This window comes from Carettochelys insculpta, chromosome 11, assembly GCF_033958435.1.
Source record: "Carettochelys insculpta isolate YL-2023 chromosome 11, ASM3395843v1, whole genome shotgun sequence".
NCBI classification, from domain to species: Eukaryota; Metazoa; Chordata; order Testudines; family Carettochelyidae; genus Carettochelys; species Carettochelys insculpta.
Genome location: NC_134147.1, coordinates 28,867,233 through 28,985,479, shown reverse-complemented (window position 1 = coordinate 28,985,479; position 118,247 = coordinate 28,867,233). Strand labels below are relative to the sequence as shown.

At 48.9% G+C, this 118,247-nt stretch overlaps 1 protein-coding gene across 2 annotated transcripts; it reads right to left on the bottom strand.

Moving 5' to 3' along the window:
- Positions 1–10,800: 10,800 nt before the first annotated feature.
- On the bottom strand, positions 10,801–95,216 carry CHST13 (carbohydrate sulfotransferase 13). 2 transcript variants are annotated; one of them, XM_075005230.1, is made up of 4 exons: positions 95,038–95,173; positions 20,882–20,964; positions 17,280–17,391; positions 10,801–13,183 (listed from the first exon to the last, which is right to left on the bottom strand). In XM_075005230.1, the coding sequence occupies exons 2-4, from the start codon at positions 20,929–20,931 to the stop codon at positions 12,338–12,340; spliced, it is 1,008 nt and encodes a 335-aa protein (XP_074861331.1). In that variant the 5' UTR covers positions 20,932–20,964; positions 95,038–95,173; the 3' UTR covers positions 10,801–12,337. The 2 variants fall into 2 exon arrangements, with proteins under 2 accessions (XP_074861331.1, XP_074861329.1); XM_075005228.1 differs by lacking the exon at positions 17,280–17,391 and having other exon boundaries at positions 95,038–95,216.
- Between the last annotated feature and the right edge of the window lie 23,031 nt (positions 95,217–118,247).

Here is a 118,247-nt window from a genome sequence, read left to right as displayed (position 1 = left end):
TATTCAAAGCATCCAGTAGGTCATGTTTGTTGATGGCTATAGATGTCTTTGGTCAGGGTGTTCCTCCGCCTGAAGAGAGGGCATGTTGGACAGTGGTTTAGGACACTCACTTGAGAGTGTGGAAACCTGACTTCACGTCCTCAGTCTGCTACAGCCCTTCTGTGAGATGCGAGGCAAATTACGTAGGGCCAGAATTGAATGGAATTTAGCCACCCAAAGAGGCAGTTAGGCCATCATGGGAACTTTCACAAATGCTTCGGTGCTTTGTTTGAGAGACACATTTAATGGGAGGCAGTGGCTGGAGACAATGCAAAGTAAGTTTGGGTGGCTTAAGAGTGACTCAAGCTCAAACTTCTGATCTGGCTTTTGAGCATCCTCAAGCTTTAGAATGAGATTTTTTTTCAAAGGCTGTTGTGGGAATTAGGCAGCCAGCTCCACTGAATATGAACAGTGCTGAGTGCCCACCTCTGTTAGGCGCAGTTGCACATCCCCGCCTTAGTGCTGCATCCTGTGACAGATCAGTATAAAGAACCTTGTTTGCAAACTTCATAGCCCAGTTTAGCTTGCGAATGCCCTAAATTCTGGGCTGTTCAGCTCTGTGGTACTGCTTGAGGCCACATTCTTCTTTGAAAACTTAGCTCTAAACTCTGGTGACCCCATTTCCATTTTTATTCACAACTGTATGTGCAGCAACCCAGGCTGAACAGCACATCATTTCTCGGATGGCTGCATTTTGGCATTCACGTCACACCACCCTCTAATCACAGCCCTTTATGCAATATCTAACCATCTGCTGCCTGTGTGAAGTCAGCACAATTCTGTTTCTACTGTTCAACCATGAGCAGACTTGTGGTAACTGTAGCAGCGTAGACAGGAAGATGGGTTGCTTGCATTCAAATTGAAATGCCGTTATCTTTTTTTTTTGTTGCAAAAAAAAAAAAAAAAAAAAAGCAAACATGATTCTGGGGTGCATAAGCAGAAGTGGTGTGCACAAGACACAAGAAGTCCTTTCTACTCTGTGCTGATTGGGCCTCAAATGGAGTGTTGTGTCCAGTTTTGGGCACCATATTTCAAGAGGGATGTGAAGAAACTGAAGAAGGACCAGCGAAGAGCAACAAGACTAAGTAAAGGTCTGGAGCACATGAGGAAAGACTTGGGCTTTAGTTTAGAAAAGAGAAGACTGAGAGGGGACATTATAGTGGTTTACAAATATCTAAAAAGAGTGATACCAGCAGGAGGGAGAAAAATTGTTCTTCTTAACCTCTGAGGCTAGGACATGAAGCAATGGGCTTAAACTCTAGCAAGGGAGGTTTAGGTTGGACATTAGGAAACAGTTCCTCAATGTCAGTGTGGTTAAACATTGGATTAAATTACCTAGGCAGGTTGTGGAATCTCAATGACGAGACAGTTAAAAGCAGGGTAGACAGACAGCTATCAGGGATGGTACTTCGTCCTGCCATGAAGACGGGGGACTGGCCTCAAAGACCTCTCAAGGTCCCTTCCATTTCTAACGTCCTATGATTAGAAATTGCTGATGTGCAGGGAAGGTGGTGGCACATAATATAGAAGGCTGCAGATCGCAAGCCTGTAACTAGCTTTTTAAAAAAGTGACTATGGTGCTGGCTTGAGATCCCCTACAGACCAAAGTCCTTTCACCCCAGGACAGGTACAGCATGGACAGCTGCAGGACATGCAGCCTGTCTAAGGACTACTTTGTCTTTGCTATCTTCTCTGCAAGGCTGGGGTATGAAACATGCATCTTCCTCGTACTAGCCCCGTCCAGCCTGCATGAAAAAGAACATATAGGTGAGATTCTAATAAGAAAGCTTTACTTGGTTTACGCTAAGCACTGAATAGGTGGTTGGTCTCATCATCCACCCCTACAGATAGTCACCTGGAGCAATTCATGCTGGTGCAAAGGGCCGTTACAAGCCCAAGGACCCAGCAGTGAGGACAGATTTGGTGCTGGCCCTCTGCATGGGGTTGACTCCCTCCCTTCCCCACCCCACTGACTGTAGACCAGTCACACGCCTGATTTATGATTCCCAGCAACTGAAACATGCTTGTTCTTAGAATTTACGTTTTAAAGCCATAATTCACAATTTTAGTTTTTAATAAACAAGTGTTCTTAACTACTTGTAAATCCTGACAGTGGCCTTGAGATGGAACATGTAACTGGTCCCAGCTGTGTCCCAGTGTTGTAAAGGGGGTAGGGTTGTCAAACAATTTCTGTACCTTTTGGCTGATTGTGCAGGAGGGTTTGGCAATCCCAGATGTGCCTCCGTAGCTGAGGCCAATATGCCCACAGCATAAATGGCACAGAGACAAGCTGCTTGCCAAGGTCTGACCTTGCTGAAACTTGCTGTTTGGTCAAGCAGCAAAATAATTGTGTCACTCTATTGGAAGGCACATGGGACTTAAAAGGTTTCTTGTCTGTCCTCCAGCAATACAACAAGGTGGTTCTCAAACGGTGGGACCCAAAGTGGGGCAGGGCCCCATTTTAAATGAGGCCCAAGCCAGCAAGGCTCAGGCACTGCACCCCACACTCAGTCCCGGGCTCATTTAGCAATTTTTGTTGTCAGAAGAGGGTTGTGGTGCAAAGAAGATTGAGCTCTGCTGAAAACAGGAGAAAATGGTTTCTGTACAAGGGGCTTTATAAAGTGCCCCTTTAAAGGGCATGTATTTGTCTTCTGAACCTGGTTTCTCTCTCAATATATGTCAAACCTTATTTCAAAAGAGCTTGCAGAACAAGCCTTCAGCTTTCATGCTACAGCAACAAGTACGGAGGCTAACGTGCATGTGACCAAATTTGAAGATGAGCCTCAAAGTGGGGAAAATATAGGCAAGTCCCTTTGTGATACAGTATAAATTTCAGTGGGGAACTGTTTTCTTTTTCTGTAGCTAGCCCAGTGGGCCTGGTTCTCCAGGCACCCCGATGTTGACCTGCAGCTTGACCAGGCCACTAAAAGTCTAGCTCCCCAGAAGATGCCAGCCTGTCCCAGCCGCTCTTCTTAGGGAGCATCTGGGTTTGGGGATAAGCCCCTGGCAACAGCAGCACACAGCACCCCAGCCCGCCACCCCACTCCTCTGCCTAGAATCCTGAGAGATGTGCCAGCTGCTGCTCGGAGCTACATGAAGTCAGCATCACCTGGTACTCACACACCAAGCCCCTTCCCATGGTCCAACCTGCTGCCCCTGCTTGGACCCCGCCTTCTGCACCAAGGCCCCATCTCAGAGCCTGCACTCTTATTGTACCTTCAGTGCCTCCCACCCATCAATGCCCTGGCCCTGTAGAGACCCACTGCCAGACCCCTTCCCTCCCCCCCGCACCCCCACACCTGTGCCCCATGAAAATAATTACATAAGCAAGTGTTTGCACCTTTCTATCTACCCCTTAATGTGGCCTCTGAGAGCAGAGAAGCACTGGCCCTGTGCCTTGCTGTGGCCACAACAGGGCATGAGCACTTCTCCACTCCCAGATCCCCAGCAGGGGAGCCTGGATGTTGGGGTTTCCCACACCATGCCCTGCACACCTGCAGGGGACCAGGGTTGTGTTGCTGTGACTTCTTCTGCACCTGGTACGGCTGTCAGCAACAGGGTTAGGGCAGTGATGGGTAGAAAGAGCTGTATCTTCCCCCATCCCATGGCTTCTGCCAAGGACAGACCCACCAGTGCAGCCAAAACTTGCTTTCAGAGAAAGGAGATGGTAAATACCAGAGGAGGGAAAGAGGTTGGTGTATGGGGAGGGGGAAGCAGTATTCCCCAGCATACAGTACCCCACTAGCCTAACCAGTTATCTGTGGTTGAGATATTATAAGCCAGTATTTTTCCAGAAGCAATACCCTGGTTGAGGTGCAGTGTCTCCTAGAATGCAAGTGCCAACAGGTAAACAAATCTGGAAGGGGGAAAAAAAAAAAAACCTCCCTTCATGACTAATAGTGGCTCCAAAGCTGTACTTGACAATTCAGCTTATTTTTCCCCTTCAGTGGAAGCATGTTTTTTCCCGCCTGCTGGTAAACAAGCCAATCTGTGTCACCCAACAAGCAATGAAAGGAAACCTTGGCATCAATGAATCTCAGTTTTGCTTCGCTGGCAGAAGAATCTTCATATAATCAAATAAGCTACTGGGGTTGGTTGTTTAGGTACAGCTAAGACAGCTTAGGGTCTGAAAAATGAGGAGCACAGTGTATATTGGCACTGCTGAGTAAGGCTCTGTCCTTCTATTTGCCTGTGATGCCACAAGAGCAGAGCACTGAAGTCAGCAGTTAGATGCCCCCAAATGGTTTATCTACTTTGTATTTTAGAGTGTCTGTTTGATCGAGAACTCTTCCTAAACAGTAAGAGCTAGGACCACCAAATTTGGTATAGAGCTTCCTGCTATAACTTAAATCAACAAAATGGTTCGACTGTGCCAGGCAAATGGCATGTGCCTGGAATGGGACTGCTTTTCCAAACACCAAACAGGAAGAGAGACGATCACCAAAGGAAGTATAGGCCTCAAAATTGATGTAACTGAGCAAATGCTGAAAGAGAGTGAGCCAAAATGAGCCAGAAAAATAGGATGAACCTGTGATGCACTTCTCAATAAGCATTACAGAAAAGAGATAAACCAGAGAAGTTTGGAGTAGTGCTCAGTTTGCCACAGCTAAATTGATGCCTCAGGTTTGAAAACTAGAAGAAAATGTTATTGGAAAACAAATTGATTACAGGCCCCCCCCCCTTTTTCTGTTTGTTTGTTAAAACAGTGAATGATAAAGAGTTTATAGGGAATGAAGCACCTAATGGAGTTCCCATTATAAACACATTACTAAAATTAAATATTAAAAATCTTTTTTAAAGAAATCCAAATTATAAATTAAACATAAAAACACCACTCTATATTTGAAAAATACTCATTTAAGTAAGACAGGTACATTTTTCTTTTACTTAAAAAAATCCTAAGGACCCAGGCAATGCCAGGTAAATCTGCTATTTGTACATAGTCATTTGCATTTCTGTGCATTTGTATTGCAGTAGGAACACAAGATCCCACACAGGATCAGGCCTGGTTGTTACATAAGCACACGGACAGTACTGGCCCTGCTTTAACATGTGTACAGAGAGCTTTTCATCTAGAGACCCACAAGCATTTTTAACCAACCAGACTTACCCAAAAGCCACTTTTCACAGTTGAACCCCTGAGCAGCTGTAGGAGAGAAGGATCAAATTAGCCCCTAATTATTGGATGCACATGCACTGCTAAGCGGTGTCAAGCAGTCACAACTCCAACTGAAGTGTGCTCCATGCCAGGTTAGGCCTAAGTGACTTGGAGAGAGTCATACAGCAAATCCATTGAATAAACTCCCATTTTCCTCATTTTGTTATGCATCCAACTTTCAGGTCTCACTCCAGATAAATTAACAGATTGTTGTGTATTGATCCCTTGCAGGGCAAACTACCCTGTACTAGCTGAACTGTCCAGGAGAGAAGTAGGCATTGCAGAACATCAGTTTCGGGGGGTTCGGGGGAGGTGGTTTGGGACGAGTAGTGTATTATGGTTGCTTTGCAAGTAATAACCCAGGTTACTAGAAGCCAGAGCGTGGCTGGTGTGTTTGCTGGCCGGTTGCTGGGGTCAGAGATGCTGGACCAGGGCTGTCTCTCTTCACACCCAGGGTTTGACCTCCATGCTGTTTGGATGCTTAAGAAGTGCCCAGGTTGGGAGCTACAGTAGCAAAGAAGGGTGGAGCACCTAAGGTTTCAGGGCAAATGGTGCCACAGCCCCTTGTGAGTCTGAGGTGCACCCCAGAATGTGATGGGTTTGCTTTTTTAATTAAACCCAAATAAGTCACTCCAAAAGCACAATAGGAGTGTCCACCCGGGAGTTCGCAACAACATAACTGTGTGTGCAGACAAGGTCACAAATCCCATGCTACACTATCCTTTTAGAAGAGTTAAATTACCACAGCAGCCACCTCTACTCTTTCCAGCAATTAGCTCCAGCTTTGAAGTTTACCAGGGAGTGGAATGAAGTTGCAGGAGAGAGAGATTTATTGCTCAGCTGAAATCTTTGGTTTCATGTTTAATTGAATCGATTAAAGTTCCGTGCTGAGAGCCCTCTCCAGCGGAGTAAGGGAATGAACGTCTGGCCATTTGGTGACAGTTTATTGATTACTGCAGTGAGAAAGGGGGCAGATTATATCCTTTTACACAATGCACTGTACTCTAATTGACAAAGACTAAAACCACTTGAAGTGCCTGGGACTCCTCAGCATGAGGAAATGATCAATCATTTGCTGCAGCTGCTCTGAAGTGGGATTTGGGGGGGTGTGGGGTGGGAAGAGAGTCAGAGAATTAATGACATTCAAGGTACCAATCAGGTCAGGAGAAATAGAATTCTACCATGTATGGTGACAAGGCAGGAACACAGAAAAGTGACGGTGTAAAAATGGCCCCTAATTAGCTCCAAAATTGACTTTCTTTTGTGTCTTCAAGACACATCTACAGAGCTTTCTGCAAAAACAGATTTTCCTCCTGCCAGCCTGGATGGCTATGGGAGAAGCAGCTGGATGCTATTCTGCTAAATACCTAGACAAACTTGTCAGCCAAACTTTTCATTCTCTAGAATTCATAACTGCACTGGTACCATGGAGGTGAGGACGTGGGAAAGCAGAGTACCGCCATGTTCCTGGCAAATGTGGCTCTCCTCAGAAGAGTGGGTTGGAGGCATTAAAAGAAAGGAACTTAGGAGCAGAAAGATGGGCCTTTGTGTCTTTTGCAGAGGATTTGGAATGAGAAGAGCAGGATCTTTTCCTGGCTCTATCGCTGATTGGTTGAGTGTTTTTGGACTGTGTCTCAGCTTCTACCAGTAGAACAGGACAGTCAATCTGCAGGAACTCAGTTTATGGGGCTTAATTAATGTCTGCAAACCACATGGCAGGTCCCTGGCTAGATGCTATTTGAGAAGAGTGAGGTTCAGATATCATGGTGACTGGAGCTAAATAAAAATGAAGGTAGATAATTATGATATAATGTCCTGGCTTACCTGATGCACAAGATTTGAAGGTGCAGCTGCTATTAGATTTGCATGAAAACCTGCAGTGCCCCAGGGTGATTGACCACCGCTGCCTGCAGAACCTGGTCAGAATTAAGGAGAATGGGGCTCACTCAAGAAAAGTCAGATGGTTGCACTGGGGAGTGCCAGACACACTGCCTAGAAGGGTGGATAGCAACTTCTCTCTTCCCATCTCAGCTGAACTGTGTTTCTGAGGCACTTCTTGTCCTCCCACATCATCTCTTCTGCTGCCAGCAAAAACTTTCCCCAAAGTTTCCCACAAGACACAATACTTACAGGGTGTTCTTAGCAGTGAGCGCCCCTGGAAATGGTGCTTCTGCTCTGGGTTCCAATATACTTCTCTGGCCTGACCTCATCCTTAGTAGATACAAAGAATCTGTGCATCCATATAGTAGCTGCAGGGCTGCTATGAGTAAATCACTTTGCTATGTTAGGGCTCCAGCATCTCTACAGTTTGAATGCATTCAGACAGGCTACTAACTGCCCTGATCCTGAAAGATGGAGGAGAGTGGATACTGCTGTTTTTAAATACCACTTACAAACATGGGCCGTAGTGCCCAGAATCCCAAAGGAAATTAAAAGCATTGCAGTTTTCTTCGATGGCCTCATGATGTCCCCATAACTCCACTTGGATCAAATGGACAAACCAGCTTTCCCATGCTTACCTCTGAACATGGAGGTGGGCGGTGGGGCTTGTAGCTATGGTAGAGGGAGACACAAGGATTTAAATATGTGACTTATTGTCCCTCTTCATCACTCAGGATGATACCAGTGTGTTGTCTTCTCTTGATGGAACAGTTAAGAGACCATTGTTCTCTTTTGACATGAGCCTGGACTCATGGGCCCTTGATCATGGGCTGAATTTGAGGCTGGCTTGGCAAATACAAAGCATCTATAATACATGGAGCACTCCAACGCAGGCAGAACACACTTACCTTTGCATAATGAGGCCATTTTCCATAAGGGTATACGGATTCCATTTCACATCAATGGGATTGTTAAAGGCATTATTTTGGCAAGGGTAAAGCAAAAAGTTCAACAGCATCATGACGCAGAATGATTAGCAAATAAAACCCCAACGAGGGAGATATTTTCTAGAGCACCGAGGTTGTCTAGAAGCACAAGTCCCATTGACTTCCAATTGACAGTTCAGCATTGAATGGAAGGGTTATACATTTCCTCTTTCCACTGTGTGCTTCCTGAGGGGACCAGGTATAAGGATGGCAAGGTAATTCCATCTCTCAGGCCCATTTGGCTCAGAAGCCTTGGCTAAGTAATGCCATTCATTTGCTGATGTAGATATCTGTCTGCCAAGACAGGGAATGAGATCAAACAGCCATCAAATTGTTACAACCTAAAGAGAAAAGGCAATACAGACCATTCCTTGCTTCCTGAGCTACCCAGGCCTCAAATACAGTCACAATGTAGCTAAAATGAATATTTTAGTTAGTATTGGTTATAAAACTATATATATGATGCATAATTTCAAGTATAATGACTTGCCTATAAGTTCTGTGGCTTCTGTTTCTCTCCGCTTCTCTCCTGATTAGATAATGTTTACTGTAAGGCCTGGCTCCCTGTTAGCATTACAAATTAAATTATATCCCCTGTCTGCATCACAAATTAAGTTGTGTCTTCTGGTAATTACTCATCTTGTCTGAAATTCTATAGTTGTTTGGTGCGAGTGGAGGATGTGTCAGAGTGAAAGCCAGCACACACGCCCAGGTGATCAAGAAGAAGTGGAAACTTTGAAGATAACAGGAAACATGCATTGTGTCTTGAGGCCGAATTGGATTAGCAGCACTCATGGACCCTGGAGACAGGCAGAGATGCTCCAAGAGTGAGACAAGGATGGGCAGGCTGACAATTACCATCAAAAGAGAACTGTGGAAAAAAAAAAAACAGATTAACAACTTTTAAGGGTGGATGATTGCAGCCTGACACTGCAAAACCAGAGACTCACATGGCAACTTACATGTGTAAGAAGGGAAGCTCTTGCCATGGGACTCTGGATTCAACCCTGCAAGCAGAGTCTCAGGGGAACCTCACTCAGACTGACTTGAGCCACCATGGACTGGTAACTATGCACCACCTGCGGTACACGTGTGTGCGCACATGTGTGTATGCCTGTTATTAACTTAAATATATTATGTGCACATAATATAATGGTGCTGTATTCTTAATAAATGTGGTGTTCTTGCCTTATCCCTCTGAAAAGACCCACGTGCTTCTTCTAAGCACAACAGGAATGTCTATTGTTACAGAGGCATCTCATGTCAAATGGCGCTAAGCGCCCTCTGTCTCTCTCTCTCAAAAGTGAAGGTCCCACCCCTGACTCACTTGCATAGCCAGTAACGCTAGCTAGAAAAGAGAAGACCAGATGGGCAGCACCACAGTGGGACTTCTTGTCCTGCTAAAAGCAGGGGTTGGAATGGACCAGTATCAGCCATCATGTTTCTGGATACTTCCTCAGTTTCTGTAAAAGTTAAGCTTTTAAACACACATCCACACACTACCTTTGTAGGTCTTACAGGTGCAGAAACAAAGGCAAATAAACAGCTCCTTCTGAACATGAACAGACGCTGAACTGTCATGGGGAGTCAGCAGAAGCAACATTTTTAAGAGGGCTGGACTGCCACATTCAGCTCAATGGTGTGCTAACTGCCAGACCTACTTCTTTGTCCACGGTTTTAAATACCATCACTGTGAACTACAGCCCACTCTTGAAAAGGTATTTAGGCATCTCCCTGTTCTGCGTTGCAACACCAAACTGATTTAGGCATTCAAATGTTATTTCCAAATGTGAGTTAGGTACTTGTGGGTCTAAATCTCATTGTCAATGGAACTTGGGCACCTAATGGCCTAAGTCACTTCTGAAAATGGCATTTAGGCTCATAAATCACTTTGGCATTGAAATGCTGAGTACAGCAGTGCCTAATATACCTTTGCAATCTGACTGTAGGTCATTGCTGATCATTTTAGAAGAAATGGCCACCTACTCTGGTGCCATGGGTGGAGGTTTGAATTGTGTGGTGTCTAAATTGGGTGTCAGCTGGTGTCCCAAGTCTGGCCCATGACCCGTATTTCCTGTAAGTTGAGTGCTTCAGCAGACAGCCATGAGAGGTTCAAATGCCACACAGCTGATTAGCAGAGTGCCCACAGTCACCTGCAGCTGGCAACACGTGTTTCTACTGGGGCATGCACATCTGCACATGCCTCAGTTCACCTAAAATTTGTTGTGCACATATATGGGAAAAAAATTGGAGGGAACGTTGCCCATAACTACAATTCACCATCAAAACCATGGTCATAGAACTGCGAGCAAGGCAGGTTTCCAACAGGAGGTTTCCATACAAATCTCTGAGAAGTGCAAAATCTGTTGCTCATATTTTGTAATATTTTTAAGTTTCCATGCTTCTGGGCTTCATGTAGATGGAGACATACCAAAATAGCCCCAAAAAGGCCATTTTCATGCGCTCCCATATCAAGTCTGGAAGAACAGCACCGATAATCCAGATCATCATCTGAACTTTTCCACTGCTCATCCAAACCCCACTACTAAAGTGGATGGGATTTTTCCCACAGTCGTCATTTCACTTTGTCCCCACAGAGTATAACCACCATGGCTAGGACTTCAGCATTTAAAAAAAAAACATTTCAGAGGCAGAGGGCAATGGAGGTGAAGAAATAAGCCAAAAACTACTTGAAAACATTTGTTTTTAACAAGACGTAAGTCTGAGCACAACAGGGTTTTGTAAAAACTTTGCCACTGTATTGCACCAAGTCAAGTATTCACAATAGAACCAGCAGACATGCTGTATAGTCATCCAGCTCTCATCACGTGTGTACTAACAGAGGGGATGCTCTATATGCAGAGGCAAAGCTGAATTTAATAAAGACTGAAGTGCTGTTTTGCCTAAGCAAACCCATCTATCTGGACTAGCTGGCATTTAAAATCCCACGTTTGCTTATTTCTTCTTGAAGTAGTGAATGGTCCTAAACCAGCCAGCCAACAATCTACTTCCACTAGGTGTGTCTGTGTAGGTTTTGTTCTTACCCACATACTCTCTTCCCCCACCCTTTCTGAAAGTCTGTGTCATCTTTTCATAACTATTATAATCTCTGCTGTCTATAGTGCATCCCATCCCAAAGTGCTTTACAAACAAACTGACACAAACGACACCTAAAAATGATTTGGTCCAGATGTGAAATGCAGCCATCCCTGGAATAGGAAGCAGCAGCTGTTTAACAGCGCACACCACCACCGTAGGACAGGAGGTGAAGAACATTTGGTAGGTAACATTTAAGCAGCCAGACTGGAATTTGGCCTTGACACCAGGAATATTGTTATTGAACATTTATATTTTGGTCACCCTTAAGGGACAACCAGATTGTACAGCACCCAAAACAATGTGACCCCCAAAGAGATGGAAAACAAAACAGCCCCAGCTCCAAAGAGCAGTCAATCCCATTCTTGCACCCAGGGGTCATGGGGTCTTTAATGATTATACTTCGGAGACGTGCGTGTGCGCGCACACAGATCTAGGCCAAATCCTTCGCTGGTGTCAATCAGTGCAGCTCTGTTGAAATCTATGTAGCTCCATCGATTTACTGCTCTTAATTTGTCCTCCTCTTTCTACATGTACATAGAACAACGTATTTAAAATTCCAATGGAGAGCAACAAGAGAAGCAATTAAAACAAGCTTTGCCACAGAGAAATACTAGATGGTTCACATTTCCCTTTCCTCAGTCAATGGGAAAGGGGGAGCTTGGCAGGAGGGGAAGGGCATTTTTAAACCAATAAAAAATACACATTAAGTTATTGCTTTTCTCATCATCCTATGCAAAATTCTGACAGACCCCCTCCTGCTCCCAATACCCATCAAAGGTTGAAGACCTTTTTGTGACCAGGCAAACAGCTCAGATGGTGGAAGAGGCTGTCTAGGGAGTGCCTATCCGAATAAGAAGCCTCCCTGAGATTCAGCTCTGCAGTGAATTCTCTTGGCATCTAAAGGAAACAACAATTAAGCATGGAACCAAGAGAGTTCTGGTTTCTGTGAACAGTCTACCGCAGGCACTAGAATAGGCTGTGGGTACTTCAGCCCAAGCATTCCACATGCTAATCCACAAGGCAGCCTCTCGCCCTGCAGATGCTTGGAGCGGGATGGAGAGGCAGAGGGGAAAGGAATTAATCAGTGAAAATGGGGAAAGAGAGGCAGGAGGGGTTTTGAGTAGCTAAGGATGGGTGAGGGCCCCAGTTCTTTAGGGCCCCCTTTTCCCCACCCTCATCGGAGGTGAAGGTATGATGGTCTGGAGTAGTTAAAGAGCAAATAATCCATTTTGTATAAATTAAAGAGTCTCCTTTGGTAGAAGGGGCTGATGTTCTCAAAGAACTGCGCGGTCATGTCATCGTTGGTCCTGGTGGTCTTGGACGAAGAGGGGAACTTGACGCTGGCCTCAGCCCCTACCAGCTGCAGGACATAGCTAGCATCCTCGGCCAAGGTCTCATACTTCCCCACTACATCATAGTGGATGACGCAGGGGTGACACAGGGAGTGCACCCGCTCCCAGTGCTCATTGAAGGGCTCCTCATGCTGCGTGCGCGGGTCCAGCAGGTAGTAGACGAACTCGTCAAAGCGCACGTCGTCGCCACGCTCCAGGGCCTCGGGGCTGGGCTCCTGCCGGTGTCGGCGGATGATCTTGGTGCCATAACGCTTGTGGAATGCAGTGTTGTAGCTGCGGGTGAACTTGTTGCGGTAGGCCGAGACCAGGCGCTCGAAGGGCTCCCGCACAAAGATGAACTTGAGGTAGTTGCGCAAGCGATGGTTGATCTCAGGAGTGCTGTACTCGGAGAGGGTGCGCAGGTTGGACGAGACATGGGCCTCACTGGCTGGGATTTCCAGAGGGTCCCGGTACTTGCCCTGTCTGGTCAGAACCATCATGACTCGCTTCCAGTTGGTGCAGGCCACCTTAGGTACGTAGCAGTAAAGAAGTCCATGCACATCATCCACCACAAGGTGGCGCAGGTCATCAGGGGTCAGGAGGCGCCGCTTGCGGGTGTAGCGGCTGCAAACCCTGCTCAGCAAGTCCCGCCTCTGCTGGTGAATGGCCTGCAGGGATGACTGCTCAAACTGGGAAGAGAAGAGGGAAATCGTTACTGCCTGGTTGAACTTAAACTGGAGCTGGGCTCCAGCCAGGTGCACTGAGTTCAGATGTGGGAATTAGGGCATGAAGTCCATATGCTCTCCCTGTTGTGGTGTAACACAGTTTCCTCTTGCCGTAGAGGTCACCTAAGTGAGACTTTTGCCTTACCTCTGAGCTTTGATTGCATTGAGATACAATTGCATTGACACTGAGCTACAGTGGAGAAAAGGGAGGAGAGAGAGCGCACTTGGGAAAAATGGAGCAAAAAAAGAAATTCTAGTTTAAAAATTGCTACAGTATATATACACACAGTACAGACTGGCCAGTGGTACGGACACAGACTAAGGCAGTCCTTCCTAAGCTTTTCGAGATAAAGAAACACCAAAAAATAATATTTTTACATGGAACACTTTTGAAAATTTTCTGGCTGGCGGGGGGAGAGAACCAAAAAAAAAAAAACAAAACAAAACCATTTTCAGACCAAAAAACCCAAACAGTAACATATGGAGCAAAACAAAAATGAAGTAATTTAATCAGGTATCATAGCAATGAGGAAGTAACATTGTATCTGGTTTTAATAACAGAAAATATCTACCATCAGTGTATGGTATCAAAAAAGTGTCAGATGCTCATGGCACACCTGCAAGTTGTCCATGGAACACCAGTGTTACAGAGAACATAGTTTAAGAAACACTGAACTAAATGGTCCAGAGAGAGGTTCCTAATACAAGGTATTGGCTTCCCTTTGGCTAGGGAAAAATTAAACTGAACTAATTCACCCACAGAAGAAAAGTCATGGATGCAGAGAGGGGATTTCCCAAGGCCCAAAGGGCAGCCTGGCAGGTGTCCGCTGAAAGTCAAAAGTAGTTGTTGACACAACCCTCACTTGACTCTTTGGGAATCTCTCTTTGAGTCTGATGGACCAGGGGATGGAGGAAGCTTTGTGGGCTCCAACTACAACCCTTTCCACCACCCTTGCTCAGGAGTTGGCCTGTGCAGCCTCCTGGGGCTGGGGATAATCTCAGGGATGAGGGAAGGTGAACAATGGGGGTTTCTGTGGAATCTCCACCACACAGGTCAGCTTGCTTGTAAGGGCAGTCCCGGGAGCTGGGACAGGAGTTTCATTCGACAGCCCATTTTCATAGAGATGTGGAGAAGAGCAAGGAACTGGAGGCTGAATGAGCTGTGCCCAAGCCCCATGTTTACATGACGGCACAGTGCTCCCATACAGCTCTTGTCCCCCCCACCCCTTTCCTGCACCCTCCCTGCCCCATTCCCTCCCCCACTCCAGACCCCATGCCCCAGAGCCTCCATCCCCTCCAACCCAGAACACTCCCCCCTCCTCCACCCACACTCCCCTCCTGCACCCACCTCCCTCCAGACCCCCCACACCCCACTCTGACCCCTCCCTTCCAGACCCCACACTCCACACTTCCCTCCTGTCCCCTCTCCCAGACAACTCACATCCCCACTTTGACCCCTCCCTCCCATATCCCACATCCCCACCCTAACCTCTCCCTCCCAGATCCTCCACTCCAAACCCTCCCGTCCCCTTCCTCTCACCTAGACCCACACCCACAGCCTGCTCCTGCACCCCAGTCCGGATAAGATCAGCCACCCCCAGGCCACTCCTGCCTCTTCCCTCCTGCCGAGACCCCATAACTGGGGACCACGTCAGTGAGGTGGTTTTGTATTTTGCTTCTCACTTATGTGGCTCCTCACCGATTTGTCTACAGGTCAGTGGCCCCCACCCCAAAGAGGTTTCCCACCCCTGCACTAGGGTCAGAACATCCTTAGGTTTTGTCAGAGGAACAGTTCAGGCTCCCGGAGCAGGAGACTGCTCAGCCTCTAGAGAACCTGAGGGGTGGCTGTTGGGCCTGAACATGCCTTGCAGGGGGAGGGACGCTACTGCACAGCAGGGAAGAGGGGCTGCACGGGCTGGGGCTGGAAGGAAATGTAACCCACAGAGCAGCTTGGAGTGCAGGCACAAACCTCCCCCCTCCGTCTCTAACGCAGGCGCTAAAGAGGGGCCCTTCGGCACAGCCACTGCAGTGGGGTCATGCAAAAGAACAGCTCCCTTGGAGGGCCTCCCCCAGCACCAAGGGGAGGGGAGACACTGCAGAGAGAGGGGGGAAGGCGGGAGCTGGGCTGGCGTAGACAGGATGTGTGAATCAGAGTCTGTCACTGCACAGCCAGACAGTATCAACCTCAGACAATGTGAACCTTGCGGCAAAAGCCATATGCTGGGCTGCCTGCAGAGCAGCCTCTCCGAGCTAGGCATGGCAGCACCTACAATTCCCCATCTAGCGGGGTTAGACCTGCCTCCGCTCTCCTCTCATTCCCCCGGGCTCAGCAGACCAGAGCAGATGCCCGAGTCATCCCCGCTCCCTCCTTTCCTACAAAGCCAGCTCAGCATCTGTAGCTGGGGAGATCCCACACCTGGCACCACATGATCATGATCACAGACCCGTCTTAAGATCCTTCCAGGAACCAAACCACCCTCCTGCCACCCATCCTGCCCCTCTCCATTCCTTCTGCCTGATGCAGGGATGACAGAGCCAATGCACCCCCAGGGCACAGCGGAGGTCAGCCTAAGGCCCCAGGCTGGGCCAAGCACAGTAAGTTCATCCCCTGGACCCGCAGATTCCTAGGGGCGTCTTCCCCCACCATTGCACAAGTAGCTGGCATACACTTCTCCTCCTCTTCCACTGCCACATTCTCCAGCACAGCCCTGCTCTGCAGGGGGACACAGGCAAGGCTCAGATTTCAGGCTCCCCTTCCCCCCAACTCTGCAACTTCATTTACATTTTCCTGTTTCCGCCCCCCTGGCAGCTCTGAGCTCTACTGCTTTGCGAAAAGCCAACCAGAGCTGTGTCTGCTGCACCTACAGCCCAGCTACAACCCTCCCCGCCAAACTTTTGGATAGATCAGATCCAACTTCTCACCAGCCTCTATCTCTGGGAACCCTGGAGCTGAAGGATCCCACACTCTGGAGAAATTTGGATCTTACACCCCTCAAATCACATGATTGCAAAGGGAGGCCAATGGCAGGAAGCTAAAGGGAGATTCCCCTCCCTCTACTGGCCTCCCTCTGAGCACCCCATTCAGTTTAAACTCCTCATTCCCACCTACAAGCCTTATGCTACTCCCTGCTGGCTACTTCCCTGACCTGGTTGTGTATCGCACCCCTCCTGCTGTTCAAAATTATAAGCAGCAGGACTCATACCAGTTATAAATTGAAGCAAGACTAAAATAAAGTTATTCATCGTCAGCTCTTCACTCTTCTTAATTCTTCTACCAGTGAACTAATGGGCCAGATCTTGACCAGATATAAACTGCTACAGCTCCACTGACACCGGTGGAGTTACAAAATTAACACCAAGGGTCTGAACATTGTACCTGGCTGGTTACTCAAAATTCACATTTGCTTACTTGTGGTGTTATAGATAAGGTTGAAGAGGCATTTTCACTCTGAGCCTTGGATTTCAGATACCCACGATCACCCACGGGTTTGAAATTGTTCTTGTGTGATCTCAGCTCAGAGAGGGCTTTTAGTATTCAAGTCTGCAGCCATTTTTGCGGGTGAAAACCGTAAAGCATGTTTCATGCTGTCAGTGCTTTTTCCACACTTGCTCAAAACCATGGGGGATGACTGGCTAGCTAAAAATATGCATGCACAGCAGCTGCATTTCAGCCGTTACTCAGTGGAGTTAAGTGCATATCTTGTTTTTATCTCCATCCAAAACTGCTCCTTTTACTTCCTTCCTTGTAAAAACCAGTGACATTAAATACTAGTTTTTGCAAACTCCAGCTACATTCCTGGAGCAGTAGGTCTGAGGCTTTAACTGCACCGGCGACAAAGCATTCCCCATTTCCCCAGAGCCAACAATGCAGCCACATGAAGACATAAAAGCTATTACATGGGCATAAGAGGAATTCATTGCAGTTGTTGGGAGAACAATTAACTACCCTTTCTGGAGTGGTGTCCTTATTAATTTTCAACAATACTGCTGCACAATGGGGCTGTGGAGGGTAAATATGATTTCAGAGGGGTGAGTGCCCTGACCCCCTCAACCCACATACCTCCTTGGAGACCAACATGGTAATTGCAACAGGTACGGTTGCCAACACCCCAGGATTCTCCTGGAGTCGCCGTGAATTGGCATCAGTCTCCCAGTGACTACTGAAAGCAATCCTGGAAATTTTAATGGGATATTTTAAGAAAATGATGTTACATCATGTTGGGAAAAAAATATCTCCCAGAATAGCTTCACTCATAGTTAACAAGTCTAGTAACAGGGATAATTCTTTCCATCTTTCCAGATCTCTGATGCCTCTAAGCCCCTGGTTCCTTCACAACTGCTAGTAGTTGGTCAGCCCAAGACAGAACATAACCTGCGGACTCTGGAACTCCGGACTGGAGGAGGCTGAGAGAGGGACTGATACCCATTATCAGTAGCACTTCCAACCTGTGCTGGTGCATTGATAAGATGTTTGGGCCTTTTGTGAGCTGAGCAGCTGTTATGACATCACAACCCAATGTCATGGTGAGGCAGAGTCACTGGACCACAGACCCAGCTGTGGTTACGGTAAGGGACTTGCTGGCTGGGCAGTTGGGAAATCAAGATTCACCAAAGGAACACGGGGATGGGGTTGAGTCAAGACCCCTGCTGGGGATTATGACATTCAGGGGAAATGGATGTGTCATTGCCCCTCTCTGACACTCGGAATGCTCTGCCTGCACCTTACCATTGTAGGGAAGCAATGTAAGAACACCACAGCAAGCAGCAGATTCCAACTCAGCAGCACTGACCCAGAAGCTGGTCCCTGGGTTTCTGGGTCAACTGTGGCCAACAGCATCTCCTGGGGCCCGAGTAACATCCCCAGAAGCCAATGGACAGGTAGCTGTGTAAGGCTCTGGCAGAAGCTGTGGCCAGCCCTACCCATTTGTGGAAAGGTTAAGGGAACCCTTGACAGGAGAGTAGATCCCATAGGATTCCCTTGAGTCCTTCCTCAGTCCCCCCGACAACACACCCTCCTTCTCTGCTCTGTGCTGCTGTTCCTGTCCCACAAGGGGGTTTTGTCCCCTCATCCTCAAGCCTTTCATCTGGATTTCTAATGTATAAATTAAAGAACACCTCAAAGCATGCAAGCCCCAGACAGTGACCCCTGAACAACCACACCAGGGGAAAGTGGAGAGGCCTGTCCCTCCCTCCCTCCCCACCTCCAGCTATCCTGGGCCACTGGGACTCTGTGCAGGGCCTGCAAGAGCCAGGCCTGCTTGCCAGGAGCCTGCCTGCACCTTCTCCCTCCTTTTACCAGCAGCCAGGAAATCTGGGCTGTGCAGTGAAAGGACCCAGCTTCCAGCTCCATTCATTCTTCCCCTCTGCAAACCATCTGTAAAGTCAACAGCACTCAGACAGGAACCCAAAGGAGAGGCATGTGCTGAATGCTGAGCTGGTCTCTGGCAGCATCTGCTACGGACGTGCTTGCAGCCACTCAGAAGGTTGGGAGCCCAGAGCCCATATACGGGAGGGCTGAGAAGCAGACAGAGCTCTGGGTCAGACAGCTCCACTTAACCCCTCCCTGGTGAGAACACGGTTGACAGTGGCCCTGAGTTTTCTGGAGCTGCTGGGGGATGGGTCCCATGAAGGCTTCAGCAATGGTAGTAGGCGTCTGCATAGCATCTTCTGTTATGATACGCGGGGCTGGCCTTCCAGCCAGATGGTTGAAGGTGGCAGCACATGAGTGCAATGCTGCCCACTGGAATGGGAGGCCGGGTGGAGGTTTTCTTTTAAAGAGAGCTCTGATTGCAACAAGCATCATTGAGCCAGAAGTGCTGCCATCTTGCATTCACTTTGTCTGTTCTAGCTGGCGAGGATTTCAAAGCACTTTACAAGGGTGGGAAAAAATGAAAACCTCCCCACCCTCCACCTCTCCCCCTCTCCTGAGAGGCTGGGACGATCCTATCTTCAGACAGGTGAAGTCACCTGCCTGGGGACACAAGAAAGGCCAGATCAGGCCTTTCAACCCTTTGTCTTAAGCATGCGATTGTCTTCCCTCTACCATGCACCACTGCTCTAGACTGCTATCCAAGATCTTGGAATGCACATTACCCGGCAGAAGGGGCTGGTGCCATTGCATGGAAAGGCCACTCGTTCAGTCTTGAGGGGGAATCTCCCCCTGGCTATATTGTGGGAGAATCTGAGTTGGACTCAAACACAGGGGCTCCAAATTCAGCTAGTAGCTTAATGCTAGGGATGTTAAAGTGCGAGTAACCTGATCCCCAAGTAACTGCCAACATTTCTGTCAGTTACTTGGCTAATAGCCTCCGCCCCGACTCCACATTTAAAAAGCTGAGCTGGCACCCAGGCTGGTTCAGCTTCTGTCCCTGCCATGGGGATCAGGCTCTTTGCAGTGCAGAGTGGCAGGAGGAAGGGGAGGGGAGACAGGTGCTGAGACAGCCTGGGTGCCAGCTCAGCCTTTTAAAAGCAGAGCAGTAGCGGGGGAGCTGCCTGATCCCGGCACAAGCAGGGACAGAGGCTGAGCCAGCCACCCCCTATTTACCTGGGGGAAGGTGGGGCTGGGAATATCCAGCAGCACTAACCAATATACAAATGCTTCCTGGTTAGCTGTGTAACCAGACACTCTAATATATCCCCACTTAATGGCTACTCCTACTTACTGGCTGCCCAACCAGCCAGTGATGTTAACATGACTACAAACCCCAGCAGAGACAAATGGAGCAGGCTGTAACACAATCCAAGAAGGCGGCTGCATTGACCAAGGGCACTGCTGCACGTTCAGTGCTGCAGGTACATGAATGAGGCACATCTGGTGAAGACGCTCTGTGCCAACGGGAAAAAACTCTATTGTCATCATAACACCATCACGGCGAGCAGGAGAAACTGCATCAGTGGGAGAATCTCAGCCTAACAGAGGAATGTGCACACCGGCGCTTCCGTCGGTATAACATTGCTCAGGAGGTATGGCTTCCTCTCACCCAAGTGACACATTCCGCTGACATAAGCTGTAGTGTAGTGTAGGCTTAGACTGTAAACTCTTCAAGGCAAGGACAATCTTTTTATTCTGTCTGTACAGCCCCTAGCACAACGGTGTCCTGTTGAGTTATTACTTTGGAAAACATGGCCAGGGTGATCTCAAGCGGGTTGGGGACACAACCCCACGTTCTGTATGTCTAATTGCCCGAAGCTGGGACTGATCAACTGGGAATGGCTCACTCAGAATTGCCCTGTTCTGTTCATTCTCTGATGCATGTGGCACCACTGCTCACTGTCAGAGACAGGATACTGGGCTAGACCCAGCATAGCCATTTGTATGGTCAGCTGGGGAAGAATTTGCTCATCTTTTGTGCTGTAGAATTTGCTTTGAAGTCCTCAACCAGTGCAGCCTTTTGGACCCTTGGCTGATGTACCAAAGCCTTGTTATGACAGGCCAAAGGCTAATGAACCTGTGTGACACAACTAGCAGCAGAGGCTTGGCGTCCTTAACAATAATTATTTGGCAGGTTGTGACCTTTTTCAGACATAGTCCTGCACACCTCAAGGTCAGGTTATTGCTGCAATTTAAGGACACACAACAGGTCATTACATAATGGGTCAACTTCCCCAAAACCTGCCACACACTCCCTACCACCACCTCTCAGTTCCTTCAATTTCACCCACCTGGTCACTGTCGTAAAGTGCCTGGAGAGGACTTCGGCCTGACTTCCCATGCCAGCTGGTCCCCAGAATCCTATCCTCCGCAGCTGGAGAGAGAGAAAGGTGGGAGAGAAGAAAGCAGAACATTTACTTCCCTCGCTCCCGTCTGTTGGATACTCTTGAGATGATGTGATCAAGAGAAAAGAACCCTCAGGAAGAGAGTTTAGGTTGAATATGGGGTTGGTGTCACCTTCTATTTAGATCTATTCAGGGTTGTTTTTTTTTTTTTTTTGTTTGTTTTTTTTAAATACTGGACTATCAATGTGTCCCCTTCCTCCACTTACCAAGCTGTCTGTGTGACTCCTTGAGAAGGTGATCACCTCTAGGCTAGGATTTACTGGATTCAAGGGCCCCATAACACGCTCATAGTTGTCAAGGCACTTCTTGCTGCTGCCCACATGTGGGATGTCTAAATACAGATCCACATTGGTATATGGCCCTATATACTGTACAGAAGTTCTGGAGCCAACTTATGGTTAAATACATTATACAGAACATTAATAAGTTGGCCAGCCCTGCGGTGTCTTGGAAAAATGTACTGAGTGCCCCATTGTACTTAGCATCTTGCAGGCATTCATAAAATTCAGACAGAAGTGCAATTTTTAAGTTGTTGGTGTCCCATATAACATATAGGAAAATTGAAGCAATAGGTGTTCAGGATTTATGGAAGTCAAGCTATAAAATGACTTGCCCACAGGGAATCAGTGTGATAAGAATAGACCTAGAAGCCTGTGTTCAAGCTCTCTCTCTCATATGTATGCACACTCACTCAACCATTTATCTGAGGTTTAAAAGAGCCTGGTCAGGTTAATAAATGTATTTGCAATACAAAATTCCCTTATCTTTGTTCTTTATAACATTTGAATTACTGAAAGTTTTCAAATTTACTTTGCATGACTAATGCTGAGTTGTGTGCAAGGGGTTATTTTTTATTTGTTTTGTTTTGTTCTGTATTTCATTAAATTTGAACTGTAAGCTTAGTCAGTTTCATTTTGTCTCCTCTAGTCAGCTTCATTTTCTGGCTTTTGGATACCAGCGAACTGTTGCAATGTTTGGAACGCAAAATACTTCATGACTCAGGTTTAAAAATCAAACAAAATACTTGTAAATTCTACATAAATGGCACCTGCAAAATATTTCTGCCAATAAACAAAACTCAAGTGCTGGGTACAAACATTTCATGCATGTCCCTTTAAAATAATAAACCACAAACAATAGGCAATTGCAGTTGCAACTGCAGTTGAGAAACGCAAAATAACTAGACTCATGTGGACATGAGAAATGACACTGCTTACCAGGCTGGATCAGTGAGGGAATTACTCAACAAGCAGTAATAGAGAGCAATCCCAACTGTTTTATCTGACAAGGCAGTGTAACAGCATTTGTGCCAGGCAGTGATAAGAACAGATCTCAATACACACGTTTCAAGGTTCAGGTCATTTGCTTATTAACAAGAAAGTTGTCAAGATACTTAACCATTATAAATGTGTTGCAAGTCTTATGTGCTTTTTAAAAAAAAACATTCTTCCTGTGTTTGAAATGAATGTCAACCTCTTGTTCACTTTTATTTCTCTCTACTCTATAAAGGTACACTGATTTTGTACCGAAGGTTTCAGATTTCAGTATAGATCCTGCCTGCTGTGCTGTTCCAGTCTCCAAGGCAACTGGAGATACTGAGGGAAAGTTTTCGTTCACAAGACTAGTGAAACTTCTAGCTCTTTAGAGTTGTGAGAAACGTTCCAGATGCTGTGCTGTCTGAGTTGGCTGACAGCCTGAAACAACAGCTATCAAGGAAGAGTGATATACACTTCCTCTCCCTTTAAGGATGAAGACGGACATCACATATCCACCTGCCTCCAGGAGCTGGGCCTTGTTTGTGTCAGATGCTGTTAACTCTGGAGCTTAAGGACACCATGTTAAACCTATATGTGATCAACTAACTAAACTACTGGTGGGTATAGTAGAAACATCCCACTCAGGCATTTATTTACAACACAAGTGATGGATGCAGGGCAGCTGTGAGCTTTCCCCTTCAGCTCCTGACAGTTTAAAAAACAGCCCTGCTGTGAAGGATGGTACCCCACAGAACTGTCCTACTCCCCCTCCCCCATTTGGCTTCTCAGATGCCCCACTCCCTGCCTGGGGGACAGAGGTTAAACATAAGGGCTATGTCTACACTAGCCCAAATCTTCAAAATGGCCATGCAAATGGGTTAGGGGTGGGGTTTGCATGGCCATTTCGAAGATTACTAATGAGGCGCTGAAATGCATATTCAGCACCTCATTAGCATGCTGCCATCCACAGCTCTTCAAAATTGCTGTCTTTCGCTGCCGTGAGGCTTGTCCAAACAGGGGTCCTTTTTGAAAGGACCCCGCCAACTTTGACATCCCCTTATTCCTATCTGCTGAGATTTGGGCTAGTGTTCACATGGCCAAGGAGTGGGGAAAGCTTCCCGAGGGTGTTTACTCTCTGGTCACTAGGGAACATGGTAATTATTGCCCGTGCACCTCCTGTCTGATCCCTGCTCAGTGCAGTAGGGAGGCAGAGGTGTTACTAAACGAAGCGGTGAGCAGGGCAGCACAGGTCAGATGCCTGGAGAGAAAGGAGAAAGTCTATACACAACCCCGTCCCTGCTCTGGCCCAGGAAGGAAAGGGAGCAAGTGGATCAGGAGCAGTGGGGAAGTTCTGGGAGATCAACACCCTTAATTGCAAATCACACCCACCCCAGGACAGAGAAGGAAGGGGAAGAGGCAGGGAAAGCCAAAAGAAAGAGAGGGAGAGGGAGGGAGAGAAAAGCAAGGAAAGGAAGGGTTGGATGGTAGCAGGAGATGCACCTGGGGCAGAGGGTGTCCTGCATGAAGGTATTGTAATACCTAACTCTCCTAACACAGGAACAAATCCAGGTGAAAGGTGAGGTCAAGAGGAGCTGCTCTGGCTTGTACTAGGACTGAAAGTGGCCTTACAAAAGTTGTGTGACCAACAGATGGATGCAAACTGGAATCTCGATTCCAAAGCCCTTCAGGTGTTTTTGGAGGGATGGGAATATAAATGAGAGGTGACAGTTTAGATCCGAATTCCCCATCCCACCCCCCCCCACCCAAAAAAAAATCTCAAACCATCAGGAGTCCGTTCCCCAGCTCCAGACAAGACATGTGAAAATCTCCCAAGCACATATGATATGATGAAATTTCTGCTTCTTTTGGTCAAAATCTCCCAATATTTGGATGCCACTGGATAAACACCTCAGTGTCAATTCAGCCTGAATCCCACCCAGCCTGATGCCAATTCCTGATGCCAACCCAGCAGCAGAGGCTTCTCATGTGAAAACAGGTGACAGGGTCTTCTAGGCTGAAAGGCCATCACTGGGCAAACTGCTATATACTGAACCAGGGGTCAGCAACTCCCAAGAGGAGCGCAGAAGCCAATTTTCATTGGCAGACAAGGCGGGAGCTCACTCTGCCCCTTGTCCCCCATGCAACCCAGAGTTTGCTCAAAGCCAGGCCACCTGTGGATAAAGAAAAGACCAGCTAATGCTCCCAACCGCCACCTAAATGGTACAGCTCTGCATTCTAATGTATTTATGTATTAATGAAGCAGTTCTAAGTACGACTATTAGTGACTTTAAAAAGTATCACCGGCATTCAGACTGTACACAGAGGTCAAAAGGTCACATTTTAGCACTCTGCCTTGGAAAAGTTGCTGAACCCTGCACACAGCCCTAGCTTTGCGAGGTCTCACCACACAGCTATTGGAAATACTCTATCTTGGTCCTCTCCATCAGAGGACACCCTGAAAAGTTCAGCAGCTGATTAAAGTGTCTCCGCAGCAATTCGAAATCCAAAGAGAAGACCTCTCATAGAGGTTGAAGCATGAAAAGAATTCTACTACTATTAGGGTTTATAAATAGACCTGTTTTCAGAAAGGTGATTTGGGATCTAAGATACCCATAGGCCTTTTGAAAGCGAGCTTAAAAAAAAAAAAAAGAGAGAGAAGGACAAACCACACATTAAGATCTTAGCACCAACCACTGCTCAATCTGCACACAGGCCATGACATTTCCTGTGGCACCAGACAATCAAGGCATTACTCAAGCAGAAGTAACGGGCAGTGGTGCTAGCTTCCTCCATCCAGGGTAACCGCTACCTCGCAACTGGCTGTAACGACATCTGTGGTGAGCAGAGAAAAGGGACAGACCTGAGGCATGCCACACCATGGTGGGACACTTGCCCCAGGGGCTAAGTTATTTGCAAATGAAAGGCAAACGGGCGTGGTCCTTTTAAAAGCCCATTGTTTAAAAGTTGTTGTGACAAAGAAATGATGTTTTCAAAAAAGTAAAAACCCCTTGAAAACCTGAAACTGCAAGTCTGTTTCCCAATTGATTTTATTGCTCTGGTTCATTACTGTAGGGTTGCTCATGAGTACCAGGCTGCTCTAAGAGTTATTGTGGCAGTATTGCCAATACTCCCAATTTTGTCGTGAGTCTCATAGTAATTATTTTGTTTGAAGCCCCAGCTCCTGGAGTCAGGTGGATATGGGATAATGGCAGTCTTCACTCTTCAAGAGAAAGTAAGTCCCTAGCCCTGGTGGCTGTGGAAAAAGCCTCAAAAATATAACCCTGGCATACCTGACAGACCCAAAAAGCAGACTGCGAAGTAAAAACATCAGAGCTGTTATTTTTTACATAGTTGCATGATCTGAATGCTAACCTTGGGATTTTAGGTGCACCCGACTCATGATTTTTGAATGTTTGGGGATGGCAATAGTGGATGCCTGCTGCTTGTGGGGGATGCTTGCGAGCATTGAGATGGTCAGCACTGCCTTCAGTTAAAAAAAGCACAGAGGGTTCTGCTTTGGAAAAACAACACGCTCATAAAACAGTCCTGTTTCTAGCTGCAGGAAATAACTGTAGCACCAAAGACTGGCTGCTGCTGTGGTTGACCTAGAACACTCAAGGCTCTGTCTAGCTCATCAGCAGAAAGTGGGGCTTTAGCGTCTGTAAAAGGACCCCAGTGATTACTCTAGTAGAGGGGCCCTGTAGGTCAAATGCAGAGCCAGTTCTTGACACTCACCTGGCAAGAACCTTTGCCCCACACAGGGACAGCAAGACGGGTGTGTGGAGAGTGCATGGAGTCGCAGGCAGGGTAGATATGCCCTCCAGGAATTCAGCACTCTTGTAGCAGGGCGTTGCACTTACAAACCATGCACGCATGTACAAGTAAGTCTGATGGCAACAGCAGCAAAAGCCATTGAAGCAGAGCTGCAATTTAGAGCACAGACCTCCCGATCCTGCACTGAGTGCAGCAGCACCCCCTGGAAAGCCTCTGCAAGCTGCCTCCCGTTTGTCCCTATACCAGTGCAAGATCTGGCACAGTATACACCCCTGCCAGATACCGACACCTGTAACAATCTGGTCAGTTTGGTAACAGGGCACATAGTGCATGAACTTACAAATGGCTGTCGAAATGCTGATAGAGGGGCCTTAGAGCCACAGTGAGCTGGCAGTGGGCAGCAGCTCGACTGCAATATTTCATAGCTTTTGGCTGGTTTAGATTTCACAAGAAATTATGCCATCCCTTGGGCTAATCCCTCGCTGAACTTTCCCGCCTGAAGTCAGGACCAATTCAGGCTTGATAAACACACGCCTCACACAGAAAGCACCCTAACCCACAAAACTTCTGTTTGCTTTACACTCTAATTTCCTAGGAGAAAATTAGAAAATGGGCTTCCCAGCTGAATTCCAGCGGGCAGCAATGTTTAAGGCAGAGTTTTAAATCCCCCAGTGAAGACAAGACAACACAACATTGAAGGCAGAATTTTAAATCCGCCAGGGACAGGGCTAAGCACTGGCACAACCTCATGGGCCCAGCGAGATCTCACTCGCTGTCCCAGCAGGACCTCTGAAGTTATGTGTCGGCTAAACTGTACTGAGGTTGTTCGTTCTCCTGCAGGCGGAGGCGGAGCTGCAAAATCAGAGGCAGATGGCAATGTTAACAACTCGGTGGGGCAGATTAAGTGAGGGTCAATGGGACACAGGCCTTGTAGCCAAAAGGAACCTTGGTGCAGCAACACTGCAGAGCAATAGGCAGGCCCATTGACCCGGGTGGGGTGGGGAGAAAGACAGTTGCCCAGTGGCCTGGTGCTTCAAAGGAGCCTGAAGCTCCAGCTGCTGGCACTGCTATTTCGGCGGCAGCAGCAGTGGCTAGAGTTCTGGGCCCCTTTGGAGTGTGACAGCTGTGGGGCTCCATGCAGCTGTGTGGGAGGTAGTGCTGCAGTCCGGGGTAGCACTAAGGATTTACTGACCTAGGTCCTGACCCTTCCAGCCTTGGCCCCACCCCTACACCAGGGCATGAAGCCAGGTCCCCCGGTCCACCATGGGGCTGTTGGCCCCACTGGCAATAGGTGATGACACCATGCACTGAAACTACAGGACTGTCATTCTACTGACAACAGAAATCACTGAATCGAAGTTTGTGCTCCTTGGCTTCCACTGAGAGTCTGCATCCCGCCCACAGGTACCTGCACATATGTCTAACAAGATTCTACAGCAGCAACACCCCCTGCTTGCTGGGCCTGGGGTCTGCCTCCCACACTCCCACCTTGCTCCAGAGCTGCAGCACTGCTAGCCTATTCTTGCAAACAACTTCCACCAACAGCTCTGTTCATGCTCTTCAATCGCACCCTACAGCCATTCCAGTCCTGAGCTTCCCTCCAGACAATGCCCCCCCGACGCAAGCCAAAGCAGACACTCCAGTGGCTTCCTACTGAGCACCAGGTACACTGCACAGATGGAACTTGGAATTGGAAACCAAAGTATATGACGAGAGGGGAAGAAATTGTCTTTTTATTCAAACCTGTTTCTTCCATTAGGTTTGGGATGAATCATGAATTAGAGGAGGGGGCAGGTGGAAATAATATTTCTGACCATTTATTGTTACTTTGGCTTCACTTCAGGAGACTGAGTGAAAGAAAAAACCCTCCACAGTTCTGCTGGGTCTATTACAGTGGCTAAGTTTCTGGGCAGGAAGAACCTTTGCCAGAGAGGCCTTTGGGCTGTAGGGGCATGAGGACGGGGGGCAGCCAATGGGTAACAGACTAGTGGAGACAATGCCGGGAAAAATAAAACAGATTAATGGACCACTCTCTATTTTGGGAACACAGCCACATGTACTGTGGATGCTCCATCATGCAGGCCACTCCAAGATCATAATGTCTCATCTCCTGGTCTGATTTCACAGCCTGTTAGTGACTTTCCCAGATTCCATATCCAGCCTGCTACACACAAGAAAATCTCTGAAAGGTTTTGCACAGCTACAGTTGTTTCCATCTGCAAGGTTATGGTTTAGCCAGCTAGATCCAGTTCCTGTAGAAAAGAAATGTCACATTTCTGCACTTCCCCACCCTGTTTCTCAGACAGCTTAGAAACCAATAAGGAAGAGAGGGAAAAGTTGGGATCCAGTGCCAAATTTTTGTAACATGCAGGGGCAAAAGGGGAGGAGGTATTTGGACTCTTACAAAGTTGCTGGCCTTATCATCCCCACTGACAGAAGAGACACAGCTGGGGTGTGGTTGGGGTAAGGTGAGGGGGAGAAGAGAAAGCAGAGGACAAGAAACGAAAGCTAATCAGTACCCACCACATGATCAGAGGCCAGATATAAAGGCAGGTTGTTTTAGAGCTTTCTGTGCTACTGTTGCTTTCACTCTTCCCTGTAGAGCTTTAAAGACAATGAACTAAGCAACCCACGTTCCAAACCGTACTAATATTTCACTGAACACAGAAGCTGTTATCGTGTAGCAGGTTGGTAGCAACAATTGTTCTAGGTCTGGGGCTCTGCTGTTTCACTTCATTCTTGTTTGAAAAGGTGGAGGAGATCAACTTAAACTTGGAAATTTTGAGGCTGACTATCAACAGAACTGGCAGAAGTGTTACAGGTGGGTGGTGTCACAGGGAGCGCTTTGATAAATAAGCTGTTTAGAGAAGAGTTGTGCAGTTATTGTCTCCTATTTTCTGCACTCCAGAAGCAAGGGTGAGAAGGAAGTCCTGTTTCAGTTTTCCTGTACTGATCCAATTCCTCCGCACGCATGGCAAACAGGGGAGGTTCTTGGTTTACAAACAGCATGATAAGGCAAAACAGATATCGTGATATCCAGACTGCAGTGAACCCGTCAGAGACTGCTCTGAATTACACTGGTGTCAATTTGGAACAATTCCAATTACCATGCTTATTTCGGTAATGTGCAGTACTCATCAAGAGGAGGACCCCACTGTGCTTGGCATCATATGAACACAGTAGCAGAGAATCCCTGCCCCAAAGAGCTTGCAATCGCATAAGAGAATAGATGACACATGGTCACGGAGAGGGTTTTAAACACACAAATCCACAAGTTAGTCCAGGTTTATCTCAGCGTAACTCTGAGTGGAATCTTGCTAATATCCCTAAGAAAGTCCCATGAGATATCTGGAGTCCTTTATTAAAGCACTAAAACACCTAAGCCTGCCCACTGTCTGAATGCATACCGGAACAGCCTGACCACTGGTCTGATCCACCATGGCAATCCCTACTTTATTCCGAAATTGGAAAGCACTGCGTGTTTCTTAATAATGTGAGTTACAGAAAAGGCTGGCCTTTCGAAAGATGCTGAACAGTGCCCAGACTAACATAAAGGCTTGCTGATGTCTCTGTGAAATATTCCCAGTGCAAAAATGAGAGGGTCCTTGATGAAGCCAAATGAAGTTTCAAGAATAATAAAGAGGTGATATTGTTTTCCTGGCATATACTGAACCTGTGGAACTCGCTGGTGCAAGATGTAACTGAGTGAAATAATTCTATAAGTTTAAAAAAAGGATTCAGTATTTATGTGACAAAGAACAAGTTTCACCGTTAGACTTGCCAAGGAAGAAGACATTAAGAGGGCTACTAACCCCCATGTTTCAGGGAAGAAACTGATCCTTAGCTTGGTCAGGAAGAAACCTTCCACCACCACTGCTCCTTGCCCAGTCCCAGGCTGGGCACTGCACACCATCCTTTTGAAACAGCAGGGGACTTTTTTCCTGCTGATCATACTTGCTGACTCCAGAGCGGGCCTTACATAGGCTTTCAGCTATACATTTTTGCCTCCTCAAAAGCAGAGAGAGCAGTAACTGCAGACTGGGCCATCTGTTGAGCTCTGACACCACCTCCCTGTAATTCAGTAATACCAGCACCAGGACACCAGAGCCGTGTCTACACGTGCACGCTACTTCGAAGTAGCGGCGCCAACTTCGAAATAGCGCCCGTCACGGCTACACATGTTGGGCGCTATTTCGAAGTTAACTTCGACGTTAGGCGGCGAGATGTCGAAGTCGCTAACCCCATGAGGAGATGGGAATAGCGCCCTACTTCGACGTTGAACGTCGAAGTAGGGAACGTGTAGACGATCCGCATCCCGCAACATCGAAATAGCGGGGTCCTCCATGGCGGCCATCAGCTGAGGGGTTGAGAGACGCTCTCTCTCCAGCCCCTGCGGGGCTCTATGGTCACCGTGTGCAGCAGCCCTTAGCCCAGGGCTTCTGGCTGCTGCTGCTGCTGCAGCTGGGGATCCATGCTGCATGCACAGGGTCTGCAACTAGTTGTCGGCTCTGTGTATCTTGTGCTGTTTAGTGCAAGTGTGTCTGGGAGGGGCCCTTTAAGGGAGCGGCTTGCTGTTGAGTACACCCTGTGACCCTGTCTGCAGCTGTTCCTGGCACCCTTATTTCGATGTGTGCTACTTTGGCATGTAGACGTTCCCTCGCAGCGCCTATTTCGATGTGGTGCCGCCCAACGTTGAAGTTGAACGTCGACGTTGCCAGCCCTGGAGGACGTGTGGATGCTATTCATCGAATCGTGCACGTGTAGACGTAGCCCAGACTAGACAGATCACTAGCGAATTGTCCTGGCCTGGCAATTCTTAGACAATTCTTGTTCTGAGGAATATGTAGGGGGCACTGAGTGTTTATTAGCAATCAACAGGAAAAACTCCCTGGATTAACTGTCCACGTCTAAGTGCTCTTCTCACGGTCAAGAGTGCCTGCCACTGCAGCCATACACCACAGGCATCCTGGAACTATCCCCTTGGTATGGCCTCAGTGACATGTTCCATCAGGACCTCCGCATTCTGGCTGTTTGCAAAAGAGAGTGAACGTGTGTGAGGGCCTGGGCTACACCCGAAGCATGAATCGCAGTCTGGAGCCAAGCAGCGGGAATTTAAACAGCAAGTGCAAAGCTGCAGTGAATGCACAACCTGAGTTCTAGACAGCTGTCCCCCATGCAGGAGCAGGAATCCCCTAGTTTTCAGGGCAAACTAGGGGCACCCACAGGAAATTGTGGACCACATTGAAAAGAAAAACACTGATGTCAACAGGCAGCCGACACACAGCAAACAGGGGAAAGTTGCTCCATGCATTGATTGAGAGCCTGCTGCCAGGGTCTGTTATTCAGCTGAGGAGGAGCCAGGAGCTTTGAGCGCTGAAACAAAGGCATGGCAAACAGCCCTCCAATGGCGCCATCTCCCCCTGCTTTCAGCATCTATTTTATAGAGCAAATTCACGTGCTCCAGAGAAGCGATCCAAGGAGAGGGAGAGGTTGACAACTTTCCAGAAACCCAGGCCAACGCCACTGAGCCACAGAAGATGACATCATGGCTGCTGGCAGCAACAGGCTTTCCCCGCATGGCTGTGGTGCTGAAGACACCAGATGCTAGCAGCATCAGGAAGATAGAGTCTCTGGGCCCATGGGACTCACAATGATGATATGCCATGGTGGCACCCAGCAGGCTGGCTAGCTAGTACTTGAGAGCAAGGGCCGGGTAATGGATAAGAATTATTGTAATGAATTGGCTGGTGACCCACTGCCCTGTACAGGACAGAATGGGAACTGCTCAGTTCTGCAACATGAGCCCTACACTGCTAACAGCTAAGAGAGATTCTCCTCAGGACGCATTTTGTAATGGGGAGATCTGAGTTGTGTCACCAAGGGAGCTGTGAACTGTGGAGTGGCTCAGGTATACAGCTGCACAGGTTTGAGATGAACACAGAGGTTTGCAGCTGAAGATTTCTGAGGTGACCATAGATGAATGCATGTTCGCTACCATGTGTGTGAATTTATATCCAGGCTCCTTATTCCATTAGCACAGTCACTAGGCAAGGAAATCTAGCTGAGGCTTTTGCACAACAGCTACCTTAGCAGTCAGTTACTAGGACTATGCCTTGAGCCAATCCTACACATCCACAGCTCCAACGGCTACATAAGCATCAAGGATGACTCCTTTCTTTACTGAAAGGGCTAAGCAGAAGCCACTTTAGGGAAGCAAGTTTTAACCTTATGGTATAAAAGAAAAGAAGAAACCCCAGTATGCAAGTCAGGAGGGCGGAAGTAGTAGGGAATACAGAGAATGCAGTGAGGTGCATGGGGGTCTAAGTGCAGAGAGGCATACCCTCATCCCTCGAGAAGATGAAATAATAATGACCTATACTTTTAATCCTAACACATCCATGCTCTTTACCCAACACTAAAATGCATCTACTTCTAGGGTAGAACATGGCAGCTGTGTAACACACCACAGCAATGCATTACCACAGGTTACGAGTTGGAAAATGGCAATGTTCATTCCTGAGTATTCACTGGTTTAACTTGACCCCACATGCAACATCCTTGGTTTAATTTTCAGGAGTGCCGAGAACCCTGTGCTGCCATTGGAGTTGGGGAGGCATGGGCATGTCTATAGATCAGACCCCAGGTAGATGCCCAAAACCTGAAGGACCTAGCATCAGGCCTCTTTTGAGATGTTTGGCCACTGAACCAGTTACAAGGCAGCAGACAAACGGAGAAAGTACCAGCGCATCTCATGCACCTCTGTAGCTCTAGCTACTATCTATGTCAGAAATGAAGCCAAGGGTTCAGTGAGATACAGAATACAGATCGGACATTTGCCTGGGTAATGACACTATGTGGTTATACTAGGGAAGATAAAAATACATGGGGTGTAAAATCTTCGTGTTCCAGGCAAGAGACATTGATTGGTGAGAGGCAGACAGAAATCAACAAGAAAGAGACAATATTGGCCACCAGAGGGTTTCTTGCCCCACCCTCTGAAGTACTGGGCACTGAACTCTATAGACAGGACAGTGGGCTAGACAAAGTGCTTGCAGTGGCTCCAACCACTGCCGTGGGCCCAGGGCGTAAGGTGGGAGGGGAGCCCAGGTCCCTACTCCCAGAAGGGGTGGGGCTTATGGCACTCAGCCGGGGCCCTTTACACATTCCCCCAGAGCTGTGCTTGGAGCGGCGGCACAGTGCTCCACAGCATTTCAAAGGACTCCCAGAGCTCCAGCCACCACCGCTGCTACTTCAGCAGGATCTCCAGGCCCCTTTGAAATGCTGCACCTGGGGGCAACTGGCCCTTTGCCCCCACCTGTTGGTGGGCCTGAGCCCTTGTCCGAGGTAGTAAGGCCATTCCTATGTGACACCCAAATTACACATACACATGTACCACCAGCTGCATTCTCAGTTGCTTCTATGACTCTGTTGTCCATAGTAAAGTTTGAGTACAGCATGTTCTAACTAGGCTCCAGCACAGTCCACGGGGGTCATCCTACTTATTAAAGAACAAGAAATCAAGCTGCCTGGTGACTGGAACTTCTATACCTATCCTCACAGCCGACTGGTCTCTGGTCCATCGGCCTTTTCTACAGCATTGTTAGTATCTCTACCAGCCGCAAAGATGCACTTCCAATACTATCCTCTTCCATCTACCAAAGTTCCAGGCTAGCTAGCTGCACACAAAGGCCAAGGAATTGATCCACTACTGCTCACACCCATCCCAACTTCATTTACTTCCCCTCCGATCAGCTATAGAGATTGACTAATGCCTTTGCACTCCTGCTGCTAACCACTAGGGAGAGAAGTCCTGCAGAAACTGCCTGCCAGGCCACTCCGGAGAAGGTAAGAAAAGACAGATAAAAGACACAGAAGACTTTCCACACCACACCCAGGACCAAGCAACACCACACTAAACAGAGAGCTGTCAGAGTTTTGAAAGTGCAGTGGCCATTTCTGCAAACCTGGGTTGGAATTATGCCTATAGAAATTGGCAAGTGAGGCTGGTTATAGGCTGCACACAATCAACACCAGAGTTCATTCAAACTCAGATGCTCTTATCTCAGCAGCCAATGTTCAGACAAAAGCTCTCTTTTGGGCTTCCGGGGAAAGGAGAAATGTGCTTCTGGTTAACGGAAGGGTAGTGTGACTCAGACGCTAGCAAACCGGCCTGGGACCCAAGAAACTTGAGTTCTATTCACAGCTCTGACCCTGGGGCAAGTCACTTTCCCTCTCGGTGCTCCAATTTCCCCATCTGTAAAATAGGGATATTGTTACTTACCTCCTTTGAAGAGTATTCGTGGAAAGCACTATATCAGAGCCAAGGGGCATTAATTACTATTCTGCACAGTACAAAGACTCTGGAGAGGTAAGTTCTGTCCCTAGCCCCACCACCGACATGCTGTGAAACTCTGGTAAAGTCCCTAAAGGCTTGGTTCTTAAAGGTGCTGAGTTCCCACAGTCCCAGTAGAACTTGCAAGTTGAATATTAGGCTCTTAAAAATGTCTGTTTGCCTCCGTTTCCCCAATAGTAAAAAGGGAACGAAGACTATCTCCCTCACATCTATGGGTGTGCAGTCTGGTTCCTGACTGAACAATACTATGTATTCTGCCACAGAAATCGCTGCCTTCAGTCCTTAGAAAATGGGCATTTGAGGCCTACCAGCCAAGGGGATGAAAAGAAAGAGGAACAGAGACATATGCATGGAATCTCTAAAGGGTTAATCCTGGTAGAAGCACTGACCACCATATTGTTGCTTAATACACTCCCCCGCCCCCCGTATCCCTCATTTCCTGTTGTGTCTATGCAAGGCCTAAAAAGAGAAGAAATGATAGCTGTCCCTGGAAGCCAGAAATTATGGTCTTGAGCATTAATTATGGCCTATCACTCCTGGCAGTAGAGAGTCTGAAAGGTGATCTCTTTGTATTGTAGGAAGACACCATTTTTATGGCAAGCCTCAAGTCGTTATTACTGAGGACAGCTTCTCTCTTTTCTCAGTCAATGTTAGGAACAAAATCCAAAATGAGACAAGGGACAAACCACTGCAGCGGCACAGCAGGCCAGCTTTCACCTTGGAGACCTGCATTCCAATGCAAGTGTAGGTGCCAGCTAAAATGAATTTACTATTCTCTGCCTGGCCTTACAGGTTTGACCGCCCTGGTCCAGTACCCTTGGGACATAAGTGGTCCTGGAACTGTGATTTTGCCAGACCAGGGGAGGTCAATGTTCCCTTGCTGGTTTCCTGCCCCCGCTCCCAGACACTGCCTGCGGCTTCTTGGTCCCTCGGCTGCAGGCTGCCAGCTTCCCAGCCCCAGCTGGGACAGGCCAAGGGCGTCCCGCTCCAGGCCAGCCGGTTCCCCGACCCTGGCTGCTGGGTTCCTGGCCCTGGGTCGCTGGCTTCCTTTAGGTGAAAGACAAGAATGTCCCAGATTTCAGAGGTTCAAACTGTACTGTACAAATAAAACCTACTACTTAGAGCAGTGGTGGGCAACCTACGAAAGGCCACATGTGGCCCACATGTGGTCCACAAGCCATTCTGTTTACTTTTGCCTAAGATAGCGCTGGTTTCCATTCTTGTATTTTTTGTACCAGTATTAATAATGTGACACACACTTAAAGCAAGGACATGAGAAGTGAGGTACATGCTAATTGCATTGACTGCGAGAGCCATGTGCATCCAATCAAGGAGCTGCTGTGATTCAATTGGCACTTCCTGAAAATTCTAGGTATGCAAGCACAGTTAGAACAGCAGGGGACAAGAAAAGTACCCTATCCTGTAAGACCATCTTAGTCATGACAATCTTGCAGTCCACTAAGGTGAAGGAGGGCCACTCATGTGGCCCACTCCCTAGCTTAGGTTGCCCATAACTGACATCGAGTGATCAATGTTGGTGCAAGACTGGAGGGGTTTGATGCATATCAGCTGTTTCCAAAGCAGCCTTCAATTTTTTAAAATACATGAAAAATGCTCAGCATTTTCTACTCATGCATCTCAAAGTGCGTTACAAAGGCAAGTGACAAGTATCAGCGGGGTAGCTGTCTTAGTCTGTATCCGCAAAAACAACGAAAAGTCCTGTGGCACCTTATAAACTAACAGATTTTTTGGGGCATAAAGTTTCTTTTTCCCCGACCGATATTATTAAAGCGACCTGTAAGTAAAGCAAGTGCATGTGAAGTGAAGTGCGTGCTGATTGTGCTCATCATTGACGGAGCACTGGGCATTCCCTCTGCACTCAATCAAAGCGCTGCTACAGGTCAATCATCACACCCTGCAAACTCTAGGTACCTGAGCACAATCAATCAACAAGACTACCCTATCCCAGGAAACTGTTTTGGTTACAACAATTCTACAACAGGCTAGATGAAGGCAGACCACTCACTAGCCTCGGTTGTCCATCACTGCAGTAGAATAAAAAATCTGGACATTTTGTCTGTGTCTACACTTGCATTCCTCTTTTGAAAGAGGAATGCAAATGAGGTGCCGATTTATATATCTGGCACCTCATTTGCATATTTTTCTTTCGAAAGAGCTTCTTTCAAAAGAAGAAAAAGCAATGTCGATGTGGCTCTTTCGAAAGTAAACCCCAGGTTTGAAAAAACCCTTCTTCCTAATTTTTTAGATATGTAAGTCTGCACTTCATTTGCATGCCTCTTTCAAAAGAGGAATGCAAGTGTAGACACAGTCTCTGTTGTTTAAGCTTAGTTCTCCTAGATTTCTGAATGGTGGCTGGAGCATGTGTTCCAGTTGAGATCTGGAAGCTGTAATGCCATGTGTGGAAAGAGGAGCTGCAGCATTCTACCAGGGTGGTGGTCTATTAATGTCTAATAGACATTGTATATAATCCATGTTCTGACAATAGCGGTGTAGTAAAGACACTGGGACGAGGGTGGGGTGCAATATAAAAACTTTATTTAGAGCAAGAGTGTGCAAAGCTGGGGGCAGGCCCCCTGGCGGGGGGGAAGAGGCATGAAATGTCCTAAGGAGAGTGCAGCACAGTTGGCTGCTGGGTCTCAGGCTCATCCATCTGATTAAAAACGTGGAAGCATGTTACTGTTTTATATACGTGTATTCACACCGATATCCTGATTCATAACGTTTTTACATTCTACAGACTTATTTTCTTACATGTGCCGAAAGGGTTTTTTTTTCCCCCCCATATGAACACAACTGAAATGTCCACTAGTTTGGGTTATATTGAACAGGGTAGGGGTGGGGAGGGAGCGACTGCTAACTGCAGGGACGAAAAGTGGAGCCTGACCTAAAAGGTTTCTTCACCCCCGCAAGAACCAGGACTAAAATTTAGGAGGGCCTTTGCCTCAGGCCTGCACTCTGCTCAGATGATCTAGATCTGTTTGTTTGTTCAGGGGTAGTCTTAAGCGGTAGACAAACTGAGGCAGTGGAAAAGAACTGGCACTCACTGAAGCTCCACCCACAATCCAAGCTCCTCCCATTCAATGCACCAAAGCGACACTCTAAGCAGAGCACATTGTGCTGATCCTCACAATATAAATGACTCTTTCCTTTCCTGTGTGCTTTGATTTGCAGTGAAAAAGGTAACAGTTCTGGAATTTACACTGCCCTCACTAGTCCTCAGAGTTTAGGCCTCACTGGGATAAAAAGCAATTTGAGCATCTCTAGAGCTATTGTCTTAGTCCATCTGCAAACTTGGGCACACTTTACTACATAGTTTCGTATCAGGCACTTTCTTTGGATGATTTTCTCCCCAACCACAAGGACTAGAGATCTGGGCCCAGATTCTCAGAAGTGCTGAACACTCTCATTCACAGCTGTAATCAATGGGAGACGCAGATGCAAAGCACCTCTGGGGGGGAAAAATCACTTGCATTTTTATTTTTAAATGTAAATGTAGGTTTTGGAACAACATAACCACCTCTTGGAAACTGATGAGCTGGCCCACTTTGCTTCCTGCTATTAAATAGCTACAGGTTGATAATTTAGTGATTCTAAAGAGTGAGTAGCATAAAAGGCATTTGGCTTATTAAATTTTTCTAAAAACCCAATGCACCATGTGCTTGGGTTGCTAAATTTATACATTCCTTGCAGCTCTGTAAACACAAAAGATTTCCCCTGGTGCAAGAAACCCAAGAAGCGAAACTGACTGGAGATAGAAAGTGAATGTTACTGGATCTCCTTAAGCTCTTCTTCCAACACTGGGCCCTGGCTCAGAACCTCTTCCCGGAAAATACATCTTCCCCCACCACCAACCCCCATATTAAACTGCAGGATGCCACTGACATGCAAGTGTTTGTGTGCAACAATCTTCTGCAACCCTGATTTGCGTTCTTCCAAACTCTATGTACTCTGTTCTCTAAACAATGGGTTGCAACAAGATGCATAGAAGCGCCTCACAGCTGAGGCTCATCACACAGACCTCCCAGTGCTGCTGATAGTTTGCAAATGTTATTATTTCTGAACAGTAACAGTTTAAGCCCTTCCCCTAGGCATGTTCAATGTCACAAAGTGCCCTCATGCCCTATTCTAACAGAAGCACTTGAGATATGAGTTATATGTTATTTTGTGACCAATGATATTTGTATTTGCACATGCAAAGATAAGAGTCATCAACACTCAGGCTGCAGGACATAACCTGAAAGCCAGAGGGAACCTCCAGAGAGAGCACTGCCCAGCTGGCTAGCTGTGTTACTTTTCAAAGGGGGACTGGGCCTTGCTGTATATGGAATATGCAATGGTATAGTAGTCCAGTCTGCCACAGAAATTCTTCTCTATGTACAGATCCCTTTTTAGGTGAAGGTCAACCCATATGAGGACTCACTGAACATCTACTGCTCACCTGCAGGTGTGTGCAAGCCAGGAATGAGCAGGAAGAACCTGACTACGCCAGTCCCATGACTGTGAATGGACCTCATATAGATAAATCCCCGCTCACCAGCTGGGGAAAGGACTCAGTGTAATATCAGCCTGATTTTCCCCTCTCTAGAGCTGACCAAGAACCCTCACGATAGAGCAACTCAAAAAGCAAAAGCTACATCCAGATGTTCCTCAACATAGGCGTAAAAGGGATTTGGACCCAAACTTTCCAGCTGGTCCTCGTCCTAAGCCAAAATGCCAGAGCCAAACACTTCCAAACTTTTGGGGACTTGGGGTCAAAGTACAAAGTTGGTGGCTCTGATACAGTTCTACTATTTACAGCATGGAAGTTAGTTGGTTGCTCCAAAGTCGCATCCTTCTCAGAGTGGTCTGTCTGGAAATGGCAGTGTTTTAACTGCTAGTGGAACTCCTCAACCTCTTCTCCAAGCAACACCTCCCACCTACCCCTCCCCCACCCCCACCCCCGGGCAGCGTATTCCCAAACTGCGGCTGGATCAATCTGTCCTACATGGGATCAGTGCTTTGGAACATCAAAGACATCATGGAGGCCAAGGCAAGAGTGGGGGTCTCATGAGCTGTTATGCCTGCCCCACATGAGACCTGATTAGGTAACTGTGATGGGGTTCTGGGGTCCCCCAAGCTCTGCACCCTGTCCGCAGGCAGGAGAGTCTCTCACTCGGCAGGAAAACAGCGGGTTTATTAGCCGACAGGACACAGCATCGTACAGAGGAGTCAGTACAGCAGGCAGAGACAGCCAGTCCAATCCATGTTGAGGAGAGGAGGCCCCGAGGGGCCCCCAGAGCTGGGGCCTTGCCCCCTCCTTTGTCTCTCTCCCCCTCAGCCCCGACTCCCTGCTTCCAACTCCCAGTTCTAGTTCAAACCCCTCAGGCTCCACCTCCTCCTTTTGTCTCCAGTACAAAGGTGTTACCTGGTCGTCAGGGTTATCCTCAGCAGGAGCCCCACACCCTCTGTGAGCCACACACACACACACAGGTATCCCCCACTCAGTCACATCTCTCCCCCCTTCCAGACCAAACTGAGTGGGGTTACTCAGCCAGTGACCTGGGGAAGTTCAGGGCCCTCCCCTCGTGATCAGGCATCGGCTGTACCCTCAGTGCTCCCCTTGATGTGCACCACCTCCATGTCATAATCCTGCTGGGGGAGGCTCCAAGTCAGGAGCTTGGTATTGGCCCTTTTCATGTGATGCAGCCGGCCAAGTCCCTTTAGTTCCCTCAGGTTGGTCAGTCTCCCTGCCTCTGTCTCCGGTCCATCAGCCACGTTCTCAAGTCAGGCAGGCAGAGCCCATACAGATGCTGCAGCACCAACAGATCAAACAGCTCCTCTCTGATCTGGGCCCTGCCCCGTCGGCCCACCAGTCCACACAGCTGCTCCGGCACATGTTTGGAATTCAGTTACAGTCCAGTAAAGGAAGGTACAAATGCTTCCATCCTTGGCATTTAGCCAGACCACCAAAATGGTTGTGTGCCTCAGTTTCCCCTTCCATGCCACACAATAGGTTTGGAATGTTCCTTCTCATGTCAGAGGTTGCAAGACTAGTTACAGGGAACAATGGTGACATTTCAGAGTTAAAGACTCCTTCAACACACAATTCATGCTTCTACATCAATGTCATCATGTTACATGGCTCTTTCGAAACATTCAGTACATGGTACAATTCTACAGCTTTGGGTAGCAGCATCCAGTGGTTACAGCAGTCAGTGTGAGTAACAGAACAAACCCATTGCAATTATACATTCACATTGCTCTTTGGTAGACCACAACCTTTGTGTAATCTCCTTGAGAATCTGGTGTTTTGAGGCTAAATGGCTGAGGCCTTTCTTTGCACCATATAATCTCTCTTGCCCACTGCGGTGGAAATCTGATCTCTCTGGCAGTGCCTTCCCTTCTAAGGAGAGCTGGGCCATTGATGATCTTAGGGAGACAGCCCCCTCCCAGCCAGTCTGGAAATTTGCAAACCAAATTGGTTTCTAAAAGTTGTTTTGTGAGTCCCAGGCGCAGAATCCACATGAAGGAATCCCTGTTTATCCCTTACTGGCCCACCAGGCCCCAAGCTCCTTTGTCCTTCCACCTCCAACTTCTGCCTCCCCATGGAATCAGAATTGGAGTGCAGTGTGAGAATATAAGTGTTTCTACCATCTGGAGATGGGGAATTGCTGAACCTCTCCTGCATCCTACAGAGATTGACTGTGCAGCAGTTTTACTTGGTTCTCACAGGGCTGCTCACACTACCTGATAGTTTTCACTTTACTTGAACCAACTTCCAATTCCTGAGAAACTTTTACCCTGCCTGCTTTGGACCCCTGCAGAGCACAGCCAGTGGTTTCAGACTCAGGCAGGTCCTGGCCACCAGGAGCTGAAACAAACTTCTCCCCAGGCAAAGGGCTGCCCTGGCTCTTACAGACAAGCACCTTTCCTGTTCACTTTCCTTCACCTCACTCCCATTTTCTGCAGTCCCCACAGACGGGTCAGGAAAAGTTTCAGGGAAATTCTCTTCCTCAAGAGCTCCCCCAAACAATAACTCACCCCATCTGCCTCCACAGGGGCACTGCTCCCTTGAGCCACAACCAGCTCCTGGGGTTCACCTACACCCAGGATCACTTCTGGCCAATCAGGCAGATTCCCACATAATCCCCCTCCAGGCAGATAGCTAGTACCACCGGACAGAAAGTTAGGATCCCTTTCCTCCCTTCTCCTACCAGCTCCTTTATCTTCATCAGTCAGCGTAACTCCATTGCCAGTCTGTTCTTCTTGGCTACGTCTACACGTGCACCCTACATCGAAGTAGCTTATTTCGATGTTGCGACATTGAAATAGGCTATTTCGATGAATAACGTCTACACGTCCTCCAGGGCCGGCAACGTCGATGTTCAACTTCGACGCTGCGCAGCCCGACATCGAAATAGGCGCAGCGAGGGAACGTCTACACGTCAAAGTAGCACACATCGAAATAGGGATGCCAGGCACAGCTGCAGACAGGGTCAACGGGCGGACTAGCGCTTCCGGGGCAACAGCTAGCCGCTCCCTTAAAGGGCCCCTCCCACATACACTCAGCCTGCACAGCACGCGGTCTGACGAGCCATATAGGCACACAGACCCCGAGCGCTGCAGTCATGGACCCCCAGCAGCAGCAGCAGCAGCAGCAGCAGCAGCTAGAGGTCCACCCAGCCCTCCCGGCAGGAACATGGCTTGCCCTGGCTCGTCATGTTGGGGGCAGCTGAGCACCTTCTTGCCCCAGGGGAGGACATGCCCCCAGGGCAGCAGGGCTCAGCCCCTACCCTTGCAGCACCCCGCTCCACCCCCCGCCTCACACGCCGGCGGCTGTGGAGCTACCCCACCAGCACCGACTGGTGGGAGCGGCTGGTGCTTGGGGAGTGGGACGACGAGCACTGGGTCCGCCACTTCAGGATGACCTGACAGACATTCCTGGAGCTGTGCCAGTGGCTCAGCCCCGCACTCAGGCACCGGGACACTGCCATGCGGCGTGCCCTCCCTGTGGAGAAACGGGTCGGCATCGCTGTCTGGAAGCTGGCCACTCCGGACAGCTACCGATCCGTGGGGCAGCAGTTTGGCGTCGGAAAGGCCACCGTCGGGGCTGTCTTCATGGAGGTAAGAGAACCCACAGGGGGAGGCCAGGGCAGGCCAGGGGGGTCAGGGCAGGGCAGGGGAGGGTAGGGGAGCCAGGGCAGGGCTGGGCAGGGCAGAGCAGGCCAGGGGGGCCAGGGCAGGGCAGAGCAGGGCAGGGGGGCCAGGGCAGGGCAGGGGAGGGCAGAGCAGGCCAGGGGGACCAGGGCAGAGCAGGCCAGGGGGGCCAGGGCAGGGCAGGGCAGGGCCATGCACACCCTGCTCACCCCTCATTGGGGCTGTCCCATGTGCTTTCTCTGCAGGTCGTGCGTGCCATCAACTCCATGCTCCTGCACAGGCTCGTGAGGCTGGGGGACCCACAGGCCACTGTCGCCGCCTTTGCCACCCTGGGCTTCCCCAACTGCTTCGGGGCTCTGGCTGGGACTCACATCCCCATCCGCGCCCCGGACCACAGTGGAGGCCGATACCTCAACCGGAAGGGCTACCATTCAGTCGTCCTGCAGGCCTTGGTGGACAGCCGGGGACGGTTCCAGGACATTTACGTGGGCTGGCCTGGCAGCACACACGACGCCCGAGTGTTCCGCAACTCGGGCCTGTGCCGCCGGCTGGAGGCGGGGACCTACATCCCCCAGCGGGACATCCCTCTGGGGGACACCACCATGCCCTTCTGCATCATCGCGGATGCGGCCTACCCCCTCCGGCCGTGGCTCATGCGCCCCTACACGGGCCACCTCTCCGCCAGCCAGGAGCGCTTCAACGGGCGCCTGAACCGTGCGCGCCAGGTGGTGGAGCGCTCATTTGGCTGCCTCAAGGGACGATGGCGATGTCTCCTCACCCGCCTGGATGCCAGCCCCAACAACATCCCCCAGATTGTGGGTGCCTGCTGCGCCCTGCACAACCTCGTGGAGAGCAAGGGGGAGAGCTTTCTTCAGGGCTGGGCCGCCGAGGCCGGCAGGGCACACCTCCAGCCACCTGTTGCCCCCAGTCGGCAGGTGGACCCAGAGGGGACCCGGGTCCGGGAGGCCCTGCGGGCCCACTTCGACGACCAGGCTGCGGGGTGAGCTGTGCCCAGGCCCCCTACTGCCCGCCCCTTCCTCCCCCACACTCCTGCCCCAACGCCCACACCATGGAGCACCCCCCCGCCCCCCCCCGCACTTGTCCAGGAGAAATGACAGCACGAACTTGTGGGTGAACGTAAATGTTTTTTTTGTCCTCACGAATTTTTTTTTTTTTTTTTTTAAATAAAAAAATATATATATGTGAGACAGAAACCAAAAAGGAGGGACAAACATTCAACAAAACCAAGATGGGCACAAATAAAACTATGTACAACAATAAAAATGAAAGCACTGTGCGCCATCAAAAGAAAAACAAAAAGCAGGGAGGAGAACGGGGAGAACTATGTACAGGGGGGGACGGGGCAAACAGGGGAAACACCCACACCACCCACCCAGTCCCCAAAGTCTGTCCAACAAGGGGGGGAGCCACGTCCCGGGCCCCTCGCCCCTACAGCCCAGCAGTGGGCGTGCCCAGCCGGGAGCTCTGCCGGGCCTGCAGTCTGGTGCGCGGCTGGGTGGGAGCGGGCTCCACCGGAAGGTAGCGGCGCCGGCGAGTCGCGGGTGGCTCCAGGGGTCCCTCGGCGCGGTGGCCCTCGTGGGGAGGTGGTGGGGCGACGGCGGACGGCCCGGCGACGGCTGGAGCAGCCGGTGGTGGGGCTGCAGGAGCGGGCATGGCGGGCGGTGGCGCGGCCGGCGCGGCATGGGGGGCCAGGGAATCAATCAGCCGATTGATGGTATCCAGAAAGGCCCCCCATGCCTCTCTGCGCCAGGCCAGCGCCTGCTCCTGCAGCCGGAGGTGCTGCTCCGAGACCTCCAGCTGCCGGCGGTGGATGGCCAGCAGCTGGGGGTCTGTGGCCGCCGCCGGTAGCAGGCGCGGGGTCCGCCGTCTGGCCCTCCGCGGGGCTGGTCGTTCCTCGGCCGAGGGGCTGCCCTGGAGCGAGGGTCCCGGAGGGGTCTCCGGGACGACCAATGCCTCGCCGGCGCTCTCTTCCGGTCCTTCGGATGGTGCAGGACACAGGAGAGGAGGGGGGAAAAGAAGAATGTAGACAGGCGTTAGTGTGGGCCCCGAGCCGTGGCCTTTGTCCCCCCCGCCCTGTGCTGCAGGTTCCCCATCCCCGTCCCCGGGAGATGCTGCTGTGATGGATGGGGTTCAGGGGTCCCCCTGCCCTGCAGCCCGTCCCCTGGTGGGAGCGACTCTCACTTCACCCCGCAGGGTCTGAGAGCAGGAGAGCTTTCTTAGGCCACAGATGGCCAGTTTCTGGCAGGAGTGACAGCACCAGCTGTCGGAAGAGACAGTCCTTCCAACCCGTCGTGGGGAGAAGACCCCAAGGGGGGCCCCTCTGGGATGCAGCTTTCCTCCTCCTCTGGCTGGCTGCCTTCCAGCTCTCCCTTCCCCTAGCCTCTACCTGTGGCCCCCACCCTCGCCCCCCAATTCCAAGCCAGCTCGGCTCCTCCCTCCTGTTTGTTCAGGGCAGAGGTGTCACCTGCCAGCTGTAGCGCCAGGATCCTCCTTTGGCCCTGGGAGCTCCTCGGCTCGGGTGGCTCATATGTAGCCTGAGTCTCCCTTTGGCACTCCCCCAACTCCATCGCATGCTGCTGCTGCGGGGTGTCCAACCCCCTCCGCCCGGGGGCCCCTCGAGGTTCCGCTCCCCCGTGGCCCGGGGATGGGGCATGGCACTGTCATGCAGGGTGGCGGGGGGCAGGGGCTGATGGCTGCAGTGCTGTGAGGGCCATGGCCCTGGTGTCCTTGGGGCCATGGCCATGTGAGCGTGTGGGGGGCCCTGGACACATCTCTGTTCCCCCCGCCCCTCAAGCCCCGGGGTGTCCACCAGAGAGGGGTACCTACCTGTGGGTCCGCTCCCATGGTCCGGAGATCCCCGGGGGTCGGAGGCCCTGCTGCTGCTCCGGGATGGCAGGAGGAGGTCTGCAGGCTGGAATCGGTGGAGGAGGAGCCCTCCTCCTCCTCCTCCTCCTCTTCCTCCTGCCGCAATGTCCCGGGGATGGCCTCCGGGGGGGCCCCCGGGGTGCGGGGCTTACCTCCGGGGCGGAGCCCGGCTGCAGGGCCTGCTCGGGCTCGTCAGCCGAGGTGTCAAGGGTGGCCGGAGGGGAGGAGATGTGCCGGGAGCCCAGGATGTCCCTGAGCTCCCTGTAAAAGGGGCAAGTGACGTGGGCGGCCCCAGATCGGCTGGCCGCATCCCGGGCCCGGGCATAACCCTGCCACAGCTCCTTCACCTTACTCCGGACATGGTCCGGAGTGCGGGCAGGGTGACCCCGGGCAGCCAGGCCATCGGCCAGCCGAGCGAATGCATCCGCGTTCCGCCTCTTGCTCCCCATTACCTGGAGCACCTCCTCCTCGCTCCAGAGCCCCAGCAGGTCCCGCATCTCGGCCTCCGTTCAAGAGGGGCCCCGCTGCCGCTTCCAGACTGCGTGGCCCTCTGGCTGCCCTGGCTGCTATGGCTCCTCTTGGGGGGGGTCCCCTGGGGGCGCTGGGGGGGCTGCTGGGCAGCCATGGCTGCTGTCAGGGGCTGAGGGCTGTGCAGGCTCGCCGCCGCGTGTGCAGGCAGGAGCCTGCATGTTGCCTCAGCCTCCTGCAGTCAGGGCGGGGGAGGGGACCTTTAAGGGGCCACTCCACGCGGCCACCAGTGAGCTGCGGGGCTGGAGAGAGCGTCTCTCAACCCCCCAGCTGATGGCCGCCATGGAGGACCCGTCAATTTCGACGTTGCGGGACGCGGATCGTCTACACTGTCCCTACTTCGACGTTGAACGTCGAAGTAGGGCGCTATTCCTATCTCCTCATGAGGTTAGCGACTTCGACGTCTCGCCGCCTAACGTCGAAGTTAACTTCGAAATAGCGCCCGACGCGTGTAGACGTGACGGGCGCTATTTCGAAGTTAGTGCCGCTACTTCGAAGTAGCGTGCACGTGTAGACGCAGCTCTTGTGTCCTGGTTAGAGGATAACTCTGGTAGGACAGAGTCCTCTCACCCCTCCCAGTGACACCTCAGCATCAGGCAAAGAACAAGTACGAGAATCGCCTGGTCTCTGGGATTCCCTGATGATACTAACTGGATTAGACCGAGTTAAAGCATCATCCTCCCTGAGAGACACAGAGGTAAGCCCACTTCCCACCTGGGCTTCAGCTGCACTCAGATCCAGCTCTGGGATCTTGGCTCCATCTCGAGCCCCCACAGGCTCAGACAAAGGATTCACTTCCCCAGAAGCAGAAGCACTTTTCTTGCACCAGGGACCAGTGTCCTTAGCAGGGATACCACTGCCCATCCCAGAGCCATTCCCTCTGCTCCAGCCCCCATGGCTGGATTCAGAGTCACACCTGGAATGCTGTTTCCTGGTGGTTCCTTCTCCAGACACCCCAGGCTGGGGGAGTCTTCCTCAGACAATGGGCTAGTTTCCTCATTGGCACCTTTTCCAAACGCAGGCTCTGCTCTCTCTCCAGGCTGCTGCTGCTGTTCAACACAGACAGACAATGGGAGACACTCTCTCCTTTGTCCCAGCCCCCCGGCTGGTCTCCACACACACACAGAAGGTGAAGCAGCTTCTCTTACAGACAACTTGCCATTCCCAGTGGACAAGCTGCTTTCCTGCACAGACACACAGGCACATTCCTCGGCCCAGGCCTGGAAAACTCTTCGTAGATCTATCTTGGCCCCTAGTAGATGATGGGTTGGAATCGCTCCTTCCCTCCTTGAGCTGTGGCAGGCCACTCGGTTCAGAACTCCATGCAGTCCAGGGTTCCCTGCCCCGATTCGGGCTCACCTCTGCAGGATTTTCCTTAACCCTCAGCTCTGCCACTGCACATCCACACTGCCTTGTCCAGCTCCTTTAATCTCGATTCGGTTTCCAGGTGCTGCCACTTCACAGCGGAGTTGCTGAGCGTGGTTGCAGGCTCTCAGGATGATGCCCTCTGCACCCCACGATTCCTGGAAGAATCCCTTCAGTGTGCCAGGCTCCTTGTGGGTCACAAGCTCCCCGGGGTTAGGCTGTAGGCCCCTCCGCCCTCTGGGACTGACTCCAACAGACTCCCAGCGGGACCCCTTCTTTGCTGTGACACCCGCTCTCAAGGACCATGAGCACACTGTCTTGGGAAGAACTCATTCAGTGTGTCAGCCTCCTTGTGGGTCACTTGTTCCTGGGGGTTGGGCCCTCGGCTCCTCCACCTTCTGGGACCAACTCCAACTGACTCCCAGAAGTAACCCCTCCTCGGGTGTGACACCCCCTCTCAAGGACCATGACCACAGTTGCTCGGTTTGGCTGCAGGCCCCTCCTCTTTGGGAAACTGCACCTCACTGCCCATCAGAACACCTGGGTCTCACAGGCCCCTCTTCTTCTTCCGTGGAGCCCGTCACTTACTACTGGATGCTCCATCCTCGGGGTGCAGAACATCCCACTCCTGACACCAGTGTGATGGGGTTCTGGGGTCCCCCAAGCTCTGCACCCTGTCCGCAGGCAGGAGTCTCTCTCACTCGGCAGGAAAACCGGGTTTATTAGTCGACAGGACACAGCATCGTACAGAGGAGTCAGTACAGCAGGCAGAGACAGCCAGTCCAATTCATGTTGAGAAGAGGAGGCCCCGAGGGGCCCTGTGATGGAGTGGGGGATACCTGTGTGTGTGTGAGTGGCTCACAGAGGGTGTGGGGCTCCTGCTGAGGGTAGCCTTGATGACCAGGTAACACCTTTGTACTGCAGACAAAGGAGGAGGTGGAGCCTGAGGGGTTTGAATTGGAACTGGGAGTTGGAAGCAGTTAGTCTGGGCTGAGGGAGAGCGAGACAAAGGAGGGGGCCAGGCCCCAGCTCTGGGGGCCCCTCGGGGCCTCCTCTCCTCAACATGGATTGGACTGGCTGTCTCTGCCTGCTGCACTGACTCCTCTGTACGATGCTGTGTCCTGTCGGCTAATAAACCTGCTGTTCTGCTGAGTGAGAGACTCTCCTGCCTGCGGACACGTTGCAGAACTTGGGGGACCCCAGAACCCCATCACACTGGTGTCAGAAGTGGGATGTTCTGCACCCCGAGGATGGAGCATCCAGCAGTAAGTGACCGGGGCCCCGGAAGAAGTGGGGCCTGCGAGACCCAGGTGTGCTGAAGGGCAGTGAGGTGCAGTTCCCCAAGGCGGAGGGGCCTGCGGCCGAACCCAAGCAACTGCGGTCGTGGTCCTCGAGAGGGGGGTGTCACACCCGAGGAGGGGTTACTCCTGGGAATCTGTTGGAGTCGGTCCCAGAAGGTGGAGGGGCCGAGAGCCCAACCCCCAGGAACAAGTGACCCCTGAGGAGGCTGACGCTGAATAAGTTCTTCCCAAGACAGTGTGCTCATGGTCCCTGACAGCGGGTGTCACACTGAAGAAGGGGTTCCGCTGGGAGTCTGTTGGAGTCGGTCCCAGAGGGCAGAGGGGCCTACGGCCTAACCCCGGGCAGCTTGTGACCCGCAAGAAGCCTGGCACACTTAAGGGATTCTTCCAGGAATCGTGGGGTGCAGAGGGCATCAGCCTGAGAGCCTGCAACCACGCTGAGCAACTCTGCTGTGAAGTGGCAGCACCTGGAAACCGAATCGAGATTAAAGAAGCTGGACAAGGCAGCGTGGATGTGCAGTGGCAGAGCTGAGGGCTGGGGAAAATCCTGCAGAGGTGAGCCCGAATCGGGGCAGGGAACCCTGGACTGCCTGGAGCTCTGAACCGAGTGGCCTGCCACAGCTCAAGGAGGGAAGGAGCAATTCCAACCCATCATCTACTAGTGGCCAAGACAGACCTGCGAAGAGGTTTCTAGGCCTGGGCCGAGGAAGGTGCCTGTGTGTCTGTGCAGGAAAGCAGCTTGTCCACTGGGAATGGCAAGTTGTCTGTGAGAGAAGCTGCTTCACCTTCTGTGTGTGTGTGGAGACCAGCCGGGGGGCTGGGACAAAGGAGAGAGTGTCTCCCATTGTCTGTCTGTGTTGAACAGCAGCAGCAGCCTGGGGAGAGAGCAGAGCCTGCGTTTGGAAAAGGTGCCAATAAGGAAACTAGCCCATTGTCTGAGGAAAATTCACCAGCCTGGGGTGGCTGGAGAAGGATCCACCAGAAAAGAGCATTCCAGGTGTGTCTCTGAATCCAGCCATGGGGGCTGGAGCAGAGGGAATGGCTCTGGGATGGGCAGTGGTATCCCTGCTAAGGACGCTGGTCCTTGGTGCAAGAAAAGTGCTTCTGCTTCTGGGGAAGTGAATCCTTTGTCTGAGCCTGTGGGGGCTCAAGATGGAGCCAAGATCCCAGAGCTGGATCTGAGGGCAGCTGAAGCCCAGATGGGAAGTGGGCCTGCCTCTGTGTCTCTCAGGGGGGATGATGCTTTAACTCGGTCTGATCCAGTTAGTATCATCAGGGAATCCCAGAGACCAGGCGATTCTGGTACTTGTTCTTTGCCTGATGCTGAGGTGTTACTGGGAGGGGGTGAGAGGACTCTGTCCTACCAGAGTCATCCTCTCGCCAGGACACAAGAACAGATGGGCAATGGAGTTATGCTGACTGATGAAGATAAAGGAGCTGGTAGCAGAAGGGAGGAAAGGGACCCTGACCTTCTGTCTGGTGGTACTGGCTGTCTGCCTGGAGGGGGATTACGTGGGAATCTGCCTACTGGGCCAGAAGTGATCCTGGGCGTAGGTGAAACCCAGGAGCTGGTTGTGGCTCAAGGGAGCAGTGCCCCTGTGGAGCCAGACAGGGGTGAGTTGTTGGCTGGGGGAGCTCTTGAGGAAAAGAATTTCCCTAAAACTTTTCCTGACCCGTCTGTGGGGACTGCAGAAAATGGGAGCAAGGTGAAGGAGAGTAAACAGGAAAGGTGCATGTCTGTAAGAGCCAGAGCAGCCCTTTGCCTGGGGAGACGTTTGTTTCAGCTCCTGGTGGCCAAGACCTGCCTAAGTGTGAAACCACTGGCTGTGCTCTGCAAGGGTCCAAAGCAGGTAGGGTAAAAGTTTCTCAGGAATTGGAAGTTGATGCAAGTAAAGTAAAAACTATCAGGGAATGTGAGCAGCCCTGTGAGAACCAAGTAAAACAGCTGCACAGCCAATCTCTGTAGGATGCACGAGAGCGCCAGCAATTCCCCATCTCCAGATGGTGGAAACACTTATATTCTCATACTGGATTCGACTTCTGATTCCATGGGGAGGCAGTAGTTGGAGGTGGAAGGACGAAGGAGCTGTGGGCCTGGTGGGCCAGTAAGGGATAAACAGGGATTCCTCCATGTGGATTCTGCGTCTGGGACTCACAAAACAACTCTCAGAAAGCAGTTTGGTTTGCAAATTTCCAGACTGGCAGGAAGGGGGCCCTCTCCCTGAGATCATCAATGGCCCAGCTCTTGTTAGAAGGGAGGGCACACCCAGAGAGATCAGATTTCCACCCCAGGGGGCAAGGGAGAAGATTAGAACTTGATGGTGCTAAGAAAGGCCTCAACCATTTATCCCCAAAATACCAGATTCTCAAAGGGGTTACACAAAAGTTGTGGTCTACCAAAGAGCAACGTAAATGTACAGTTGCAATGGGTTTGTTCTGTTACTCACGCTGACTGCTGTAACCAAGGGGTGCTGCTACCAAAAGCTGTAAAATTGTACCATGCACTGAATGTTTGAAAAGAGCCATGTGACATGAGGACATTGATGTAGAAGCATGAATTGTATGTTGAAGGAGTCTGTAACTCTGAAATGTCACCATTGTTCCCTGTAACTAGTCTTGCAACCTCTGACATGAGAAGGAACATTCCAAATCTATTGTGTGGCATGGAAGGGGAAACTGAGGCACACAGCCATTTGGGTGGTCTGGCTAAATGCCAAGGATGGAAGCATTTGTACCTTCCGTTACTGGACTGTAACTGAATTCCAGACATTGGCTGGAGCAGCTGTATGGACTGGTGGTCAGATGGGGCAGGACCCAGACCACAAAAGACCTGTTTGATCTGTTGGTGCTGCAGCATCTGTATGGGCTCTGCCCGCCCGACTTGAGAACGTGGCTGACGGACCAGGGCCGAAGCAGCGAGACCAACCAACCCAAGGGAACTAAAGGGACTTGCCCGGCTGCATCACATGAAAAGGGCCAATACCAACCTCCTGAGTTGGAGCCTCCCCTAGCAGGACTATAATGTGGAGGTGGTGCACATCAAGGGGAGCACTGAGGGTACAGCCGATGCCCTGTCACAAGGGGAGAGCCCCGAATTTCCCCAGGTCACCAGTTGAGTGACCCTGCTCAGTTCGGTCTGGAAGGGGGGAGAGATGTGATGGAGTGGGGGATACCTGTGTGTGTGTGAGTGGCTCACAGAGGGTGTGGGGCTCCTGCTGAGGGTAACCTTGATGACCAGGTAACACCTTTGTACTGCAGACAAAGGAGGAGGTGGAGCCTGAGGGGTTTGAATTGGAACTGGGAGTTGGAAGCAGTTAGTCTGGGCTGAGGGAGAGCGAGACAAAGGAGGGGGCCAGGCCCCAGCTCTGGGGGCCCCTCGGGGCCTCCTCTCCTCAACATGGATTGGACTGGCTGTCTCTGCCTGCTGCACTGACTCCTCTGTACGATGCTGTGTCCTGTCGGCTAATAAACCTGCTGTTCTCCTGCTGAGTGAGAGACTCTCCTGCCTGCGGACACGTTGCAGAACTTGGGGGACCCCAGAACCCCATCACAGGCCCCCAGAGCTGGGGCCTTGCCCCCTCCTTTGTCTCTCTCTCCCTCAGCCCCGACTCCCTGCTTCCAACTCCCAGTTCCAGTTCAAACCCCTCAGGCTCCACCTCCTCCTTTTGTCTCCAGTACAAAGGTGTTACCTGGTTGTCAGGGTTATCCTCAGCAGGAGCCCCACACCCTCAGAGCCACACACACACACAGGTATCCCCCACTCCATCACAGTAACACAGGCCAATTAACCTCTACATTGCACGTGGAGGGGGACAAGAGCTGGTTGAGTGTAATGGCTGATGAAGCACAGCCTGGGAAGAAGCTGGGACAGGCTTATAAAGAGAGGATGCTGGTGGTAGAAGAGGGGCTCTGCACTCACTCCAAAGTGAGAGAGAGGGGAAAGACCTGATGAGATAACCAGGAGAAGTTCTAGCAAGTGAGCTAGCCCAGGGATCCTGCCTTGGACTACAGACTCTGGCAAGAAGTCGAAAGGAGGAAGGAGGCCCCAGTGGTATACTGAGAGGGGACCAGATGACAGGGAAGAAAGTCAGAAAGAGCTCAGGAAAACGGAAACAAATCAAAACTAGAGCAGACTGGTTGCTGGGCATAGGGCAGTGATGTGCAACCAAGGCTAGTGAGTGGGCCACGCAGGTGGACCTCCACCTCTGCGGGCTGCAAGATTATTGTAACCAAGACAGTCTCCCAGCACAGGGTAGCTTTACTAACTGCGCTTGTGCACCTAGAATTTCTGGGGTGTGCTCAGTGACTCACAGCAGCACTTTGTCTGGATGTGGAGCAAGTGCAAGGCTAACACAGTCAACGTTGTTTGCAAGCAACGCACACCTCGCTTCATGAGCCCTTACTCTGTGCATGTAACTTTACTTACCCCAGGAGGAAAAAAAGCAGCTATTTGAATGGAAATCAGTGGAATCTGGCAACCTTGCACGTGGGCAATGAAAAATGAAATGTCTCATGGGCCACCCACGGAAAAATGATGGGTTGCATGAGGCCCTTGGGCCACAAGTTGCCCACCACCGGCACAGGGCTTCTGGACTAGAACTTGGAAAAGTGGGCAGGACCAGCTCCCCAACTGGATGCTGGGAAAGCAGCGCAATCGGGGAGGAGGACTGGAAGGCTGTCTGAGACAGTTTGTCCAAGGGAACCTTGCTACCCTGGAAGGGGAGAACTATAGTGATCTGGCCAGAGAGCTGAGTCACTAGGAGGGAGTAACCTGAAACCACAAAGAGTTACAATGAGCCCAATCTAAATCTCTGTGTGCAACTCCCCTCCGCTGCACAAGCCCCGCAAAGTGCCCATTTGAATTTGGGGGCTGGTTTTCCTCTTCACTATAGGAGTGCACAGATGTCAACAGATGACTTCAGTGCAAATCCAGGTGAAAGTACATTTGTTTTGATTGACATTTGTTGTTAGAACCTGACCCTCAAATTGAAGCCCAGGGCGAGTGGATCTAGAGCAGTGTTTCTTAAATTGTGTTCCACAGAATGCTGGTGTTCCATTAACAACTTCCACATGTGCCTCAAGCATCTGATACTTTTTTGGTCTCACACACTGATGGTAGATATTTTGTTATTAAAACCAGATACAATGTTACTTCTTCATTGCTATGATACCTGATTAAATTACTTACATTCTGCTGTACGCTCATCCCTCACTCAAGGAGTACTTGACTTATGAGTATTCGCTAAAAAGAGGGACATACCTACATACCTTTGTTCACTAAAAAAGAGTAAACTTCCTCCACTTATACAAGCCAGCCGGTGGGTCCCTGGCCGGGGCATGGAAAAACCCGCAGCCCCACCCGACCCATTCCCAACACCCCTGGCTTGCAACTCCCCGCACACCCCCCTGCTCCCAACACCAACCCTGGCACCATCCCGAACCCTCCAGGACACCGCACCCCCCACAGGTACTGCTTCTGCAGCCCCAGGAACCAGCCACCACCTCCTCCACCCGAGACGCCATGAGGTTTTAAACCTCCCTCCCACTCATGGCCCCAAACTGCCCCCAACCTTTAACCTTCTCCAACACCCCCCACAAGGTTCACTTACTTTTCAAAAGCAGCTGCATGCTGCCACTCCTTCTCCCAATTAGGAGCACTATGAACCAATCAGAGACTTTAACGTGTATTTAATGGGAATTTAGTGGCGAGATTTCGCCTACGAGCAGAAAGTTGGGCACCAATTGTGCATGTATAGCAAGGGATGAGTGTATGAGGTTTTTTTTTTTGGGCGGGGCGGAGAAGGAGGGAAAAATCTGACAATTTCTTTGTTTAAGACAATTTTCAAAGGTGTTCCATATAAAAATATTATTGTTGGGTGGTCCATGGTCTCAAAAAGTTTAAGAAACACTGGCCTAGGGAGTGGGAACTCCTCTCCAAATAAGTAAATTATAAATGCAGGTCTAATGTAGCCTTCCGAAGTGCTAAGCTGAGTCATGAGCATGAGGCTTTGCCCTGGAACTATCTTGTTTGGTGTCCTACTTGAATGAGCCTCCACCCGTTCCCTGCACTCTCCCACTCTCTCTCTGCCTCAGATTCCTTTCTAATCAATATGGCTCATATCACAAAATTCAGTAGCAGATTTCAAATGTGTCCATGGCCATTTGGTGTTTGGATCGGGGGGAGGGGGGGAAGGGGGGCTCAGTGAGATGCAGAGAAAAAATATTTTCAATATTCAGATTTGCTTTGCAAACACTCCCAAATTCCAGGGCTTTTGGGCCATTTGAGGCCAGCAGACCTCTGATTCCTGCAGCTTAAAGCACAGGAAATCCAGCAGCTCCCCAGCCAGCCAGGAGCTGACCTACATCACCCTTGAATAAAATCTCTCTCTTTTTAATCTCAGTCTGTTCCCTTCCTCCAGATGTATTTCTCTCCTCCTACCACAGGCTGTTTTCTTTTGCTGAGCTAACGAGATGGCCCTGCATACTTGTGGCCTGACAAAGCCTGGAACAGGCACTCTATTCTGAGCAGAGTCTGCAATGGGGGATCTGAGGCATTCACACCCGAGACCTAACACCTAACCTCAGCCATCCAGAGGGAGCCTGTCAGCCAGCATAGGCCTGAATCTGGCACGGCTTTCCCACTGGACCTGCCAGCTACGTTGACCAGGGAAGAAACAATGACATCAAGACAGTGCTTTAGCTCTGTGAGCTGGATGTCTTCCCAGGAGTGGTTAATGGCCATAGTGAAAGTGTCAGCAGTCTACCGGCTTTACTTTGTCAAGAGTTTCCAGGTGAGATCGACTTCCAGACTTTTCTGTGAATAGGCCAGGCAGTGGCACTGACTCATACCCGAGATGACTCTAGCCTACCCACCCACAGTTCTAACAATGCATCTCCATTCTGACATACAGCCCCCTCTCATCTCCTGCCTCGTTCAAGTTCTGGGTCTCCTCAGTGGCTCTGGTGCTGCACCTCAATTCTGACCTACAGCAAAGCCTGCTCTCCCAAGCCTCCCCACTTGAATCCCATCCCAGCCATGCCACTCATGCAAATCCTGGAATGCTTGTCCAGTGTAGCAGGAGGGTTAGGAAGTTGGTAGTGTGATGGGGTTCTGGGGTCCCCCAAGCTCTGCACCTTGTCCGCAGGCAGGAGAGTCTCTCACTCAGCAGGAAAACAGCAGGTTTATTAGCCTACAGGACACAGCATCGTACAGAGGAGTCAGTGCAGCAGGCAGAGACAGCCAGTCCAATCCATGTTGGGGAGAGGAGGCCCCGAGGGGCCCCCAGAGCTGGGGCCTGGCCCCCTCCTTTGTCTCTCTCTCCCTCAGCCCAGACTAACTGCTTCCAACTCCCAGTTCCAATTCAAACTCCTCAGGCTCCACCTCCTCCTTTGTCTGCAGTACAAAGGTGTTAGCTTGTCATCAAGGTTACCCTCAGCAGGAGCCCCACACCCTCTGTGAGCCACTCACACACACACAGGTATCCCCCACTCCATCACATCTCTCCCCCCTTCCAGACCGAACTGAGCGGGGTCACTCAACTGGTGACCTGGGGAAGTTCGGGGCTCTGCCCTCGTGATCGGGCATCGGCTGTACCCTCTGTTCTCCCCTCGATGTGCACCACCTCCACGTCATAATCCTGCTGGGGGAGGCTCCAAGTCAGGAGCTTGGTCTTGGCCCTTTTCATGTGATGCAGCCAGGCAAGTCCCTTTAGCTCCCTCGGGCTGGTTGGTCTCCCTGCTTCGGCCCCGGTCCCTCAGCCACGTTCTCAAGTCGGGCAGGCAGAGCCCATACAGATGCTGCAGCACCCATTGGTTACAGCAGTCAGCGTGAGTAACAGAACAAACCCATTGCAACTGTACATTTACGTTGCTCTTTGGTAGACCACAACCTTTGTGCAACATCCTTGAGAATCTGGTATTTTGGGGATAAATGGCTGAGGCCTTTCTTAGCACCATCAAGTTCTAATCTTCTCTCTTGCCCCCTGGGGTGGAAATTTGATCTCTCTGGCTGTGCCCTCCCTTCTAACAAGAGCTGGGCCATTGATGATCTCAGGGAGACTTCCCCCTCCCAGCCAGTCTGGAAATTTGCAAACCAAACTGGTTTCTAAAAGTTGTTTTGTGAGTCCCAGATGCAGAATCCACATGGAGGAATCCCTGTCTATCCCTTATCGGGCCCACGAGGCCCAAAGCTCCTTTTCCTTCCACCTCCAACTACTGCCTCCCCATGGAATCAGAAGTGGAGTCCAGTATAAGAATATAAGTGTTTCCACCATCTGGAGATGGGGAATTGCTGGCCCTCTCCTGCATCCTACAGAGACTGACTGTGCAGCTGTTTTATTTGGTTCTCGCAGGGCTGCTCACATTCCCTGATAGTTTTCACTTTACTTGCACCAACTTCCAATTCCTGAGAAACTTTTACACTGCCTGCTTTGGACCCTTCCAGAGCACAGCCAGTGGTTTCACACTCAGGCAGGTCCTGGCCATCAGGAGCTGAAACAAACTTCTCCCCAGGCAAAGGGTTGCTCTGGTGCTTACAGACAAGCACCTTTCCTGTTCATTCTCCTCCACCTCACTCCCATTTTCTGCAGTCCCCACAGACGGGTCAGGAAAAGTTTCAGGGAAATTCTCTTCCTTAAGAGCTTCCCCAAACAATAACTTACCCCTGTCTGGCTCCACAGGGGCACTGCTCCCTTGAGCCACAACCAGCTCCTGGGTTTCACCTACGCCCAGGATCACTTCTGGCCCATCAGGCAGATTCCCACGTAATCCCCCTTCAGGCAGACAGCCAGTACCACCGGACAGACGGTTAGGGACCCTTTCCTCCCTTCTGCTACCAGCTCCTTTATCTTCATCAGTTAGCGTAACTCCATTGCCTGTCTGTTCTTGTGTCCTGGCGAGAGGATGACTCTGGTAGGACAGAGTCCTCTCACCCCCTCCCAGTAACACCTCAGCATCAGGCAAAGAACAAGTACCAGAATCGTCTGGTCTGGGATTTCCTGATGATACTAACTGGATTAGACCAAGTTAAAGCATCATCCCCCCTGAGAGACACAGAGGTAGGCCCACTTCCCATCTGGGCTTCAGCTGCCCTCATATCCAGCTCTGGGACCTTGGCTCCATCTCGAGCCCCCACAGGCTCAGGCAAAGGATTCACTTCCCCAGAAGCAGAAGCACTTTTCTTGCACCAAGGACCAGTGTCCTTAGCAGGGACACCACTGCCCATCCCAGAGCCATTCCCTCTGCTCCAGCCCCCATGGCTGGATTCAGAGACACACCTGGAATGCTCTTTTCTGGTGGATCCTTCTCCAGCCACCCTAGGCTGGTGAATCTTCCTCAGACAATGGGCTAGTTTCCTCATTGGCACCTTTTCCAAACGCAGGCTCTGCTCTCTCCCCAGGCTGCTGCTGCTGTTCAACACAGACAGACAATGGGAGACACTCTCTCCTTTCTCCCAGCCCCCCGGCTGGTCTCCACACACACACAGAAGGTGAAGCAGCTTCTAAGAGCTGACCAGACTTGCCCAGGCCAAATATGGGACAGGGGGTGAGCCAGTGTCCCAGCCAAAATGGGACAGATAGTCACCCTTCCAGCCAGGCAGTGGCTTCCCTGTGGGGGCTGCCACATTGCTGGGGAGAGGTGCTTCCTGGCTGTGGGGGGCAGCAGCAGCTCCTGGCTTCCCCAAGCTGGGGGGAACCAGGAGCCAGGCAGCAGCCACATTGGTTCAGCTCCAGCCTCCCCAGGTGTAGCCAGACAGCCAGCCCCCCTCTCAGACCAGCATTGCTGGGAACACAAGGGAGCCAAAACAACAGGGCACTTAACGTAAATTCCAGCACAGCCTTTGAAGCTGTGAGAAGCACAGGTGTGCTGCTGCAATGTGCCTCTGGGAACATATACAACGATTAGGCTCACAGCAGACAAAGAAGCTGTGACAAACACGGCTCTTAGCCCCTACTAAATAACGTGATGCACACACACCCACATCCTAGGTGGGAAAATATTTACCCTAATAAAAGAATGTCCAGTAGTCGAAACTTATTGTTTCTCTCCCTTGCAAGTGTAAACTACTCTTGCAAGAGCTGGCGTCACCCAGACAGACCAGCCCCAATTTGGCATAAGAAAGGAGAAAGAGAATAAAGAAGTACAAAGGTATAAGTATGGGACCTACAGCACCATGATTTTTGAGTGCTTTTCACTATCTATCTGCTGGTCAGATAAGTGACAGCCTCCCAAGGCTTCTGCAGCTAAGAGGGTCCCTGAGCCTTGTCCCTTATTCGTCTTTCCGCGGAATTGAGTGACCGATCCTGGCTTGGCACCGCTGGAATCGAGAGATGCAAGGAGGGTAAGAAGCACCCACACCTGATCTCCTATCTTTAGTGTACACTTATTTTGACATAGAGCTCTATACTTTGTTTTCTTTCTTTGGGATCGTGGCTTCAGTTGTGTAACTTGTTTGTGTGTGTAACATCTATACATTTAAATAAGTAGGCACTAGCAATTTTGTAACCATATGATTAAAATCTAGTTTAATAAATTTTTAATAACCGTTTGTGCATAAGCCTAACTTGTTTTCTCTGGGTTACTGTAAAGCAGCCAACACAATTAAAAAACCTCAGCCGTTTTGGCAACAAAGCCTGGCCATTAGGTGAGAGTACTAAGAGCCTAGCGTTGAGTTGTGCCGCCTCCACGGGGCAAACTCTTGGGGCGCCTGTCAGTCAATCCTGACTGCCCACTGCGAAGGGGCTCTGAGCTCTAGCAGTTAAAGTCACGGGTGTGAAAAGGCTCTTAGTGCTGCCATTGGGGCACCTGCCAGTCAGTGTTGACTGCCCACTGCGAAGGGGCTCTGAGCTCTAGCAGTTAAAGTCACGGGTGGTTAGAACCTTGGGGCATCCGTCAGCCTAGCCCGGGCTGCCCGCCGCGAAGGGACAGTGCGTCCTAGCGGTTAAAGTCACGGATGGTATAAAACGGGCATAGCTGGCACCTCACCAAACATCCTTGGCCGTCGGCTAACACCAGGCCACAGAGAGTAGGATCCAGGCCAGCCATGCTGGTGATCCTTCTGGCTCCTGCCAGGCATGGGGAGCTGGGAACCTGGCAGAAGTCATTCTGGTTGGGCTCCAGCTCCCCATGGCTCGCAGATCCAGCACATACGGGGCAATTAGCCCCCTTTAAGAAATAAATCGGGAGGCCTTCCTGGAGCCCAAAATACAGGACGGATGGTCACTTTAGTAAGGGAAGTGTCTCTTGGCAGGAGTGTTAGACGGGAAAAGGCTCAGATTTTGGGCAGCAGAGAAGGAGGATGCATCTTAGAAAGAGAAATTGTCTATGTATGCAATCATGTTCTTTGAAGCCCTGCAGGAATCAGAAACTACAGGATGATTTTAAAGTTTCCTCCATGTAACCTGATCATTTAAAGCCTTGCAAAAAAGGGGGCATGGAGGGAAAGCCAAAGTGATCGTGTATGTCAGCTGATAACAGGCAGTCTTGTAACCAGAGGCACCTCTCTGCACAAAGTATTCACTTGCTTCCAGAGCAAAGGGAGCCTGGCCAATCGCATATATAGGCTTTAAGGGCATCTAGGCTGTCCAGAGAGGCCAGAACTGTTCTTGGATACCGGACCAGGAGCCTCACCAGAGGCAGCAAAAAGGCACCAAGCAGAATGGTGAGTGCTGAGCTGAGTATCCAGAACCACCCATGAGTCACTCAGGCATGTCACACAGTGGTGCTGTGGGGGTTGGATGGAGACACACACACACACACACACAGGAGTTAGACTGAAAAACCCACCAATCCCATTGCCCACTGTAATCCAGACTGGGCACTGAGCCCAGGGCTTTGGAGTAGATAGGCTCGACTGCACCTCTTCTGCCCTGCTTCTAACTTTCTCTTCTTAAAGTACCCATAAATTAGATGCCAATCAACCCTCCTGCCGTAGGTCACATCAGAGGGGGTCTAGAAGCCTGGTCTAATTCCAACCATCTTGCTTCTTCCACAGGAAAATGTGAGCAGAGAGTCAAAGCAGCCTTGTCTTCCAACCCGAGCTCAGCCGTGATTCAAAAGCTTCCAGCCACACTCCATACTGAGCCTCTGCCAGGCCTGGCTAGGAGCAGCACTGGCACCTGCCCCCACCGTGGAGACACACACCCTCCTGAAAAGAGCAAAGAGCCAGCATCCCCGAGTGACAGCACGTCTCGTCTGAGTACCTCCCCGCCCCGTTAAGCCATAGGCTGAGCCATCTCACCCCAGCCCTGGCGTCCATTTTCCGCCCTTGGCCTACTGAGAGTCTGGAGTGACTCCATGGACTGGGAGTGTGACCATGGTATCAAACCACATTAGTGAGGTCTGAATACAGCCACCTCCCATCACCTTTCTGGGGTAGGCTTTTCTCCAAGCCTGGTCGTCTAGGCTGCTCAGCACTTTGGGTGGTGGGGGGAACCCAGCCATCACTGTCCTGTGGTCCACTGGCTAGAAAAAGGCAGGATGGGTATAAGAGAATGCGGGTTTATTCCCTATTCGGCTGCTGATTCTCTAGGGGAACTCAGGCAAGTCATTTCCCTTCTCTAGGGGTTAGTTTGCTGTCTTTTAAAACCCAGGGACACTAGTTTTCACCCACCAACCAGAGATTTATGGGGGAAAACTTGGAAAAATGCTTTTTAATTTGTGCATTTAAAAAAACTGTCAACATGCTTTGAAATTCTTTTGATTAAAACTGAACTGAAATATGTCACAGAGGCTGCTGGATTAGACAGCTCCGGCAGCCACATGTGGGGGACCAGCTGAGAGTCCTGTGGCAGGGACAGGAAGCTGGTGGCTGGGGAACAGAGCCGTGGCAGGAGCCGGGACGCTGGAAACCAGAGGCTGTAGGAAGATGGAGCTGCAGTCAGGGCAGGTCAACAGCCCTCAGAGGAGCCCAAGAGTGGAGCCAGCAGGAAAGCATTAACCTCCCCTGTTCCAGCAAAATCCCTGGTTTGGGACCACTCAGCTCCTGAGGGTGCTGGACCAGGGAGGTGCAACCTGCTGAACATTTGCCAATATCAAACACAAGTAGCCCATCACTGGTAAAGTGTTCCCAGGGGAGAGAGAGCCTAGTGTAGCTATTTCCACAGGGGATGGGGAATAAGCATGGTACCAGGCACTTTTACACCGATACAGTGTGTCCACAGTAGGAGTGGTCCTAGAGTAATTACATTAGAAAAAGAAAATCCTCTCACTATCTGATGTAGTTCTACCAGTACAACAATCTATCCGTAGCCCAAACCTAAATTACACAGGCCTCAAGCTTCACCAAAAGGGAAACGTTAATACCCCAGCCAGTGGCTCACCGGTTCCTGATTTAAAAGTTGTTCTGTTTGGCTAACATGAAGTAAAATCAGAAATTAAACTAACAAGAGTGACTTGGCAGAATCAGACCCAACCAACCGCACGGGATTTACAGATTTGGTTCAATGACTCTCAGTATCCCCTGCTGTAGAGATTGTTCCTGCACCCCACCTGCAACTCCAGGAATACTCAATAGCATCCATATTCAGCTGCTTCTACCCCAGGCCTCCTACCCAGGAGAACCTTCCTCATTCATTAACATGGGCTCCTCAGAAGAGTTGCCATGGGAACTGGTTTACAGTGTGACCCCTCCAGCATCTGAGGAGGACCTGTTTGCACAAAGCAGGACTCACCTGCCTCCCCAAGCAAAAAAGAAAAAGGAGCTATTTTCTGACCCCTCCCTCTACATATATAAACAGAGAATTGCTGACTTCTCCTGGGACAGGATCCTTATTAGCATTTTGGGCTGTGTGCCTGCACAATGAATGTTCACTCCAAGGTTAAACAAATCTTAAGACATTGTGGCTGCAATTCCCACATTGGCAGGTCCTATCTGTAATGGAGCAGCCAATGATATCTCTGGGTGAAGGCTCATGAGATGATCTTTGGCAGCACTTGGAATTTGCCATCACCACCTGAACAGCCCTTCTCATCACTGGAGAGCAGAACTAATCTTCCTCTGGGGTCCAGCATCAAATGATACTAGAACTAGAAGGGACCTCAAGAGGCTATCAAGTCCAGTTCCCTGAAACCATAACAGGACCAAGCACCCCATCTCTGCCAATTGTTTATCTCACCTGCTCTGAGAGATCTCTAATGATGGCAATTTTACACCATCCCTAGGCAATTTAGTCTAGTGCTTCACCACCCTCACAATAAGGAAGTTTTTCCTAAATGTCCGACCTAAACCTCCCTTGCAGCAATTTTAGCCTATTGTTTCTTGCCTGATCAGATGTTAAGGAGAATGATTTTTCTGCCTCTTTGTAACAAGCATTTTGGTACTTGAGCGCTGTTATATGTCCCTCTCAGTCTTCTTTTCTCCATACTGAATAAACCCAATTCTTTCAATCTTTCCTCACTAAAGTCATGTTTTCTGGACCTTTAAATATTTTTGTTGTTCTTCTCTGGACCTTCTCCAATTTGTCTGCATCTTTCCTGAAATGTGGGACCCAGAACCAGACACAGCACTCATGTTTGAGGCCTTGTCAGCACAGAGAAGAGCGGAAGAATTACTTTTTGTGTCCTGCTTAGGAGCGGAGGCTTTTTCAGCCACCTAATCAACCCACCTGCCTTGCATAGGATTTTCCACTGGTTACTTAAGAGGTTCACAATCACAACCGATTGGATCCTGTATGTCTAGAATTTGCACACTACCTTGTATCCCACCAGCAGTGTCTTTGGCCCAGACAGCCCTCCCCCTCTGAGATCTACCCCTGGCAGTTCTCAGCTGAAAGTTACTCCCAGCATTTTTTTACTATGCACCAAGGCATAAAGAGAACTTGAAGCCCCTGATAATGTTTGATTTTAAAGCTGTACTTATGCCAAAGCAAAATGTCAGCTCAGCTGCCCCCCTCAAGCTCACGACAGAATATGAGTCACCTGAAAATTTGTCTTCTTGAGCTGGGGAGCAGCAAAAACTTATTTGCAATAGTTTTCCTTCCCTTTAAGTCATATAAAAGGCCACAGTTACACACACACCCTGTGAAATCAGTGTCTCTCCAATACTAAGTTACCATGCTAAGGCTTCTCGCAGCCCTGAAACTCAAGAGAACAGCTTGAGGGTAACGTGAGGTGTCCAGGAAAACGAAAGTGACTCTCCAGCCAAAACACACACACTTTGGAGGGTTGAATGAGTCATAGTTTTACATGGGATTATGCAGCCAACTACACTGAGTTAATCAGAAAAAAACACTAACTCCTGCCTAGGGATGTGCCTTTTTTGGCTGGAGGCAGAGGAGGCAGCAATTCTTGGAGAGCAGGGCTGCTTGGGATGATGCGGAGAAAAGGGAATGTGCACAGGACAAGTTCATCTATAACAGAAGAGCTCCTAAGCACTTCTCTAGCAGACCTTGATAGGAACACCTGCCTGCATGGCTGACAGCAAGTGTGAAAAACTGAGATGGGGTGGAGTGTAATAGGCACCTATATAACACAAAGCCCCAAATATTAAGACTATCCCTGTAAAATCAGAACATCTGGTGACTGTAGCACACTCCCTTATACTGCAGGCTTTCAGTCACAGACAGCTGATTTCGGCAAACATCTGGGATGGGCAGTGGAGAAAAAAAACAAACAAACAAACAGAAAACCTTACTTTTGGAAGACTGAAATTACAGTAAACTCTCTCCTAACTGGCATTTTAACCATAAGTAAATTTTAGTTACTTTTTTCATAAGCACAGGATAGTGAAAATAAGTAGAGCGAACACAGTCTAAGTTAACAGCATGCAATACTACTGTTGTTGGTAGATGAAGTAGTCTGCATACATCGTTGTTTCTTAATATCTAATTTTGGTTTTTCTTCAGTGTTATGCATCACTGGGTATTCCTCTCTATTATCCTGAATATCCGGCTACCTCACGGTGCCAGGGCTGCTGGATATACAATAGTTTACAGTACCTACCCCAAAATACTAGCAGCTCTGCCTACACCTGTGATGCTGAACCTAAAACTTCAACCAGCCTTTTGGATGGAATATAGGCATTTCCAAAGACATGACTAGTCACAGTGAATGGTCCCAGTGTGTTGGCTGAAAGGGCCAGAGGCAGGGACAAACCCTGTAGGAGTAGTTATGTCCACTTAGCTTAACTTCCCCTGCAGTTGCAGCGGGAGAAGATATACCTCGCATCACCTCCCGCAAATCCCTAGGGCACAGATACGCACTATCCACCCCAGAAGTAGCTGCATTCCAGCAGTGGACAAAGAAACTCTATATCCATAGTTGTCCCAATTTACTCCTGACTCCCAAGAGGGGACAGCTGAGCTTTAAGGAACATTCATACTGGGGAGGCCAGGAAGCGCTCACTTTGCTTTCTCAGGAAGGGAGGGGGAAGGATTGCCAACTTTTAACAACATTTGGACTCTAACGGCATTTGCTAAATCAGCACATCTCTCGGAGACGCTTCCTTCTCCCCATTCCTAGGCAGCACCACCCCCTTCCATGGACCTGGACATAACGATGGCACTGTCTGCTCTGCAGGCTGTAATGTATGACAGGTTCACACCGGGGAACTGCTATGAGCTATCAAGCCAGAGACTGGACCCTGAGACAGAAGGACATTAAATACCAAAACCCATAGTTGAGTCACCTCAGGATGGTGGGCTAAAGAGTTAAAAACTGAAAGGTAAACCTGAGACAGTTAAGGAAGATGCTCCACCCTTCCACTCTGCTTTATGGAAGAGAAAATAGCATGGATGAGGCAGGTGGCACCACAAAGCTTCTCTCCCTGCCTGGGAATTTCTTGTCCATTAAGGCATTTTTGGAACCTCTATTCTATTTCACAGGGGCACCACCACTTTTCAGAACATCACTGCTGTTTGAAAGGCAGCGAGTGCCCTACTATGGGAAAAAGTACCATGCAGAGGAAGGGAACCGGCAGAGGTCAAGAGACTACAGAGGTGTTTGCCTCCATACTATCCAGTTAGTGTACTCTGGGCTGGATCCAACAGCCTCCCATTGACTTCAGTGAGAACTGGCTCAAGCCTGCTGTCCATCTGGCAGTGCTCTGGGAACGGTCAGTTTCCATGCGACCCCTGCAGAGACAGTTCACTCATTTCCCTGAGTGAAGGAACTGACATTCAGGGCCTGCTGAGGGGGCACTGAGGACCTGCAACTCCACAATGGAAACTGCTGCTCCTGTCCGGATCAGGCCCCTGCTGAATGCATGTTGCTGTGCTGAGATGCCATGTAAAGTCCCCAGAGTTTAAGAGCAATCTGAAAAGCACACACAGCCTGTGGTCGGTCTGGGAAGCATGGCCTCTTAAGCCTGATATTTGATCTGAAGGTTTCCATCCAACCTGCTGGAAATGCCCTGATTAGTACCCTTGTCACCCAGAGTGGGCCTTTTCCAGCGGATGCCAGGCATGGTGCATTCACTCCCACACTCAATGCCACCAGCTCTGGGTTTCTCTGCCTGGGGTCAGCTCCATACAAACAGATAACCTGGAACAGGAAACTGCCTTTTCCTGCCTGCAGGAAACTGCGGTAACCTTTGTGAGGAAGGGTAGCAGCCTGGTCTTTCCAGGAAGCTGTGATGAGAGCCTCCTGAACAGCACTAGAAGCAGAAAGCTAATGAAGAATGCTGCTGGGAATATCATTGACTGTGCCCTTCAATCCTCTAGACAGGCCTCTCCTCTCCCCCTTGTACTGCTCCTGCAGGCCGAACGCTTCAGCCAAATGTCACTGGTGGTCTGTTTGGATCCTTCGTCATCAGGGCGTTGCACTGTGGGGCAGGCTCTCATTATCTCACAAGATGTCCACTATCGCTCCTCCTCTCCCACCTTCCTGGTGCCCACCTCATGACCATAGCTCCGCTCCAACGGATGCGGCTCATGTGCTGGCCCCAGCCTGCCCCTACCATCCACACTCGCTCACCTCCCCCCTGCCTCAGATCCAGACTTCTGGTTCTCACCTTTCAGGCTCCTCAAAGCTCCCCTGTCTGCACACCTGAATGCGCCCGCTCTATTCCCTTCCCTCCACCCCAACATCAGCCTCCAACCCCATTTGCCCGCTTCCCTCATTGAGTGCCTCCTTTCTACTGCCCCTTATGTCTACCCTAGCCTCACAAGCTAACCCACTGCCCTGTCCTCCACATCCCTCCTCCAGACTCTTATCTACCATGGTGGTGCCAACTAATAGTGATGAAAAGCACTGCTAGGAATATCTAATATTCCTCTGGCTTATGTTTAAGCACCGCCTCTCTCGCCCCTCCTCTTAACTGATTGTTATGTCCAATTTGTGGCATCTTGTTTTAATTCGACTGCAAGATCTTTGGAGTATAATCATGGCTCTGTGTCTGTGCCATGGAGGCCCCCACCGATTGGGCTGCTAGTTGCTAACATAATACACATAAACCAAACAACAATCTCTCTAAAATATTTTAGAATCAGTGCTACATTTGTTCAAGAATTCCTCTGAAACCCCAAGAACTACAACCACAACATTCTGTAGGCAGCTTCCTCTTCCCCCAACTTAAACCAAGCTCAGGCTTTGGCTGTGCCTGGAAAGTGGGAGATGACCGAACTCCCAGGATTTCTCAGAACGTGGAAAGGGAGGAGCAGAAGGATGAGTGAGGCAAAAGGGAGGGGCACAGACAGGAGGGAGGCGATACTGAGTGTGGCCACTGGCCTCAGCTGCAGCAATAAGAGGGAAGCCGGAAGGGCTGGGGCTCCCTCATCTTGCCTGCCACAAAGACTGGCTAGGTAGCTCCCCTGCACCAAACTCAGAGCCTGCTCCCTCCCTTCCAGGGGGGCCGCTGAAGGGTGGAAGACCCCATGCAGACTTCAGGCCATGGTAGAGGGTGCTACCTCACCCCCTCCAGCCAGCCTTCAGGCCATGGGGAGGACAGCCCCCAGAGCCTGGTTCCCTACCCAGATAGCCTGCTGCTGTGGGGGAGGGGAGCCCACTAGATGCAGGGGGCAGCCCCAAGAGCCACCTCCCTATTTCAACAGCCTACAGGCTGGCGGGGGGCGGTCTGCAGAAGGGACAGACAGCCCCCCAGAGCCTGCCCCCCCCACCAGACAGCCTGTAGGCCACAGGGGGCACTGGAGGTGGGGAAGGCCTCCCAGAGCCTGGCCAGTCCCTGGAGCACCCCATCAAACAGGCTGCAGGACGGTAAGGGCCACAGGAGGCTGGGGTAGCCCCCAAAGCACCACCCTCCCCCCAGACCAGTGCAAGGCCGTGGGGAGCAGCTGGAGGCTGAGGTCAGCCTGCAGAGCCATGCCACCCAATAGGCTGCAGGACAGGGCAGCCACTACCCTGAGCAACGACCCTCTTGAGAAGCTGCAGGTTGCCCCACTCCCCTGACAGGCTGCAAGCCACGGGAGTAGTGGGAGGCCAGAGCCACCTTGCAGAGCCCCAGCCCCGACCCAACAGGTGTGCAGCCTCCTCTCCCTCCCTCCCAAGAGGAGTTACTGGACAGGGAGTGCAGTGCTGGGCCCCCTCAGGAGGAACCGCTGGCTGGGGAGAGCTGCTTTGGCCCCCTGGGTGGAGCTGCTGCTACAGCTGCATCACCCTCACTGCCCTGGACAGCCCCAGGAACCCCCTCCCAAGCCCCCTGTCCTCCCTTCTGCACCTCCCACCTTCTGGTACTTGTCACCCCCACTCCCTGCCTTGATCCCCCACTAGCCCTCTGCCCTAAGCCACCCACCCCGGACCCCTCAATCCAGACTTTGTTCTTCTTCAGTTTTGAAAAATACCATTGGGGAAAAAAACAAAGGAAACCAGCCTATGTACATCTCTCATTTCTATTCAAAAACTTACTGCAGCTGAAGAGCCGAGCAACACTGGGGACAGCTGTTAGCAGGTAAATGAAGATAGACAGCCCCCCCACCATACCCCAGCCAGCAGATACTCACAGCTAACAAACCACAAGTGCCAACGCTGCACCGCCCCCCCCCCCCGCCAGCCCCCACATTCACTGTGAAGCAGGAGAGCTCCGAATGGCGCCAAGGCATTGCAATGACTACAGGACACCACTGACGCCAAGAGCTCAACAGGGATCAAACAGAACCGGACATTTATCAGGATAAACAATACAGCCAGCGCGGCAACGACAAATTCAGGCATGCTTCAAGCCATGTGCAGACCAGCCAGGGGCTCAATGAGGTGAGCTAATGAGTCCCAGCTGGTCTCACCAGTTCAGGCCAGTGCCCCAATTCACTCACGTCACGATCTGTATGTAAAAGGCATCGGGCAATAGATTGTGAGTTTTCCAGTGACACGCTTGGGATTAGTATCATTGTGAGATGCCTGTAGCAAGACCACGTGTGTTACGGATGTTTTTGATGTTTTGTTTTTAAGTCTGTATTTGAACAAAGCAGAAAATGGATCTGCCCAGGTCAGGAATACAAACAAACAGGAATGACCCCTGACAATGGGATTCAATTTACATATGCAGTAAACAGAACCATCAAAGCTCCCATGGGGAGTCAGCAGGTCCTGATCAAAAGGATTACGTATTTGCTCATCTGACGTGCCTGGTCATAGGGCAAAGATAATGAAAAGGATAGTTACACTCAAGGTAAACACAGCCACTAGGAGAACAAGCGTGGAAAGATGAGCATTTAATCACCATGGAGGTTGGTGGGAGCACCAGGAAGCCTTCCTGCCTCTTGAAGCAAGGTCAATGAACTCAGATATGCTTTTCAAAGGTTCACTGGACTATAAAGGGATGGGCAGAGAATGCAGAACTTACCCATCACTGGAGAAACAGAAGGGACCAGACCTCTTGCAAGTGAAGGGAGACGCATCTTTCAGCCAAGGAGGGGCTGAAGTCTCTGGAAACTGAATATAGGTGAGATACCCACTGATGCAAAAAACGTTTCATTGTGGAAGACAAGGAAAGCCCACACCTTGCACTCCCATGGAAGGTCCTGACCGAGGAAAAGCCAGTCAGGGCTGGGAAGAATGAGGAGAAAAAACACCTCGAACAAAGCCTGTATCTTGCTAGATTAAGTTTTGGCTCTCTAGAGGAGTGTTGTGGCTATTTGCTTGTAACCCACCCTAACATTATTCCTTAATTTGACGTCACTTGGGCCAGTTGAGAAACAAGTTGGTTTATATGAAAAATAAAACACATTTGCATGGAAGAGCGTTTAATCTCACTTAGGTTGATAAGGGGCAAGGTACTTGTAAAGGAACCTAGTTGTTTTGTTGAAATGTCCAGGAAAGGGCTGGACATTGCAGGGCACATGGTTTGGGAAAAATGCAGCACAGGGAGTGTGTTGGGGTGACTCTGCTGGTTGTAACCAAGGCTGATGGAAGCCAGGATGAGGCTGTAGAGAGGCTGTTGGTTCAGAGCTGCCGAACGATGGCTGGCTGCGTTGCACCCGGACACTCCTGTCTGGAGTGGATTGTGAGACACTGAGGCTGGGAAACACAACTGCAAAGCATTTGGAGGCAGCTAAGATTTCAGGGCAAGTGGTGACAAAATCTATTCGCCGTTCTGCATTGCACTTCCGAACTCCATGATACTGCCCTCTTAGCAGTTCCACGGTGGCACATGCTGCAAGCCACAGTTTGAGACAGCAACCGGCGTGGCTGGAGCACGGGTCTGAATTGCTCAGACTCCTCCTAATTCTCCTTACAGTGAAAACTCCACTATGAGTGACTTTCCGAGAGATTTGATGGCAAACTACAGGAAAGCTTGTCTCAGCCAGAGATGGCCTTGTTCCACACACACACACACACACACACACACACACACACACACACACACACACACACACACACACACACACACACACACACACACACACACACACACACGCGGCAGAAAACAAGACAGTTTCTGGCTGACAGGCCTTAGGGACCTTACAGAAGCAGAGGCAGAATGTGCCTCACCAGCTCAAGATCCTACCTTTTGCTTGCACCTTTTAATGAAGCGATGGGCAATAATTTTTGAGGGGGGGCAACGGCGCGCCAAGATCCTGATAAGTGGTCAAGGGTGGCACTTTTCTATGGAAGGGGTGTGGGGACTGGGACAGAGATTGTGCGCACAAGGACTCTGATGTATGGGACTGGGGGGCAGGAGAAGGGCAGGGTCAGAGATGGAGTTTGGCTGAAGGAGGAGATTGTAACCTGGGACAGGGGATTAGGATGTTGGGTCTGGGAGGGGTACTGGTGCAGGAGAGGAGTCTGGCCTGGGAGAGAGGCATTAGCAGGGGTGAAGGATCTGGGGGGGAGCTGATGTGCAGTGGGTAGGGTGCCAGAGGTAGGCTATGACCAGGAGGCACTTTCTTAAGCAGCTCTTGGCCAGCAACATTCTCAGGCAAGCTTCCATGCTTGCTACCCATCCTAAACCACTGCCTGCAGCTCTCTGTGGTGCACAGGCATCTTCGTGTGCTGCCCCTGCCCCCAGCAAAATCTCTCATGTTCTACTGGCCAGAAACTCACCAACAGGAGCAGAGAAGTTATGCTGAATTTTCCCCAACCCCAGCAAAATCTCTCAGCTCCTATGGGCCAAAAAACAGCCAATGACCGTGTCTACACTAGCCCCAAACTTCGAAATGGCTATGTAAATAGCCATTTCGAAGTTTACTAATGAAGCACTGAAATACATATTTAGCACCTCATTAGCATGCGGGCAGCCGCGGCACTTCGAAATTGACGTGGCTCGCCGCCGCGCAGCTCGTCCTGATGGGGCTCCTTTTCTAAAGGACCCTGCCTACTTCGAAGTCCCCTTATTCCTATGAGCAGATGGGAATGAGGGGACTTCGAAGCAGGCGGGGTCCTTTAGAAAAGGAGCCCCGTCGGGACGAGCCACGCCAATTTCGAAGTGCCGCGGCCGCCCGCATGCTAATGAAGCGCTGAATATGTATTTCAGTGCTTCATTAGTAAACTTCAAAATGGCCATTTGCGTGGCCATTTCGAAGTTTGGGGCTAGTGTTGACATAGCCGATGAAAGCTGAGAGATTTTGCTGGGAGTGAAAGAAGCAAGAGACGCCTCTCCCCTCTCTTTGACAGCTCAGAGAGCCACAGGGAGCAGCTAGCCGCTTTGAGCATCACTGCTCCATGAGCGGGAGTGGGCCAGATCAAAAGGCCTGCTGGGCCTGATCTGGCCTACAGGACATATCTTGCCCAACCCTGTTTCAATGGCAGCCAGTAGTAGCAGGTCCTGATCTCATGAGTACTCCCTTGTCTCAAGTCACAGAATTGCACAAAATGCTTGTCCCTGCTCCGCCCCCAACCCCCCCCCACCCCAACCACCACCACCAGGCCATGACCTGCAATGGCTTTTTGCAGACTGCACCTTCTCCCAACTCACCCCATTCTACGGCTTGACTCTCCAGACAATCCCCCAGAGGTCTATACCTCTTCCAGGCCAGCAAGAACAAGTCTCAGTAGAAATACAACAGCTCTTTAAATTAACAGTCCTTCTCACTTTAGGCTTCACTGTCATAGTATCCTAGGACTGGAAGGGACCTCGAGGTCACCTAGTCCAGCCCCCTGCTTCCTTCCCTTATTAGCCCTATCTCAGGGATCCAGGATTGTTCTTTGGCTGCAGCCTCTCTCCACCTGAGCTCCCTCAGTCTACTCGGCTCCAGCACCTCCAGTTCATTGCCTGTGGCTGTGCAGCTGGATTAACTGGGGTTCATTCCCTCATCTTGCAGGTGATGGGGTTAAGCAGTGTTCCCTGTAAGCTGTGCATTTGTGAGGTTATTAGACTAATGAGTGATCCAGTGCCCCCCAGCTGGTTAGCAGAATGCTCACAGCTAGGTTTGTGCTTTTCCTGGTGGTGCACATATGCACGTGCCCCAGTGTGCATAACAAAATTTATTCTGCACACCCACAGAAAAAAATCCACGCCTGGATGGAACTGATTGGTGGATTCATGAATGGGGTTAAGCCCCATCACAGAGGCACAAATGCAGGCCATGTTTTCTAGACCACCGAGGAGTTGCACACCTAACATCATGACCCTGAGCCATGTGGCCATGCAACTATAATAGCGGCACAGGCAAATGAGATATTTGTGTGGGCATTTTGCCTACCAAACTGATAAAAATGTCTGGCTCGCAGCATCTTGTGCGCTTTCTGCTGGCTGGGCAGCTAATAGCAAACACCAGAGCAAATGCTGTTTCCAAAGCTGGGAAGCTAGCTATTGCTAATAGCATTATTGCCACTTCTTTCCCAGCGTATCATATATGATCATTAACCTTCAGACTTCCTGCTAGTGCTCCACTAACTAGAACTGCTCTGAGTTTTAAGGACTGACGTTAAGAGCTTTACAGAACAATATACATCTTTAGCACCTTGATTCCAAAGGAGAGTTGTACCTTTAAATGTACTGGTTTAGATTTCTGCTGTTTGCCTACAGTTGTAGGTCACTGGCCTTCGGCAATGAAATTAGTCTCCGTGTTTGTCAACGTCTCTAAAGGGGCACTCCCCAGCCTTCCCTGTTACTCCACCTCAAGCAGAGAGTCCTCACCTGGCTTTTGAGAGACTCTAATCAAACCAGCCAGTTTTCAGGCTTTAACTAGATTTCTAAGGATGAAGCAATAAGGACCCCAGGACTACCAGCAGTCTCTGCCCACCAAAGGAGATGTGACATTAAGATCTGGCCTCCAGAAAACTGTAACATAACAAAAATGAAATTCACCACCACTGGAGCCTGCATGGGCTTTTTCAGCCTTGACATTAACAAGGAAAAGAGGAGATTAAAGCCAGGAACCAAGAACTTTCAGATGTTCTATAAAACCTTCTCAGGAAAGGTTTATCTTACCTTGACTCCTACCTGTTTGCAAACCTTACGCTTGGGTTTTATTCTCCTCCTGTTAACTTATATCCAGATTCCAACTGGGGAATTGTTGCACAATCGCAGCACTGCATCCATCAGGAGATGGCAGCTGGCACACCTGGCACCAGCTTGGTGACCCTCTCCTCATCTAAGGATGAGCAGCCCAAGGGTGGGTTTTTAAGTTGAGAACTTCACCCACTCCCATTTACACAAACCAGTTTAAGAGTCAGACAAAGAATCTACAGCCAAATGGTTTGAAAAGGACCATTAACTAAAGCTCAGCCCACAATAAATTGTGCAAAGGAAAATGTGTCCTTGTCCAGGAAGCTGGATCCTATTTGCCAACAGCCCAGATTCATTCCTGTGGCTAAGGACAAGAACCAAAGCTAATGGAGACTGAACTGAACAGAGGCAAATGCTGGATGTCTCCTTCCACCTACCCAATACTTTCCTGGATGCTGGACCCAGGTTTGGATGTCTTCCATGGCAGCAGCAGAAGCTTGGATCTCCTGGGGCCACGCTGAGGATGGAAGGGGGATATAATACTGAACCTGGGTGTCTCGGAGCTGTGCTCCATTAGGGTCTCCCCTACCCCCCTGCTGCTGTACCTCGATTTGATGTGGTAAATAAAACACATTCCCCCCACCCGCCCAAATGCCACACTTGCTATGAGAACACAGGAATATACACGTCACATTCTTCATCTCCAAGTGGTTAGTTTCTCCTGCAAACCCAGCAAGAGGCTTCCAAGAGCTGGCTCTCCAGCACCACCAGCCCAGTCAGTCACTCTTCCGGCCCTGCGCAGCAGCTGCAGCAGCATATGGATGGGAGCTATAAATCTAAACTACAAGCGTCCCCATTCGCTGTCTGTAAACCCTTTCCAGGCCACTGATTTGCAGGCATTGTACTGGCAGTGCTCACCCATCAGTGCTGAGGGAGAGACAAGTGGCAGATCCACCCAGCCTGGACACCAGAGAGCCTTCCTCATGTGAAAATCTGCTGACAGCCCACTCACAATCACAGGCCATGATTCTCCTAGGCACATGCAGAATGTTCATACGGACTCACAAGCACTGAGGCCCATGTACACAGGCATGCAGCTGCGTTATACCCTTGGGCCCACACTTTCTTGACAACTACGTCAACCTGCCAGATTAGGAGCCCAGCTGTACCAGCCAGAGGCCACGGCTTCCTGTCCCACTGTGCTCCAAGCCCCAGCCTTGGAATTGCTACGCAAGAGCCCAGGAAAGTGAGAGGTGTGGAGCGCTGGGACTGTGCTTTCTCGCAGAATGCTGGCCAGGGAGCTAGCACAGTGCCTGCTTGTGCTTAGATTTGGCTCAGACCAGGGAGGGCTTTTGCTTCCTCACTTTCAAGCATGCTACATCACTGCTCAAATAGGGCAAGCAAGAAAGAAATAGCCCAGGTGATGTATCGCTCACAGACTCAGCCTCCCTCAGAGGGATGCATATTCCTGGCTAGTATGTTCCCAGCAGCAGAGACAGCTCCACCACATCTGGGACTGATAAACTGGATATAGCAACTAGCTCACGGAAAAGGCAGACTCAGCAAATCCTGTCTGATAGCACTAGTTTCCTGCTTTCCCTCTGTTCATCTCTGGGATCTCAGGGCTTCATCAGCGCTGGACACAATTCAGCTCCCTGACTGGATTATTTCTTTTTCACACACATTGTCATGAACCTGTGGAACTCGTTGCCACTAGACAAGGAGGTAAAGCGCTCCAATTTAAAAACAAAAAGACTGAAGATGTATATGAACAATCGCAGCTGTATCAGCTGGGATCAAAATTTAAGAACTTTAGGGTATAAACCAACCATGAACTGCCTCGCGGAAGCAGAAGACTCCCCTACCCCCAGTGAGAGCCCTACCGCCAAATTATCCACCAAGAAGTTCCTTGCGCCTTCCTCTGGTGGGTGCTGTGCAACGCTGCCTGAGACAAGGTACCCAGCTAGATGAAGCACTGGTCAAAACCAGTACAACCAAGTTCCCATTTCTGTTATTGTGATGCAGCACAGACAACCCAGACTTCTCAATAGCAGAAAACATGGAAATGGCTTAGGTGCTTAACGACTTCTTTGTTTTGGTTTTCACCAAGAAGGATGGTGGTCATACGGAACTTTGGAGAAAAGGGAGGTAGGTTCAGAACTTAGGAAACGAACAAGTTAAAAATTACTTGGAAAAGTTAGACATCTTCATGTCAGCATGGTCTGATGAAATGCATCCCAGAATACTCAAGGAGCTGATAGAGGAGGTATCTAAGCCTTTAGCTATCATCTTTGAAAAGTCATGGAAATTCAGAGACATTCCAGAAGACTGGAAAAGGGCAAATATAGTGCCCATCTATGAAAAGGAGAATAAGGGCAACCCAGAAAATTACAGAGCAGACAGTTTAACTTCTGCATCAGGAATTATAATGGAGCAAGTAATTAAGGATTTCATCTGCTAACACCTGGTATAAAATAAGGTGATAGGTCACAGCCAGCATGGGTTTGTAAAGAACAAATCATGACAAACCAATCTGATAGCTTTGTTTGATAGGGTAACAAATCTTGTGGATAAGGGAGAAGTGGTGGACGTAGTATATCTAAACTTTAGTAAGGCATTTGATATGGTCTCGCAGCATCTTATCAATAAACAGCAAATACAACATAGATGGGGCTACTATAAGGTGGGTGCATAACTGGCTGGATAACCATTCACAGAAAGTACTTACTAATGGTTCAATATCATGGTGGAAGGGCATAACAAGTGGGGACCTGCAAGGATCAATTTTGGAGCCAGTTCTGTTCAATATCTTCATCAATGATTTAGATAATGAGATAGAGAGTGCACTTGCTAAGTTTGTGGAGGATATCAAACTGGGAGGGGTTGCAAGTGCTTTGGAGAATAGGATTATAATTCAAAATAACGTGGACAAACTGGAGAAATAGGTAAATAGGGTGAAGTTCAATAAGGACAAATGCGAAGTACACCACTTAGGAGTATATAAAATGGGGAGTGCAGGGGTGACCATCTAGGAAGGAATACTGTAGAAAGGGATCTGGGGGTCATATTGGATGACAAGCTAAATATGAGTCACACTGTTAGGGGAAAAAAAGAGAAAACATAATTCTGGGATGTATTAATAGGAGTATTGTGAGCAACCATGAGAAATAATTCTTCCATTCTACTCTGTGTTGATTTGGCCTCAGTTGGAATACTGAGTTCATTTCTGGGCACCACATTTAGAGAAAGATACGGAGAAACTGGAGAGGGTGCAGAGAAGAGCAACAAAAATGACTAAAGGTCTAGAAAACATGACCTATGCAGGAAGACTGAAAGAACAGGGTTTGTTTAGTCTGGGAAAGAGAAGACTGAAAGGAGATATGGTAACAGCTCTCAAGTATCTGAAAGGTTATTAAAGGAGGAGTGAGAAAAATTATTCTCCTTAACTTCTGAAGATAGGACAAGAAACAATGGGTTTTACATTGCAGCAAGGGAGGTTTAGTTGGAGATGAGGAAAAAAAACTGTGTCAGGATGGTTAAGCAGTGGAATAAATTGCCTACAGAGTTTGTGAAATCTCTGTTGCTGGAGATATTTAAGAGCCGGTTAGATAAACATCGGTCAGAGATTATCTAGATGGTGCTTGGTCCTGTTGTGGATGCAGAGGACTTGATGACCTCTCTAGGTCCCTTCCCGTTCTAGTTGTCTATGATTTTACAGAACTCTGGACCACAGAAGTCAAACCTGTACCTTGCATAGAGCTTACAACTATAAAGACACTTTAGCATCTCTAGGACTAGCTACCAACCACTATATTGGAAAGCAGCTATGTGAAGAGCAAGACTGGATCCTTCATCAATTTTTGCCTCCATTTTCTCATTTGCATCGGGGCATAATACTAAGCAGGTGTCACTGTTACCCATGGTTACTATTGTTACCCATGGAGAGGTGTTCACAAGTTCATAAACTTCAGCTGCTGATTTAAAGAGAAGGACAATGAACATGAGGGAAGGGGATGTTACTGAAAGTCTGCTGAGCAGTAGTTAATTTAAAATAATCTCTTGAGTCCCTGCCCCACAGTAAATTCTGTTTAGCAAGAGTGAAGGCCTAGAGAGGACATACCCACTGTGAACAGTTCCACATAAATATCAACTTTGATCCCAGTGTCAGAGTCACCCTCCTTCCCGCAGCGTTAATAATTCATCACAGAGCAGCTATGTAACACCTGGTCAGAGACCAGAGCTGGATCTTTATTCACTCTTGTGGTGGAGCTGCAAATCCATGAAGTTTGCAGAATGTCTAGAGTGAGATAGTAACACAGAGATAGCCGTGTTAGTCTACATACTATCAAAACAAAAGAGCAGTCCAGTACCACTTTAAAGACTAACAAAACAATTTATTAGGTGGTGAGCTTTCATGAAAGCTCACCACCTAATAAATTGTTTTGTTAGTCTTTAAAGTGGTACTGGACTGCTTTTTTGTTTTTTTAGAGGGAGACAGGCACTGAGACCAAGGAATATAGCAATCCCTTTCAGATCCAGAGCACCCCCACATACCTTTGCAAGAGCAGAATTAGGAAACATTCCAGGAAGGTTCCAAAATCTGTAGGCAAATTAGTCAGGTGGTGCCATTCACAAAGTAAGGATCAAACGGCAAAGACTATACTGTCAACAGCCAGCGCACGAGTCTCTGCCACGTGACAGTGACTCTAGTGATCATTTACACTAGTGTCAAGGACCTGTAAATGCTATCAAATCAAATCAAAATGGAAACATTTCACACGCGCTTTTCACTCACCTTGCTCTGCAGCAAATGATAACAGAAGGGGCAGAACAATGGAGATTCAGACCTCAGAGGAAAAGAAGAAATATCTTTAGATTTTTAAACTCACCAAGCTGTCTATCCTGGTCTGCCCTGGGAAGGGGTGGGCAAAATATGGCCCATGGGCCAGATCCAGCCTGCCAACCCACCAGATCCAGCCTGTGCCCCAGCAAGCTCCTCAGCCAGGCTCCCTACCTGCCCCACCCCTGAATGCCATTCAGAAAAGCCAGATGCAAGGTCATGGGCATCTAAATGCTGCAAGCCTGAGTGGGTGGGGGAGGGAGTTTTATGAACTGTTCCTGTCCCCAGCACACACTTACAGCTCACTTTGGCTGTTTTATGGCCAATGGGAGCTGCCTGTGTGAAGCTACTGGCAATGGGAGCTGCCTGCCTGCTTCTGACATGAGGTCTTTTGACTCCACAGACACAAGCACCCAACCCTGGAGCAAAAAAAGAATCCCTGTTCCCTGCAGCAATCTTCTGGGGGGCAGGCTCATCCCTGGTGGAACTGTGCTACCACAGGCAACAGAGCAGGTCTGGCATTCTATCAATGGCAGGAGAACAGTTTCTTTCACTGATAGAATGCCAAACCTGCTCAGTTGCGAAGCTCTGTTGTCCTGCAGTTCTTGAACTCAGAGTACCCAGGTCAGAATTCAGCAGCTCTTAGACTTATTCCAAGGAGCTATTGGCCAGCGAGCCTTCAAAATGCCCCATGGCTGACACAGCAGGGCGACCGCACAGTTAAGCATAGCTTTAATCTTCCTCCAAACTCTTCAACAAAGCACAGGTCTAAGGGCCCTGCAAACAGAACCTGTGGCAAGAGCGATGGTGGAGTGAAAAACCAACTACAACATGTGCAATGCTGACAGAAAGTGGAGGGTTCACGCTGGCCAGCCAGTGTACAAAGACAGTCCCTATATCACGGGGCAGGGGTTCTGTCAGTCTGCACTAGCTGAACAGGCTGGGGCTGTTGCAGTATGTAGACTGGAGCCCTCCAAGTCAAATGCAAGTTGCTGGTGATTCAATGAAGCAACACTGTCAAATGGTGCTGTACTCAAAGAGCCTCCAGCCCACAGGAGTGTATGACACATAAGCCCCTTTATCAGTTGTGGTCACTAAGGGGTAGAGGTGTCAACCTCAGTGTCTTGACTGAACTCCACTTCGATACTCATGGGCCATCTGCCTACACACAGTATTCTTCTGCGCTCCCTCTTCTAAGTCCCAGAAGTCAGAACCAACTGTTCTATTTTCTTGTTCCTGCGGCCTCTAGCCCAGAAGAGGCTGCATTCCAGGGGTAGCTGATACAACTTGAGCTGTTCATGTGAAGTCTGTAAAAATCTCCCAGCTTGTGCCAATTCACCCATTAAGTAACCAGCATAGTCATATCAACTCTGGCTCACAGTTCCAAGAAATGGGAGCTTCAATACACGCACTTTGGGACACCGGTGAATTAAAGTTTTGATTGAAGGGTTTCGGCACATAGTCCTTATACTACCAAACACCTTTAGATGTGGCCCCCTCTCTTTTCAGACATGCTGCCCCCCCCCTTTGCATTTGGCTACCTTTCCAAAAAATCATTCAAATGTAGCAGTAGCTTTGTTCCCCGGGTTGTTAGTGATTTTTTTAAAGCAATAAATGAACATTATTCCCCAGGCTGGTAGATCTCCACAAATCACAGGGTAAGGAGGAAAGCTCAGCTGACCAATAGTCACCAGGATTTTCAGTTAGCTCCCAAGAGACAGGCTCTCAGCCTTCACGTACCAGACTCCAATCTCAGCCTTTTCTCCGGGAAGGGAAGGTCTTAGCTGCAAGGAGGGGATTTTGTTGGAAGTTATACAATTGTTACCCAGATTGTAAAACAGAAGAAAGTCTAGGCAGGCTACAAAAGAGACAATGCTTGAGATCTTGAGTCCCAGCACTGGTGTTTCCCCCAAGAGCACAGTATAGGTTACTCTTGCCTTAGAACTAGAGTCAATGAGCATTTGCTCTAAGTGGTCGAGACAAAACTGGGAAGGAAAGAAGCAAACGGGATCCATAGTTGGCAGCTACATGCTCTGGCAAATGCAGGTATTTAGAAAGAGGTGAATAAACAGCGACAATCCACAATAGGATCAGCCTGGGCTCATCTCCAGCCTGGAGAGAGCTATACACAGAGTGTCCCACAAGCACACACAAACCATTCAATATAAAGAGGTGAGAAACAAACAGTTTAAAGCCCTGAAGTTTTCCAAGTTGCTCCTTCCCAACAGGCAGCAGGGCTGTTTACTGTCAAAGGGATAGTTGTTATACATAGAGACTCAGAAAGGGGAATACTGCAGAATGGAGAGGAAAATACATAAGTATCGGGTTATCCTAACTAAACACGGGATCAAACCAAAGCCTCTGATCCAGACAAGTATCTGGACCTCAGTTTTATGGCACTATAATCTCTAAGGACAGCTGCTTGAAACGCCTACATTCAGCCTCCCTTTCCAGGGTAGGAGTGTGTGCCAGAAGATAGATCAGCAGTCTGGAGTTAAGAACCCTGAGTTTTTATTTCCAGCTGACTCCAAGTCCTCTCCTGTACCCACTGAAGAAAGGCAATGATTTCAGCACCAGTGGAATTGGTCTGGATTCTGCAGTGCACACAGTCCCCTCAACTCCTAAGGAAATCAGCGGGGAATAAATTGGGCAAATCCCTGAATGCTTTGTGGGGATACTACTACAACCATGCAGGCAGAGAAGTAACACAAAATTCACAAGGTGCTTGAAGATCCTCCTCCAAAGGCCCTGTATTAAATATGTTTAGTTCTTATTACTGGATAGTTTCTAGTTCTGTGCCATAGCATGCACTGAAACTAAGGGATCCTCTCCCAGGATGAGCAGAAAATGAGACACTGGTTAAGGTATCACATAAATGTATTTTTAAGCTGGGAGATGTCAAATAGTAAGTTACAGACTCTCCCATCCCATACACAGGCACTTGTTACCTATCCTCCTCCAAACTCACATGCATGGTCAACGTTTACACTGCCCATCTCCTATAGCCCTATCTGTGCCAGTTCTCATACCTCCTGGGTTAACTGTGCATATTGTACCTATCCTCCTTGTCAGGAGGCCCATGTCTTGCTGCGTTTGCAAAGTGGTGTGCACACTCTATAGTGCAGATGACACAACTGTGTGCCAAAGAAAATTTTTTTCCACAGCTACAAATTTCTGTGTTGCCAACTTGCATATATAACTGGTGATTCACACATGCAGGCTAGGATTTATTTTAATATTTATTTTAAATTCCAACTGCTAGAAGAATGCCAGCCCTGCCTTGGGGTGCATTTAAAATGCACAAGCTGATATTTGTCATGGGACAATTTAAGAATAGCAATTGTAGTTCACAGAATGTGGCATTTTCTACATGCAATAAAAGGAACAAGAGTTGGGCCCTAGACAAAGTTCAAAGGCCTGATTTTTCCTGTCTTGCTTGGCATGGAGTTATCTATAAAGCCCTGTGCAGATACAAAATTGGTATCCGCATCTAACTGTGCAGACATGATCCAGGGATATCCACATACACATCAGCAGATACCTACAAATTTGCAGGGTGCTAGATAAAAAAATTTGTATCCACATCTGCATCCGTTGCCACAAAAATGAGCTGGGGATAGGGGTGCATCCACATCCACGGATGCAGATACCCACAGATATCTATGATTTGCAGAGCTCTAGTCATCTCTGTCTGAGCAACAAGAGAATTAAACCCAGCCATTCTGATCTGGTAGCATTTCACACCCACTGCCCACTGGTGAATGCGCTTACAGAAGGTGGAAAGCCTAGGTGAATCAGGCTGCTGATGCAGATCTGAATTTTATCTGTGGGCTTGTCTAGACTGCAGAACATATAAAACATGAGAGATGCATAACTCTATTTCTCAACACAGTACCGGAAGACACTCAGAATACGCCAAAACAGCAATAAAAAAACAGCAGCAGCAAGGCTAAGACTTTGAGTAACTGATGTGGGCGAATGCTACAGAGCTAAAAAGAGCAGTGTAGATATACAAGCACATCCCCCCTCACCAGGTTTCAGAGCCCAAGCTCCAGTCCAAACCTGAACAGCTACTTTACTATTTTCTGCCCCATAGCACGAACCCAGGAGGCTTTGTCAGTTGCCCCTGGACAATGATGCACAACCTAGGCTAGTGAGCAGGCCATATGAGTGGCCTTCCTTCGTATCACCCCAGTGGGCTGCAAGAGCATCATAACAGAGATGATCTCCCAGGACAAGGCTATTTTGCTTGTGTACCTAGAATCTGTAAGGTGTGCGGACTGAAATCATAGCAGTGCTCTGATTGGATGCAGAGGGAGCACATGTCTCTTACAGTCAATGTTCTTTTGTGCAATCAGTACCCACCTCACTTCACGAGTAAGTCATTTTAGTAATACTGATAGCAAAAGATTACATGGACAAAAACCACTGGCAACTCTGCATATGGGCGACAGTAAACAAAATCTCTCTTGGGCCACACAGCACCCCTAAGGGCCAGAGGTCGCCCACCACTACCCCAGACTCTCTGTCATGGGGCTTTTATTGCAATGGTGATGTACTCTCAAGTACTACTGTGATGAGCACAGCATAAGAACCTATACAGAACAGGCATTTGCAATGATGTGACTGCAATGATAGAGTTACACTGGTGCAAATCCCACATATAGACATTGCATCAGAGTGACTTACTCCTGCAATTGGAGAAGTACATAGGTGCAAGCCTGGTCTTACACTGTGGGAGCTCATCCACACAGGGTAGCTATGATTGTGCAAAAGCTTCAGCAGACAAAGGGGCCCATGTTTGGTGTTCACAGCTGGGTTGAGGTTTGGGCGGATCTCTAACTGCAGATGTTCAGTGAGACCTACCATCCGAGTGGCTGAGGGTCTGTAAGTGCAATTTAATGAGAGGAATATGGCATCTGTCCAGATGTGTCCAATAAAAAGAGCCAAGCAAAAAAAAGTCACCATTATAAACAGTTTGATAAATTCTGGCAAGCATTGTGCTTTCTGCTGGATTACATCAGAATTTTAATCCTTTAACTCAAAACGGTCACTGCTAAAGACAGCCATGCTAGGACAATTCGTTGTGAGAAATTCCTAGCTTGCGTAACTGGGTCTGTGACTTTGTCAGAGTGGATGCAGGAAGTCAGGGAGGTATTCACCAAGCAGCAGCTGATGGAAAAGTGGTTTTAGTAATATAGTTTTATAAATTTAGATGTTTCATCTAAATTTTCACAGCGATGTGTGGAATAACTTTTGTGATGCGCAACAAAGCATGTATGGATGTGCACCACCAGTAGAAATACAGGCTAATGGCTGTAGGCGCTGTGCTAATCAGCTGGACGGCACCTGAATCTTTCTCAGGTGGCTGCCCAAGAGCTCAGCTTACAAGGAACACTGCATGACACTCAGATCATTAGTGCATCAGGAGTACTGAGCTGCCAGCTTCAAACAGGATTGCAGGACTGTGTTCCACACAGTGCACAGGTCTGCCAGAACTGGCCCAGACTATCATCTTACCTGGAATATTTAGAAGTTCTTCCAAAAGCTGCATCCACGCTGCCCCTACTTGAAGGGCTTTCCAGAGTCAGGTCACAGGAAAGTGACTGGGGCAAAACTATGCAGTGCAGCCTCATCTGCAGGTAGGGCAGCTTGAAAATTTTCCACCAAGTCAGGTTTTTGACAAAAAACTGGTTTGCTTGTTTTGCTTTTATACTAAATGAAACTTTCCACTCAGAGTCTCTGCCTACAGGGAAACTGTTGGCTTTTCATCAAAACACCAAAACCGAAAACGTTTAAGCTCCAGGGGTTTTTTTCCTTACATCGTGAGACTGATTTTTCCTTCCTTTGCATTTTTTTTAAATTTAAAAAAAAAAATGTTGCAGTTGAGAAATTTCCCACTAAAAGAACTCCTCCTGCCACGCAGCTCCGCTAGTCAGGCCCATCACCTGCCTTATGTGCCTCAAACTCCCACTGATTACATGGGAGGGACGGGCTCCATCCTGAGGGGGAGGACCAAGCAGCAATCACAGAATCAGTGCCTAGGAGTGTCCGACTAAGGTGGTTCCTTGTCTCTGGCTGAGCTTCCTGCTGCATGGCTGGCGGCGCTGCTATTCTCTCAAGACTCCCCAACTCTGTGAAACTCCACGGGTTTAAAAGTCAGAAGGAACCACTGTGATCATAGCCCGGCTTCTGGTGATGTTTCCCTTGTGGTAGAAGTGAAGCTAGAAGTGTTACACCATGGAGGGTTTCTCCCTTTAGGGTCATCATCAGATTAAAGACAATTTCACCATCTTGGCTCCAGACAGCGAACAAATCACGACGAGTGAACAGTGTATACCTCCATTGCCAGGCCGGGCTCTCCTCCCCGCAGCTCAGACCACTTAGCCTCAGAACCATTCCAGCTCTTGTGAAACTGGCCAGCCCTAAGGGATGCTGGGTGCTCATTTATTTTTACTTCCACCCAGTGCTCTGGGCACATGTCCCAGCTATCGGAGCTGAGTCATCCCAAACCCAATCACACCATCCAAACCAGGACTCTCCCACTTTGTGGCCCCACATATAGCGCTCTCCCCAGTCACCTCCTCCAGGGTTAAAGTAGATTAGAACATTCTCCAGTCAAGGAGAAGGGAGAGTTACCCCTCCTTTAGCCCAGGGATGGGAATTGTGCTCTCCTGCCTCTCCTATATGCCAACCCTTGTCCTCAGCAGCAAACAGCTGAGGGAAGCCAGGTACTATGTGAACTGAATGTCTGGTAAACTTGGGCTCTGGCCAACCCATGCCAGAAGTGAAATAGTCACAGCCTGTCTTACTGGGAATGTTCCGCCTGGCCCTTCCTCCCTCCCCCATGGTTAGACATGAAGGTTGCTGTAATACGCAAAAGATTGAGGCTGTTTCAGAGCTCGCCAGGGTAAAAACAGTGAACTCACCAGACAGCATTCGTGAGACATAGCCCCTTGCAGGGCGCACTGAATGAACCAAACCTTGTGATGACACAGGCCTGGATCAATATGGCAAATTCCCCAGGATCACAATTGTCTCTCCCACGTCTGCAGATGCAGAATAAGCATCCAGACAAGATAAGGCCCACTGACCCTCTAGCAAACATCAGAAGCTGTCAGAAAACTGCACAAAGCCAAGAGGAACTAGAAAGCATTCCACATGAATGGGCTGGTGCTCAGGAACATATGGACTCCATTATGGATCCATGTTCGAGCGTAGGGCCAGACAGTGAGTGCACAAGACTGGGTCACAGATTCTATGTTACACGCCTTCCTTTCAACATCAGCAAATGCAAGCAGTGTGTGGGAAATGGCATTCTGGAATGTCACTTCCCACACACTGCTGTCCAGTGTCTCTGCTGATATACTGGCCAAATGTTTTTAACAGCACACAAGCATATTGCCTCTTGCAGCCAGAGTACTGCCTCTCAGATATCATATTGCTAAAAACTGGAGCATGAGCTGAAGAAAACTTATGCAACCCATTTGCAACAAAAGCAAATGGATAAAAGCCCTAGAGGGTTCCTTGTATTTTCACACCAAGTGACTGTCACATAGCACAAATCAGAGGGAAGTGAGATCTCCACCATTAGCTGGGAAGATTTAGAATTGGGTTGGTCAACTGCTAACAAGATTTGATCTGGTTAATGGGTAGGAGGTTGAAAACTAATAAAAGAAAGTTCTTTTTCACAGAGCACACAGTCAACCTGTGGAACTCCTTGCCAGAGGAGGTTGTGGAGGCTAGGACTATGAGTGTTCAAAGAAGAGCTAGATAAATTCACGGAGGTTAGGTCCATAAAAGACCATTAGCCAGGGGTAGGAATGGCGTCCCCAGCAACTGTTTGTCAGACGCTGGAGATGGATGGCAGGAGACAAGTTGCTTGATCATTGTCTTCAGTCCACCCCCTCTAGGGCACCTGGCACTGGCCACTGTTGGCAGATGGGATGCTGGGCTAGATGGACCTTTGGTCTGACCCAGTAATGGCCATTCTTATACTCTCACGTTCTTGTGCAGAGAATCACAACTGATGTCAATGGAGTTCCAAGCACAGCATGTTAATAGGATAGTGGCTGGCAACCATACTAAGGCGGAGTGCCGAAATATGACTGTTTGACCTCTATGTACAGTCCAAGTGCTGGTGATACTTTTTAAAGTCACTAATAGTCCTGCTTACACTAGCTTCATTAATACATTCAGATGCAGAGCTTTACTGTGTAGGTGGTGGTTGGGAGCATTAGCTTGTCTCCCGTAATCCACAAGCAGCATGACTTTAAGCAAGTTCCCGGCTGCCCTGGGGAGAAGGGTGGGGCTGAGCCTCCATCTCGTGTGCTGGTGAAAATCAGCTCACATGCCACTTTTGGCACCCGTGCCAGGGGTTGCTGACCTCTGCTGCAGGACGAGGTACAATACAAAACTGAGTACCTGACTGGGCAAGAGAAGGCACAGCATGCCTCGCTTGATGCTACTTGGGATTTCACTTCAATTCAGTGTATCTGAAAGAAGTAGTGTTCAGTATTGCTCTTCTTTTTCAAACACAAGTTTTTGATGCAATCATCAGTTGGCACTTGGGGTAACCACAGCACAACAGTTTGAGTAGTACTGGATCATTCTGATGTATTCATTTCCCTGAATTATTACCATTAAACACTAGGAAGGCATTTCAGATCCTTTTGAAAGCCATGCGAGTTTTACCAGTATTTCAACTGCATCAGGATTTTCCCCAGAATCTCCAAATGAGAAGTAAACTTTTAGAAAAGATGCAGAGGGACTGCTTTGAGTGCAACTAACAGCTCCTTACTGATAGGCAGGTCTTCTATTGCTTCATCTCTGTACACTGAGATCGGGAGTTGCTGAGAATACATCTATACTGCTGGGAAGATCTTCTGGAGTTTGATTTTGTGGGTGTACGGAAGATGCAGCAAAATCTCTCTCTGTGGTTGGCAGCCAACCCCCTACCCCAAGCTATCATGTGGAGTAAGGGAGGTCGATGGGAGGGTGTACAGCCGTGGTGTCCAAAACCAATTGAACTGATTGCCACATGCCCCTCCCGCCTCCCCTGGCCAGGTGCCGCCTCCCGCCACCAGGTGCCTTCGACTTCTCCCTGCACAGCCAGGCACCCTACTTCCCTCCCTCCCCCCCCACAGCCAGGCACCCTACTTCCCTCCCTCCCTCCCTCCCCCCCACAGCCAGGCACCCTCCCTCCCTCCCTCCGCACTGCAGACAGACGGCCTACTCACCACCCCCCTGCAGCCAGGAACACTACGAGGAGCCAGGAGACTGGCCAGAGCCATGCTGCCGTAGCTGTCAGCCCAAAGCCACACCGCGCTGCCCAAGCCCTGGAGAGCCAAGCCGAGCCGCATCGCTCAGCCCCGCCCCAAGAGCCATGCCACACCATCCGAGCCGCGTCGCCCAGCCCTGAGCCGTCCCACGGCCCGAATGAGCTGCAGGAAGAGCTGCCTCTGCTGCTGCCACCGTGCTTGTCCCACCAAGCGGTGGGGCACGTGCAGCTCTAACAAGCTGCATTCATCACATCACGCTGCCCACGTGGCAAACAGACAGCGTGTTGGACAGGGTGGGTACAGAGGCCAGCTCTCTAAGAGGAAAATAAGGCAATCCCAATATGTCGTCTCTAGCTCTGCAAATGCCATAGCCCGAGTGTTGCAAAACAACAGCAAGAAACGCCCCAGCAAATGGAGGTGAGTATTACTCACTATTTTTAATAAAATGAACAATAAATATAACAATATTGGGAAGAGGAGAGCGATAGGGATGCTAAGAAAACAGATGATTATTCTTGAAATACAACGTTGGCCACCCTAGTCCAGTGGTTTGAGCAAACGGGGAGGTGGGGAGAGCAGGCTGGGAGTGGGGGACCCAAGAATCTTACTGTGCTGGGCCCTACTCCTGCAAATACTTACACATGTTTAACTTTAAGTACAGGGGTAGCAACATTTAAACCTAAGCCCATATGTATTTGCAACTCTGGGTGGCCTTGGACAAGTCACTTAACGACTCTGTTCCTCGGTTTCCCCAGCTGCAAGACTGGTGTAATAATCTTTACTTATCTCACAGGGGCTGATGTCAAATATAAGTTAAATTCTTATCTGAAAGCACTCTGAGTGCATCAGCTGAGAAGCAAGGGGGGTAAAAGTCCAGGATTAATTTCAATGAGGATTTTTAAAAATATAAATTAAAATATTTTTCCATTCTCCCAACTTTAGCGGCTCTGCCTGCAGTAAGGCATTTTAGGGGAAAGTTGCCACGGGTGCTACCACTAGTGCAGCTGCACTGCAGCGCATTTCCCCACTCGGGACAAGGCCAGAGTGGACAGGGACAGCTTAGTCAGGCCAAGATTTTCAAAAGTGACTGTTGATTTTGGGTGCCTAACTTGACACACCTTAAAATGGCCTGGCTTCCAGAGAGTGGGGGCTCAATACGCCTCAAAATTAGCTCCTGTTAGGACACCTCAAAGTGGGGACCTAAAAACAGATTCATCCAAAATCACTAGTCACCTTTGCAAATCTTGGCTTACAAGCCAAGCCAGCTAGCACACTACTTTGGAGCCACTTTGGTCAAAGGAGACCTAACAATGTGCAGGGTAGAGGTGGGCCTGGATGAAACTCAAACTCCTGAATGTTGGGATGCGCCACATTGAGATCCACATTTGACGGCTTGGGCTCATGTAGAACACAATGCACATGCCGCATCACCAGGAGTCACAGCTGGTGTGAACAGCATTGGAATTAGTTCTCAAGTCACATGGCTCCCCTGCCTTTAGAGCACAAAACAAAAACCGAGTTCTTCTGTGCTGAAAAGCACAGGAAATATGAGCAGGAAATACGCATGTCTTCTACTACTGTCTTTATGAATCATTTCAATGAACAGATATTTTATAGGAGATAATGTTTTCCACAGCGGAATTTCTTTCCAGCCCCTTCCCCTCAAAATCTACTCTCCAGCTAGCTAGGATCCCGCTACACTTGGTAATATGGAAAGGGCAAAGTGATTGTATCTCCCTAACTCTTGTTCATGAACCCAGGTGGAGAACCCTTGTTCTACAGAAACCTGCCATCGGAGTAGGGGAATCTTGTCCATCAGGATGCCTTCTGCCCTTGCTTTCACCTACAGAACCCTATTGCCTGCAAGGTGCCTCGAGTCCAAGGAGACACTTTGGCCCTGCAAGTGGAATGGTAATGAAGGCTTTCTTCTGATGATGTGTGAAAACCAAAATACAGCTCAACTCATTCTGCCACAGCTGGGCTGCTTCAAACAGAGCTAACAGAGTGAAAAGTAGCAAGAAACTCCCCCCACCCCCCCCAAAAAAAAAAAAAAAACCTTTAACAGTTTCAGCATCAATAGTCAGGACCAGGTGCATGTGGGGAGCAAGACAGGGCCTTTTCCGTGGGCATGTTTCAGAACAGAAGCATTCTGAAAAGCCCGTCAGCTACTCTGCAAGTTGCATCCCTCCCCCATCCCCTTTTTCTTAAGCATTATTTCATAACCAGCTACTAATATTAATGGCTAAGTAGCATCACAGTGCATGGGGCATCGGCGCCCTTTCTTCCATTCCTGGGTCATTAGGGGATGTAAATGTGAAAACAATTCAGGGTCTTTTAGAAGATGCAGTATTTAGAGCACCAGCCACAGAAGTCATTTGCTTTTCCTGAGCTTACTGGGTGCCACAACATCCATTAGCTATTTGCTGCCCAACCCCAACAGTGTAAGTCCTTCTGAAGCCAGCAGGACCTGTGCGCATCCAGGGCAGTGCAAGGTTCTTGTGGGTTCAACAACTCACACCCACAGCTGGACTGACAAGAAGTCTAGAAAATGCAGGATCCCCTGCAACATTGGTTACCGAAGGGCAGTAAGACATAAAACAAACCAATAGCAAATTAGAAATAATGCCATGGGATTAACCATGAGAACAAACTGCCAACGGAAGTGGTGGACTCTCCACCTCTGGATGTCTTCTGCTGAAGACTGGCTGCCTCTCTAGAAGAGTGGTTTAATCAGACAAAGGTATTGATCTACAAACACCACAGGCAGCAACTGAAATTGATCAAAGGTAACTCACATTTTTAGTTATTTCAGTACAAGTGTGTAGTTTACACTCTGACGTCCGAAAGAGTGTGTCCTAGTTCAATATGAGTTGTTATTTCAGTGCAAGGGGAACTGGATGAAGTTTAGTGGTCTGTGATATACAGGAGTCCATCCAGAATATATCAGATCACTCTCTTCTGGCAATAATGCCATGACTCTATGAATACCGAACTTTGAATTCACTAGCTGAAGGAAACCCCAGTCCTGCAAGGCACCTAGAACCCTGGACTGCCACTTGGGTCTAGTAAACAATAGTGCCAGAGTCAACAAATGCACAGAGGAAAATCCTATTTTGCAGGCTGAGGTGGTTGGTAGCAGTAGCCCAGTGGCTCTTCACTATCCTATGAACACCACAGGCAGCAACTGAAATACCTTATGCAAAGGGCACCTGTTTCTCCACTCACCTATATCAGCAGAGCCCCACTGGCTTCAGTGGAGCTACTTCTGATTTACGATGGTTAGAGGAGACTCAGGCCCTGCAGAGTTGAAGGTCGCTTACAATGCTTCCTTCAGAGACTTGTCTCTTTTACATAGGAAATATTCAAATACCCACGGGATGGAGTAGCTATTTGTTTAACTGGTTGGGAGACATTGCAGACAACCTAAAGCATTCCTCAGCCTGGCAAGGCAGAAAGTGCCAGCCTGGGGAAGGTTAATGCAAACTGTAAACCTACAGATCCCCCTGCAGGCCAGTTCGGTCAGCCAGTCCCGCATCTCCCATCCTTTAGCTGAGACTTCAGTCCTCACAGGGAGGCCACTACAGCACCCCGCTTGCTCCCCTGTTCAAGCAGCTCCATCTCTGTACTTCATTCAATGGCCCGGTTGAGCCCAATATTCCCCCCGTGGCAGCAGTGGCCGGAGGTTCAGTATAGACAAGATGCCAGCAGCCACCAGCACGGCAGCACTGTGTCACCTAGACTTGGCTTAAGTGGGGTTAAAATGTCACAACGGTATAAAGCCAAACACCCCATGGAGCCTATTCTGCACTAGCACTCCCAGTGTTGCTACCACAGGGGAAGCTGCACTAGCATTAGCTCGGAGAGGGTACCTGGGGTAGACAAAGCTCACAGAGACAAAACCAACAAGACACAAGCACAGCTAAAGCTAAAAGAGAAAACAGTGAAGAGGACCAGGTTCTGACTTTGGTTACCCCAGCATCAATCCAAGCGCTCAGTGGATGGACACCAATGGTACCAAGAGCTAAGGCTAGCTCAAAGAGTGCGTTAGATTCCAATGATGATGTTTATTTAAGAAGGTGTTGCACCTGTGGACTTGTAGTTCTGCCTAAAATCAAGGTTAAATATTGGATAGCTCCACTACCCATGACAAAGTGGTCCAGAACTTGACTTCAGCTGTCATATGTTATCTGGAGCAGCTCCACTGAATTCAGCCAAGTTATTTTGATGTAAACTGCTTGTAGGATACAGCTCAATTTTGCTTCCACTGAGGACAATGGTGATTTTGCCTTTGACAGAAACAAGTTTGATCCCTGTACCAGCAACGGAGATGGATTGTGGTCAGAACGCTTATTTGAGTGGAACTGGAACCAAAACAACAAATCAAAGGTAATTCACATTTTTAGTTATTTCAGTACAAGTGTGTACTTTACACTCTAACTTCCGAAAGAGAGTACCCTCGTTCAATATTACTTGTTATTTCAGTGCAAGCTGCTCCATGCACAAACATCACTAAACCAGCTGAAATTCCTACTTTCAGTTTTTTCTCTTATATGCCAATAATTTTCTATGTCTAATAAAATGATCATTTGTCTTGCTCTTCCTCTTAATTTTAAGCCTGGATTCCAGCTAAAATGACAACAGAATTTATCTGTGCCTTTAGCACTGATAGATCAGTTACTACTTCAGCACTTCAGGTTACATACAAAATACAACCCTAAGAACCTAACACAGCAACAACAAAAAAAGGCATCTGATTATTCTAAAGGAGACTTTTGGGATGCTCTCTTGCTCTGGAATGCTTTTTGTAATACCAGAATACACCATATAATTTTAAAAGCCACTATCAGCTTTAAAACACACACACAGAAGTCCATCTAAAATTGTTTAGTTGCTATTGCTATACACAACACCTAAAGAGAGAAACCTCAATTTGATCTCAGCTAAGAAAATCGTATTTTTCAGATTGCGTGTTTTCTGCATTTGATTGCACTCAATTGTAACACTTCTATAGATGGAACAGAAACAGCAAAACCACAAAAAATGAAGAAAGGACACTGGCAGGCAACAGCAACACTGGAAATTACCTCCAAATCTTGTGATTTCAGAGGACACTTGTGTCCCTTTGATTCATTCAATAGTCATCTTTATTGTGAGTTCAAAGGCCAGATCCTCAGTTGGAATCAATGACCACCATTCAGAACCAACACACACACACACACGCGTGCGTGAAAAGGTTCCTGAGTGGTAATAATTCATACCAGCTGAGGATTTGCTCCTAAATATTCAGCTGCAAGAAAACCTTGTTTCGTATGAAATTCGCTCATATGACAGCTCTCAAAAGTGACATTTTTCTGAATAAGGGTCTGAGCCTTGGATTGAATGTGCTCAATTTCCAACAAACTCAACAGGTGTTACTCAGCACCTCAACAGCATGGCCGTGTCTACACTAGCCCCAAACTTCGAAATGGCCACGCAAATGGCCATTTTGAAGTTTACTAATGAAGCGCTGAAATACATATTCAGCGCTTCATTAGCATGCGGGCGGCTGCGGCACTTTGAAATTGACACGGCTCGCCACCATGCGGCTCGTTCAGACAGGGCTCCTTTTCGAAAGAACCCTGCCTACTTCTAAGTCCCCTTATTCCTATGAGCAGATAGTAATAAGGGGACTTCGAAGAAGGTGGGGTCCTTTCGAAAAGGAGCCTCGTCGGGACAAGCCGCGCGGCGATGAGCCACGTCAATTTTGAAGTGCCAAGGCCGCCCGCATGCTAATGAGGCGCTGAATATGTATTTCAGCGCTTCATTAGTAAACTTCAAAATGGCCATTTGCATGGCCATTTCGAAGTTTGGGGCTAGTGTAGACATAGACCATGAGTTTCAAATGTAAGATGGTCTCACTCCAATGTGGCTGTAATGATTCGGTCACTCTGACTGCCTGAACCAGCAAACCTTTTTGCTCATCATAGTTAACTTGAATCCTGTGAGTAATCTCTCATGCAAATCAATATTGGGAGTATTCCCAGGATTAAGGTGGAGAACATGAAAAAATATCTTCAGATTCAGGGCCATAGAAGGTGTCCTCCTATTTTAAACAAAAAACACTATAGTAAAATCATATAACAGACCAGATGCTCCTCTCCTTTACACCAGTGCAATTCCAGTGAAGTGAATATACAATTTGGCCATCTCTCTTGAATGCACTGTTAGCTGACCGACTGCAACATTTTTCTACTGAATGTTCCAAATATCAAAATAGAACTGCAGTTGTTAGTTTTAAAATGTACTTTAATAGAAAACTAATGCAGTTTTCTTAGGACTGAACAGCTCATTTAGTAAATGGTTAACAGTAAGCATAACAAACTCACAAGCCTAATACGATTTTCAAATCATGCATTAATCCGACAAGCGACGTGCTATTATTTTTTTTAAGTGTGTTAAAGTGATGGAACAGCAACTATAAAACAGAAATTACAAACAATTAACTTCAGATTGGTAAAATTCTAGAAACACTTCCCTCAAACAGGTATTTTGAATTTGAGGATATAACTGTAAAGCACCACCGACCGATCTCTGATGTTATCAGAGGACAAAAGTAAATTGTTAAACTACTGGAATTACCTAATATCATCTCTGGAAACACGAAGTAAGTAGTTTTTCAAGGACAGAACAGAAAGCAGGCAGTGAAACATCTCACCCTCTTAGCACAAGACTGTTTATTTTCAAGTTGTTATTATAGACTTTTCTCCCCAAGCACAATGTATAAACTGGGAGTAGCCATAAAAAAGTTACTCCCTTCCACAATGAAACAATAATTTTAACTTTTTCTTTATGCATTTCAATGGGTCCAGGTGTGACCTGACACCCATCTGAAACCTAGTCCATACTTTCACCTTTAGTGCTGTGATACAAATTAGCAAAGACATTTTAAATACCAAGCACAGATTTTATATTAGTGCATTATTTGACATCATCAAATCTAACCCTACCAGGGGCAGAGGTTTGTATCTGGACACAGGGTTTGTATTTTTAATGGATGTGAAATTCAAATAAATATTTATAGTTCGCTCCTCCCATTTTCCTTCCTATTACAAACAAGATACAAAGTGAAGGTAAAATGATCTCATCTGAAAAATGCGTGAAGGCCAAGTAAATTCCCTAGGGAGTTTTCACTGCTTCGGGACTCTCCGGCAAGAGGACATTGGCTTATTGCACACACAGTCTCTATCCATCTGCACACAAGGAAATCTGCAAGTCGAACTTGGATGTAGTGGAACAGCTCCTGAAACAAAGGGCTCGAATCCCACTTCAGAGCCAGCGAGGGGCTTCACCGAGCTGGACGGAGTAACCCGGACGGAGGGTCCCCCACTCCCTGAAGTCAGCGGGAGCCTTTGCGGCTGTGAGTGACCCCCAAACTGCAGAGGCCCCGCGGTCTCCAGGCCCCTGGACGAGGCAGCCCGCTCCTTGCAGCGGCGCCTGCCAAACTTGGGCAAACTCCGCGGCGGCAGCTGCGGGCGCTCACTCACCTGGGTTGAGGCTGCTTTGGAAGTAGAAAATGACCAGGAGGAAGGAGCCCAGGCAGGCGGCCAGCACCATGCGGTGCACGCGACTCTTCCTCATCCTCGCGCGGGGCAAAGCCCCCCGGGGCGGGCACCAGCCAGCTGCGTCGGCGGCCGCGGCCGCGGCTGCTCATGACCTGAGGGAACAGGAACCCGGGACCAAGGCAGCCCTCGGCACACACGCGCGCGCCGGGCGCAACCAACCCGCCCCCAGCGGGGGGGCGGACCACCCCCGGCCAAACGCCGCTGCCGGCCCCGGCCCCGCCCCCTCCCCGGCAGCCGCAGGAGGCGCGCTCGCGGCTTGCTGAGGGGTTCCCACCCCTGGGCTGCGTGGAGCCGTCCGGCCGAGTTCCCAGCGACCTGCTCATGGCCCGCGGGGTGCTGGGGAGCTGCTGCCGCGGCCGGGCTCGGTTTGGTGCAAAGAGCCGCTGTGGCTCGTGGGCCTCGGGTATTCGCCCCCGGTCGGGTCACCCCTTCCCTCCTCTGCGCCTGGGCCTGGGCACGCCACGGAGCGACCAATACCAGCGATCCCACAGTGGAAGCCAGGCTGGGCCGGTTCACTGACTAGTCACAGTGCGGAGGGAACAAGGCCCTAGTTTGTGGGCTGCAAACAATGCAGAGGGAGGTTCTGATCAACTTCGGGGAGCACTTCCCTTCTCCCCCGAAAATTCCTATTGTTATAAAATCCCAAGACTGTTTCCAATAATATTGCACATTTAAGCGATTTTCCACCATCAAACCATACAGGGAGGCTTAAATACCTGCAAAGAAGAGCTATTCATAATGCCAGTGACTTGCGTTCTCCAGTTACATGTGTCAGCATGTGAAATACCCCACAGGCAAGATCTGCCTTTCAGATTTTTCATCTTTCTGGCTTATAGTTTAAGGATGACTTTTAGAAGAGAATGCGGGCTTTCCTGTGGGGTCACCCTATCAGGCTGTAGCAGAGACATCATTCTTGATTAATTCCACAAGTACTGGAACCAAAAAAAAGGGTGGGGGGGGGAGAGTTTGCAGCACCCCCTGGCTGAAAGCAATTTCTATTACCAGGGTTTACAGTTTGGTTCAATGTCAGAGGGGTAGCCGAATTAGTCTGTATCTTCAAAAACAGGAGTCCTGTGGCACCTTATAAACTAACATTTTGGAGCATAAGCTTTCATGGGCAAAGCTTTGGTTCAATGGCTCTCAGCACCCACACTGCATGAATTGTTCCAGTGGCCTTGTTAAATTCTGCATGTTTTAAAAATAATTTCTAAAATAGACATATGGTTTTATCTATATTAAATAAAAGGGAAATACACAGAACTTTTTCTTTAAGAATGCTGATCAAAGCAATATGACAAACACAGATAGGTGCAGTGGTGGTGTAGCCATTGGATGTTAGCGAGACAAGAATGGGGTAATATCTTTTATTGGACCAGCTTCTGTTGGTGAGAGAGCAGTGGCATGGCCATCTTCAGACAAATGGACCACTTGGAAATAGTGACCACAATATAATAACTTTTAATATTCCTGTGTTGGGAAGAACACCGCAGCGGTCAAACACTCCGGCATTTAATTTCAAAAAGGGGAATTACACTAAAATGAGGAAGCTAGTTAAACAGAAACTAAAAGGTAGAGTAACTAAACTAAAATCCCTGGAAGCTGCATGGAAACTGTTTAAAGACACCGTACTAGAGGCCCAACTTAAATGTATACCCCAAATAAAAAAGCACCGTAAGAGACCTAACAAAGAACCACCATGGCTTAACAGCCATGTTAAAAAGGCAGTGAGAGAGAAAAGGGCAGCTTTTAAAAAGTGGAAGTCAAATCCTAGTGAGGAAAATAGAAAGAAACACAAACACTCCCACATTGTGTCATTATGTAGTAAGAAAACCCAAAAAAAGATTATGAGGAACAGCTAGCCAAAAATTCAAAAAATGATAGTAAAATGTTTTTTAAATACATTAGAAGCAGGAAGCCCGCTAAAAAAGCAGTGGGGTCCTTGGACGATAAAGATATAAAAGGAGCGATCAAGAAAGACAGTGCCATTGCGGAGTGATTAAATGATTTCTTTGCTTCAGTCTTCACGGCTGAGGATGTTACAGAGGTTCCTAAATCTGAGCCAGCCTTTTTAGGTGACAAATCTGAGGAACTCTCCCAGATTGAAGTGACATTAGAGGAGGTTTTGGAGTTAATTGATAAGCTGAATAGTAACAAGTCTCCAGGACCAGACGGTATTCACCCAAGGGTTCTGAAAGAGCTCATATGTGAAATTGCGGAGTTATTAACAGTGGTTTGTAACCTATCCTTTAAATCCGCTTCGGTACCCAATGACTGGAAGACGGCCAATATAACGCCAATATTTAAAAAAGGCTCTAGAGGAGACACTGGCAATTATAGACTGATAAGTCTAACATCAGTACCAGGCAAATTAGTAGAAACACTAGTAAAGAATAAAATTGCAAGGCACGTAGAAGAGCACGAATTGTTGGGCAAAAGTCAGCATGGTTTCTGCAGAGGGAAGTCGTGTCTAACTAATCTATTAGAATTCTTTGAAGGGGTTAATAAACATGGCGGACAAGGGGCACCCAGTGGACATAATATACCTAGATTTCCAGAAAGCCTTTGACACGGTCCCACACCAAAGGCTTTTATGTAAATTAGGCGGTCATGGGATAGGAGGAAAGATCCTTTCATGGATCGGGAATTGGTTAAAAGACAGAAAACAAAGGGTTGGAATAAATGGTAAATTTTCACAATGGAGGGGGGTAAAGAAAGGTTACTCACCATAGTAACGGTTGTTCTTCGAGATGTGTCCCCGTGGGTGCTCCACATTAGGTGTCGGGCTCGCCCGGCACCACAGATCGGATCTTCCAAGCAGTTTCTGCCGGACCGCGCATGCGCCGGTGTGCGCCGCTCCCTTGCGCGCTCCTGGCCATGTGCGTGATCCGGTCCCCGCCAGTTCCTTGACCAACCACCTCGGATGCTCCTGCAAAACACTAAACAGAGATCCGAAGCGGGGAGGATGGGCGGGTAGTGGAGCACCCACAGGGACACATCTCGAAGAACCACCGTTACTACGGTGAGTAACTTTTGTTTCTTCTTCGAGTGTCCCCGTGGGTGCTCCACATTAGGTGACTACCCAGCAGTAACCCAAGATAGGAGGTGGGTAATCGGATTATGTGCAGCTTGTCCCTGAGAGGACCGCTGTCGAGAAACGGGTATCCTCTTGGAATACCCTGTGAAGGGCGTAATGTTTGGCGAAGGTGTCACAGGATGACCAGGTCGCCGCTCTGCAAATGTCTTTTAGCGCAACGCCCTTCAAAAAGGCTGTTGATGCCGCCACCGCCCTAGTGGAATGAGCCCTGGGCGTGGCCAGTAAAGGAGTCTTTGAGTTCGTAGCATATTTTTATGCAGGATACGATGTGCTTCGAGATTCTCTGCGAAGAGAGACCTTCTCCTTTCGATTTGGGAGCGAGAGAGACTAGGAGTCTATCCATTTTCCGGAAGGACTTGGTCCTGTCTATATAGAAGGCTAGCGCCCTCCTCACGTCCAGGAGGTGTAGGCGCGCCTCTTTGTTAGAGTTATGAGGCTTTGGTTAAAACAAGGGTAAAACAATAGGTTCGTTAATATGAAACTCAGAAGAAACTTTAGGAACAAAGGCTGGATGCAGCCGTATGGTTACCGCCTCCTTGGAAAAAACAGTGCAGGGTGGCGTTGCCATAACTGCCGCAAGCTCGCTCACCCTGCGAGCTGACATGATTGCGAGACGAAAGGTCGTCTTTATCGTAAGGAGGCGGAGGGAAACCGTGGCCAAAGGCTCGAACGGTGGTCCCGTTAGCGCATTAAGCACCAGGTCCAAGTTCCACGAAGGTGGAAGCGGTTTCCGAGGGGGGTATAGGTTTACCAACCCTTTGAGGAACCTGGTAACCATGGGATGGGCGAACACCGTGTGCCCTTCCTCTTCGTGTCTGAACGCTGAAATGGCGGCAAGGTGGACCTTTAACGAGGAAAGTGAGAGTCCTCCTCTCTTGAGGTCCAGTAAATACTCTAATATTACAGGTATAGGCACCGAAAGGGGGGCTAGCTGTTTGGTAGAACACCATGCCGTGAAGCAAGTCCATTTCTGCTTGTAGGTCTTCCTGGTGGAAGTCCTCCTGCTACTTTCTAGGACTTGTTGCACTTCCTCCATACATGTGCTCTCTAGGGAGCTGAGCCATGGATTAACCACGCTTGTAGTCGCAGGCCTTGGGGGTGCAGATGCACTATGGACCCCTGGGCTTGCGTGAGCAGATCCGGCGCCACCGGAAGGGGCATCGGTGGACGGTCTGACGTGCACAGGAGTAGGGGGAACCATTGCTGTCGATCCCACGTTGGGACTATCAGGATCATTCGGGCTCCTTCCCTCCTGGCTTTCTGCAAGACTTTGTGGATCAGCACTGTGGGAGGAAAAGCGTAAAGCAGGGGGCCCCTCCAGGAGATGGTGAATGCATCCCCCAGAGGCCCCCGTCCCAGTCCTGCCCTGGAGCAGAATCGTGGGCACTTCTTGTTGTGTTGAGTAGCAAACAGGTCTATCTGGGGAAAACCCCATGCGTGAAAAATCGGTCGTAGCAGATCGGGACGGATCTGCCACTCGTGCGTGAGTGCGAAACACCTGCTCAGCTGGTCTGCCTTCACATTGTGAGCGCCTGGTAAGTACGAGGCTTTCAAGGTTATATTGTTGGCAATGCACCAGTTCCACAACCGGGCTGCTTCTGCACATAAGGCACGGGACCGAGCTCCTCCTTGCCGGTTTATATAAAACATGGTGGAGGTATTGTCTGTACTGATCCCGACGACTTTTCCTTGTATATGGTCTCCAAAGTGTCTGCAGGTGTTGAACGCTGCTCTGAGCTCCAGTATATTTATGTGCAGTGACTGCTCCATGGAGGACCACAGCCCTTGCGTCACCTCTTCGCCCATGTGTGCTCCCCACCCTATGAGGGAGGCATCTGTAGTAAGAAAAACCGATATTTGTGGTTGGTGGAAGGGTACCCCTGTTAGCAAGTTCTTGGGGTTTACCCACCATTGCAGGGATTTGCGCACCTCTGTTGTGGGCGACACCACCCTGTGAATGGTGTGTGCTGCCGGTTTGTATACGCTCGCCAGCCAGTGCTGCATGCTGCGCATGTGTAACCTGGCGTTCTGTACTACGAACGTCGCTGCTGCCATGTGGCCCAGCAGCTGTAAGCACGTCAGAACTGGCACCGTAGGGCTGAAGGTGATGACTTGCACGAGGGAGCCGATGGCCCGAAAGCGAGTCTCTGGTAGATACACTCTCGCTGTAATAGAATTTATGCGTGCCCCTATGAACTCTATGTCCTGTGTGGGGTCTATCTTTGATTTTGCCAGACTGATAACCAGGCCGAGCGAAGAGAACGTGCCTGCTGTGACGCGTATCATGCGTAGTACCTCCTCCTTCGAGGCCCCTTTGAGTAGGCAGTCGTCCAGATACGGGAATATAAATACCCCCTGTCTGTGCAGGTAGGCTGACACCACTGCCAAGGTCTTGGTGAAGACTCTGGGGGCCAAGGAGAGGCCAAACGGTAGGACCTTGTATTGAAAATGTTCTTTGCCTACCATGAACCGGAGGAATCGTTGGTGAGCCGGATGGATAGTTATGTGAAAATACGCATCTTGTAAATCGAGGGCTGCGAACCAATCTCCATCGTCTAGTGCCATAAGGATGGAGGCGATTGTGATCATCCGAAAGCGTTGCTTGCGCAGATACCGGTTGAGGCCTCGAAGATCTAAGATGGGCCTCCAGCCTCCTGTCTTTTTCTCCGTGAGGAAGTACCTCGAGGAGAACCCTTTCCCTTGCAGTTGCTCCGGCACTCTTTCCACTGCCCCTATGAGCATGAGATGGTCTACCTCCTGCTTGAGCCTCGCTACGTGGGAGGCCTCCTGGAGGTGGGGCCTGGGTGGAGGTCGTGGCGGTGGGAGCGACTGGAAGGGGATGGCGTACCCCGTGGCTATGATCTCCAGCACCCATTTGTCTGTGGTGATCCTTTGCCACTGGTCGTAGAATGGTCGGAGGCGATGGTGGAATAACCGCTTCGGATGACCTTGTGCGATGGTAGTGATGGTGCAGCCCTGGATCTGTGTGTCAAACTTGTGGCCTTTGGCCCTGCCCCGAGGACGCACGGCTCTGTTGGGAACGTTGCCTGGGAGTTCTGTACTGCTGGTGCTGTTGATGTCGCCCTTGCTCGTAACCCCTGTGGTACTGGGGACGCTGTTGCTGGTACTGGTACCGTCTTTGTTGAGGGCAGTACTTTTTCTTTCTGTATGGAGGGGTGTAAATCCCCAGGGTCCTAAGTGTGGCTCTTGAATCTTTACTGGAATGAAGGACCAAGTCAGTTGATTCACCAAACAGCTTCTGCGAGTCGAAGGGAAGATCGACGATCTTTGCCTGCAGATCCCTCGGTATACCCGAAGTCTGGAGCCAGGACTCCCTTCACATCACCACTGCCCTAGCTGTGGAGCGTGCTGCTGTGTCCGCAACATCCAGGGCGATCTGAACTCCCGTCCTCGAGGCCGCGTAGCCTTCTTGCACGATGGCCTTGAGCACCGGTTTCTTGTCCTCTGGAAGCGAGTCCATGAGGGAGGTTAACCTGGTGTAGTTGTCGAAATTGTAGTTTGCTAGATGCACTGCGTCATTTGCCATTCGCAACAGTAGTGTGGAGGAGGAGTAGACCTTTCTGCCAAACAGCTCTAGCTTCTTGGCATCTTTGTCTGTTCCCCCTGTCTTGAATTGAGATGTCTTTGATCTTTGTTGCGACGACTCTACCACCAAGGAATTTGGTTGTGGATGGCTGAACAGGAACTCCATGCCCTTCGCCGGCACGAAGTATTTCTTATCCGCTCTCTTGTGGACAGGCGGAATAATCACAGGGGTCTGCCATATCATAGTGGCGGACTCCAAGATTGCTTCGTCAAGTGGTATTGCTATTTTGGAGGAGGCCGGAGGTCTCAGATTTTTGAGGAGCTTATGGTGTTTCTCTTGCACCTCTGCTGTCTGGATGCCTTGCGTGAAGGCCACCCTTTTAAACAGCTCTTGAAACTGTTTGAGATCGTCCGGAGGATGGACGTCCCCCGGGGCTGTAGCCTCGTCCGGGGAGGAGAGCGAGGAACCACTAGGATACGCCTCTCTGGACCCTTCCAGTTCCTGTTGGTGATGGTACATCCGTTCGCTGGAAGCTTGCGAGGGAAAATCTCGGGGTTCCATAACCAGTTCCCCCTGAGATACTTGAGTCTCTGTCCCTGTTCGCGATTGCCCTCGGGGACACGGGACCGTCTGTGGGGATCTTTCCCTGGTAGACTGCCGGTGGTGTCTATGCCCCACGTGATAGGGATGACCATGGCAGCATGGGCACTGTTCTTGGGAAGGTGACCTGGACCACTCCCTTGGTGCATACCCCCTGCGTCTGGGGGAGCGAGATCGTCGAGAGACCTGGGACACTGGAGAGAGCGATTTGTGATAGTACTCCAGCGGCTCAAACCCCAAGAAGGGTGAAGGTGGTCCCAGCCAGGGTGAGGCTGGTTGTAAAAATGGAGATGGGGGCTCCGGGTTGGCTAGGGGGGACCCCTGCCTTCTAGTTGGAGTCTGCAGCATGAGCGGAGGGCTGAGAGAAAGCAACTCTGCAGCCCTGTCTGGAGAGGGGCTGCGGTGCCTTGTTTTCTGTGCAGCCTTCCCCCTCCCTTGAGGGGGTGGCTCCACCCCCTGACATGCAGGGGATCTCGGCCCCGTCCGAGCCACGCTCGGCATGCTCATGGGCGGTGCCGCGCGGGCGGTGTCCTCCGGTGCCTGCAGGCTGCGTGCCTGCGCGCTCTGCACCGCTGGTTCCCCGGGGGTCGGTGCCGCTGCCTGCGGTGCCGCCGGTACCGGCGCTTGTTTAGCCGCCGCCCTGCCTGCGGTGCGGGGCGGCTGTTTGATCATCGGAGGCTGAGCCGCCTCCACGTGGCTCTCCGTGCCGCCGCCGATCAGCTGTTGCTGCGGCTGGGGGCTGTGCGCTCCTCCCATCCCGCTCGCTGTTGCTGCCAGCAGGGATCGGGTTGGGGAGACTTTCCTCCGTTTTTGCGCTGATGGGGTGAGGGAAGCAGCTTTCCTTTTATGGGCCCTGGAGGGTCCCTCCTGCTGCGGCCGCTCCGGCACATCTGGCTGGAGGGCCTTGTCGAATAGCAGCATTTTAAGCCGCATCTCCCTGTCCTTCCTTGCTCTGGCTGTTAATTTTGCACAGAAGGAGCATTTCCGCGTGACATAGGACTCCCCAAGGCACCTTATACAGTGACTGTGCCCATCAGACGCTGGCATTGCCTCTCAGCAAGACTCACATTTCTTGAATCCTGAAGAGGACATTGTTGGTGAGTCTTTTAGTTGTTAATGGGGTACTTAGCACCTTCTCTGTGCTGTTTTCCCCCTCTCGGACAGCCTGCCGCGGCAGGAGGGCTAATGGCCCTAGGCTCCTGGCCTCCGGTGCTCCGCTTGTTACTAGGACTGGACTGAATTCCGTCCCGCTTGTTGTTTCTTGTTATTTTCAAAAAAAAAAAAAAAAAAAACAACTGGCTAACTTAACAATAGACTAAGAACTCGCAAAATTTAAAGAAAACAGCTAAAACCATTGAATACGCTAACTTGGCCGTAGCCTAGTCAGATTCCGTCTGCAGCCGACGACGGTTAAGAGGAACTGGCGGGGACCGGATCGCACATGTGGCCAGGAGCGTGCAAGGGAGCGGTGCGCACCAGCGCATGCATGGTCCAGCAGAAACTGCTTGGAAGATCCGATCTGCGGCGCCAGGCGAGCCCGACACCTAATGTGGAGCACCCACGGGGATACTCGAAGAAGAATTAGTGGTTTTCGCCAGGGGTCAGTCCTGGGACCGATCCTGTTCAACTTGTTCATCATTGATCTAGAAAATGAGGTAAGCAGTGAGGTGGCAAAGTTTGCAGATGACACCAAGTTGTTCAGGACAGTCAAAACCAAAAGGGATTGTGAAGAACTACAAAAAGATCTCAGCAAACTGAGTGACTGGGCAGCAAAATGGCAAATGAAATTTAATGTGTAAGGTAATGCACATTGGAAAAAATAACCCAAATTACACATACAACATGATGGGGTCAAATTTAGCTACGACAGATCAGGAAAGGGATCTTGGAGTTATAGTGGATAGTTCTCTGAAGACATCCACGCAGTGTGCAGCGGCAGTTAGTAAAGCAAATAGGATGTTAGGAATTATTAAAAAAGGGATAGATAATAAGACAAAAGATATCATACTTCCCCTATATAAAACTATGGTATGCCCACATCTTGAGTACTGCGTGCAGATGTGGTCTCCTCACCTCAAAAAAGACATATTGGCATTAGAAAAGGTTCAGAAAAGGGCGACTAAGATGATTAGGGGTTTGGAACGGGTCCCATATGGGGAGAGGCTAGAGAGACTGGGACTTTTCAGTCTGGAAAAGAGGCGATTGAGGGGCGATATGATAGAGGTATATAAAATCATGAATGGTGTGGAGAAAGTGAATATAGAAAAATTATTTACCTTTTCCCATAATACAAGAACTAGGGGACACCAAATGAAATTGATGGGTAGTAGGTTGAAAACTAATAAAAGGAAATTTTTCTTCACACACCGCACAGTCAACCTGTGGAACTCCTTGCCGGAGGAGGCTGTGAAGGCCAGGACTCTATTAGGGTTTAAAAAAGAGCTCGATAAATTTTTGCAGGTTAGGTCCATAAATGGCTATTAGCCAGGGGTAAAGTATGGTGCCCTAGCCTTCAGTACAAGGGCAGGAGATGGATGGCAGGAGATAAATCACTTGATCATTGTCTTCTGTTCTCCTTCTCTGGGGCACCTGGCATTGGCCACTGTTGGCAGACGGGATACTGGGCTGGATGGACCTTTGGTCTGACCCAGTATGGCCATTCTTATGTTCTTATATTTCCTATTTAGAGCTCCCATTGCCACAATATCCGAGCACCTTACAATCCTTAATATGTTTATTCTCACTCTGCGAGGCAAGGAGGTGCTATTGCCACCCCACCCTCCACACACAGATGGGGAACTGACATACACAGATACTCCAAAGTCACACAAGAAAGCTATGGCAGAACAAATAGTTTCCAAAGCTTAATGTAACACCATAACCCCTGAGCCGTCCTCCCTTGGCCAAATGACATTGGAAATCCCATCGAGATTGGCCCCTGTGTGGAAGGATTTTGAATCCCTGATCTATTATAAGAGTTAACAATTTTTTAAATCAAAATCTGATGATTGCTCAGTAGCCCATGTAAAATGAGTTTAGTGGTCTCAGCCCAGCTTTAACTGACATATCTGCACGACAAAATGCACCATTGAATTAGGCACTAATTTTGCATTGTTGCCAGGATAATCAGAGGTACTAAACACATACCCTGGAGATTAGGGATGATCCCTCTAGCTAAGGTGCAGTGAACAGGGAATGCAGAAGCTTATGCTGCTACTGTCTTTGTGTGTTGGTCTGTACAGCTGAGCAGGATGGTCCTGATATCTGCCAAAAATGCATGGCCTGCAATCCTTTGCACCTTAGAAGTGCCTCATCTTACTTATGGCAGCTCATCACTCACTCTCCCTGCCAGCTCCTCTGAAAGGGCTTGCTGCTCCTCAAGTCCCTTTTCATGGCGTGAAATGAACCCTAAATACTGGTTACAGGGATGAGCTGACTGCAGATTAAATAATTCTTTCTGCTGGAATTGCTAAGCGATCTGCAGTGATGTATCCACAAAGTCTTCCAGGGCCTCCTACCCCTGCTATCATGGAGAGAAACCGTCTAGGACTGCCTTTTGATTTTACACCACGTTGCTAGTAGATTCTTGTGTGACTAGCAATGTGAATGGCTTACACTACACGTTGGCAACAGCGCCACCTGCTTGAAGTCCAAGAATCAAGTGCAAGTCTGAAAATGAGAGTTATAAAATAGATATGAAATTGCTAGATGGGATCCCCACTGGATTGTACCTGTACAATTCAGGCTTCAGTTTTAGCCTAGAACCCAGGAACTGCTCATGCAAATCCCTGTGTGTCTGCGCATCTCCATTTTAAGAAAGCTGCTTTGGATTTTAGATCTATTTTTCCTAGCGACTTGAATGAGTCACATGACAAAAAGCTGGGCATCTGCATGTCTCTTAATACTTTGCATTTACTTAGAGATTTTCATCCTGCAGTGTGTGGGCTCCCAATAACTGCAGGAACCACTTCATCCATTTCTAAGATGCTGCCACCCCTGGGGTGGGATACGACTGCTGGCTAACATTGAACTGCACGACAGCCCAACTTTTGGAGTGCAAAGTGAATAGAGTCTGATCTCCAAATCAAAGTGCTGGAGGGACTTCAAAAGGCAGAATATAAGTGCCAAGAAGGAACGGCGTCTACTGTCATGGGGAGTTGTGTGGAATGTACGTTTAAATGGCATAAACATGGAGGGGTTGAGGAAAGAACTGAAATATGTTTTTTCTGCAAAGTTTAAAGTTAAGTAACACCCACTGACTATGAATAAATGAATGAAGACAGTTGGATTTGATTTCAGCAGTGAATAACATCCCAACCTCACCTAGTGCAAATTCCCAGAAATAAAGGCAATGGGAACCCAGCTCAGTTACCAATAAAGAGTGATTTATTTTTTTAAAAAGAAGGGCCCTACTCTGCCACACTTACAACAAGGGTGGGCCTGATCCTACACACCCTTACTATCAGGTACAGTGTGTTCACTAGCAGCTGTAGTACTCTGTGTCTGGAATTGTTCCATTGAAGTCAATGGGCCTGATTCTCCCTTTTCTAATACCTGCTATAATTACTTACACCAGCACAGAGTGGGTATAAACATGGCCATTCTGCTACAGTATCATTTTAAAACCCACTTTGTGTTGATGAAAATGACATCACAAGATTCACGGCAATGGACAATCAAGCCCAATAAGCAGTGACGTGTTGTAGAACAGGACTCTATTAGATGAATAGGAAAGATCAAGAGATAAGGTGATCGAGGTACAGATTTCTTCTGGGAAGATTACCCCATAATGATATACATAGGCAATGCAATGGGAGGCTGCATGTGCGTTTTCAGAATCTAAGGACAGATTTTGCTACCCTTACTCATGCTGAGTAGCCCCTTATTGAGTAATCCCATTGCCCTCAGCTGGACGATTTAGGGAGTAAAATGGCAGTCCAGCAAATACCAACAAATGATCTTATCCTTGCATAGTGTGCATAATCCTGTGAATTTGATTGTGGGATGACACACAGTGTATAAGGTTCAGGAGGTGCATACGTCTTTGTGGGTTTGAAGCCTAGAGTAACAATGGTTGGTAGGACTAAGAGAATCTGGACACTCAGGGGAGAGAGCTGCACTCTTATCATTATCATATCTTGTTGCCATTTTGGTTTAGGAATACACAATCCTAAACCTATAGCACTACTGGGAGCGTCCAGAGATCTCTTCACAATTAGCTCTTGGAAAATAGTTCTGCAGAGAATTTGTCAGAAGCAGACTGAAAGTTTGGTCTCATTCTTCCCATCAGGGACATGCCGGACTTCTCAACATCAGCTTTTAGGAATTCATTCCTTCTACCATGTCTGCCTCTCAACATCTTCACTGGAAAAAATTAAAAATAAAAATGAAGCCCAGCAGCTGCTTTCATTTAAATGCAGAAGTGGTAGGTAGGAGAACTAAACTAAATGACAGGTGCTGGGAGCCTCAAGCTGCCTGCAGTGCTCAGCCTGCTGGAAATGCAGCAGCAATGTTGAAAAAAATAGTTAAACCATTTTGTTCAGCTTGTGCAATTGGCAACTGTGTTTGCTTTTTGTATGGGGCCGGGGGGGTGTTGTATATTTTTACAGGTTTCCACAATATCATAGGGAAGGGGCTAATTCACTGACATCTGATTTACAGATTCACATGCAGAAGGACATCACAGAAGCATAATGGAAAACTAATTGCCCTGACTCAGTGCTCACCAGCAAAAGTGGGACATACGGTAGTGCAGCTCCAGCAGTGGGAAGTCCAGTAGAGAAAAAGAACAGGAGTTTTTACATCTGTGGCACATAGGCCTGCATTGAGCTGAGCTAGATGACACAGTGTCCAAAATGCCCAAGCTCCTATTTCCAACAGAGCTTCCACTGCTGCTACCATCATTGGCTACACCAGTGGTGAATTACGGGTCTGAGTGTTCCATACACATAAATAAGGCTTGGGAGAAAAAGTCACCATTAAAAAAAATCTTTCTGGGGTGGGAATTACTAGCCCAGTTTTCCCAGTCATTCTTGTATCCCCCTATAATCTTGTCTTCACTAGGAAAGAACAGTCCCTATATTCCAGCACAACTGCAGCTACTCTAGAAGTAGCAATGAGGTAAGCCCTCATGAAACAGGCTCAGGAGCTTTTACCACTAATGTCATGAAAACTCAGAGCAAGTAAAATGTCTGAGCTCTGTTGGAAGTGTCTAGCTGGTAGTTTCACTCCATTGCAGCTGCAACATGGTGGCTGGTTGTTACTGGAATAGGAGTACTAGTCTAAATGCACCTTAGCCATCCTGTCCCATTCAAATTCTTCCTGCCATATCAGTGCCACTCTAGGGGGCTTCGCACTGACCCCATGGCTACTGGCTAGGGTAAAAAGCTTCCGGCGACTGGGCACCAGCGCACACCCAACTCGCAATGGACATGAGCAACACATCTTGAAGAACACGTTACACAACAGGAATTCTCCAGAGCCAAGGTAAGGAAGGCAGTGAGATTCTACTGGTTGGGCCTTGGCCTTTCACAAAGTGTGACTAAGCTTCACATAGGTACCCAAACCAGCTCAAACCTCTAACCTCAGGTTTGCTTACAATTCCCTAGTGATTTCTATCCTTCAGGAGCTTTCTCAGGGTCTGGCCCAAATCTGTGGAATGATTTTCTCCAGGGAGCAAGGACCATGACACATGTCACCACCTTTGCTTCGGTGTGCAAGTTGCACTGACATGGCTATAGCAAAACTCAGAAGAGAGACTCTACTGCCCACGCTGAGCTGGTCCTCCAGTGAATTGTGCGCACCTGGCAGGCAAAGTGTCTGTCCCACGAAAGCTCATCACTGAACAAATCATTTTGTTAGTCTTTCAAGTGCTACATTTATGCTGTTTTGTTTTGTTGGAGTATAGACTAACATGGCCAGCTCTCTGTTACAATCCTCTGACAGCTATTTGCCTCTTCTCTTTTTACAACAATCATTCTGTGGGGGTTACAGGACAGTGCAGAAATATTGATTATATGGTTAGGTCCTGCAGAACAAGCAAGTGGTTTACTGCACTTCTCCAGAGCAACGGCAGTGACCCTGCTGACCCTCCAATGGGGCAACAATGTCATAGCTCCATGGAGACTACAACCAAAGTACTCTGGTGTGGGGGAAATTTGCACATCAGCTGCTCCTTCTGCACCTATTATATGGACACATTTAAAGCTCTTAGGCTGTCAGCGTAGCTCTTTTCTTGAACTGTAGGATCACTCCAGTGTTGTATTCATATGATAGCCAGAATCAGAAGATCTTTGAGGATAGAGGGAGAATATGGAAAGGGAGCTGAAACATTTCAATGCTGCCCAGTGCTCGCAGGTGACATCTGCACAGCTGCCTTGCCAGCACTGACACAGTTTACAGGATTTCAGCATGTCAGGACAGGGGAATTCTCTCTTTGAAAGCCAGAACAGCGGTTTGAGTTGAGACATTCTGTAAATGGGAGACATGCCTCTGGGGGAAAACCATAACATTTGTCTAAATGATACATGACTTAAGTGCAGCGTTTTCAAATTATTTGGCTCCTGCTGGATATGACTGAAAGGGAGAAAGGGTTTGCCCCCCAAAGCATGGCTCTTTCTTTCATGTATGCACAAGCTCAAAATTGTTAGTTTAGAACATACAATTTAAGAGCCAGATACTCAGCTGGTGTAAATAGCTGCATGACTACATCCATTTACTCAGCTGAGAGTCTGGCCTGGGAAATCTGTCTATAAAAACACATGCATCTGCTGAAAGGAAATCTGTTAATAACATGTCTGAAGGGAGTTCTGCTCATGGAAGCCAGGCAGAAGATTACCTTAAGCTGTATTTTATTACTTCATACATTTTCAGTGCAACAGAGAAAAAGCCTAGCATTTCTTAGGAGGAGTTGGTATAACCTTCATCCTATAGTTAAGGGTGGTCAAACCTTTCCATCCCTGTTTTCAGTTGTTTATAACTTTGCCAAACCATAATCATTTGGGCTGACATTTTCCAAGCTGGTTGTTTGCCTCCAGCCTCTTTTTTCTGAAAATTTCAGCTAAAACAGTTCAGCTGTTTTTGAGAACCAAAGCAGGGAGGGACAAAGTCACTTGGCCCATATTACAACATTTTTACAATTTCAGTGTGAGAAGCTCTAGTGCAGGGGTCAAAAACCTTTCTGAGGCAGAGCACCAAAATTTGACCCTTTGACCTCTATGTATGGTCCGAGTGCTGGTGATACTTTTTAAAGTCACTAATAGTCCTACTTACAACAGCTTCATTAATAAATAAATAAAGAAGCAGAGCTTTACCATTTAGGTGGTGGCTGGTAGCATTAGCTGGTCTTTTGTTAATCCACAGTGGCCTGGCTTTGAGCAAGCTCCCAGCTGCACTGGGGAGGAGAATGGGGCTGAGCTCCCACCTCACGTGCTGACGAAAATTAGCTCGCGTGCCACTCTTGGCACTCATGCAAGGGGTTGGTGACCCCTGTTCTCGAGGAAGGACTTGAAATTGGCATGGGGATGGACTTTGTATCAGAGATTCATCTTTTACTGTGTCCAGCAAAACCCCTCCACATTTTTAAATAAAAGCATGGGATTGTGCAATTAAAGATTTATAATGCATGCACACAAAGGGGGTGAATTCAACTTGCCCAATCAGTTTTAATTCTGGCACTTCCTAACTTCTGCATGGTTGACTCTGCAACCTTTTAATGTAGATTTGTGCACAATTTACACAAACTCACACTGTAGACTGTAATATTCAAGAACTATATGGAGCGCTAAGACAGACATTCAGATTTCAAACTTTACTGACATTTTTGGTTTGCATAACTTCATGGAGATTATGCCTACAAGGCTTCTGAAACTGCTCACAGGGAGTTAACATGCACCCCAGACATCTGTCTAGCTTGGATATCCACCAGCAGAAGGTGTTAAGTATAAGCTCCTTTCCTGCACCTCTGGACAGGGTATCTCGGGGGCCATTGTGATTACACACTAATCTCCAGGCCCACTGGGGCCAGGCAGAGTGGAAGACTGTCACTGACTACTCATCCTCAGCTGGAATACCCTGGTACCAGTATGACATTATGTTCTGGCTTTAGGTAGCATGATACGATAAACTCCATCAACCCTAGCTTCTATACAGCCTTGGACATTTTAAAGCAGAATGGAAACAACTGGTGTAACAGATGGAAGCCAGAGGCAAACTGTCTGACCCAAGGAATGATTGCATAAATCACCAACACGAAGTGGATGAGTAGCGGAGTTCTGTGGAGATCCCATTGACAGTAGGAGGAGCGCATAAAGACAGGGGTGGGTCCACAGCACCAGAGCCCTCTACTAACTGGAGAAAAATCCAGACTTGTCTTTGCTCCACTGTCACTGAGCCCCTGTTACAGACACTTGGGTTGGGCTTTTCATGGGGTTTGAAAAACACATTTATAGAAACCACCCAGTTCTTTCATGGGACAAAGTGAATCCTCCCCATATTCCACTCCTCAGAGCAATCAGCTGGCTGACCTATCTTCCACTTCATACATCCTTTGCTTGTGGGTCAACTGCAGAACAATTCAAGGTGCCACTTCATCTCTTTTAATTGAAGAGAGTAGCAATGGGATTGCACACAACTGGGTGAGTGGGCAACAAAATGGAGGATGAAATTCAATGTTGATAAATGCAAAATAATGCACATTGGAAAACATAATTCCAAGTATGCATATAAAATGATAAGGTATAAATCGGCTGTTACCATTCAAGAAAAAGATCTTGGTGTCATCATCGATAGTTCTCTGAAAACATCTGCTCTGAGAGCACTGGCAGTCAAAAGAAATAACAATGTTAGGAACAACTAGGAAATGGATGGAGAATATGACAGAAAATATATTAATGCCAGTATGTGAAACCACGTTACACCCACACCTTGACTAGTGTGTGAAATACTGGTCACCTGATCTCAAAAGAGATATATTGGAATGAGAATAAATACAGAGAAGGGCAACAAAATTAAAAAAAGGCTATGGAACAGCTTTCATATCAGGACAGTTTAAAAAGACTGGGCCTCTTCATTTTAAAATGAGACTAGGTGGGATTGGGGAATGTGACAGAAGCCTATAATATCATGAATGGTGTGGAGATAGTGAATTGGGACATGTCATTTACCTCTTCACATAACACAAGAACAAGGGGTCAGTTAATGAAACTAATAGGCAACAGGTTTGAAAAATATAGGGAGTACTTCTTCACTCTATGTACAGCTAACCTGTGGAACTGGTTGCCAGGGGACGTTATGAAGGCCAAAAGTATAAGGAAGTTGAAAAAAGAGTTTGATAAGTTAATGGAGGATCAGTCCGTCAGTGATTCTAAAGTCTTTAACAATAAACCAGGGATGGATGAGTAGCTGAAGTGCATGGATAACAATGGCAAGGTCTGTATCCAAAAGGGAAGATCTCAACCACCTGGCCGCTTACAGATGGTAGAAAGCTCATTGTACTACAGAGTACTCAGTACATGCTCAGACTGTCCCACAGTGCTCAATCATCAGCTGTCACATTGGTGAAAGAGGAACAAAGACTGCTATTAAACACACTGCTAAATCTATGCATTTAAGGATTTTTTCCTCTCACCTCACCCCAAGTTTTTTTTTGATAGCTGATAATGCTCCAGGTGAAATTTGCTGTTTATTGACATTTTACTTCTGCAGCTACACCAACCTCATGTAGCTATAATGACCAGCACAGTAATTCCAATGAACCCAGCTTTGTCTAAAGTTTTGGCAGTGCGGAAAAAAAAGCTGATTTCTAGTCCTACATTTTTCTCAGCAATGCAACAACTTCAGCAAACCTGTACAGAACTCAGGTGCCCCTCTCAACTGAAGGAATAAGCACAGACATGCGTATTCTGTTTTTCTCTACGCTTCTTCCAGACTTATAGTGCTGCCAGTGTCATCTGACGAGAAGTAAAAAAGAAACTGAATAGTAGATTATTGCTGTGATTTCTGTGGTTAAGGCAGCTGAAATAGCAGCATCCTGTAAAGTCATGATTGAATGTGGCTACTATTACAGAATCCATTTCAGGTTCTGAAGCAGCACACCATGTGGCTCTTTAAGAAAAAGAGTTTGCTAATTAAGAAATGAATTTAAACTAAATATGATTTTCTAGCCATGTTCTTTTCTTGAAAAATACCAGCAGGAAAACAGGGTAAAAGTGAACAGCTTATGCCTACATTAAAATAGGGTTAAACTGGGACAATGGAAACTAAACTCAGCCCTACTCTGTACTGTGTCCATTTAACACTTAGGAGCAAATCAAGTGAAGGACAGAAACAAAGTCTGGCGGTCTGCCTATAAACTGATTTGCTCTCCTGGCTGCCTTTACACAGCATGGTCTGTGAATACACAATCCATAAGAACCCTGCAATGCACATAAGAAGGATCTTCTCTCAAACAGATGGAGTGCACTGAGGCCTAGACCTCAACACAGTTTTATGAAGAGAGTCCCATAAAGCCTACTGAAGTAAAGAGGAAAGCAAATCCAGAGCCTGGGCTGAAACACAGATTGCCTGGATTGCTAAGAAATGCAAGCAAAATACAGGCTGTTGTAGGTCTACAATGCGGCCCATGAGCAATTGAATACGGAGATACCATTCTCAGAGGACAGGGTCCCACTGTGCAGTGGTCCCTTTGATTTAAGTGGCTGGCCAGATCAAGAGGCATCACTGCATGCTAGGACAGGGAGATATGCAAGGGAGGGATGGCTCCTCGTGGCTGCACCAAGCCCAGGGGAGCTGGCGCCCCCAACCCTGGGAAAGCAGCAGCCACAGGTGCTCTCGGTCCCAGAATCCCAGGAAAGCAGCAGCTGCAGGTGCTCCTGGCCCAGCGCCCTGGGGAACCAGTGGTCGGGGGTGCTCTGAGCCCCGGAGCCCTGAGACAGCAGCAGCCACAGGTGCTCCCTACCCAGAGCCACAGGGAAGCAGCAGTTGCGGGCGCTCCCGGCCCCAGGGAAGCAGCAGTTGCAGGCACTCCTGTCCCCGACCCTGAGCCCCCAAGGGCCTAAATATGGGACAATTTACCCCTTTTAAAAAATAAGTAGGGATGCCTTTTTGGTGTCCCAAATACTGGACCGTCCTGCCTAATATGGGACAGATGGTCACCCTTGTGCTGGAAGCTGTAGTCTCCACAGACTGCACTTTCATACTGAAAAGCAGCCTGGCTGCACTTGTTCCATTGTGTGCACAAAGCAAACTTATGTGCAGCTGCTTCTATTGGCCTCCGTTGGCTGCCCCCAACTGGATCAAAACTCTTTTGACAGAGAGCCAGACTCAGAATGATCCCGTGGCCATCCAAGAATAGCTTAGAAAGGCTGTGTGTTTGTCAGCAAGTCAGTCAGTAATAAATAAAATAATCAATAGCGAGGGAGTGCTCATGTAACTGCACCTATCACACGCAAACTACCGCTGACTACACAGATTCACTCCTCCAGCCTTTCCCCTACAGAAGAAAGAGCTCAGAAAGCATGGAAAATGCAATGACGTTTTCTATGCCAACAGGTAATTCTTACCAAACCCACTCTGCAATACATATTTTTTCTTATTCTGTCTTATTTGGCTTCCTTAGCTTAATTTCCTCCACTATTCGCTCTGTAACTGCCTCCATGCTATCCGTCTTGAGCCCAACAGAGGCCCACAGCATTGAGCCAGCAACTGCTCAATCAGAGCTAATGTTGGCTTTCCAAGTCCTTTGCCTGAGATTTTCCAGAGCTCAACGAAAAGGTAGTTCAGTAGAGGGTTGGCTCCCCCACCTCATGAGCCACTGCTTGAATTCACAGTGAGAGAGTTGCTTCCGATCTAGTTAAAAAAGGCAATTATTTTTCCAGTTCAAATTTTCCATCTGATCCTTTGTTGAAGCCAAGGCAGAGGTTGATCATTCTAGCTGACACTTCTGAAAAGGAGGCAGCAATCAATCAAGACTATTTCATGTTACAGGCTTATTATTTCCCTTGTGGAAACCTAGTCCTAATCTCCAGGCTTAATGGCTGAGGGTATGTTTATGTAGAGTGGGGAGGTGTAATTCCCAGGTTGGGTGGATATACCCAAGCTAGCTGTACCGGGGGTAGTGCCTAAACATAGAAGTGGGGGCCACGGCAGCATTGATTAGCTGCCTGAGTCCATAACCAGAGGGTCGGGCAAGATTGCAGCTCACTTGTGTCAACAAACCCACAATGCTATTTTTAGGCACTAGCTCAAGCATAGGCCAATGCCTATTCACCGAGCTGGGAATCACGCCTTCCAACAGCTGTGTAGAAGTACCCTAAGTTTAGAAAAAGAGCAGAACAAAACAAAAACTTCCATTCCCAGTGGCAGTACCTCATGTACCCATCCTGAGGGGGGGCAAGGCAGCTCAGTGTGCGACCACGTGACTAAGGTTCATGAATGCTGTGGTGAATGTGGTAAAAATTACGATGGGAAATACATCTAAAATGGAACATTTATGTTTCAGTTTTGCTGCAAAGCAAAATGGGCCAAGCTGCACTCAGCTCCAGCCAGAAAAGCTTTCTGTCTGCTCCAGTTGCAGGAATAATTAGTACAATGAGATGTCATGGATACGAGGGAAGGTCCTCTCATGGACTGATAACTGCTTAAAAGATAGGAAACAAAAGGTAAAGAGAGGTAACTTGTGGTGGCCCCCAAGGGGTCCATCCTGGCACTAATCTTACTCAACATAATCAGAAATGATCTGGAGAAAGAGGTAGACGGTGAGGTGACAAAATTTTCAGATGACACAAAACTGCTTAAGATAGTAAAGTCCAAAGCAGACTGTGAAGAGCTTCAAAGGGATCTAGCTGACTGGACAACAAAATAGCAGAAGTAATTCAGTGTTCATAAATGCAAAGTAATGCATATTGGAAAACATAATCCCAACCATACATACAAAATGATGGGGACTAAATTAGCTGTTATCACTTGAGAGGGATCTTGGAGTCACTGTGGATAGTTCTCTGAAAACATCTACTCAGTGTGCAGCCTCAGAAAGGCTAGCAATTATTCTCCAGATCTAAAGAAGTGGGTCTGTCCCAAGAAAGCTTATCATCTAATAAAGAATATTGTTAGTCTTTAAGGTGGTACAGGACTGCTTTTTTGTCAATGTGCAGTGGCAGTCAAAAAAGCCATCGGATATTGGGAATCCTTGAGAAAGGGATAGAGAATAAGACAGAGACTATCTTGTTGCCTCTGTATAAGTCCATGGCATGCCCACATCTTGAATACTGCATGTAGATGTGGTCACCTCATTTCAAAAAAATATATTTTGACACTGAAAAAAGTTCAGAAAAGGGCATCAAAAATTATTCGGGTTACGGAATGGCTGCCATACAAGGAAGGATTAATAAGCCTAGGTCTTTTCAGCCTGGAAAAGACATGACTAAGGGGCGTGGGGTATGCTAGAGGTCTTCTGGTGTGGAGAAATTGAATATGGAAGAAATATTTAATCCATGCCATGACACTAGAACCAGTAATCACCAAATGAAATTATCAGGAAGCAAGTTTAAAACAAAGGCAGTACTTTTTCACACAATGCTCAGCCAACCAGTGAAATTTCTTGTCACAGGATGTTGGGAAGGCTAAACCTATAACCAGGGTAAAAAAAAGAACTACATAAATTCATGGAGGATAGGTCCATCAATGGCCATTAGCCAAGATGGCCATAGATGGTGTCCCTAGCCTCTCTCAGAAGTTAGAAATGGGCAGTAGCATCACTTGATTACCTGTTCTGTTCATTTTCTCTAGGGCACCTGGCATTGGCTGCTGCCAGAAGACAGAATACTGAAATGGACTTGATGGACCTTTTCTCTAACCAAATCCAATATTGCCATTCTTATGTGCAGTAGAAACCAGAGAGACAAGGGAATCCTGCTGGAGATCTGAAATTGTTTATAAACAACACACCTGTTGGAGATCCCATATCAATACAAGAAGATGCAGCTGAGCTTGCAAACAGCAGGCAGGGAAAGGTCCCACTGGCACTCTAGCAGGCTTGAATTTTCAAGTTCTCCAGCATCAAGGCTCAGAATGATGATTTTAAACTACATTAAACAAAATATTTGGGAAAAAACCCAGTTCCTCCATTATTTACCAGAGTTTTGGATTCCCCTCCATACTGGGTGAGGCTCTTTCACAGACCTGCCCACAAGAATGCTGGCTGCAAAACACACAAAGACTTCGTGCCTGAAGAAAACCACCCAGAGTGACTGTGCCCTAAAAAGCTGCAGAGAGAGACTGGAGCATCTCCAGACACAACAGATGTGAATCTTTACACTCTGGTGATTGGTGCCACAGAAATCAGCAAAACAAATCAGCAGTCATGTAATACTTTATGGACTAACAAAATAATTTATTAGGTGATGAGCTTTCAGGGGGCAGATCGACTTCTTCAGAGCTGGAGACATACCGTTTCCCGTACAGACCGACAGTTACATAACTGTACTGGAAATGCTGTATCTCCAGATCTAAAGAAGTGGGTCTGCCCCACAAAAGCTCATCACCTAATACATTATTTTGTTAGTCTTTAAAGCACTACAAGACTGCAGGTTTGTTTTGTTAGAATACAGACTAACAGGGATACCTCTCTGTTACTACAGAAATACCCCAGAAGGAGGCAGGTGCTAGAGTGGTATTCTTGGGGGGCGGGGAAGGGGTGGCTGGCTGCAGGGCTTGTAACAGGGAGATAACTGACAACATGGTGAGAAAGTCTCCCTGCTCTCAGTTCTGTTCCCCAGCCTCACAGAAGCTGACAGCAGGAAATGTAAGTAACGTTCTCCCACCCTTTGCAGTCCCAGGATGGAGGATGCCCAATGTAGATGGACCCTTTAGTGAGTTTGGCTGCCAAACTGTGAT

Excerpts from the sequence above, each read along its gene's own strand:
- CHST13 (XM_075005228.1), bottom strand. The coding sequence starts at position 95,131 with ATGAGGAAGAGTCGCGTGCACCGCATGGTGCTGGCCGCCTGCCTGGGC. Across the intron at positions 20,965-95,037 it reads CCAAAGCAGCCTCAACCCAG|CTGCGGAGGATAGGATTCTG; the intron begins GTGAGTGAGCGC and ends CTCTCTCTCCAG. Across the intron at positions 13,184-20,881 it reads CACTTTACGACAGTGACCAG|TTTGAGCAGTCATCCCTGCA; the intron begins GTGGGTGAAATT and ends TTCTCTTCCCAG.